Source organism: Mustela nivalis, assembly GCF_964662115.1.
Source record: "Mustela nivalis genome assembly, contig: HAP1_SCAFFOLD_568, whole genome shotgun sequence".
NCBI lineage: Eukaryota > Metazoa > Chordata > Mammalia > Carnivora > Mustelidae > Mustela > Mustela nivalis.
Genome location: NW_028136091.1, coordinates 35522 through 179700, shown reverse-complemented (window position 1 = coordinate 179700; position 144179 = coordinate 35522). Strand labels below are relative to the sequence as shown.

The following is a 144179-nucleotide window of genomic DNA, read 5'->3' as shown; positions in this document are numbered from 1 at the left end:
AGTGATGTTCAGCTCTGAAACTCAGTTTCCTCACCTGCGAGATGGGGATGCTAACGGTTCCCTTCCTACAGGATTGCTGTGAAATTAATGAGCCAGCACAGCTAAGCACTGTCCTGAGACAGTGGTCAACCCATCCCATTCCTGCCTTTCCAGAAGGCCCTCTTCCTCTTCCCAGGCAGGCCATGTGGGACTGAGCAAAGCTGAATTCAAAGCCAGCTCTGCCATTTACCAGCTGTGTGGTCTCCCACAGGCCCTAAAACCTCATGTCATCTGGGTTCCCTCACCTGAGAAACAGGCATGAAATTATTCTCCATGCAGAATTGAAAGGCTCTGATGGGGTAGTATTTTGATAAACCAATTTGATGCCTAGTAGGCACTCAGTAAATGTTTGCTTTCATTCCTGTTCTGGTATCCTTTGACCTTTTTCCCAGAGGCATGCACAGAAATCAGATCCATGTGATAGAGACTATGTTTTCTAAACATATTTACCTGTGTAATTGTGATCATTATGTAAGGCAGCGAGAAGCTGGCAAATTCATGCAGAGTCAGCAAGTTCCTAGACTATGATTTGAAAGATGTTGACCTACTTTTTCTATTTAAAAAATATATATGTTTTAAATGGTCTAAAATGCTAAATCACTAAAAGTGGTCACTTATGAAGTGTTTTTAGGCATGAATTGGGGCTGATATTTCACACCTTGTATGTCCGTCCAGTCATCTTTACTTCTTTCCCTCCTTCCTTCTCTGCTTCCTTCTTTCTTTCCTCCCATGCTTGCCGGGCTTCCACCCATCCATCCAGTCATTCATCCATATATCCACCTATCCATCCATCCATCCATTCATCCGTCCATCCATCCACCTATCCATCCATCCGTCCATCCATCCATCCATCCATCCATCCGTCCATCCATCCACCTATCCATCCATCCATCCATCCACCTATCCATCCATCCATCCATCCATCCATCCATCCATCCATCCATTCGTCCATCCATCCACCTATCCATCCATCCATCCGTCCATCCATCCATCCATCCATCCATCCACCTATCCATCCATCCATCCATCCATCCACCCGTTCATCCCTTCAACGTATAATGGAGACTGTGTGCCAAGTCCTTGTTCTGGATGCTGGCCACACAGTGATATAAATAAGACAAACAGGGTTCCTGACCTTACAGAATTTACTCCAGGTACTTGGCAAGGGGAATGGGACTAAAAAGTGTGAGGCTGAGTGCTGCGATCTGGGAGCTCAGCTTGGTCGCTGGGGGCCGGGTGGTCCTCTGGCACATGAGGCAAGTCACTCTCTGCTATGGAAGCCTCTCCCTGTGATGTCCAGCCCTGGGATCCACGAACCACCCAAGAAAAGTCAGCATGGTAAGGGTGCAGCTGGGACGTTTAAGAGGAAGACTTTGGAGGTCCCAGGTGCGCGGGTCTTGGCGGATCAACTGGAATGGAAACATGATGTCACTTTTTCACACCCTACATTTAAGATTAGGTTTATTCCCATTTTGAGGAGACCCTCACCCTCCTCAAAATTATTTTGCTTAATCTTTGCAACAACCTGTGGAGCTGGATCTTTTACTGACACCGACTTAGAGATGAGGAAATATGTGATGAGACGGGTGAAATGGCCTGTCCTGGATCAGACAGAAAACCCCATATGCAGGATTGGTACCCACAGTTCTAAGCTGGTTTCTTTGTTTGCTTGTCTATCTGTTTGTTAGTCTGTTTGTTTAAAGATTGATTTTTTTTTTTTTTTTTTTTTTTTAGGACGCCTGGGTTGCTCAGATGATTAAGCATCTGTCTTGGGCTCAGGTCATGATCTCCTACTGGTCCTGGGCTTCCACCCATCCATCCAGTCATTCATCCATCCTCATCAGGCTCCCAGCTCAGCAGAGAGTCTGTTTCTCCCTCTACTGTTCCCCCTGCTCATGGTCTCTCTCTCTCCTTCTCTGTGTATTTCTCTGTTTCAAGTGGATAAATAAAATCTTTTTTAAACAAAGAAAAAATAAAGATTTATTTATTTTAGAAAGAGAGAGACTGCATAAGTCAGGGAGAGGCAGAGGGAGAGATGAGCCCACTGAGCACTGGACTGTACACAGGGCTCGATTCCAGGACTGGTGAGATCATGACCTGAGCCAAAATCAAGAGTCAGAGGCTCAACCACTGAGCCAGCCAGGTGCCTCCTAAGCTGGTTTTGAAGGCAAAAGTAGAGAAGGGCATTCCTGCAGCGCTGGGAAAGGGCCAGGAGCATTGGCTGCAGTTCTGCTCAGGGACAAGACGTAGGAAAAGAATGAGGCGCGCGTACCTGATTCCCGCTCTCCCCAAGCACATCAGGCCCTTGTTGTGCAGGAGAATGCAGCGCAGACCCAGCAGAGTGACTCTGCACAGACCCATCACATGCCCTCCATAACCCGGCTGCGGCTCCATGCTGCGACAGCTCTCATGACAGCCTGGACCAGGGGCCTTTTTCTGCAAACAGATGACATAATTACCTCGAGCGAGAGACACTGCATTGTGAGCGTGACAGTTTCATGGCCTGTAGATCCCCACAACTGGAACCATCTGGACTTTTAAAAGCTCAGTAATGCAGCCTTATAAACAAGCCGCTGCACAAGTGTCACCATGTACCGAGATCTAGAATGCTTCTAGGGGTCTGCCACGTGGGAGGCAGCCAGGTCTGATAAGGATGCAGGCTCAGAAAGCTTTTTAGGCAGGCTGACTTGCTGTGTGGTCCCAGGCAAATGTCTCCCCTTCTCTGGGCTTCACTTTTCCTCCTTCATGACCCTGCTTTACTCAAAGCATAGGGAGATTTGGAACTAGAGATGAGACAAGTGGTCTTGGTTAAACCCCACCTCGAGCCCCTTCTCTCAAGATTCCAGGGCTGCCCACCAGCTTGCCATCCCCAGTTACGGAAATATCGGTTCCAAGGGGCTGGGACGTGATGTGTGTGTCCAGAGTGATGGGAATTCTCTCTGCAGAGCTCTGTCCTGGGGGCCTCAAGTGATCTATCTGCATGAAGGGACCCCAGGGCTGTAGCTGCAGAAATCCTGGTTCACACCAGGCACGTCAATGAAATATTCTTAAAGACTAGGTCATCCCTCCATCACAGCACAGGCCTCCGTGCCTCTAGTTCAGTTTTTCTGTACCCAACCTGCAAGAGAAAATGAACATACTGCTTTCAGGCTGAACTGCTAAGCTCAGACTGCTAAGCTGTCTGCTTTCAAGCTGTCAGTGGGGAAGACAGAAAAAGTCTGGAGACATTTCCAAATGTGGCTTGTGGGGGATTTTGGAAGTTTTTGTCTGAGCCGCAGAACTCAATGTGGGGAGGAAGATGAAGGTGAATGGTGACAGCCAAGTTGGTATCATGTCACTCATGATATCCTGTGGCATTGCCACCCAGAGCCAGCAGATTACAAAGAATGACATCAGGAAATTACTATCAATAATACAGCTGTGGCCTCTCGTGTGTCTTAATGTGTAAACTGGTGCACGTAGGGAAATTTTTCAGTCTATATTGAAAACTTAGAATGCACACACTCTTTGACCTAACTACTTAAAAATAGGGATTTATCCTAAGGCAAAACCTGGACAAGTGCAAATATATATTTTTATTATAGGGTCTGTTATAACAGTGAAAGTTTGAAAAGAAACTAAATGTCTGACCAGTGAGACTGATGGAGTAAACTGTGCTTTTGTCCTGCAGTGGAATAAAGGCAGCCATTTTGTATTTTTTTGTTTGTTCTTCTATGAGCCCGATGTCTTGACATCCTTTTCTAGGCATAGAAGTGACAAAGCTGTTTCTGATTTGAAAAGTGAAACAAAAGGATCTCAGGAAACTAGCCACCATTCACAGGACTGCTGACTTTTCTCCACCCCATGTTTTTCCCCTCCAAGTAGTCTCTTCCCTTTCAGTTTCCTGGACATCATCTTGCACAAATTTCCCAGATCTTCCTGTGGGTTTCAAACCCTCCTGGAAGTGAAGGCTTTGTTTTCTGAACTGCTCTCTCATGTTGTGTTTCATTGTCTGCCTGGTTTTAATGTGAGCTACGCCCATGCCTTCTGTGCCTTCCTAAACTTACCTAGACCCGTGTCTGATATACCTTGGATCCCCAGGACATGGATGATTGTGAGGAAGGAATAAATTATCTGGGGTGTCTGGGTGGCTTGGTTGGTTAAGTGTCCAACACTTGATTTTGGCTCAGGTCATGATCTCAAGGTTGTGAGATCAAGCCCCTGTATGAGATTCTCTTTCTCTCTCTCTCTCAAAAAATAAATAAATAATTAAATGATGCCTGGTAAATTCTGTAATATGAGAGAGGAGTTGATGTGAGACACTGCAGCTAATTTCCGTGCCAAATGCCTTAGTCTCACTTGACGTTGCCTTGTACTTGCCCTGCATCCTCATGAAGGTCCACACCAGCTCCCATGTTTTGTGAGGACTGTGATGAAGAATCTACATGTATTACAAATATACAGAACAACAACACTAAAGGGGGTAGGAGGAAAATGTGCCGATCTAAGTAACTTTGGAAATGTGCAGTCTCTAAGACTAAAGGCAAAAGGAACAGCACACAAACACTGTACTCTAGTTGGTAAAGTTGATGTCCGTGGGGTCCAGGGTAATGATTCTGAGACCACTGTATGTGTATTCTGGAATTGAAGAATTCTGTAAACGGATGGTGTGTGGTGGGAGCCAGGCTTCCCATTGCTGGAGTATAAAATGTGCAAGAGGAGGCTGAATGATTCGTGGGGTAATGGATTAGACCTGGAGACATCAGTATGAACTCATGTGTAGTTTAATATATGTACCTCTTGGCACATATAGAAGTACTTATATCCACACTTATTTACAAACATAGGTTAGTATAGTAGCCTACATTTCCTTGCTCTGTCCATTGAGTAGGCCTAGAAGCAATAATACCCCAAGAGCAACAAGAATATTTAATGGCCATGTCTTGGATTGTAACACCATTCCCCCATAAAAAGAACCAGGGATCCCTGGAAAAAATAGCCAACTCAGTGACCAGAACCATAAACACGCAAGATGAGCCTGAAGCATCTTCTACTATCAAATTGTAAGAATGCTCCAAAAAAAAAAAAAAAAGAAAGAAAGAAAGAAAGAAAGAAATTGATTAGAGTTTATCAAAGGAACATAGAAGCCAACTGAAAAGCTCCCAGTGGCCCAAGCTGGAACAATTTGAGCAAGAAAAATAAAGAATTATTGGATTATAACTCAGTGTATAAAACAAACAGCCATGAGTCCATACTCATATAACTAAATGATTAAGTAACTTAATAAATGAGAAGAAAAGACAAATATCCCATGCAGAAGAATTACAAAGAATTAATGTAAGTATTCTGCCCTTGAAGAGGGTCTATGCATGGACTTCCCTCCAAAGTGCTCAGTGTGGCAAGGGGGCAAAAGTGTACCTTGACAGTGGAGAAACCTGACAGACATTACCTCACCAGATAGATCATCAAGGCCATTATCAGGGGTCCTATGTCATGTTAATATTACATACCGTTGATATGATGTGATGAAAATTGCATTTTATCTCTCTGGTTTTCCTCCCAAAAAACTACAACCCCAGTCAATTCATTCAAAACAAAACAAAACAACAACAACAAATAAAACAAAAAACAAGGGCACCTGGGTGGCTCAGTCAGTTACGCATCTGCCTTCAGCTCAGGTCACCATCTCAGGGGCCTGAGATCGGGCCCCATTCAGGCTTTTTGTTCAAAGGGAACTTGTTTCTTCCCCATCCTTCTGCCTTTCCTTCCCCCACCCCAGTTCATGCTCTCTCTTGCTCACTCACTCTTTCTCTCTCAAATAAATAGAATCTTAAAAAAAAAAAAAAAAATCAGACAGGGCACTTGCCCGGCTCAGTCCGGCTCAGTTGGAAAAGCATGCAATTCTTGACCTTGGGTTTGTGAGTTCAAGCCTCATGTTGGGGGTAGAGATTACATAAATAAATAAACAAGAAAATAAATAAAAAATAAAAACTTTAAAATAAATTATTTGGTACTAATAGAGACATTCTACAAAATACCTAAGCAGTACGCCTCAAAATTCTCAAGGTCATCAAAAATGAGTAAAGTCGGGGCACTTGGGTGGCTGAGTGGGTTAAAGCCTCTGCCTTCGGCTCAGGTCATGATCCCAGAGTCCTGGGATCGAGCCCTGTATCAGGCTTTCTGCTCAGCGGGAAGCCTGCTTCCCCGCCTCTCTGCCTACTTGTGATCTCCTTTTGTCAAATAAATAAATAAATAAATCTCAAAAAAAAGAAAAAGAAAAAGAAAAAGATTATTTATTATAATAAATAAATAAATCTTTAAAAAAAAAAAAAGAAAAAGATATTATTTATTTATTTAACCCACTGGCTTTAACCCACTGAGCCACCCAGGCACCCCAACAAATAAAATCTTTAAAAAAAAAAATGAGGAAAGTCTGTGAAACCTAAAGACACATGGCAAATATACATAATGTGTTATCTTGGGTGGGATTCTGAATTCAAAAAGGAATGTTAGGTGACAAGTAAGGAAATTTAAATATAATATAAACTCTAGTTAATACTTGTGTATCAACAGCATCTCAAATGTAAGTAAGATGTAAGTAAGATGATACTAATAGGCAAAACTGGGGATATATGGGAACTCTATACTGTCTTCTCCAATTTTCTGTCAGTCTGAAACTGTTCTAAAAAGTAAATCAATCTAAAAGTTCTAAAAATTACCAATTAGGCATAGATGAAGAATAGTATCTTGGGTTTTCTTTTTTATTTTATTTTTTTTTAAGATTTTGTTTATTCATTTAAGAGCGTGGGGGAGAGAAGGAGAGGGAGTGAGAGGAACCCAAGCAGACTCCATGCTGAGCATGGAGCTTGACCTGGGGCTTGATGCCATGACCCCGAGATCAGGACTTGAGCCAGAATCAAGAGTTGGATGCTCAACCACCTGAGCCATCCAGGCACCTCTTGGGTTTTCTTTAGTTAACTTTCTTTGTTTCCTATTGCAGTGAAGCCTTCGCATGAATGTGCTGGCTACTTCTATTTCTTCTTCTGTGGATTGCTGATGGTCATGTGACACCAGGATTTTAGGGGTATTTGTTATGTGGCATTGTTATAACCATAGCTAGTGAATACATCTCACTGAAGTACTACAGCCCTATGAAGTATTATTTGTCTGCTTTCCATTATCCAAATATCTACTTGACAGATGAAGAAATGGAGACTCAGAGGGGCTAAATAATTTACCCAAATTCAGACTCAGTGTCACAACTGAGCTTTGGACTAGCATCTGTCTAATTCCAGAATTTCCTAACTACCACACTGTACTCTGAAGTACCAAGTGTGGTGATAACAGATGGGGGAGAGGGAATCCTGACACTAGCAGGGTGTCAGGGATGACCTTTGAATTCTCTGCTTGAATGTGGGGTTGACAGTACTCCAAAGAGGGACACCATGCAGTCTAACTAGAAATGATATAGGAAATCCTTGGGGCGCCTGCTGGCTCAGTCAGTGGAGCATGTGACTCTTGATATTGGGATTGTGGGTTCGAGCCCACATTAAGTATAGAGATTACTTTAAAATTAAAAAAAAAATTTTAAGGAAATTCTTGAATGGCTGCAATTAGAAACAGCTCGTGAGGGCACCAAACTTCTTGTCCCAAGCAGAAGGACTAGAATAGGTCATTCCAATTCTGCTGAGAATGGCCAAATGGGCCTTCTGGAGATGTGCCTGGAAGAAATTTAATTGTCAGGTACTAAAAGGCAGCACAATCCCATGTCCTACATATCATAATTTCACGCCAAGGCTGAAAACTAAAGTCAGGAAGGAGAACCTCCTCTCCTCCGAATGCTTAACCAGGGTCCAAGCCATGGGGACCCACTCACTCCCTAGCCCGTGCCTCCTGGGGCTTGACTTCAAGGAGCTGAGCTGGAATCTGAAAACTCGGGCTCAAGGAATCAGGTTTGACTTCTGGCTTAGCTGATTATCCTGTGCAACCACATGCATGTCAACTCACCACTCTGGTCCTTGGCTTGTTCTTTAGAAAATTAGAACCATATTCAGCTCAGGTCGTGATCTCAGGGTCCTGAGATCAAGCCCCATCAGGCTCTGTTCCCACTCCCTCTCTTTCTGCCCCTCCTGTTCACGCTCTTTCTCTTTTTAAAATAAAGATATCTTTTAAGAAAAAAAAAAGAAAGAAAATTGGAACCATAGTCTTTATCCTCCTGACCTCACAGAATTTTCCAGTGGACAAACCATAGTACTGATGGCCAATGGTTACTGCACACTCTCCACACTCCAAAATTTTTCATGCATCAACTCTCTGAACACTCCCAGCAATCTGAATGGGCATGTGCTCATGCTATCCTCATTTTATAAGTGGAAAAATGGATCCAGAGGCAAAAACAGACGTGTCGCGTGTCTGAGGTCATCCGGCCTGAGAAGATTAAGTCAGAATTTCCAGCCTGTCTTGTTCACCAAAGAGTATGTCACTCACCATATTCCCATATGATACTAGATGGAAAAAACACGTGAGTGACTTGGGGGCCCTGAAGAAGAAACTGGGGCAGGCTGGGGAAGCTGCACAGGGTGGGCACAGCTAGAGGCTGGAGCTTGGTCCTTATTGCTAGTGGGTATGCAAGCAGGAGGTTTCGAGAAGCAAGGTGCAGAGAGAAACCAGCCTGAGTGGACAATGCTGGCAGAGAGTACAGCAGTTGCCAAAAGTAAAATGCAAATCTGGTGAAGACAGAGAACCAGAAGGGGAGTTTAAAAAGCTTTGCTCACCCCAACCTCCCACCCGCCACTTCAGGGGGTGGGAGGTCGGGGTACCAGGTGGTGGGTATTATAGAGGACACGGATTGCATGGTGCACTGGGTGTGGTGAAAAAATAATGAATACTGTTATGCTGAAAATAAATAAAAAATAAATTAAAAAAAAAAAAAGCTGTGCTCACAGATGTGCTCTGTAATCTCCATTCTCTGTCCCCCATTAGACCTACAGGAAAATTTTGGTCCTTGCCAGGTCCAGGTGGGCTTTGGGATTTGACAGCCAGAGACTGGCCACAGAGTGGCCAAGGAGCTCTGCCCTGAGCTCCTTGCTATGAGCCTGCCTGAGACCCAAGACAGTCCCAGGGAGTCCCCTGGCTGCAGCTTCCAGGAGCTCCGGCTCTGGGTCCATCAAGAACAGCAGCTTCTTAAGGGACTTAGTTGTGTGGGTGTCCCATCCTAGCTGGGTCCTGGCTGAGGCGTCTTCTTGAATAGATGCGACTGAGCAGCAGAGTCATTCTTCTCTTTCCCTTCCTTGCTACCGCTTTCTTTGTCTTTCCTTTTTTCTCTTTCTCTCATTTACTTCCTTTCTTCTCTCTTGCCTCCTGTCCTCCCTTCCGGCTCATCCTGCCCTCCTTCCTGCTTCCAGTATTGATCCTTTGGCCTTGGTATGCAAGATACTGTGCACGGCCCCGCATGTAGGAGCGAATGGCAGAGACATCTTTTCTTCTCTCTTCCGTTTATCATGTGCCCTCCACCAGGCAGTGAGTCTGGGACCCAGTCACAAATCTATAGATGGGTATATTGATGCTGACATATAGAGCTAGAGATATATGTGCATATATAGGTACAGGTACAAATAAAGATACAGGAATGTAGGTATAGTTATAGATACGAACATCGATATCAGAGACCCTGCTCTTCAAAGATCTAGATCCTTCCATCAGCAGCTAACCCAATAACCAGAATACTATCCCTCCAGATTCAGTTCTCCTGGACAGCCAGGTCATTGTGAACTTTTTTTTCCCCCATGATCTCCTCTGGTAAAATACAGATTATCCACCTTCCATTCCTGGAGTATTTTGTTTGTTTGTTTGGTTGGTTGGTTATTGTTGTTGTTTTAAGATGTATTTATTTTATTTTAAAGATTTTATTTATTTATTTATTTATTTATTTATTTGACAGACGGAGATCACAAGCAGGCAGAGAGGCAGGCAGAGAGAGAAAGGAAAGCAGGCTCCCTGCTGAGCAGAGAGCCTGATGCATCCCAGGACTCTGGGACCATGACCTGAGCCAAAGGCAGAGGCTTTAACCCACTGAGCTACCCAGGCGCCACAGATGTATTTATTTTAAAGAGAGAGAGCACAGGCGCATGAGCAGGAGGGGCAGAGGGAAATGGAGGGAGAATCTCAAGCAGATGCCACACTGACCAGGCAGCCAAATGCTGGCTCCATCTCCTGACCCTGAGATCACAGACTCAAGCTGAAACCAAGAGTCAGATGCTTAGCTCACTGCACCACCCAGGCACCCCTCCTGGGGTTATTTTCTAAGCATTTCTTTGGTGTTCTGTTCAACTCAACCTTCTTCCTTATGACTTTAATGGCTCCCTGATGTGTCCCTAAGTAACCTCATTTACATAACTGGCTCCCTATTGTTGAACATCAGGTCTTTTCTAGTTTTTGCATCCTTGTGGGTGAAAGTTTCAGCTTTTTCCAGTCAGCCCTATCTGCAGCTCCTGGGTCCAATATAAGTGGGGGCAGTGGGAGGCATGAGGTAGATGTTTTGCATGGATTAATAGTTTGCTTCCTGCCCTCCCCTCTTCCCCAGAGCAGCTGTGAGTATACAGCAAGCACTTTGTAAATGATGCTTGAGGATGCCTCCCTGCCTCTCTCTATTTCTGCACCTGGCACACTGCCTTAAAGGACTCTCCATTGAATCCTCCTGTCTCCCACCTCACCGTGACCCTCCATAGCCTTTTTACTTCTGTGTCCCCAGTGCCGGGCACCAGGAAGCCCCTAAGACATGGAAGGCAAGGAAACAAAGAAAGGAGGAGGAAGCCTGAGAAAGCTTACTTACTCTGGCCACCCCTCATTAACAGGGCCTGGGATTGCCGTGGGACATTCGTGATGGACGATGTTGACACTATGTAATTTATTAGCCTGAACTGTACAAATGATACCTTCCCCCAGGATGCCCACGATGAGAAGCCGCTTTTCATGAGTTTATCCTGGGGACTCGAATGAATAAGCAGAGAAACAAAAACCTCATGAATTTTTTAAAGAGCTTATTGGAATCAAGAGAAAACCCAGCATTCTGATACAGAAGTAGACGACAGATCAGGGTTTGTAGCTTCTCTTTACCCTCTGAAGTCTTTTTTAATCTTCTTGCTTGCCAGCGTTAAGCCGTGTTTTTTCCCTGAATTTCCCTCCGCTTTGGATTGTCAGGAGAACTGTATCCAGCCTTGGGACTCCCGCCTGCGTCGCCCACTACACTGGGCAAGGGAGGGGGGAGGGCAGCGTGCCCAGACCCTGGTGAAGGTGGGTCTTGGAGCCCCAGACATGCAGGACCCCATCCTCTGCCTGAACCTGCTGGGGGCGAGATTAGAGGTGTGGAATTGCCACACTGAGACCTTTGGTGTCCTCTTTTAAAAAGCTTCTTGGCTATGAGCAAGACCTGAGTTTATCATCCCCCAAATGTCAGCCTTGCCGAAAGTTAAGCGGTTTACAAGGTCTTGCTGAGAAATTCCATGTACTAGAAGCTAATAGAAGGTCAGCATTTTCTATTTCGATTTTTTTTTTTCTTCTTGCTTCCCAGAGTCTAGGTAATGCTCCATTCAGCATTTTGAAGATGTTCCTACAAATTCTGGCAAGGTAGCTGTGCGCTTGATGGGATTTATCCTCCCCAAAGCCTGTGAAATGAAGGTTGTTATTATTTCCATTTTATAAATAAGGAAATTGAGGCTGAACAGAGAGGGGTTCCTTGCCCAAAGTCACACATGGCAGGTCATGGAGTTGGGTTCTGGACAGGTGTCTGTCTGAATCCAAAGCCTACGCTTTGATGCCCTATGATGTCGTCCTCCACTTTGCAAGCCAAGAATGCCCCCTCCCCTGCCCCTCTGCAGAGTTCTTCCTCCCGGTGACTCTGCAATTGATGCTAACATCCTGAGATCCAAGTTAAAGAACTGCAACCTTAAATAGGTACAGTGGACATTCCATCTCTGACTTCCTCTAATTTCCTGGGGCCAAGGTCAGCAAACTGCAGCCATTGGTCCAAATCCGGCCCGCTGCCCCTTTATGTAAATAAAGTTTTATTAGCATACAGCCATGCACATTCATTTACACATGGTCTGTGGCTGCTTTCATGCTACCAAAGCACAGAGGAGTAGAGGGACAGACACCGTATAGCCCACAAAGCCTGCAATATTTATTTTGGGCCCCTTAGAGAAAAAGTTTTCTGACTCCTAGGAGGTGGAAAAAATCAACATCTATTGCCCCAGAACCTAGTGTAATAAATGATAAAACACCAGCCATGGAAGTCAACTGTATTTTTGGAAGGCTAACTATGAGCCAACCGTTCTGCTAGCTGCTTTTGGTGGATGATTTCCTGGAATCCTCCAGTAATACCATCAGGCAGATCCGCAGAGAGGTAAGCAACAGCCCATGTCCCAGTCAGGGTCTGAACTTGACTCTGCAGCTGACGAGAAGTTTGTAAATTGAAAAGTGCTCTCTGGTAGTAAAGGCATCATTTCTGAACAGATCGTCTACCTAGTGTCCCCATCATGCTCTGTGTTCAGATGGAAAGTGATTATAATCAGCAAGAGACAGACTCCATCCTTGGGAAACTCATGAGCTTTGGGGAAAGACAGAACTTCCTCTAGATCAGCTGGCGAGATGAATAGTCCTGGAAGACACAGAGGTCACAGGAGGAAGAGACATCCCATAAGGTGACCTTTGATTGAGGTCCTTCATGATGAACAGAAGTGTGATCATTGAGATGGGAGAGAGAGAAGGGCACCCCAGGAATTAGTGAAATGAAGCCCTGAATCGAAACAATTGCAGGTGCCTGAGTCTAGGGTGAGCGAGGGGCAGAAGGAAGCCAAGTGTTTTACCACCCCATTTCTATATGCTATGTAGTAGGTGCTCAATAAATGCTTCTGAGAATCAAATGTCAACCCTAGCAGTAGGGAGCAAGCCTGCTCTCATCTGTTCTTGCAGAACCACAGATAGCAAACCTGGGACCACCAGGCTTCCAGAGCCTCAAGTCTGGGTTTGACTCCATTGTCTCTGGAGAGAGGCATTCCAGAAAATGCTCCTACTTTCCCACCTGCATTCAGATGACAGAACAGCAGTCTTTGTGCCCTAGAAAAATGACACTTGCATCATGTGCTTGGGTAGAAGATTGGGAGAAGCCCAGCCTTTGAGGCCATCAGATTCCAGCTCTGCAGGTCTCTGGTTGTGTGACCTGGGGCCAGTTCCCTAATTCCTCAGAGCTTCAGTTTCTCACCCATAACACGCAGCTCATTCCTGTGTCATGGGGCTGTTATGAGAGCAAGTAGAAGCTGCCACGTAGTAAGTGCCCTCTATTTATTATTAGCTATTATTTTTATTATGATTAATGATCAAAGTTATGTATTAGTCTTTGCTGCCATCAGGCCAACAGTCTTATAGGATTCATAAGAGTGTTTATCTCCTTTTTTTCTCAGTTTCACAGATCAGTTGGGGATGGCTTTTTGGGTTGGGTTTAGCCTGCTCCCCTTGTCTTTCATTCTGGGACAAGTAGCCACCTAAGACCTAAGACATGCTCTTCTAAAGGTGGGCAAAGAAATTTCAAGAGAGGTGAGTGAAAATTCAGACACTGCTCAAGGCTTGAACTCAGGACTGATCCACAGTTGCTTCAAGATATCCCATCGGCCCAAGCAAGGCGTACGGTCCAGCCCAATAGCAATGGGGTTCACTCCAGCCACAGAGCACTATAGTGAGGGTGGGGTGGAGAACTGGATCCGTACCACAGCTGCCAAAAGTCACAGCAAGGCTGCGGGCCAATGATTCCATCACCTACCCCACACTGCCTTCTGTGTTTCTCAGCGGTGAGCAACCCCCTTCCCATGGTGGTCTCCAATCCAGGGGCTCTTAGGGATTGGGAAGCATCCATAGGGACGCTGTATGTTTCCTATTGGTGGGGTTCTGACAGGTAGCCCCTAGTCTAGTCTGAATTTCCAGACAAAGCCTAACTGACTGCTGGAATGGGAAGGCAGCCACCTTCGTACCCGCACTGTGGGCCCAGGGTGGGAGAAAATATCAAGACAGCCCCCATGTTGGATAATGACCACCAGATTTCCAATACTCAGTGCCCAACACTGCCCATTCGGTTTCCTTTGGCTATAAATGTTGGTTGGTTCACTGCTGAAGACAGGGTGGTGGTTGTTAGCCATACTGGTAAACGAGGCTTCCAAAATCCTCAGTCCTAGGAACTCTTCACTGAAAACAACAACAACAACACCGATGACAAAATCAAAATGGACAAGAGAGTCGTGGGGTATCCACCCTCGCCCAAGGGAGCCAGGTGGGAAGCCAATGAGTATTTTTGGACGTAGACAACAGCAGGCCTGGCCAGGATCCACTCATTTCTTCAGTAGCGCCTCCCAGAGAGTTCAAATTGTTTCCTAATTCGTTCCAGATACACCATCTTTCGTGGCTTCATTTGGGCATTGAGGTCATCAAGAGAGGATTGACTTGGGTGACGCCAAGCAGGGGGAGGAAAGAAATTCTTCCTTTGTGCACGGGCTCACGCATTCACGCATTGGTTGCTGAGTGTCTGCAGGGTCCTGGGCTGGGGATTCAGAGCTGAAGAAGCAGAAGTTCCATGTGCTGGCCATTTAGCGGGGCAGATCCTCATTCACTGTATCTTTTCAGGGTGAATCATGGGCTTCCCCCTCAGTCCCTGTGCTGCAGAGGATGGGTTTAATCTAATCACAGTGATGGGACCCTTTTGCGAATCATTGGCTTAGGCGTTGGCATGTGACCCAGTTCTGCCCAGTGAGAAGTGAAGGAAAGTCTACACTGGCTTAGAGCAACTTTCCCCCGTGACTAAGCAGGTCCTAGAGGAAGGGAGCTCTCTTTCATCACTTGCTGTATGTGCAGATCGGATACCTGCAGGGTTTTTTATTTTGTGTGGGCTTTTGGGTTTTGGGTTTTTGGTGGGTTTTTGTTGTTGTTTTGTTTTGTTGTTGTTATTGTTGTTTGGAGAGTGAGAATCAGGGAGGGGCCGAGGGAGAGAGGAAGGGAGAGAATCCCAAGAAGGCTCCACGCCCAGCTCCCAGCCCACACAGGGCTCCATCTCACAACCCTGAGATCCTGACCTGAGCCAAAGATCAGGAGTCCCACCTTAACTGCGGGAGCCACATAGGGTCCTGGACAGCTGCGATTTTATAATTATCTTGCTACAGGCCAGAAGGTAAGAGACGGAACTGTAACTCTGACCGTGGCAGAGGGGCAAGATGAGAAGAACTCTGTCCTTACGGCTGTCACTGAGCTAAGTCGATAACTGCAAAGTCCCCTCTTGGACTTCCTGTTCTGGAGGATAGTAGATTTCCCCAGTGCACGTTAGCCAGGACAGGTGAGGGCGTCTGTGGTCTGTATCCCCAAGCATCCTACTCGATGCAGCAGTGTTATTGTAGAGCCCCAATTTATTACTAAAGAAGCAGGCACAGGAGAAGCCGGTTAACACGTCAGCGGAGGAACATCCGAATTAGATTATGAACCCGGGACTCTGCCTCCAGCCTGCCTAGGTGACAGATAGCCTGCCTCTGAGAATGAGCAGTTGGCAAATGATAGATATTGAACATCCAGTGGTGGTGGATGGAGGGCAGTGCTGGGCCATAGGAGGCTTACACCAAAAGTAAGAGAAAACGGTAAAGATCCTTTAAGAAGAGCACAACCTGATGGGTGGGGGCGGGGCCACACGTGCTTTGGTGGTGCTTGGCTCCAGCCCCTCTCCCATTCCCCACACTCTCCACACCCAGCAAGTGTTTTACCTGGGCCCCTTTGGTACAGTGGAAAGTGCTCCCTCTTTTTTTTTTTTTTTTTTTTTTTTTTTTGGTCAGAGAGAGTGAGCACAGGGAGACGGAGTGGCAGGCAGAGGCAGAGGGAGAAGCAGGCTTCCTGCTGAGCAAGGAGCCCTATGTGGGACTGGATCCCCCGACGCTGGGATCATGACCCGAGCCAAAGGCAGCTGCTTAACAACTGAGCCACCCAGGCGTCCTGAGTGCTCCCATTTTAAAATTCAGGTTAGACATGGGTTTGAATCCCATCTCTGCTACTCCCTAGGTATGTGACATTGGGAATGTGCTATCACCTCTGAGTCTCTTGCCCTGTTGTTGTTCCGAGGGGTAGACTTGGATGTATGTTGTTGGACACTTAGAAGATACTCAGTGAATGACAGCTCTGAGGATGATTATGGAGGGATTATTAAGTGCTTCGAGAATCACGTAGCAGAAAGAGGGCTGTTCTGATGGCAAGAAGACCCAGGTCCTAGTGCCAGTTTTGCCATGATGAGCTGTGTGACCTTGAGCCGTTCCTACCCTCTCTGGTCCATGTAGTTTTTCCCATATTTAAAATGATGCAGTTCCAGGGCACCTGGGTGGCTCAGTGGGTTAAGCCTCTGCTTTCAGCTTAGGTCATGATCTCAGGGTCCTGGGATCAAGCCCTGCATGGGGCTCTGTGCTCTGCGGGGAGCCTGCTCCCTCCTCTCTCTGCCTGCTTCTCTGCCAATTTGTGATCTCTGTCAAATAAATAAATTAAATATTTTTTTAAAAAAATAATGGGGTTCAGCTTGACCAATCATTTTCAAACTCTGCTCCAAGGAGCTCTGGAGATTCATTGACTCTATAATGAGGAAGGAGCCCAGGAATGGGAAGCCCACCACCACCCCACCCCAGCTTCAAGCACAGCAGTTTTCTTCTTATTTCTTTCATGGGGCTGGGTTTTCTGTGCAATGCTCTTTGAAGAGAAGCTTCAGCTGCTTTAATTAAAAAGAAAAAAAAAAAGCCCCAAAGAACTCTAGATTAGATCACCAAGTTCCTTCCATTTATTCAGTGGTTGACAGCACGAGCTTTGGAGTGCAGCCCACCAGATTTGAATGATGACTCTGACATTAACTACCTTCGTTAACTTGGGGAAGCTGATATTTCCAAAGCCCATTTCTGATCATCCACCAGCCATTCATGAGAGTTTCCTTTCCGGCATCTTTGCCAGCAGGAGGTGTTCTAGCTCTTTGACATTTTTGCCAGTTCAGTGGGCACAAAGTGGTATTTCATTGTTACTTCAATTTGCATTCCCCTCTTCTCTAGAGAATTTTTTCCAGCAATTTATTTATTTTAGAGAGAGTAAGATAGCGAGAGAGAGAAGGTGCAAGAGTGGGGAGCAACAGAGAGAGAGAATCTCAAGCTGACTTGTCACTGAATGTGGAGCTCAAACCCGGGCTTGGCACCCAGCTGGACATGGGGATCCCCCAACCCATGAGATATGATGTGAGCCGAAATCACGAGTCGGACACTTAACCGACTAAGCCACCTGGGTGCCCCTAACCTCTAGAGAATTTAAGCATCTTTTCCTGTATTTGTTTTTTGGCCACTGAGATTTGTTCTATGAATTCTTATCCTTTGCTAATTTTTCTTTCTTTTTCTTTTTTTTTCTTTAAGATTTAATTTATTGGACAGAGAGAGAGATCACAAATAGGCAGAGAGGCAGGCAGAGAGAGAGAGGCAGGCAGGCAGAGAGAGGCAGGCTCCCCTCTGAGCAGAGAGCCCAATGCGGGGCTTGATCCCAGGACCCTGAGATCATGACCTGAGCCGAAGGCAGAGGCTTAACCCACTGAGCCACCCAGGTGCCCCACCTTTGCTCATTTTTGTATTGGGTGCTTTGTCACTTGTTAATTAGTGAGAGCTCTTTACTATAGTATGGACATTACCCTTAGAGTATGGACCTTATTTCTTACTTGCATTATAGTGTTTTTGTAGAATTATCTTTTGGATTTTTTTTTTAAGCCTATGATAATGATTCCCACTGCACTATCTTGTGAGGATTAAAGCATGAGCAGAATTCCTGATACGTAGTTCAATAAATTATTTCTATTATTTTCAAGCTTTGGTATGGGTACAGGATTCTGGAGTTGTCGAAATGTGTGTGTGCTAAAATCCCACTGGCCAGAGAAGGCCACATGGTTGAGCTGAGTCAGCAAGGTGGAGCACTGTGGTCCCATGGTCAAGGACGCAGGATCAGGGAGGGGTGAATTGGGTCCACCCTTGGAATCTGCCACAATGGTCTGGCGCAGAGATCAAGATCATAGGTTGTGCAAACAGAAAGGCCTGAATTCTGGTGCCTCTCACCGCTGGGACTTTCGCACCTCCCCCAATGTCCCCTAGGTGCCTATACCAAAGCTGTTTTCCCACAAGCCTTTGTTCTCAGCTGGCTGCCAGGGCCAGATATCTTTTTTTCAACATTGCCTTCCAGCTGCTAATACCCTCTCTGTCTTTCAAGGTTTTTGCATTAAAAGATCCTCGTTGCCTCTTCTGAGTACAAGGAAACACATGCTCAGTGCACAATGATCAAGCAAGACGGATATCCGGAATCCAGCCCTACAATTCCACTCGGAGGGGAGACTGCCCACTGTTAACCTATTCTTCCAGACTTCTTTCTGTGTCCATTTGACATCTCTTCTCTCATCAAATAGAGGCCCCTTCTTTACACAATGCACCCTTTGCACTTGACAACAGTGAGTACTCTTCTGCAAAGACTGTCGTCAGTGGCAAGGGCTTCAGAATCATCTAGACAAGAGGATTATCAAAATGGAGATTCCCACACCTCATTCAGAAAGAGTCCATTTTAAGAGGCCTGAAGGAAGGAACCTAATTGTAGAGCACAATACAGGTGACCCTTGAACAATGAAGGGTTTGGGGCACTCCGCACAGCCAAAAACCCACATATAACTTTTAAAGGTTTTTTTTTTTTTAAAGATTTTATTTATTTATTTGACAGACAGAGATCACAAGTAGGCAGAGAGGAGGCAGAGAGGGAGAGAGTTGGAAGCAGGCTCCCTGCTAAGCAGAGAGCCCCATACAGGGCTTGATCCTGAGATCCTGGGATTACCTGAGCCAAAGGCAGATGCTTTAACCCACTGAGCCACCCAGGCACCCCAAAAACCCACATATAACTTGACTCCACCCGAACGTAAATGCTGATAGCCTGCTGTTGACCCCAAGCTTTCCTGATAACACAGTCAACTGATGCCAATATTGTACATTGTATGTATTGTATATTGTATTATTACAATAACATGAGTTAGAAAAAAGGAAATGGTCTTAAGAAAATCATAAGGAAGAGAAAATCCATTTACAGTCCTATTCTGTATTTATTGAAAAATAATCTATGCATAAGTGGACCCACACTGTTCAAACTCCTGTAGCTCAAGGTCAACTCTATTTGTATTTTAATAAGGTCTTCTTGCCTGGTGTCAGTTTTGAGGTGGGGGTGAGGATGGGGGGCATAGTCCTTGAAAGGAAGGATTAATGGGGATGTTCCAGGCATTGTGACAAGCAGGAAGGGAGACAACAACTTGGTCAAAGTCCTCTCCCCTCCCCCAGGCCTCTCCCCAGAGAGAGGATCTTACACTGGCTTTAAGCCAATTTCTTTAGTATCTGCCCAGGTATGGCTCCCTAAGTAAGCAAGTAACCATAAACGGGAGTTCTGATATTTCCCAGCTCTGTGTCCTTGGCCCAACTCTCCGAGCCTCAGTCGGCACATCTGTAACATGGGAATCATAGTGTCCATGTGGCAGGGGTGTTTAAGGGAAGCAATGACTTCACACAGATACACTCACTCCAGGGCTGGGCTCACAGTAGGTCTTCCAGAAACAGAGCAACCCCCTGCCACCAGGAGATGAGCAGAGCAGGGAGGACCCACTGGATGGCGCTGGGGAAAGCCAGAGCCCCTGAGGGGAGCAGCAGGCAGACCAGGTGTCTTGACAAGTTAATTATGGGAAATTAGGGCAAGTCAGGTTTCTGCCTGCCGGAATCTCATGGTGAGGTCAGACTAGAGCATGGGATTTTACTCATTCTCCAGGGGCTGGAGACAGATAGGCTCTTCCTGCTGGGACAAATGATAAGTAGGGGAACCCATCAAAATATGCAAATCCAGCTGAGGAAGAGGTTGGAGACACCTCCAGAGGGGGCCAAGGCCTTTTCAGGATGTTTGCTGGCTGGAGACTCTTACCCAGGTACAAACCTGAGCAGGGCCTTCGTAACTCCTGACCTCGATTCTCTACCCTCACAGGCATCCTCTTGTTTCCTGACGCCGCTTTGCAGCTGCTGCCATTAAGGAGGGAACTCGGTTTCCCTGGAAGCCCCTGTACCTGGGCTGGCCCTGTCACTTGTCTTGGCCTACAGAATATGGTGGAGGTGTCCGCGGTGATCCCCAGCACAGGGGGTCAAGAAGACTAGAACATGCCTCCAAGAAACACATTTTAAGCCCGAAGACACCTCCAGATTTAAAGTGAGGGGGTGGAAAAGAATTTACCATGCTAATGGACATCAGAAGAAAGCAGGAGTGGCAATCCTTATATCAGATCAATTAGATTTTAAGCCAAAGACTATAATAAGAGATGAGGAAGGACACTATATCATACTCAAAGGGTCGGTCCAACAAGAAGATTTAACAATTTTAAATATCTATGCCCCCAATGTGGGAGCAGCCAACTATATAAACCAATTAATAACAAAATCAAAGAAACACATCAACAATAATACAATAATAGTAGGGGACTTTAACACTCCCCTCACTGAAATGGACAGGTCATCCAAGCAAAAGATCAGCAAGGAAATAAAGGCCTTAAACGACACACTGGACCAGATGGACATCACAGATATATTCAGAATATTTCATCCCAAAGCAACAGAATACACATTCTTCTCTAGTGCACATGGAACATTCTCCAGAATAGATCACATCCTCAGTCCTAAATCAGGACTCAACCGGTATCAAAAGATTGGGATCATTCCCTGCATATTTTCAGACCACAATGCTCTAAAGCTAGAACTCAACCACAAAAGGAAGTTTGTAAAGAACCCAAATACATGGAGACTAAACAGTATCCTTCTAAAGAATGAATGGGTCAACCGGGAAATTAAAGAAGAATTGAAAAAAATCATGGAAACAAATGATAATGAAAATACAACGGTTCAAAATCTGTGGGACACAACAAAGGCAGTCCTGAGAGGAAAATATATAGCGGTACAAGCCTTTCTCAAGAAACAAGAAAGGTCTCAGGTACACGGCCTAACCCTACACCTAAAGGAGCTGGAGAAAGAACAAGAAAGAAACCCTAAGCCCAGCAGGACAAGAGAAATCATAAAGATCAGAGTAGAAATCAATGAAATAGAAACCAAAAAAAAAATAGAACATATAAACGAAACTAGCAGCTGGTTCTTTGAAAGAATTAATAAAATTGATAAACCCCTGGCCCGACTTATCAAAAAGAAAAGAGAAAGGACCCAAATAAATAAAATCATGAATGAAAGAGGAGAGATCACAACTAACACCAAAGAAATACAAACTATTATAAGAACATACTATGAGCAACTCTACGCCAATAAATTTCACAATCTGGGAGAAATGGATGCATTCCTAGAAACATATAAACTACCACAACTGAACCAGGAAGAAATAGAAAGCCTCAACAGACCCATAACCAGTAAGGAGATTGAAACAGTCATTAAAAATCTCCAAACAAACAAAAGCCCAGGGCCAGACGGCTTCCCGGGGGAATTCTACCAAACATTTAAAGAAGAACTAATTCCTGTTCTCCTGAAACTGTTCCAAAAAATAGAAATGGAAGGAAAACTTCCAAACTCATTTTATGAGGCCAGCATCACCTTGATCCCAAAACCAGGCAAGGATCCCACCAAAAAAGAGAGCTATAGACCGATATCCTTGATGAACACAGATGCGAAAATACTCAACAAAATACTAGCCAATAGGATTCAACAGTACATTAAAAAGATTATTCACCATGACCAAGTGGGATTTATTCCAGGGCTGCAAGGTTGGTTCAACATCCGCAAATCAGTCAATGTGATACAACACATCAATAAAAGAAAGAACAAGAACCATATGATACTCTCAATAGATGCTGAAAAAGCATTTGACAAAGTACAGCATCCCTTCCTGATCAAAACTCTTCAAAGTGTAGGGATAGAGGGCACATACCTCAATATCATCAAAGCCGTCTATGAAAAACCCACCGCAAATATCATTCTCAATGGAGAAAAACTGAAAGCTTTTCCACTAAGGTCAGGAACACGGCAGGGATGTCCATTATCACCACTGCTATTCAACATAGTACTAGAGGTCCTAGCCTCAGCAATCAGACAACAAAAGGAAATTAAAGGCATCCAAATCGGCAAAGAAGAAGTCAAATTATCACTCTTCGCAGATGATATGATACTATATGTGGAAAACCCAAAAGACTCCACTCCAAAACTGCTAGAACTTATACAGGAATTCAGTAAAGTGTCAGGATATAAAATCAATGCACAGAAATCAGTTGCATTCCTCTACACCAACAGCAAGACAGAAGAAAGAGATATTAAGGAGTCAATCCCATTTACAATTGCATCCAAAACCATAAGATACCTAGGAATAAACCTAACCAAAGAGACACAGAATCTATACTCAGAAAACTATAAAGTACTCATGAAAGAAATGGAGGAAGACACAAAGAAATGGAAAAATGTTTCATGCTCCTGGATTGGAAGAATAAATATTGTGAAAATGTCTATGCTACCTAAAGCAATCTACACATTTAAAGCAATTCCTATCAAAGTACCATCCATCTTTTTCAAAGAAATGGAACAAATAATGCTAAAATTTATATGGAACCAGAAAAGACCTCGAATAGCCAAAGGGATATTGAAAAAGAAAGCCAACGTTGGTGGCATCACAATTCCGGACTTCAAGCTCTATTACAAAGCTGTCATCATCAAGACAGCATGGTACTGGCACAAAAACAGACACATAGATCAATGGAACAGAATAGAGAGCCCAGAAATAGACCCTCAAATCTATGGTCAACTAATCTTTGACAAAGCAGGAAAGAATGTCCAATGGAAAAAAGACAACCTCTTCAATAAATGGTGCTGGGAAAATTGGACAGCCACATGCAGAAAAATGAAATTGGACCATTTCCTTACACCACACACAAAAATAGACTCAAAATGGATGAAGGACCTCAATGTACGAAAGGAATCCATCAAAATCCTTGAGGAGAACACGGGCAGCAACCTCTTCGACCTCAGCCGCAGCAACATCTTCCTAGGAACAACGCAAAAGGCAAGGGAAGCAAGGGCAAAAATGAACTATTGGGATTTCATCAAGATCAAAAGCTTTTGCACAGCAAAGGAAACAGTTAACAAAATCAAAAGACAACTGACAGAATGGGAGAAGATATTTGCAAACAACATATCAGATAAAGGACTAGTGTCCAGAATCTATAAAGAACTTAGCAAACTCAACACCCAAAGAACAAATAATCCAATCAAGAAATGGGCAGAGGACATGAACAGACATTTCTGCAAAGAAGACATCCAGATGGCGAACAGACACATGAAAAAGTGCTCCATATCACTCGGCATCAGGGAAATACAAATCAAAATCACAATGAGATATCACCTCACACCAGTCAGAATGGTTAAAATCAACAAGTCAGGAAATGACAGATGCTGCTGAGGATGCGGAGAAAGGGGAACCCTCCTACACTGTTGGTGGGAATGCAAGCTGGTGCAGCCACTCTGGAAAACAGCATGGAGGTTCCTCAAAATGTTGAAAATTGAACTGCCCTATGACCCAGCAATTGCCCTATTGGGTATTTACCCTAAAGATACAAATGTAGTGAACCAAAGGGGCACGTGCACCCGAATGTTTATAGCAGCTATGTCCACAATAGCCAAACTATGGAAAGAACCTAGATGTCCATCAACAGATGAATGGATCAAGAAGATGTGGTATATATACACAATGGAATACTATACAGCCATCAAAAGAAATGAAATCTTGCCATTTGCAACAACATGGATGGAACTAGAGCGTATCATGCTTAGTGAAATAAGTCAAGCAGAGAAAGACAACTATCATATGATCTCCCTGATATGAGGAAGTGGTGATGCAACATGGAGGCTTAAGTGGGTAGAAGAAGAATAAATGAAACAAGATGGGATTGGGAGGGAGACAAACCATAAGTGACTCTTAATCTCACAAAACAAACTGAGGGTTGCTGGGGGGAGGGGGTTTGGGAGAGGGGGGTTGGATTATGGACATTGGGGAGGGTATGTGATTTGGTGAGTGCTGTGAAGTGTGTAAACCTGGTGATTCACAGACCTGTACCCCTGGGGATAAAAATATATGTATATAAAAAATAAAAAATTCAAAAAAATAAATAAATAAATAAATTTAAAAAAAAGAAAGAGGAGAGATCACAACTAACACCAAAGAAATACAAACTATTATAAGAACATACTATGAGCAACTCTACGCCAATAAATTTGACAATCTGGGAGAAATGGATGCATTCCTAGAAACATATAAACTACCACAACTGAACCAGGAAGAAATAGAAAGCCTCAACAGACCCATAACCAGTAAGGAGATTGAAACAGTCATTAAAAATCTCCAAACAAACAAAAGCCCAGGGCCAGACGGCTTCCCGGGGGAATACTACCAAACATTTAAAGAAGAACTAATTCCTATTCTCCTGAAACTGTTCCAAAAAATAGAAATGGAAGGAAAACTTCCAAACTCATTTTATGAGGCCAGCATCACCTTGATCCCAAAACCAGGCAAGGATCCCACCAAAAAAGAGAGCTATAGACCGATATCCTTGATGAACACAGATGCGAAAATACTCAACAAAATACTAGCCAATAGGATTCAACAGTACATTAAAAAGATTATTCACCATGACCAAGTGGGATTTATTCCAGGGCTGCAAGGTTGGTTCAACATCCGCAAATCAGTCAATGTGATACAACACATCAATAAAAGAAAGAACAAGAACCATATGATACTCTCAATAGATGCTGAAAAAGCATTTGACAAAGTACAGCATCCCTTCCTGATCAAAACTCTTCAAAGTGTAGGGATAGAGGGCACATACCTCAATATCATCAAAGCCGTCTATGAAAAACCCACCGCAAATATCATTCTCAATGGAGAAAAACTGAAAGCTTTTCCACTAAGGTCAGGAACACGGCAGGGATGTCCATTATCACCACTGCTATTCAACATAGTACTAGAGGTCCTAGCCTCAGCAATCAGACAACAAAAGGAAATTAAAGGCATCCAAATCGGCAAAGAAGAAGTCAAATTATCACTCTTCACAGATGATATGATACTATATGTGGAAAACCCAAAAGACTCCACTCCAAAACTGCTAGAACTTATACAGGAATTCAGTAAAGTGTCAGGATATAAAATCAATGCACAGAAATCAGTTGCATTCCTCTACACCAACAGCAAGACAGAAGAAAGAGATATTAAGGAGTCAATCCCATTTACAATTGCATCCAAAACCATAAGATACCTAGGAATAAACCTAACCAAAGAGACACAGAATCTATACTCAGAAAACTATAAAGTACTCATGAAAGAAATGGAGGAAGACACAAAGAAATGGAAAAATGTTTCATGCTCCTGGATTGGAAGAATAAATATTGTGAAAATGTCTATGCTACCTAAATCAATCTACACATTTAATGCAATTCCTATCAAAGTACCATCCATCTTTTTCATAGAAATGGAACAAATAATGCTAAAATTTATATGGAACCAGAAAAGACCTCGAATAGCCAAAGGGATATTGAAAAAGAAAGCCAACGTTGGTGGCATCACAATTCCGGACTTCAAGCCCTATTACAAAGCTGTCATCATCAAGACAGCATGGTACTGGCACAAAAACAGACACATAGATCAATGGAACAGAATAGAGAGCCCAGAAATAGACCCTCAAATCTATGGTCAACTAATCTTCGACAAAGCAGGAAAGAATGTCCAATGGAAAAAAGACAACCTCTTCAATAAATGGTGCTGGGAAAATTGGACAGCCACATGCAGAAAAATGAAATTGGACCATTTCCTTACACCACACACAAAAATAGACTCAAAATGGATGAAGGACCTCAATGTACGAAAGGAATCCATCAAAATCCTTGAGGAGAACACGGGCAGCAACCTCTTCGACCTCAGCCGCAGCAACATCTTCCTAGGAACAACGCAAAAGGCAAGGGAAGCAAGGGCAAAAATGAACTATTGGGATTTCATCAAGATCAAAAGCTTTTGCACAGCAAAGGAAACAGTTAACAAAATCAAAAGACAACTGACAGAATGGGAGAAGATATTTGCAAACAACATATCAGATAAAGGACTAGTGTCCAGAATCTATAAAGAACTTAGCAAACTCAACACCCAAAGAACAAATAATCCAATCAAGAAATGGGCAGAGGACATGAACAGACATTTCTGCAAAGAAGACATCCAGATGGCGAACAGACACATGAAAAAGTGCTCCATATCACTCGGCATCAGGGAAATACAAATCAAAACCACAATGAGATATCACCTCACACCAGTCAGAATGGCTAAAATCAACAAGTCAGGAAATGACAGATGCTGCTGAGGATGCGGAGAAAGGGGAACCCTCCTACACTGTTGGTGGGAATGCAAGCTGGTGCAGCCACTCTGGAAAACAGCATGGAGGTTCCTCAAAATGTTGAAAATTGAACTGCCCTATGACCCAGCAATTGCACTATTGGGTATTTACCCTAAAGATACAAATGTTGTGATCCAAATGGGCACGTGCACCCAAATGTTTATAGCAGCAATGTCCACAATAGCCAAACTATGGAAAGAACCTAGATGTCCATCAACAGATGAATGGATCAAGAAGATGTGGTATATATACACAATGGAATACTATGCAGCCATCAAAAGAAATGAAATCTTGCCATTTGCAACAACATGGATGGAATTAGAGCATATCATGCTTAGCGAAATAAGTCAAGCAGAGAAAGACAACTATCATATGATCTCCCTGATATGAGGAAGAGGTGATGCAACATGGGGGCTTAAGTGGGTAGGAGAAGAATAAATGAAACAAGATGGGATTGGGAGAGAGACTAACCATAAGTGACTCTTAATCTGACAAAACAAACTGAGGGTTGCTGGGGGGAGGGGGTTTGGGAGAAGGGGGTGGGATTATGGACATTGGGGAGGGTATGTGCTTTGGTGAGTGCTGTGAAGTGTGTAAACCTGGTGATTCACAGACTTGTACCCCTGGGGATAAAAATATATGTTTATAAAAAATAAAAAATTAAATCACTCAAAAAAAAAAAAAGAAAGAAAACTAGAACATGCCTGCTCTCTGTTTTTGAAACTTTTTTTTTTTAATTTTATTTATTTGACAGAGAGAGATCACAAGTAGGCAGAGAGGCAGGCAGAGAGAGAGGGGGAAGCAGGCTCCCTGCTGAGCAGAAAGCCTGATGTGGGGCTAGATCCCAGGACCCTGGGATCATGACCTGAGCTGAAGGTAGAGGCTTTAACCCACTGAGCCACCCAGGTGCCCCATCTGTTTTAGAATCTTGCCCAGCATCCCTACTGAGCCCTAGCCCAAGCTAGTCTGCTAGAGGATGAGAGACGCCCCCCTCCCCAGAGGGCCCCCAAATATGAGAAACTTCAGCCCAGTCGAGAGAACAGAGCCCCCTACTCGACCCCAGCGGTACTCATAGCATGGTGGGCCCAGCCAAGCCCAGAAGAACCTCCAGCTGACCTGGAGACAGCGAGCAAAAGAATCACTTCTTATTTTAAGCTGGGAGCCTGGGGGTGGTCTGTTAGGCAGCAACAGCTCACCGATACAGCATATGTGTGATGATAGTTATATAAGAATAATAAGATGGTAGCGAGAGCCATCCTGTACCACATTTCAAGGACTGTGCAGGTCATTATCTCTATCTGCTTCTGTCTCTAGATCTGTGTCTGTATTTAATTGTCACAGTGGCCCTTCTCATTTTACAGGGGAGGAAGCTGAGGCTTGCTTAAGATTTATCCTCATTGTCTAGCATCACTACTTGCTTTCCTCGGAGAAGCCAGGATTGGAACTTAGCTCTATCAGACTCCCGAGTTTTCTTTGTACTGTCTCTGAAGGGTGCTGACTAATCTACAGAAGAGCTGTTCTCAGAGGAAAGCCAGAGGAAGGCAAGGCAGGCCCTCCATGATGTAGCAGCACCCCCGTCCCGATCTCCCCTTTTGATCCTTCTCTGAATACATCCATGCCTTTGCCCAAGCCATTCCCTCTCCCCGGGGGGACCTTCCTTTCTTCCTCACCTAGAAAACTCTTATGCAACCTTCAAGACCCAGCTCCGTATCACCCCTATTGGTTCTTAGTAAAGCAATAAAGTAATAAAAAGTCCTTTTTTTTTTTTTCCAAACAGGCACAACCCATATGAAAATTTAATATCCCACACAAATGGAAGTCCGGAGGTGAGGGAGGAGGGTTCCCATTTGGTTGAGGCCACTGTGCAGTGTCCTCGAGAATCCCCACCCCTTCCAATTCTTTGCTTGGTAAGCTTCACCCATGGCAGGTGGCAAAGTAGCTGCTGTAGACCGGGCATTGCATCCAGACCCAACCACATAAAGAAATCAAAGGGTTTTTTATTTTAATGTGTGTCTCACTGTGACAGTCAAGGAAACCCCTCCCTTCAGCTTCCAGGCAGATCTCCCTCAAGTCTCTCTGTCCTGGAATGGGTACGTGTCTTCTCTGAGCTGGTCCCTGGCAGGAAGAGGACTACATCACTCTCATTGGCTTTGACACATCCAATCATCTCTAATGCAGCTGATGCAGAGGGTCAGCCGCCATCCATGGCCCCCAGGAAGCTACCTCTGACTTTTGAGCCTGGAGCATGTTCTCAGAGCTTCTCAACCTTGCCCATTTTAACACCGCATGGCCACTGGAACACGGCCTCCCTCCTGCACACCTCTATTCGCTGGGCATCACAGTAGCAGCTTCATCGGTAAGGCTTCTCCTCCAGCTTAGCTCTGTCATCCTCATCCATTATCCCCTGCACCACCCCAACACCCCCCACACTTAGAATTACTTACCCACCATCCTTCATGGGACATGAACTTCATGACAGCAGGTGTGGGTACAACTGCCTCCTTTCCTGCCTTATTCCCAGCCCCTTGCAGAGCATCAGACCCATTGACATGCCCAGGAAATATCTGTCTGGCCTGTGCCTGACTTGCTAAGCCTTGCTTTGAATTAGTGCAGGAGAGGGAACTGCAAGAGAAATATTGCAACGTCACCTTCAAGGGTGCCTTTATGCAGACTATCCCTGGGAAAGGCTTGAGGCTCAGCTGGGTGGCCACGAAGCTTCACTGGACACTCAGGGCCATCATATGAACGGCTCTGGAATCCTAGACAACCACTGTGGGTGTTCATGTCCCACAAAAGGTCTGCACACATATTAGTCCTTTGATCCTCACAGAAACTCCCAGAGTCATGTGAGAACCTCACTGTATAGATGACTCCTGGAGAGGTAAAGGGACACGCAGAGGCTTGGCCGTTCATTGATAGGGCTGAGATGCACATACTGAGTCTGTGTTGATTTCAAACAGGTGCTCTCTCTGATTCATAAAAAACACCAGGAGGGCGTCCAGCTTCCAACTCTGGAACTCAGCTCTCCTTGAGTGATCTGTAACCATTGATGACTGCCTATCCTGGATTTTCTAGTAGGGTTTTGTGTGTTTTTTTTTTCTCTCTCTCCCTTAGAATATTAAAGACCTTCTATTAAACATAGGGTGTTTTGTACTATTATCCAGCAAGTAGTCACTCTCCCCTCCCTGGTCAGTGAGGAGAGTCCATTTCCTTACCCCCTAGATGTGGGACTTGGCCATGTGGATTGATGTGGCCACCAGAATGTGGGCAAAAGTGATGATGTCTCCCACTTCTAGGCAGTTGTGTCAAAGAACAGCTGTTGTCTCCAGAGAATAGCATTTCCAGATAGGAGCTGATCCTTTACGAGGGGCCCAAATGAGAAGACACATGGAGCAGACCCAAAAGGGACCCACCTCCCCTCCAGACATAAAAGTGAGAAATGACTCTGTTGGAGCTCTCTTGAGATTTGTGGGCAGTGTTTGTCACATGGCTTCATCACAGCACAAGCTGACTAATGCAGACACGATGTTCCTGGATCATGCAAAGCATTTTCAGGCATGAGTTTATTCAGTCCTCCCAACAACCCGTGAGTGGGGTACTATTAAATCCTCGCTGAGGTTTTGTGCCCTCTTGCCCAGCCCTGCTGCAACAGAACCTAGTACTCTGCCTGGCACATTGGTAAAGCAAGAGTTCACATTTTTATATGAGTTAATAAAGTGAATGTAGGAACCATGTGGCACTTTCCTGCTTTTGTGACCAACATCTGAGTAATCCTAATGAACTACTATGTGTCAGGCATTGTTGATGTTTCTTTAAGTAAGAAATTATGTCAGTCGGGGGTACCTGGCTGGCTTAGTCAGAAGAGCATACAACTTGATCTCGGGAATCTGAGTTTGAGCCCCATGTTGGGGGCGTAGAGATTATTAAAAGAAAAGAATGAATTCTAAATAAAATTATTTCAACAAATATTTATCAAACACCTACTTCATTCCAGACATTGTTCTAGGTGCTGGGAAGATAGCAGGGAACAAAAGAGACAAAACTCCCTCCCTCCTGGGGCTGAAATTCTACTGGGGGTGAGCTAGAACACAAACAGAATATGTAAATCTATACTACATATATGAAAAAATAAATCAGAGCCACGAAGGGCTGAAGAGTGGTGAGAATAGAGTTGTGGTTTCTGACACGGCGGGGAGACCTCTTGGAGGAGGCAACATCTGAACGCAGACTCAGAAGAGATGACTGTGTGAGTTCTAAATGTCTGGGGGCAGACTGACCAGTGGGAATAACAGTTATCACTCCCTTTTATGGATGACTAAATGGGCTTGGAAGGATTGGATTGATCGCCCGTTGTCAGATGGAGCTGGAACGTGGGCCAGTTTTCTGGCCTCAGGTTACCCAACCACAGTAAACGCACCCTAAGCTACTTTGTAGAGGGTCTTAACAGGGCTGGTCTTCACGGGGCTGCTGTGACTTAGCTGTGGGGCTGGGATTCCCCATGCTGATCCCAGGGCCTCCACCCAGAGCCCTGAGCTCTATCTTCATCTGCATTTCTGCCGATGACAGCGGGAAACCACTTTGGTCCCTAATGGATTCAGCACTCTCTGAACACTCTGTCCTTTTAGCCACGGAAATGGGCTTTGTCTTGTCCAGGAGTCATCACTTGATGGAACAAGCGGACACTCCATCTCCCTAAGCCAAAGGTGATTTAAAAACATTGGGAGAGCCAGCCTTAGATGAGGCTTATGTAAAGGGTCTCTTTAATTTGTTGGGGGTGGGCTGGGGGAATGGTCTCCCCAGGGCTCTGAGTTCCTGCTGTGGGCCGCTGGTAGGTCAGCATCCATCCCCACCTCCCCCACCCCTGCCCAGGCTCCTCTGGGGCTGGTGCCTATGAGCAAAGCTAACCTGGAGAACAGAGGCAGGTCCTCCTGTGTCTCCCCATTGCCGGTGGGCAGAAGCAGAGCACAGGGCTCTAGGCCTTTTTTGGAGATGTTACTCCTGCTTCCTGTTTATATGTTCTCAAAGATTCCCTTCCCATCCTCCTTTATCTCCTCCTCTGTTTTCTCTTTTGGCCTGACCTGATCATCACCAAGCGTATGTGAGAGGAAAGGCTTTAGTCTGACTTCTGCTGTCCACAGAAGCCAGGAGCCATGTGTCTATGGGGCACTTGAAATGTGACAAGTCCACATTACTACAGGTCACAGTCCACAATGTGTAAGGGTAACATGGACGCTGGATTTTGCAGACTTGGTGTAAAAAAAAAAGTATAAAATATCTTAATAATTTCTATTGTTTCCATGTAAAAATGCTAATATATTCAATAAGTTGGTTAAGTAAAATATTTAAAATATTACAGTATTTCACCTCGCATATATGGTCTGCATTTGTGGCTCTTACCGTATTTCTGGTAGAGAGCCTTAGCCTAGCACCTCTGCCTCATCCCCCCATATTAATTAATTAGTATTTTTTTCTCCCGAGGCGCCGCCCAGGATCACCATACCAGGTCGACATTTTGGCAGTAAATAAGTCAAATGGAAAGGAGCTGATGTTCCGGGGCCCCTCACTCTGTGTCTAACTCAGTGCTGCATGATTGACTTAGATCACCGTTTTTGCAACAGTGGTACCATCGACCTTTTGTTCTAGATGATCCATGCAGCTGGGGTGGGCGTGTGTGGAGGGAAGGGGTCCCTGTGTATTCTAGAACGTTGAGCAGCACCGACACGGTGACAGTATCACCCCCCAGTTCTAACAACTAAAAATGTCTCTAGATATCGTCAAAAGGTATTCCTCGGGAAAATTTCTCTGTGAGGTGTTGTTGTTATCACACAGAGTGGTGAATTCTTCTGCACAAGGGCACACAGCTAAGTAGGTGGTGTAGGTGGTGTTAGGACCCATATCTTTCTGACTCCGGAGACTCTGTAATCAGGTGCAGGGCCACGTGCTGAACGTGTACGTGTAGACAAGTATAAATTCTGGTTCAGAACTGGGCTCTGCTTCAGAGCACGGTTGGTGTAGATGGATTGGTTATCTGGGGTACACACTTCTGAAAATTAATAAAGGGAAACCTCGCTACTTAGCGTGGGGGCCTGGAACAGGGAGATGTGTTGCTCACTGTTAATTACAGGAAGAACTGTCAACTACAGACCCCAACGGAAGTATAGTCGAGAGGTATCATCAATTACAGGCCCCAACAGGGGAGAGATGTACATCCATCTCCAAGGAGAACTCAACGATTTCCACAAGTCTGCCCATGAGGACCCGTCATCACTCTGAACTGTTGCTTTTCTCTAAGGGACTTTTGTTCAAAGTGATGTCTTCCAACTTCCTCTCCACAGAATAACATTCCTCTCCTTTGTTTGTTGGACTTGCCTATGGTTTTGCCATAGTGTGTCCCACATTGTAATTCTCTACTCTTCTTGAGTAAACCCATTTTTGCTGGTAAAAGATCGACTTTTATTTTTAAGGTGGACATACCTTGAGGACCAGGAAACCTGACTCTGCACCCTCCTCTACCCCCATGGCCCAGGGTGGGCAAGACAACGGAGACCAGGGACCCTGCTCCCTAGAAGTCCCTGCCAACATTTTCACCTCCTCATCAGCCCATGGTTGAACAGGCAAACAGGCCTTAAGGCAAGCGGGTCTCTACCCTGGCAACAATTAGAACTACCTCAGCAGCTTTTAAACATGTCAGTGCCCAGGCCACACCTTGATTTACAAATCAGGTTCTGGGGATGGAGTCTAGGCATCTCAATCTTCTCTGACAAGGCTGTCCACTGGCCTCCTGCTGGGCAACTTTCTCAGCTAAGTGCTCGCCTCTGGGTGGCCAGAGCCCAGCGTGGTGCTTAGCACATGGTCAATGCTCAGTACAGATTTCAGGGCAAATGAACTTCTGCTTGGCACAGGCTCCCTGAAGACAGAGCAGCGGAAGTGGAAAGAAACCCAAGCAGTGCATTCCAAGGCCATGGACTGAAGACATGGGAACTTGCCACCAGTCTGTTTGCCTACTCCGTCCTGGCACCTTCAGGAGCCTGGACAGCTAAGAGTCTGGCTCGTTAAAGAAAGAGACCCCTTAGCCTTAGCCCCTTTAGGACTCTCAAGGGCCTTCTATTTTGAGCGTCCCCCAGAAGAGACGCTGAAGAAGGAGCAGATCCTTGGGAACAGCAGGAAGGGTGGGAGGGAAGGGAAGGGAAGGAAACCAACAAATAGGTGTTACTGAGCAAATGAGTGCTGTGGGCAGCCCCATGGCGGGGCTCTGGGACAGACAGGGTATAATGTGGACAGAGTTAGCCCACCCCAGGGACAAGCACCTGGGACATTTACCTACTTATTCTCATTTGCCAATTCTCTAGCACTTTGGCCCAGACACCCGGGTTGGCCTAAGAAGCTACTGCCCGTGGGGCGCCTGGGTGGCTCGTGGGTTAAAGCCTCTGCCTTTGGCTCAGGTCATGATCCCAGGGTCCTGCACTGGGCTCTCTGCTCAGCAGGGGGCCTGCTTCCCTTCCTCTCTTTGCCTGCCTGTCTGTCTACTTGTGATCTCTGTCTGTCAAATAAATAAAAAAAAAATCTTAAAAAAAAAGAAGAAGAAAAGAAGCTACTGCCAAGTAACAGAGTGATGAGTGTCCGGGCATACAGGTAGGATGCTGACAGCAGCAGCCACAGCTAGGTCTGAGGGTCTGTTCCCCACACCATGAATGCAGTCCCGAGTAGAAAACAGGTCTGATCTCCAGAAAAAGATCTCTGCTGTCCTACACATAGGTGGTTCCTCCAACACAGTACAAGAGTGAGGTCTGGAACCACACATCGTGGGTTTACATCCCAACTCTCGGGCTCACTGTCCACACTCTCACTGCCAAAGACCATTTAAACCCAGCAGAGGGAGAGCTCGGCACAGGCTGGGCCTGAGTGGAGGGTGTGGACGTGGCCTGTTTATTCTTAGCAATGAGGTAGGAGAGGAAAAAGATGCCTTGGGCTGCCAGAGCTGCATAGCACCTTTCAAAGGGAGAAGCCAGACCACAGTCCTTCCTGGCTTGCCAAGTTTGGCTGGAAATTCTTAACGCCCCAGGCCGTGGGGAATGCGGGGAATTCAGGGTGAGCCTGCCAGGGCCTTCCAGAGCCCCTTAAATAAAACTTCTTCACTCTGGTGTCTGAGCGGTGGTCAGACGTGATGTGGGCTGTACAAAGAGCCGGGCCAGGCAGGCAGGACCCGTGAGGCTGGGCTCTTGGCCCGTCTGTAGTTTTCCTTCCCCTGTCTGAAAGCCTTGATTCACGCAGGAGCTGGCCCAAGGAGTGTAAGGGGAACTGAGAAGGTTAAATGTCCTCAGAGCCAAGGCAGGAGTAAGGACACCACCACAGCCTTGTTGATGCTCCAGCCTCAGAATGCTCAGAGAGAGCTGAGTGTCATGGAGACCTGGCTTTTTGGTTCAAACTGTTATTGCCCTCCAGGAGAGGAACAAAAGCCCTTTGCTGGGGCAGCAGCATGGGAAAGAGCACACACCCTGGACTCCAGAGTTCTGGGTTCACATCCTGTTCCCATCACCAAGAAGCCGTGTAAGCCCTGGGCCTGCATTGAACATATAAAAAGTAATCAAAGGAAACCTCACTAAAAGGGAGTCAGGAGGCTAGAAGGGAGAGTCTAGCAGGGGGCAGAGTATTGTTCAAGTATCCATTATAGGAAGAACTGTCAGTTGCAGACTCCCAACAGAAGATTCAGGAAATAATCAATTATAGGCTAGGGCAGGGCCGGGGGGGGGGGGGTGTATATTGCATTCCCCACCAGAAATTCAACTACCCTAACAACTAAGCTAGTGAGAAACTGTCAGCACCCTGAAGTCTTGCTTTGCTTAGAGGACTTTCATTCAAAACAACCATACTAACTTCCTCTTTCTCCATAAAACATTTCTCTCCTTTGTTGGTTACACTTGCCTATGGTTCTTCTGTTTTGCTATTCTCTGCTGTTCCCAGAAAAAAACCATTTTGCTGGTAAAAGAACTTCTATATTTTCAAGTTAACAGATGTTGCTGTGCCTCAGTTTCCTTAAAGAATGATCCCTAGATTATGGGGTCGCTATGAGGGTTAAATGAGTACACAGTTCTTAGAGCAGAGCCTGCTTTACAGAAAGTACTTGATAAACAGTAACCCATGAGCCTGACATATGGAAAATATTCCAAAAATAGTAACTCTCCTGGATACTTGATGAAGTCCCAGAACCTAAGTCAGGTTCGGTGTGGTGAGGAGGTTCGGAGCCGACGACTAAAGAAAGAATTCTTAAGACGTCATTGGTGCAAAATGGTGGTTTATTAAAGCACGGGGACAGGACCCGTGGGCAGGAAGAGCTGCTGCCCCGGGTTGTGAGGGTGGGCATGTTATATACCCCACGGTTGGGGGGAGGTGGTGAAGGGATGGGGGATTTCGATAGAGTTCTCACATGCTAGGGAGGGCCTACAAGGTGCCGGGGGGGAGTCTTTGCCATTATGGCTTGATTAATGTCGTCTTTAGGTCAAGCACTAACATCAAGATAATGGGGGATTCTTGGTGGGGCATTATGATCTGGCTATCATTTACATTCCTTTCTACCCCAGTCTCCTCCAGTTTATGGTGGGAGGGGGACATTAGGGCTTCAGGAACCAAGAGTTATTCGCCTCTGGAAATTTGTGCTATTGATAAAGTAACCTCCCTGTTTAGGTCTCTAGGACATCTTGTAGGGCAAGGGAGATTCCTGTTCTGCAGGATTTTGATCCCTGCAAGTTAACTATTTATTGTTTTATGGCAGTCAGGGGTGCCTGAGGAATGCTACACATATGGAGGGGAGCGGGTGAAGAGGGGGTGCAAGGCGCCAGCTTTTGCTTTGTCCTCAGCCAGCCTCCTGCTCCCTCATCATTCCCCCCTGAACAATTTTGACCCTTAAATCTTTAAGGTGGTTGAAGGTGGAAGGTCTCATCTTCTGTAACTTCTTCGTGCTGAATAGGGGTGTAGAGCTGTCCCTACCTGCTCGGGTCAATATTGGTCAGGGTAGGAACATATAAGGGAGTTACAAAAGGTGGAGGCAGCTGAATCCAGCGCTGACAGTGAAGAGGCGTCCTCGCGCACGACAAGGATCGTCTGTCGTGGTGTAGTCATTATAGCAATGGAGTCTCGGCACCAAGTGGAGAAACATGGAACAAAGCAACATATTAGGATTAATAAGGCGATAAGAATAAGAAGCCCGAAAAGGAGATTTGACCATAGCCCTCCTCCAAGCCAGGAACTTAACCAATCACTAAAAGAGAAAGAAGGATCTTGTAGGGCCTTAATCTGGGTGTTCATATCCTTTATTATTCCTGTGACATTTTTGTGATAGTCTGGGATGTATACGCAACATTCTGTCTTGATAATTGCACATGTGCCACCTTGGGCTGCTGTCAGGACAACCAAGGCCATCCTATTTTGTAGGACTGCCTTGCATATCTGTGACACTTCGGTATTAAGCTGGGAGATGCTATTTAGTGAATCATTGAGTGCCTTTGTAGTATATTTATTAAGGGCTTCTACATGCCACATGACATCCTCTAGTCCCGCAGATGGAACAAAAATGGATGCTAAGTGATCATACCATTTAAAAACAGATTGTGTCCATCTTTGTTTCAAGTTGGGGAGATTAGCTGGAGTTGTAATGGTTTTAGTAATGCGCCCATGAATCCAGGCAAATCCTAAAGTACAGCGACCTATCCACCCGGGAGGAAGCCAGGGCCGCAGGTTGGTTCCACATATCCAGTGGGTTCCGTTTGGAGCTGGCCATCTGATGCCAGGTCACCTTGCCCAATCAGTAGCAAACCGGTCAGTAGCCTGGAGTACTATTACTTGGGAACACATTTCTAGTGAGCCATCCTAGACATCATGTGTTATTTGCCCAAGTACCACTCGTATGATTCTTGTTCCCAGCATAAAACTGCCTTCTGACTGAGCTGTCCAATCATGGGTGTGAGACACAGATGTATATCCCAGATTTGATATATGCCATCCTTAGTATAGCGATGAGGAGGGTTTTGGAACTTAGGCCCATATTGGATTGGGGAGTTATGGCTTGATAGCAATCCCCTTTCCTTCCAAATAGCTCCATGGGCATGTAGTACCAGGAAAGCATATTTGGAGTCAGTATAAATGTTAATTCTTAGACTTTGGCAATTGCAAAGTGCTAGTGAGCACTATGGCACACCTAGCTTTTCTTATTTTTTTCTATGAAAACTACTGTCATCAGAAAACCAACTGTCATTCGTATTTTTAACAGGGGCATCTTAAATCTGGACAAATAGAGTAAGCAAGATCAATAACTTTTGAACATTTTTGCTCTATAGAGAAAGAAGTACAGTGGTCAGGTTCAGGCATACAGGTAACTAGGTTTAAAGTATGACAAGTTTTAAGTATTATTTCTGGCATATCTGTTAGTGTAGCCCAGTATTTAATAAGTTGGCCTCCATCATCCATTGGTGGCCTTTGGCTTCTAAGACAAATCTGGACCTGATGTGACATCATTATAGTCAAGGACTGTCCCATAGTGAGCTTTGAGGCTCCTTTATAGGAGGGCTGTTCCATGCTTAGCTAAAGCATCTATTTGCAATTGCACCTCAACAGAGGTGGCCTCTAGGATAAATATGACTAAGGGATGAAACCAATATCCTGATTACAGAGGATCATTGTCAAGTGGGAGAATCAACAGAGGATCAACTTGTCAAGAGATAAGGGGAGCCCCCCATGAATCATCCAATCCACTCATAAAGAAAGTGGGGTCATCCATTATCTCCACAAGTCCATAGTTAATCCTATGGAGTGCGATAGGTTGGCTTTTAGGCAATTTCATTATCCCAGCCACACATAAGGTGTTAGTTAAGTTATACAATTGTAGGGGAGTCAATCCCATTTTTCCAGTTGTTTAATCATGTGCCGTGGGGTCTGCTAATATCCCCACAAAATAAAAAAGCAAGAAGATCATCTAAATGAGCTATTGTGTAACTTCTCTGAAGTTTACCTCTAATTGTTTAGCTTAGGTAAACAAACATTTAAAGACAATCAAATCTAGAATTTAACATCCATAAAGGTGTGTTATTAAAACATAATTTTTCTCTCTAAAATAACCCTCATTTCCAGAGATAGCCAAATCAGGACTAATTCACTTGTGAAACAAGTCCAGTGTTAACAAACTTGGCCTATTATTTACATAAGCTCAGCAAGAACAGTGACTGTGATCAATAGATCTTTTAGAATCTGCTTTGCTGGAACTTTGTATAAGGAATCTCTAGGTTGAACTTTTAGTAGCCTCTCCGGGCCAGAAGCCAAGCCCTGTACTTGCCATCAGGCATGCCTGCAATGCCTTTGGGCGAATTCCTCTTCCCGAGACTGCACCTACCAAGGAGTGACATTCTTTACTCACCTGGTGAGGCTGCTGGGAACTCTGTAAGCAAGGTATCAGGCCAACAGTCCCAAGGGGCTTTATGGCTCCAGGTTTCATAAAGTCAACCTTAGTTCCTTTAAAGCTGTCTGGTCATATCTGAGTCTTTTCAAATATGACATCCCAGTCAAAGCCTTGGTAAAATAACCCGTTTCCAATTCTTTCCTGTTACAAGGAGAACAGATTCTTATTGAACTTATGCAAATGACTGATTGCCATGGAAGAATGAATACTTACTGAGACCTTTTGGTTTCAGAGGGTTCAGATAGAGAAAAAAATTTGAATGCTTTGATTTGTTCGCAAATCAATACTTTTACATCTCTATAAGTTACAGATAACTAGGAGGGAGTATCCCTAGTCTGTAAGAGCAAACAGTAGAGAGAACCAGCAATATTTAAAGTAAGACAAAACATTAAGAGACACAACACTATAATCTTTTAGTTTATTTAGTCCCATGTTACTAATTCTGGTGAATGCGGCTTTAGTCAGTTCTGGAAATTCTTACCCATTTCAGTTTTAGGATTTTCAAGCATATCAAATATCTGTATTTGTCCTGAAAGTCCTTTATAGGAATCTCCTTGAAGATAAAACTCATTTTACCAGAGAATTAAAACAATTATAAATGACAAAAACTCAGAATGGATATGGTTAGAGCTAAAGAGACACGGGAGTTTACAATTTAGCTGCAAGGAAATCAGGTTATTTCTGTGATACATAGCATTTCCATAATTACAGTATCAAGCGATGATCTCTCAAAACGTTAAAACTTTAGGAAGTGCGTAGAATCTCTAGAATAGTTATAGCATTTTACCAAATGTAACCCAAGGTTTATCACTGGTTCAGTAGTACTTCATGAGCAACTTCACATACCAAGGAAAAGCCTGAGTTAAAGAGATTTACGATTTAAATCTTGTCAACATTTGCTAAAATCTTAGAAAGTTTTAAAGCACATGCTTAAATATAATTAGGGATGTTAAACACCTGATAAAACTGAACATAGAAACTCGTTTTTCTGGGCAGGCAAAGAGAAAACCATTTACATTTTCTTAACAGCAGATCAATTGATCTAAGAAAACATTGTCCTTTTGAACAGAGACAATTTCTGTCTTGTACCAATGTACCTTTAAAACCCATTCATTTCAATCTTAATCTTTTCTTGACCATAGATAAAATTCCTTTTCTGAAGATTTCCCTTCACAAACCTACAACTTTCCTTTGCATTCAGGTTTGTCCCAAGCCACTTCCTTCCAAACAACCATCTCATTTAGGACAAAATTACCTTCCTTTACCTTCAACAAAATGTATTCCCATTCCTTAAATCTTTCTTACATATCTCCTACTTTCCTACATACAGTTTCCTTTTATTTCCATCAGTCTTAGTTACACTAAGCAGAACTTTGTATTCTTAGAAATACCTTTAGTTATTAACCAATTGTGAACTGTTACAACAGAATTCTTCAGGTGGCAATTTATGAATCAGTTAAGTGGCAAACAAGTTTACCAGCAGATTTAAATACTCTTAGTTTCTTTGCAGTAAGAAGTCAAAAAGCACAAGCCTACATCCAGAAATTAATGACTTAGCATTTTATCCTGTTTGGTTAAGACCTAGATGTCCACAATTTAATTCCTTTTGTCATCCAAGCAAAACTTTAAAACTTTCAGGTTACCAAAGACTTTGAAAGCTACTTCAGCAATTACCCATTAGAACTTTGAGATAGACAATTAACCATCAGTTTAGTCATTTCTTTGCTAACAAATTTTAACAAATAACACAAGCTTATTTGACCTTCAGTAAACTTTGATAGAATAAAAGCTTCACATTTACTGCTGTAAACTTAAAAGACAGGTCTTAATTAAACCAACAAACTTAACTTAGTTCCAATAGTGATTTATGTTCCACCTGGACCCACTCCACTTTGAATGTTTACCTGAGACATGCGTGGGAAGATCTGGAGTGGGGGTGTTAGGTCCAGGGGGGCTCTTCTCGCTCCTTGACAGTGAAGAGAGAAGGAGCCGTGGTGCATAATCTAGAAGCTAGTCATGCAGGCTGCACACACGTTGGTACAGAAACACGTAAGGGGGAAACAGAAGAAACAAAGCGCTGCCAGGAGGCAGAGAAAAGATTCCCGGTTTTAGAGCTCATAAGCCCCAACAGAGGAGCAGACGCCATGCTTTCCCACCAGCAAGGGGGAAGGGGTTAGGCAGTCCAAGTCAGGCCAGAGAACACAGGGAAACTTCCCCGAAACAAAGAGAGTTTTGGCAGCTGCTTGGGAATATTCCTTATGGTCTCTGTCTCGAGTTAGACCAACCCCAGTTGGCTCCAGTTATAGCCATTAACACGGGATGTGAGTGAGGGAGAAGCCCCCACATCTATTAAGAGAAACAGAGGAATAAAGCCAGAGTCCCCTTTGCTAGGGATGGCCCAGCAACCTGGGTTTACTAGAAGAAGGCTTATTTACGTAATTACCATCCAATATGTCAGGAGAAAGTTTACTAGCTGACTCATTTGGGCAAACACATTTTGCAAAAGCCCCTTAGTCTGGGGTCCTGGTGTAGAGCAATAAAGGCCTAGGTATGAGCAGTGAAGGTGTCCTAGGTCCATTTGCCCTCTTTCCTGCAGAGATCTAACTGATAGATCCCACTGAGGCCATGCAGTGTTACAGGAGCTCAGTCCTTTCCTAAGTTTTGCAATCCAAATTATTTCCAGTGGGTTAAAAGGCACCCCAAGGTAGAGTCCTTGGGAACTGAAGAAGCCTACTGAGGCCATGCTTCCAGAAAAGTCCTGAAGACTGCATACTGTTTTGCCATATTAACCCCAAAAACGCTAGAGAAGTTTGGCAAGGGGAAATTACCCAATTTCATAGCTTTAGGCGGTTTGCAGAAGACACTGACGAGAAACAGTAAAGATTGAAATCCATCATGGTCTATGCGACATTCCAACACATGTGGTCCTTACAGCCAACTTCCCTAGGAAACGTTCCCCAGTTGCGTTTTAATTCAATCGGGTACTGGTTTCGGCCGGCTCCCAATGGAGGTCCCGCGGCCAGAAGTGGCTAGACCGGGCATGTGGAGGGGATCACATTAGATCAATCAGGAGGAAACCTCACACGGGAGTCTTAAGATTGGCAGCCGTCCTGGTGACTTAGGTGGCTGTCCCATGCCCAAGAGAGACAACTTTCTATAAGAACAGGAATAGAGTGAGGCCATCAAGTTTCTTGGTCTTATTGCCATTCCGGCCAGGGTACTAGCTTACAGCCAAAAGGCAGACGCTCTCCTCCCCGTGGAGTAGCCACGGGCTAGAGGATTACAGCCTGAGCAATTGACATGCAAGTGTTCCAATAAGACCATACTCCTTGAAAAGCCCTGGAATGAGAGTACAGGAAAAGGAGAGAAAGTACTCACCAATTTTGCACCGAAGCTCAGAGTCCAAATGTAAAGACTCACAAATCTCCTGGCTGGCTCGCCAAAAATGATGAAGTCCCAGAACCTAAGTCAGGTTCGGTGTGGTGAGGAGGTTCGGAGCCGACGACTAAAGAAAGAATTCTTAAGACGTCATTGGTGCAAAATGGTGGTTTATTAAAGCACGGGGACAGGACCCGTGGGCAGGAAGAGCTGCTGCCCCGGGTTGTGAGGGTAGGCATGTTATATACCCCACGGTTGGGGGGAGGTGGTGAAGGGATGGGGGATTTCGACAGAGTTCTCACATGCTAGGGAGGGCCTACAAGGTGCCGGGGGGGAGTCTTTGCCATTATGGCTTGATTAATGTCGTCTTTAGGTCAAGCACTAACATCAAGATAATGGGGGATTCTTGGTGGGGCATTATGATCTGGCTATCATTTACATTCCTTTCTACCCCAGTCTCCTCCAGTTTATGGTGGGAGGGGGACATTAGGGCTTCAGGAACCAAGAGTTATTCGCCTCTGGAAATTTGTGCTATTGATAAAGTAACCTCCCTGTTTAGGTCTCTAGGACATCTTGTAGGGCAAGGGAGATTCCTGTTCTGCAGGATTTTGATCCCTGCAAGTTAACTATTTATTGTTTTATGGCAGTCAGGGGTGCCTGAGGAATGCTACACATATGGAGGGGAGCGGGTGAAGAGGGGGTGCAAGGCGCCAGCTTTTGCTTTGTCCTCAGCCAGCCTCCTGCTCCCTCATCATTCCCCCCTGAACAATTTTGACCCTTAAATCTTTAAGGTGGTTGAAGGTGGAAGGTCTCATCTTCTGTAACTTCTTCGTGCTGAATAGGGGTGTAGAGCTGTCCCTACCTGCTCGGGTCAATATTGGTCAGGGTAGGAACATATAAGGGAGTTACAAAAGGTGGAGGCAGCTGAATCCAGCGCTGACAGTGAAGAGGCGTCCTCGCGCACGACAAGGATCGTCTGTCGTGGTGTAGTCATTATAGCAATGGAGTCTCGGCACCAAGTGGAGAAACATGGAACAAAGCAACATATTAGGATTAATAAGGCGATAAGAATAAGAAGCCCGAAAAGGAGATTTGACCATAGCCCTCCTCCAAGCCAGGAACTTAACCAATCACTAAAAGAGAAAGAAGGATCTTGTAGGGCCTTAATCTGGGTGTTCATATCCTTTATTATTCCTGTGACATTTTTGTGATAGTCTGGGATGTATACGCAACATTCTGTCTTGATAATTGCACATGTGCCACCTTGGGCTGCTGTCAGGACAACCAAGGCCATCCTATTTTGTAGGACTGCCTTGCATATCTGTGACACTTCGGTATTAAGCTGGGAGATGCTATTTAGTGAATCATTGAGTGCCTTTGTAGTATATTTATTAAGGGCTTCTACATGCCACATGACATCCTCTAGTCCCGCAGATGGAACAAAAATGGATGCTAAGTGATCATACCATTTAAAAACAGATTGTGTCCATCTTTGTTTCAAGTTGGGGAGATTAGCTGGAGTTGTAATGGTTTTAGTAATGCGCCCATGAATCCAGGCAAATCCTAAAGTACAGCGACCTATCCACCCGGGAGGAAGCCAGGGCCGCAGGTTGGTTCCACATATCCAGTGGGTTCCGTTTGGAGCTGGCCATCTGATGCCAGGTCACCTTGCCCAATCAGTAGCAAACCGGTCAGTAGCCTGGAGTACTATTACTTGGGAACACATTTCTAGTGAGCCATCCTAGACATCATGTGTTATTTGCCCAAGTACCACTCGTATGATTCTTGTTCCCAGCATAAAACTGCCTTCTGACTGAGCTGTCCAATCATGGGTGTGAGACACAGATGTATATCCCAGATTTGATATATGCCATCCTTAGTATAGCGATGAGGAGGGTTTTGGAACTTAGGCCCATATTGGATTGGGGAGTTATGGCTTGATAGCAATCCCCTTTCCTTCCAAATAGCTCCATGGGCATGTAGTACCAGGAAAGCATATTTGGAGTCAGTATAAATGTTAATTCTTAGACTTTGGCAATTGCAAAGTGCTAGTGAGCACTATGGCACACCTAGCTTTTCTTATTTTTTTCTATGAAAACTACTGTCATCAGAAAACCAACTGTCATTCGTATTTTTAACAGGGGCATCTTAAATCTGGACAAATAGAGTAAGCAAGATCAATAACTTTTGAACATTTTTGCTCTATAGAGAAAGAAGTACAGTGGTCAGGTTCAGGCATACAGGTAACTAGGTTTAAAGTATGACAAGTTTTAAGTATTATTTCTGGCATATCTGTTAGTGTAGCCCAGTATTTAATAAGTTGGCCTCCATCATCCATTGGTGGCCTTTGGCTTCTAAGACAAATCTGGACCTGATGTGACATCATTATAGTCAAGGACTGTCCCATAGTGAGCTTTGAGGCTCCTTTATAGGAGGGCTGTTCCATGCTTAGCTAAAGCATCTATTTGCAATTGCACCTCAACAGAGGTGGCCTCTAGGATAAATATGACTAAGGGATGAAACCAATATCCTGATTACAGAGGATCATTGTCAAGTGGGAGAATCAACAGAGGATCAACTTGTCAAGAGATAAGGGGAGCCCCCCATGAATCATCCAATCCACTCATAAAGAAAGTGGGGTCATCCATTATCTCCACAAGTCCATAGTTAATCCTATGGAGTGCGATAGGTTGGCTTTTAGGCAATTTCATTATCCCAGCCACACATAAGGTGTTAGTTAAGTTATACAATTGTAGGGGAGTCAATCCCATTTTTCCAGTTGTTTAATCATGTGCCGTGGGGTCTGCTAATATCCCCACAAAATAAAAAAGCAAGAAGATCATCTAAATGAGCTATTGTGTAACTTCTCTGAAGTTTACCTCTAATTGTTTAGCTTAGGTAAACAAACATTTAAAGACAATCAAATCTAGAATTTAACATCCATAAAGGTGTGTTATTAAAACATAATTTTTCTCTCTAAAATAACCCTCATTTCCAGAGATAGCCAAATCAGGACTAATTCACTTGTGAAACAAGTCCAGTGTTAACAAACTTGGCCTATTATTTACATAAGCTCAGCAAGAACAGTGACTGTGATCAATAGATCTTTTAGAATCTGCTTTGCTGGAACTTTGTATAAGGAATCTCTAGGTTGAACTTTTAGTAGCCTCTCCGGGCCAGAAGCCAAGCCCTGTACTTGCCATCAGGCATGCCTGCAATGCCTTTGGGCGAATTCCTCTTCCCGAGACTGCACCTACCAAGGAGTGACATTCTTTACTCACCTGGTGAGGCTGCTGGGAACTCTGTAAGCAAGGTATCAGGCCAACAGTCCCAAGGGGCTTTATGGCTCCAGGTTTCATAAAGTCAACCTTAGTTCCTTTAAAGCTGTCTGGTCATATCTGAGTCTTTTCAAATATGACATCCCAGTCAAAGCCTTGGTAAAATAACCCGTTTCCAATTCTTTCCTGTTACAAGGAGAACAGATTCTTATTGAACTTATGCAAATGACTGATTGCCATGGAAGAATGAATACTTACTGAGACCTTTTGGTTTCAGAGGGTTCAGATAGAGAAAAAAATTTGAATGCTTTGATTTGTTCGCAAATCAATACTTTTACATCTCTATAAGTTACAGATAACTAGGAGGGAGTATCCCTAGTCTGTAAGAGCAAACAGTAGAGAGAACCAGCAATATTTAAAGTAAGACAAAACATTAAGAGACACAACACTATAATCTTTTAGTTTATTTAGTCCCATGTTACTAATTCTGGTGAATGCGGCTTTAGTCAGTTCTGGAAATTCTTACCCATTTCAGTTTTAGGATTTTCAAGCATATCAAATATCTGTATTTGTCCTGAAAGTCCTTTATAGGAATCTCCTTGAAGATAAAACTCATTTTACCAGAGAATTAAAACAATTATAAATGACAAAAACTCAGAATGGATATGGTTAGAGCTAAAGAGACACGGGAGTTTACAATTTAGCTGCAAGGAAATCAGGTTATTTCTGTGATACATAGCATTTCCATAATTACAGTATCAAGCGATGATCTCTCAAAACGTTAAAACTTTAGGAAGTGCGTAGAATCTCTAGAATAGTTATAGCATTTTACCAAATGTAACCCAAGGTTTATCACTGGTTCAGTAGTACTTCATGAGCAACTTCACATACCAAGGAAAAGCCTGAGTTAAAGAGATTTACGATTTAAATCTTGTCAACATTTGCTAAAATCTTAGAAAGTTTTAAAGCACATGCTTAAATATAATTAGGGATGTTAAACACCTGATAAAACTGAACATAGAAACTCGTTTTTCTGGGCAGGCAAAGAGAAAACCATTTACATTTTCTTAACAGCAGATCAATTGATCTAAGAAAACATTGTCCTTTTGAACAGAGACAATTTCTGTCTTGTACCAATGTACCTTTAAAACCCATTCATTTCAATCTTAATCTTTTCTTGACCATAGATAAAATTCCTTTTCTGAAGATTTCCCTTCACAAACCTACAACTTTCCTTTGCATTCAGGTTTGTCCCAAGCCACTTCCTTCCAAACAACCATCTCATTTAGGACAAAATTACCTTCCTTTACCTTCAACAAAATGTATTCCCATTCCTTAAATCTTTCTTACATATCTCCTACTTTCCTACATACAGTTTCCTTTTATTTCCATCAGTCTTAGTTACACTAAGCAGAACTTTGTATTCTTAGAAATACCTTTAGTTATTAACCAATTGTGAACTGTTACAACAGAATTCTTCAGGTGGCAATTTATGAATCAGTTAAGTGGCAAACAAGTTTACCAGCAGATTTAAATACTCTTAGTTTCTTTGCAGTAAGAAGTCAAAAAGCACAAGCCTACATCCAGAAATTAATGACTTAGCATTTTATCCTGTTTGGTTAAGACCTAGATGTCCACAATTTAATTCCTTTTGTCATCCAAGCAAAACTTTAAAACTTTCAGGTTACCAAAGACTTTGAAAGCTACTTCAGCAATTACCCATTAGAACTTTGAGATAGACAATTAACCATCAGTTTAGTCATTTCTTTGCTAACAAATTTTAACAAATAACACAAGCTTATTTGACCTTCAGTAAACTTTGATAGAATAAAAGCTTCACATTTACTGCTGTAAACTTAAAAGACAGGTCTTAATTAAACCAACAAACTTAACTTAGTTCCAATAGTGATTTATGTTCCACCTGGACCCACTCCACTTTGAATGTTTACCTGAGACATGCGTGGGAAGATCTGGAGTGGGGGTGTTAGGTCCAGGGGGGCTCTTCTCGCTCCTTGACAGTGAAGAGAGAAGGAGCCGTGGTGCATAATCTAGAAGCTAGTCATGCAGGCTGCACACACGTTGGTACAGAAACACGTAAGGGGGAAACAGAAGAAACAAAGCGCTGCCAGGAGGCAGAGAAAAGATTCCCGGTTTTAGAGCTCATAAGCCCCAACAGAGGAGCAGACGCCATGCTTTCCCACCAGCAAGGGGGAAGGGGTTAGGCAGTCCAAGTCAGGCCAGAGAACACAGGGAAACTTCCCCGAAACAAAGAGAGTTTTGGCAGCTGCTTGGGAATATTCCTTATGGTCTCTGTCTCGAGTTAGACCAACCCCAGTTGGCTCCAGTTATAGCCATTAACACGGGATGTGAGTGAGGGAGAAGCCCCCACATCTATTAAGAGAAACAGAGGAATAAAGCCAGAGTCCCCTTTGCTAGGGATGGCCCAGCAACCTGGGTTTACTAGAAGAAGGCTTATTTACGTAATTACCATCCAATATGTCAGGAGAAAGTTTACTAGCTGACTCATTTGGGCAAACACATTTTGCAAAAGCCCCTTAGTCTGGGGTCCTGGTGTAGAGCAATAAAGGCCTAGGTATGAGCAGTGAAGGTGTCCTAGGTCCATTTGCCCTCTTTCCTGCAGAGATCTAACTGATAGATCCCACTGAGGCCATGCAGTGTTACAGGAGCTCAGTCCTTTCCTAAGTTTTGCAATCCAAATTATTTCCAGTGGGTTAAAAGGCACCCCAAGGTAGAGTCCTTGGGAACTGAAGAAGCCTACTGAGGCCATGCTTCCAGAAAAGTCCTGAAGACTGCATACTGTTTTGCCATATTAACCCCAAAAACGCTAGAGAAGTTTGGCAAGGGGAAATTACCCAATTTCATAGCTTTAGGCGGTTTGCAGAAGACACTGACGAGAAACAGTAAAGATTGAAATCCATCATGGTCTATGCGACATTCCAACACATGTGGTCCTTACAGCCAACTTCCCTAGGAAACGTTCCCCAGTTGCGTTTTAATTCAATCGGGTACTGGTTTCGGCCGGCTCCCAATGGAGGTCCCGCGGCCAGAAGTGGCTAGACCGGGCATGTGGAGGGGATCACATTAGATCAATCAGGAGGAAACCTCACACGGGAGTCTTAAGATTGGCAGCCGTCCTGGTGACTTAGGTGGCTGTCCCATGCCCAAGAGAGACAACTTTCTATAAGAACAGGAATAGAGTGAGGCCATCAAGTTTCTTGGTCTTATTGCCATTCCGGCCAGGGTACTAGCTTACAGCCAAAAGGCAGACGCTCTCCTCCCCGTGGAGTAGCCACGGGCTAGAGGATTACAGCCTGAGCAATTGACATGCAAGTGTTCCAATAAGACCATACTCCTTGAAAAGCCCTGGAATGAGAGTACAGGAAAAGGAGAGAAAGTACTCACCAATTTTGCACCGAAGCTCAGAGTCCAAATGTAAAGACTCACAAATCTCCTGGCTGGCTCGCCAAAAATGATGAAGTCCCAGAACCTAAGTCAGGTTCGGTGTGGTGAGGAGGTTCGGAGCCGACGACTAAAGAAAGAATTCTTAAGACGTCATTGGTGCAAAATGGTGGTTTATTAAAGCACGGGGACAGGACCCGTGGGCAGGAAGAGCTGCTGCCCCGGGTTGTGAGGGTAGGCATGTTATATACCCCACGGTTGGGGGGAGGTGGTGAAGGGATGGGGGATTTCGACAGAGTTCTCACATGCTAGGGAGGGCCTACAAGGTGCCGGGGGGGAGTCTTTGCCATTATGGCTTGATTAATGTCGTCTTTAGGTCAAGCACTAACATCAAGATAATGGGGGATTCTTGGTGGGGCATTATGATCTGGCTATCATTTACATTCCTTTCTACCCCAGTCTCCTCCAGTTTATGGTGGGAGGGGGACATTAGGGCTTCAGGAACCAAGAGTTATTCGCCTCTGGAAATTTGTGCTATTGATAAAGTAACCTCCCTGTTTAGGTCTCTAGGACATCTTGTAGGGCAAGGGAGATTCCTGTTCTGCAGGATTTTGATCCCTGCAAGTTAACTATTTATTGTTTTATGGCAGTCAGGGGTGCCTGAGGAATGCTACACATATGGAGGGGAGCGGGTGAAGAGGGGGTGCAAGGCGCCAGCTTTTGCTTTGTCCTCAGCCAGCCTCCTGCTCCCTCATCATTCCCCCCTGAACAATTTTGACCCTTAAATCTTTAAGGTGGTTGAAGGTGGAAGGTCTCATCTTCTGTAACTTCTTCGTGCTGAATAGGGGTGTAGAGCTGTCCCTACCTGCTCGGGTCAATATTGGTCAGGGTAGGAACATATAAGGGAGTTACAAAAGGTGGAGGCAGCTGAATCCAGCGCTGACAGTGAAGAGGCGTCCTCGCGCACGACAAGGATCGTCTGTCGTGGTGTAGTCATTATAGCAATGGAGTCTCGGCACCAAGTGGAGAAACATGGAACAAAGCAACATATTAGGATTAATAAGGCGATAAGAATAAGAAGCCCGAAAAGGAGATTTGACCATAGCCCTCCTCCAAGCCAGGAACTTAACCAATCACTAAAAGAGAAAGAAGGATCTTGTAGGGCCTTAATCTGGGTGTTCATATCCTTTATTATTCCTGTGACATTTTTGTGATAGTCTGGGATGTATACGCAACATTCTGTCTTGATAATTGCACATGTGCCACCTTGGGCTGCTGTCAGGACAACCAAGGCCATCCTATTTTGTAGGACTGCCTTGCATATCTGTGACACTTCGGTATTAAGCTGGGAGATGCTATTTAGTGAATCATTGAGTGCCTTTGTAGTATATTTATTAAGGGCTTCTACATGCCACATGACATCCTCTAGTCCCGCAGATGGAACAAAAATGGATGCTAAGTGATCATACCATTTAAAAACAGATTGTGTCCATCTTTGTTTCAAGTTGGGGAGATTAGCTGGAGTTGTAATGGTTTTAGTAATGCGCCCATGAATCCAGGCAAATCCTAAAGTACAGCGACCTATCCACCCGGGAGGAAGCCAGGGCCGCAGGTTGGTTCCACATATCCAGTGGGTTCCGTTTGGAGCTGGCCATCTGATGCCAGGTCACCTTGCCCAATCAGTAGCAAACCGGTCAGTAGCCTGGAGTACTATTACTTGGGAACACATTTCTAGTGAGCCATCCTAGACATCATGTGTTATTTGCCCAAGTACCACTCGTATGATTCTTGTTCCCAGCATAAAACTGCCTTCTGACTGAGCTGTCCAATCATGGGTGTGAGACACAGATGTATATCCCAGATTTGATATATGCCATCCTTAGTATAGCGATGAGGAGGGTTTTGGAACTTAGGCCCATATTGGATTGGGGAGTTATGGCTTGATAGCAATCCCCTTTCCTTCCAAATAGCTCCATGGGCATGTAGTACCAGGAAAGCATATTTGGAGTCAGTATAAATGTTAATTCTTAGACTTTGGCAATTGCAAAGTGCTAGTGAGCACTATGGCACACCTAGCTTTTCTTATTTTTTTCTATGAAAACTACTGTCATCAGAAAACCAACTGTCATTCGTATTTTTAACAGGGGCATCTTAAATCTGGACAAATAGAGTAAGCAAGATCAATAACTTTTGAACATTTTTGCTCTATAGAGAAAGAAGTACAGTGGTCAGGTTCAGGCATACAGGTAACTAGGTTTAAAGTATGACAAGTTTTAAGTATTATTTCTGGCATATCTGTTAGTGTAGCCCAGTATTTAATAAGTTGGCCTCCATCATCCATTGGTGGCCTTTGGCTTCTAAGACAAATCTGGACCTGATGTGACATCATTATAGTCAAGGACTGTCCCATAGTGAGCTTTGAGGCTCCTTTATAGGAGGGCTGTTCCATGCTTAGCTAAAGCATCTATTTGCAATTGCACCTCAACAGAGGTGGCCTCTAGGATAAATATGACTAAGGGATGAAACCAATATCCTGATTACAGAGGATCATTGTCAAGTGGGAGAATCAACAGAGGATCAACTTGTCAAGAGATAAGGGGAGCCCCCCATGAATCATCCAATCCACTCATAAAGAAAGTGGGGTCATCCATTATCTCCACAAGTCCATAGTTAATCCTATGGAGTGCGATAGGTTGGCTTTTAGGCAATTTCATTATCCCAGCCACACATAAGGTGTTAGTTAAGTTATACAATTGTAGGGGAGTCAATCCCATTTTTCCAGTTGTTTAATCATGTGCCGTGGGGTCTGCTAATATCCCCACAAAATAAAAAAGCAAGAAGATCATCTAAATGAGCTATTGTGTAACTTCTCTGAAGTTTACCTCTAATTGTTTAGCTTAGGTAAACAAACATTTAAAGACAATCAAATCTAGAATTTAACATCCATAAAGGTGTGTTATTAAAACATAATTTTTCTCTCTAAAATAACCCTCATTTCCAGAGATAGCCAAATCAGGACTAATTCACTTGTGAAACAAGTCCAGTGTTAACAAACTTGGCCTATTATTTACATAAGCTCAGCAAGAACAGTGACTGTGATCAATAGATCTTTTAGAATCTGCTTTGCTGGAACTTTGTATAAGGAATCTCTAGGTTGAACTTTTAGTAGCCTCTCCGGGCCAGAAGCCAAGCCCTGTACTTGCCATCAGGCATGCCTGCAATGCCTTTGGGCGAATTCCTCTTCCCGAGACTGCACCTACCAAGGAGTGACATTCTTTACTCACCTGGTGAGGCTGCTGGGAACTCTGTAAGCAAGGTATCAGGCCAACAGTCCCAAGGGGCTTTATGGCTCCAGGTTTCATAAAGTCAACCTTAGTTCCTTTAAAGCTGTCTGGTCATATCTGAGTCTTTTCAAATATGACATCCCAGTCAAAGCCTTGGTAAAATAACCCGTTTCCAATTCTTTCCTGTTACAAGGAGAACAGATTCTTATTGAACTTATGCAAATGACTGATTGCCATGGAAGAATGAATACTTACTGAGACCTTTTGGTTTCAGAGGGTTCAGATAGAGAAAAAAATTTGAATGCTTTGATTTGTTCGCAAATCAATACTTTTACATCTCTATAAGTTACAGATAACTAGGAGGGAGTATCCCTAGTCTGTAAGAGCAAACAGTAGAGAGAACCAGCAATATTTAAAGTAAGACAAAACATTAAGAGACACAACACTATAATCTTTTAGTTTATTTAGTCCCATGTTACTAATTCTGGTGAATGCGGCTTTAGTCAGTTCTGGAAATTCTTACCCATTTCAGTTTTAGGATTTTCAAGCATATCAAATATCTGTATTTGTCCTGAAAGTCCTTTATAGGAATCTCCTTGAAGATAAAACTCATTTTACCAGAGAATTAAAACAATTATAAATGACAAAAACTCAGAATGGATATGGTTAGAGCTAAAGAGACACGGGAGTTTACAATTTAGCTGCAAGGAAATCAGGTTATTTCTGTGATACATAGCATTTCCATAATTACAGTATCAAGCGATGATCTCTCAAAACGTTAAAACTTTAGGAAGTGCGTAGAATCTCTAGAATAGTTATAGCATTTTACCAAATGTAACCCAAGGTTTATCACTGGTTCAGTAGTACTTCATGAGCAACTTCACATACCAAGGAAAAGCCTGAGTTAAAGAGATTTACGATTTAAATCTTGTCAACATTTGCTAAAATCTTAGAAAGTTTTAAAGCACATGCTTAAATATAATTAGGGATGTTAAACACCTGATAAAACTGAACATAGAAACTCGTTTTTCTGGGCAGGCAAAGAGAAAACCATTTACATTTTCTTAACAGCAGATCAATTGATCTAAGAAAACATTGTCCTTTTGAACAGAGACAATTTCTGTCTTGTACCAATGTACCTTTAAAACCCATTCATTTCAATCTTAATCTTTTCTTGACCATAGATAAAATTCCTTTTCTGAAGATTTCCCTTCACAAACCTACAACTTTCCTTTGCATTCAGGTTTGTCCCAAGCCACTTCCTTCCAAACAACCATCTCATTTAGGACAAAATTACCTTCCTTTACCTTCAACAAAATGTATTCCCATTCCTTAAATCTTTCTTACATATCTCCTACTTTCCTACATACAGTTTCCTTTTATTTCCATCAGTCTTAGTTACACTAAGCAGAACTTTGTATTCTTAGAAATACCTTTAGTTATTAACCAATTGTGAACTGTTACAACAGAATTCTTCAGGTGGCAATTTATGAATCAGTTAAGTGGCAAACAAGTTTACCAGCAGATTTAAATACTCTTAGTTTCTTTGCAGTAAGAAGTCAAAAAGCACAAGCCTACATCCAGAAATTAATGACTTAGCATTTTATCCTGTTTGGTTAAGACCTAGATGTCCACAATTTAATTCCTTTTGTCATCCAAGCAAAACTTTAAAACTTTCAGGTTACCAAAGACTTTGAAAGCTACTTCAGCAATTACCCATTAGAACTTTGAGATAGACAATTAACCATCAGTTTAGTCATTTCTTTGCTAACAAATTTTAACAAATAACACAAGCTTATTTGACCTTCAGTAAACTTTGATAGAATAAAAGCTTCACATTTACTGCTGTAAACTTAAAAGACAGGTCTTAATTAAACCAACAAACTTAACTTAGTTCCAATAGTGATTTATGTTCCACCTGGACCCACTCCACTTTGAATGTTTACCTGAGACATGCGTGGGAAGATCTGGAGTGGGGGTGTTAGGTCCAGGGGGGCTCTTCTCGCTCCTTGACAGTGAAGAGAGAAGGAGCCGTGGTGCATAATCTAGAAGCTAGTCATGCAGGCTGCACACACGTTGGTACAGAAACACGTAAGGGGGAAACAGAAGAAACAAAGCGCTGCCAGGAGGCAGAGAAAAGATTCCCGGTTTTAGAGCTCATAAGCCCCAACAGAGGAGCAGACGCCATGCTTTCCCACCAGCAAGGGGGAAGGGGTTAGGCAGTCCAAGTCAGGCCAGAGAACACAGGGAAACTTCCCCGAAACAAAGAGAGTTTTGGCAGCTGCTTGGGAATATTCCTTATGGTCTCTGTCTCGAGTTAGACCAACCCCAGTTGGCTCCAGTTATAGCCATTAACACGGGATGTGAGTGAGGGAGAAGCCCCCACATCTATTAAGAGAAACAGAGGAATAAAGCCAGAGTCCCCTTTGCTAGGGATGGCCCAGCAACCTGGGTTTACTAGAAGAAGGCTTATTTACGTAATTACCATCCAATATGTCAGGAGAAAGTTTACTAGCTGACTCATTTGGGCAAACACATTTTGCAAAAGCCCCTTAGTCTGGGGTCCTGGTGTAGAGCAATAAAGGCCTAGGTATGAGCAGTGAAGGTGTCCTAGGTCCATTTGCCCTCTTTCCTGCAGAGATCTAACTGATAGATCCCACTGAGGCCATGCAGTGTTACAGGAGCTCAGTCCTTTCCTAAGTTTTGCAATCCAAATTATTTCCAGTGGGTTAAAAGGCACCCCAAGGTAGAGTCCTTGGGAACTGAAGAAGCCTACTGAGGCCATGCTTCCAGAAAAGTCCTGAAGACTGCATACTGTTTTGCCATATTAACCCCAAAAACGCTAGAGAAGTTTGGCAAGGGGAAATTACCCAATTTCATAGCTTTAGGCGGTTTGCAGAAGACACTGACGAGAAACAGTAAAGATTGAAATCCATCATGGTCTATGCGACATTCCAACACATGTGGTCCTTACAGCCAACTTCCCTAGGAAACGTTCCCCAGTTGCGTTTTAATTCAATCGGGTACTGGTTTCGGCCGGCTCCCAATGGAGGTCCCGCGGCCAGAAGTGGCTAGACCGGGCATGTGGAGGGGATCACATTAGATCAATCAGGAGGAAACCTCACACGGGAGTCTTAAGATTGGCAGCCGTCCTGGTGACTTAGGTGGCTGTCCCATGCCCAAGAGAGACAACTTTCTATAAGAACAGGAATAGAGTGAGGCCATCAAGTTTCTTGGTCTTATTGCCATTCCGGCCAGGGTACTAGCTTACAGCCAAAAGGCAGACGCTCTCCTCCCCGTGGAGTAGCCACGGGCTAGAGGATTACAGCCTGAGCAATTGACATGCAAGTGTTCCAATAAGACCATACTCCTTGAAAAGCCCTGGAATGAGAGTACAGGAAAAGGAGAGAAAGTACTCACCAATTTTGCACCGAAGCTCAGAGTCCAAATGTAAAGACTCACAAATCTCCTGGCTGGCTCGCCAAAAATGATGAAGTCCCAGAACCTAAGTCAGGTTCGGTGTGGTGAGGAGGTTCGGAGCCGACGACTAAAGAAAGAATTCTTAAGACGTCATTGGTGCAAAATGGTGGTTTATTAAAGCACGGGGACAGGACCCGTGGGCAGGAAGAGCTGCTGCCCCGGGTTGTGAGGGTAGGCATGTTATATACCCCACGGTTGGGGGGAGGTGGTGAAGGGATGGGGGATTTCGACAGAGTTCTCACATGCTAGGGAGGGCCTACAAGGTGCCGGGGGGGAGTCTTTGCCATTATGGCTTGATTAATGTCGTCTTTAGGTCAAGCACTAACATCAAGATAATGGGGGATTCTTGGTGGGGCATTATGATCTGGCTATCATTTACATTCCTTTCTACCCCAGTCTCCTCCAGTTTATGGTGGGAGGGGGACATTAGGGCTTCAGGAACCAAGAGTTATTCGCCTCTGGAAATTTGTGCTATTGATAAAGTAACCTCCCTGTTTAGGTCTCTAGGACATCTTGTAGGGCAAGGGAGATTCCTGTTCTGCAGGATTTTGATCCCTGCAAGTTAACTATTTATTGTTTTATGGCAGTCAGGGGTGCCTGAGGAATGCTACACATATGGAGGGGAGCGGGTGAAGAGGGGGTGCAAGGCGCCAGCTTTTGCTTTGTCCTCAGCCAGCCTCCTGCTCCCTCATCATACTGACTGCTTTTCTCCATCCGTCTAGTCCAAGCGTTTAAGAATTGCAGATGTGAAGGAGGACAGGTCCGGCCTGACATCTCTGATTACTCTCTCTGAGTCATATGGCAAATGATTCCAGTTTCCCATCTGTAAGATAGGAATAATTGTAGAAGCCCCTTCATGGAGTTGTCCTGAGGATTAAGTGAGTCCGAGAATGGAAACTGGAGCAGCACAGTGGCTGGTACACAGGAAGCCCATGATACTTTTGTTGTTGTTGTTGTTGTTACACGTTATTTTTTCTGGAATGACTCAGCGATCCACATTCAGTCATCAAACACTTTTGTTGCAGACATCAGCTCTCTGAGAAGAATCAAACATGCAATGAGCCTCCACAGGCTCATTAATTCTAAGGATCTGTGTGTCCCCTTGAAAAAAGGGATTTGTTTCCAGAAGAGAGAGGAGAATGGGCAGGCAGAAGGAACCATGTCCACTCAGGCTCCCAGATCATCAGGTACAAGTGTGGGGATGAGCTGTGTACTTAAAATGGGCATATTAACGATGCCAGGAAGCAGGGCTCAAACCCATTCTTTCTGATCCTGAGTCCCTACTGTGCTGCCTGGGAAGCCAGAGGCAGCTGCACATTCTACAGAGAGGCAGAGCCTACTTCCCTTCTTGTCATTGTGGGCTGGGTTTTCAGGACCCTCCCTGCAGTACTAACTGGGACAAGCAGCACCCCACAAGCGGATGGTGGACGGCGATCTACGAGACCATCCAGGAAAACAGGTGCACTCTGATTAAGTAAACTTGGGAAACCTGCCACCTCGCGTCACCCCCCAAAGGAGCTGGTTTTTGAAGGTCCTGAGAAATCCCCCATAAGGAAGACTCTCCTCTGAATTTAACCCCTAGTTACTTGTAACACAGTTGGAATATCTGCCCCTGTAACTTACTAACACTTCCGGGAATGACCTCACAGATCAGTGCATCGGAGATCTTTGGGGGGGGGGGGGTAGAGGCATTGCACAGCTTGGAGAAAAAGCCCTCCTTTCCACCCAAAGCCTTTCGGAAACCCCCTTGCCTTGGTCTCTGCGTGGGCAGGTGAAGCCTTGCAAAGCAGCTCCTGCAGCTGGTTCGCCTGAATAAAGTGGCAACATTCAAGAAAAGTCCTGCTCTTGGTCTTTGCAAATTATGGGACTCTCAGGAGAAACCAGCTGGGGAGAAGGGGGCAGGAGGGGGCGGTGATGAGGCCCAGAAATTGGGGGAATGCAATGCATCACAATGACAACTGGGGGAAAAATAAAACAACCAACGGAGAAAAATAATTTGGAGAATTATTGAATGCCAGAACCCCAAAGCTATAAACAGGATGTTTGAAAAGATTTCAAGCATAAAGGTCACAATCTGCAATATAAATGGATAGTTTGTTGCCTTTTTTCTTGGTTCTTGTTGGTTGCCACCAATTAGTTGAGTGTGTGTGTGTGATGTGTGTGTGTGTGTGTGTGCGCGCGCGCGCGTGCCCTGCCGCACACAGGTTTTTCAAAGAGTGCTTCTCAATCAGGCTGGGATGGTTGAGAGCCCCTAAGCCCACACGGGGGTGGGCACATCCTTTACAGCATGAGAACGAGCAGAACTCATGCCACACAGCAAGGGCCTTCTTCCTCTTTCTGGGGAAAAAAATAAAACTAATAACACAGCATAAATGCCTGCTCACTCCCAGCTCTCTGCAGTGGTTTTACCCTGAAGAAAATCATCCCTAGGGTGGTATTTCCCCTAGGGTCCCACCTCGTCCAGGGGTCCTAGTTTACCGGAATCCTATTTACCAACTAGGTGGGTGCCCAACTGTCCACTTTGTGAGAGCTGAATTTGTGGCTGGCAGGGAGGTCAGTCGGCTGAAAGACAGATTGGGACCCTCCTCTGATGCTCACGGGAGGGTGTGTATGACAGTGTCAGGCAGAGGGGCTAAACTCAGAGCAGCTCTTAGGATGGAGTTTCTTTGGATAACGCACATGTGAATCGCCTGGGCATCTGTGTTGAGCACTTCTCTCAACTACTCCACAGTTTTTCGGTCTCAGCATCTGCTCTGTGTGGCCCAGCAGCCTACAGGGGCCTTGAACTGATGCCGACTCTTCCATGGCCACATGTCCTAAATGAACAATCTGTGGTCATAAGTAAATGTAAGTTTCTTACGTGGACCCACCAAGGGCCCTTGTGATGAGAGTTCTCTCCTGCCGCCCAGGGCCATGAGGCTTACAACAATCCCACCCTTTTTGATTAGAACTGACCAATCTAGCCTCAGACTGGGAACACATGGACCATAATGAAGGCCTGGGCCCCCAGCACTCTGCCTGGCTCTTCCTGCTCAGACCCCTTCAGGCAGCTGAGTACCCCTTGCCTGCCTGACAGGTGAGTAACCAATGAACTCTATTTCACACCACTGCTGTCTTGGGTAACTGTGGCTCAACACCCTCCTCCCCCATGCTCCATTAACAAATGTTAATTTAATGAAGTCACAACAATCTCTTTGAAATGCAGATTTCAACTCACTAAATCTGTGATGGAATTTGAGATTCTGCATTTCCAGTGAGCCTGATGGGGCTGGTTTCAAGAACACTTTGGATGGGCAGGGCTCTAGACCAGCTTGGGCCAGTGGAAAGTTCTGTGCTGAGGGTGAGGTTTTGTGTCCATGCTCCCTAATACGGTAGCCACCAGCCCCATGGGACTGCTGAGTACCTGAAAGGTAGTACATGAGTCTAATGAACTGAACTTCAAATTTTATTTAATTTTAACTATTTTAAATTTCAATAACTAAGTGAGGGTAATGTGGACTGAGCTCTGTGTGGTCAGGGACCATACTTTTCTCTCCCTCTGGCATCCCCCTTAGCAGAGTGCCTAGTCTATACCAGGTCTTTAATAAATATTTATTGACTGCATTATCACCTAATGTAATTGAAGAATGAGTTTTAAATTTTGTTTGTTAGAACCCTGTAGTTGTTAAGTGACCAAAATTCACCCTATGGTTTTAAGATCAGAACCCATCTTGAACTTGAACTCCTACTAAAGACTTCATGGGCCCCCAAGACCCATTTGCAGAAAGATCAGGGGTGAAAGCAATCTCCAGGAGTGTTGGAAGCCAGAATCTAATTCAGCAACATCCTCTCTGTGTAGTCTATTGTCAGCAAACTGGTTCATTCCCTCAAGCTAGTCATCCTCACTGGTCTCAAACCAGTATCACGGGTGGCTCTGGACATCTAAACATTAGAACCTTCCGACCACACAAAATAGCATTGTTCCCCACCAACTAGTCAGAAAACTCCCAGGGAAGTCCGTTGATTGGTTGGGCTTGGGTCATGTGCCAATTCCTGGACCAATCACTGTGGTCGGGGCCTTGGGATTCTGAGATTGGCCAAGTTAGACTCCAAGGTGTCCCTACCACATTCAGGGATGGCTTCCTCCACACACACAAGATTGGAATGGAAAGAAGCAGTTTTCCCCAAGATGGGTTATGCTATTTCTGGGCAAACAAAACAATTAGTGTGGGGTAAAGGGGATGGAGGGAGGCTTCCAGCTTCTGTAAATGGTTTTGGGGAGGCATTTCTTTGGGCTCCATCAAGGGTATGGAATTGCCTTCTCTGATTGTGTCCTAAGGCATAAAGAGAAGAAGATTCCATTGGCCCAACTGGTTTCACTCTACTCTCCCGTCCCTGGTATGTTAGTGAAGTCACAGGTTTCTAGAAACCAAGACATCTCAAAAGAAGGTACCATTTGAAATCGAACGATGAGCAGGAGTTCACTGGGTGGAGAAGCAGAAGGAGAGAAAGAACACTCCAGGGAGGAGAGAGAGCGTCTTTGAAGGCAAGGTGGAGAACAAGCATGCGGTGTGGGGGAGCAGGGGAGCGTCTGCTACAGAGGGTAGGCTGGAACCATGGGAAAGGAGGCAGGAAGTGGATTTCAGGCCCGGCTCCAGAAGGCCTTGGGTGCCAAGTGAAGGAGTCTGGGTTTCAACTGTGGGAAACAGGAAGCCATTTGGATGTCTTGAGCAGGGGGTGGTGTAGTCAGAGCTGTGTATGTTCTAAGAGATTGCTGTGGATGACTTTGGAGTGGTGATGGGAGGCAGGGTGCCAAGGACAAGGCTGTCCCAATATGTCTTTAAGGAATGGCTGCCTCCAGGGCTCTCCCGGTTCAGGCTGCTGGTGTCCTTTCTCCCTGTCTTATGCTCAGACCTTGACCTGGCTGGATCCAGGTCTTCTCTGTGCCACTTTCCAGCAGTGGGCAGGTTACTTCATTTCCCTTAGCCTGTTTGCTCACCTCAAAAATGGAAGTAGGAATACCCACGGTGCACGGCGGCTGTGGGTTTGCAAGGCCGACGTGGATGTGATGGGTCCCAGACCAGCAGACCCCAGACTCACCCCTAGTAGGAGATCAGCAAAAATTGCTGCTGTGATTCGCACAGTTGTGGCTCCTGAGTTTATTTGCATGGAAAAAGGTTGAACACAGAAGACATGGGAAAGAAATAACATTCAAAACACAAGCTTCTTGGACCAGCTCTGTAACCAGGACGGGCTGACATCCCCTGACCTTCATGGTAAAAACCTTTCAACCCACAAGCCCCGGGCTCTCTCTCTTCCTAGGATACTCATGGGTTTCAATTGGAACACACCAGAAGAGGTTGGTTTCCAAGAGTATTTCCCTGGAGGCTGGGCGGGCATCTCCAGGGAGAATGAGGACATCGGGCTGCATCTTGGACTGACCTGTTTGCCGGGCCTGACAGCCACATGTCCCGCCGGAAAAACCCCAGCATGGAGCCTGGACGACCCCAGCCTGAAACCTCCCAGTGCATGATTTCCGGAAGGTTGTCTCACCCTGGTGGGCCTCAGTTTCTCCATTGGGAAGATGGCAACAGTACTGTCCACATGGGGCTGTGGTGGGGACTGATGGAGGAAAAGCGTTAAGGTTCAAAGCCCATGGCCAAAAACAAATTCTTTCTTTCTTTTTTTTTTCCTTTCCTTTTCTTTTTTTTTCTTTTCTCTTCTTTTTTTAAAATTTCTTTTCAGTGTACCAAAAAGAATTCTTGAGACATCTTTAGTACAAAAAGGTGGTTTCATTAAAGCACAGAGACAGGACCTCTGGGGAGTAAGAGCTGCCCTGGGGTCGTGAGGAGTGGCCCATTATGCACTTTCAAGTTGGGAAGGGGTAGGTTAGAGTAAACCTTTTAAGGAATTTGGGAACAAGGTTTCTAGGACCTTGAAGAGGCTAGCTATTGTTGGAAAAGGTCATTTATTATTGTCTAATAAAACCTTAGCCATGAGACCATGTTTATCAGTCGACCACAGGCTTGTGGGGTGATTGCCAAGACCTATCTTGGGGGGGTTAAGAGATACAGGAAACTTCCAAAGGAATTTTTATATGTTAAAGTTGACTTACAGGATCCTAGGCAGTGTGTGTGTGTGGGGCCGGGGGGGGGTTGAGCTAGATTGCCTTTTGCCCTTAGCAAAGTGTCAACATCAAGGCAGTTGAGTTCCTAGAGGAAGTTCTTGTTTCAAGGGCTTGTCAATGGGCTGTAGGTAGTAAGGAAAATTAATAATTTTTCCTCTGCCTTTGTTTCCCACATCAGGAATTAAATCAACTAATGCATGTGGCACGTGGTCCCACAGCTATGCCTCCAGTTCAGGCTCAGAAATGTGCATTTATTAGTCCTTATAATGTGTGAACGCCTTGCTCTGTGCTGGTGAAGGACCCCAGGTCAGAACTATAGTATAGCCTATAAGTTTTAACATTCTTTTTATAACCAGCTTATGCTAACTAAGAAACTGTGGCCAGCTGACCATAGATAAGGGAGTCAGCAAGCAGCATAACAGGATAACGAATAGCAAAAATCTGTGTTTAACCCAGCTGTTTCTGGCTTCTGTATAATAATGCTTCTAATGCTTTGCTAAGAAATGAAAAATTGCTTAAACCCTCGTTCGCTGTGTAATCAAATAAAGTTATACCCTTCCCCTGTTAAGAATTTCCCCTACTACTAAGTAAAATTGATAAGGGTTGCCTCCCGTACCAAGGCCGGAGACGTGCGGTTCAGCACGTACGCTAGCTGGAGACGTGCGGTTCAGCACGTATACAGATAAAGGTTAGAAACGTGCAATTCAACACGTACCCTCTACTGTACACTACCTGAACGGTGACTGGCCAGAATGTATGGTTGGTTTTAAAGGATTGGCTACCTATGTGTAGGCCTTACTGTAATGCTCTGAAATTACTGGCTAGAAAAGTGAGGGCTCTGATGTAATGGACTGTAAAATTCTATATTAAGGGACTCCCGAAACAGATCGGGGCTCTCGGACACTGACCCATCCCTCGCGGATTTCGTGGTCAAGTGTCCCTGGGAGTCCGAGCATGCCCGAATAAAATCCTCTTGCTTATTGCATCCAGTGGTCTGTGAGTGCGTCCTTGGGTGCGGGTCCTCTAGGGTCTTTCACTGGTACCACCTGACAAATAAGGCAGGGCTTGTGGCTCCATGGGTAGGCTTGGGGCACAGATAACTGGATACATAAGCAACAGTGTTTTAAGACAGTCTTTACTCTGGGCACCTGGTTGGCTCAGTTGGTAGAATGTGCAACTCTTGATCTCGGGGTTATGGGTTCAAGTCCCACATTAGATATAGAGATTACTTCAAATAATATCTTAAAAAAAATCCATCCAGGGGCACCTGGGTGGCCCAGTCGATTAAGAGTCTGCCTTCGGCTCAGATCATGATTCCAGGTCCTAGCATCGAGCCCCACATTGGGCTCTCTGCTGAACGGGGATTCTGATTCTCTCTCCCTCTGCCCCTTCTCCCTGCTCATGCATGTGTGCGCTCTCGATCTCGCTCTCTCTCTCTCATAAATAAACTCAAAAAAATAAAAGTCTCTGCTCGGTACTGCTCCTGTTGGTGAGAGGTGTGTCAGTATATAATTGAATATGACTTTCCCATGGAAGTCAAGGTACACACAGGATAATGTTCTTGCCTCTGAGCTGAGCTGTGGTATGGGGATTTCCCCGCACAGACTGCCTTCCTTCCCGTGGCCTTTCCCAGAGGGCAGACCTGTATTCAGTTTGAAGGCTCTTCCTGTCCGACCTTGCTTTCTCTGTCTTTTACCTCTGCAGCAGTTTCCGCCATGGAACCCCTGCACTTTGAATTGCACCTGTGAGCCTGCATGGCGGGGGACCTGAACTCCTTGAGCATCCAGTGGAAGTGAAGCTCATAGGGATGCCAGATGGGCCAGTAACTTGGATAAGAAATGGGGAATAGCGCCCCTGGTGTTCACTCCTGGGAGACTCATTCAACCTCTCACAGCTTGTTTCCTCCACCCAAAATGGGAGTTGTGATGCTACTTCTTTCCTAGGGCTGCTAGATTGAATGAGATCATCTTTGCCCAAAGGCTCAGAGCTGGGTCCTTGGAGGGGACAGGCCTGGAGCGCCGCTGGGACCAGATCGGCCTTACCTTTCTGGCGCCTATGCAGATTCTGGAAGAGCTCCTTTGGCTCCTCTTGCAGAAAGGAAACCCCGGGGTGGCACAGGCCTCTCTCTGCGCTCCGCCCACAATTAGGGCTCCAGGAGAAGGGTCCACCTGGTGGGTATTTTGGCTGGAATGTGTGGTGTCTCCATGGCAGTTTGACCATTATCTGGGGCATCTGATCCCAGGAAACTGCCAAATCAGATAATTTTACTGTCTCTCTGGACCAGATGTCCTGAGTAATGGCCCTTGTCTCCACCTGGCTGGGTCCTCAGTAGACAATCCCCCCTTTCAGTGAGCCTGAAACGAAAGCTGGTTTCAGCTGGTACCGTTCAAGGTCAAGGCTTCAGAGAAGTTGCTAACTGAGAGGCCCACAATTGCCCTCTATATTATATGACTCCATCCGTGATGTGGCATAAACAATCAGTAACTAATAGTGGTTAAAATACTGCAATTGGCAAGTTTTTTTTATATTAAACAATATTTTAATTGAAGTGTAATATATGGCCATAAGTGTACAAGCAATAAGAGTATAGCTTATGCATTCTCACGAAGAACACACCCTGGGAACCAAGACCCAGACCAACCAACACAACACTATCCATTCCCGGATGGCCCCCCAGCCCACTTCCAACCTCTCACTGAAGCACAACCACTACTCTGACATCTAGCCTCCTGGTTAGTTTTGCCAGTGCTGAACTTCATGTAAATATCAGCAAGTAAAAGCTTTGGGTCTGGTTTGTTTCATCCATACTGTTTGGGACATTCGTCTGTGTGGTCCTGATAGCAGTAGTGTGTTCATTCTCTGCCGGAGAGTATTATCCTGCAGAAAGAGTGCAACGCTGTCCATTCTCCCATGGATAGACATTTGTGTTGTCTCCAGTTTGGGGCTATTAACAAACTGCATTTGAATTTGTGTATTTTTGTGAAGATATATGCCTCTGTGTGTTAGGCATCAGATTTTTACTAAAAAAATACAAAATAGGGGGCAACTGGGTGGCTCAGTGGGTTGGGCCTCTGCCTTTGGCTTGGGTCATGATCTCAGGATCCTGGAGTGGAGCCCCGAATCAGGCTCTCTGCTCAGTGGGGAGCCTGCTTCCCCCTTTCTTTCTGCCTGCCTCTCTGCCTACTTGTGATATCTCTGTGACAAATAAATAATTAAAATATTAAAAAATATAGTTATATAAAATAGAAAGGGATGCCCTTGTGACATTATTCTTCTCCATCTCTTTCATGGTGACATAAATAGGCCTTGGGATTAGGAAGCCACATTAGAACCTGTCCAGGTACCTGTTTTAGTAGGTCCTACTGTTTTAGTAGGTCCCCATGTGACCATTGTTGGTTCCCTAGAAGGAAGTGAGGTTTTGAGGGAAGCATTTTGGAACAGACACCTGCTCAGCACCTTACCCAGAGGGGGGTCCTCTGCACACCTCCCATCCTCAATGCTGCCTCCCATGCCCCCCATGACCTCAGACAACTTCCCAACCTCTCAAGTCTTAGGGTGTCATCTGTGAAGATAGGTTAGAAGTGGTTGATCTTGGATGTACATGGCTGGCTCAGTTGGTGCAGCATGTGACTCTTGATCTCAGGGTTTTAAGTTCAAGCCCCATGTTGGGTGTAGAGATTACTCAACAATAAAATCTTTTTTAAAATGGCTGATCTACTTGGATGTCTCCAGTTTTCAAATAATTTGACACTAACTGCTGTTGATAATTACTTATGAATAGTTACCATTTGTTGAATACTTCCACTGCTTTAAGCAATTTACACCCATGATGTCACTTAATTCTTCCAAGATTTATTATCCCTATTGTAATGTTGAGGAAACCGAAGCTCAGAGATTAAATCCCTTGTTCGAGACACATAGCGAATATCTGAATGGAGATAGGAATTAGGCCTTCACTCTCAACAGCTAGCTTGGGTTTTTTTTCTTTAATAAAATATTTCAGGCGTACAGGGGCACCTAGGTGACTCAGTGGGTTAAGGCTCTGCCTTCAGCTCAGGTCATGATCTCAGGGTCCTGGGATCGAGCCCCGCATGGGCCTCTCTGCTCGGCAGGGAGCCTGCTCCTTCCCCCCACCCCCTGCCTGCCTCCTCACCTACTTGTGATCTCTCCATCAAATAAATAAATAAAATCTTAAAAAATAATAAAAATAAAAAATAAAATAAAATATTTCAGGCATACAATAGAAAATCCAAAAAAACAATAAAACTTCTACGTATCCACCAAACGGCATCAGAAGTAGAACATTAAAGACACAATGAAAGTGCTCTGGGATCTTTGCTGCCCCCTTTCTCCCCCCACAGCCATAAACTCTCTCCTGAACTTGGTATTCACAGTTTCTCTGCTTTTACTGTACATGTAGGTGCTCATAAAAATATACTGAATTGTTTTCCATAGTTCTGAATTTTATTAACTAGTATTATGTATGTGTCCTTTTGCAATTAGCTTATTTATTATCTTGCAGCCAGCTTTTTGGCTTTTTTACTCAATGCTCTAATTTCTGAGATTTATCCAAGCTGATGCATAGAGTTCTAGTTCATTACTTTTCACGGCCGTGTGGTACCTTCCCTTTAAGAATATACTGGAATTGGTCCCTCTGTTCTCTCACTTGTTGGGCATTTGGATTCTTTCTGGCGTTCTGCCATTAAAAGGTACTGCAGTACACATTCTTCTACTTTTACATACCTTTGCCTCTTTTACTGAATTTTTAATGAGTGAACTCTCCGGATCACACCAGATATTCTTTTCATCTGTATATATCTGTGGCGATACTGGACGGTTTTATTAATTCATTCATTTCTTTCAGAGCACCTGTGCTCTAGACCAAATGTGTCCCTCCAGAACTCATACATTAAAACCTCACCCCCAAGGTGATAGTAGGAGGAGGTGAGGCCTTTGTAAGGTGAATAGGTTACCTGGGTGGAAGTCCTATGAATAGGATCCTTGCCCTTACAAATGAGACCTGAAGAGAAATCCCTCAGCCCCGTCCATCCTAAGAGGACACAGAAAGAAAATGGCTGTCTGCAAACCAGGAGGTGCGCTCTCACCAGACACCGAATCCATTGGCACCTTGGTCTTGCACTTCCCGGCCCCCTATACTGTGGGAAATAAATTTCTGTTGCTTATAGGCCACCCAGTCTTCAGTGTTTTTGTTACAGAAGCCCAAGCAGACTAACACAGCCTACTGTGTGCAGAGCACTGTGTTCAGTGAGTGCCAGGGACAGAGGAATGGTTGAAAGACACAGCCCTTGGACTCTGGGATTCTGCATGGCAGACCAGCCCCCATCAGAAGAGTGGGGCTGGGGCGGGGGAGGGGGGACATGGCGGAAATCATAGGAGGATTCTGAACGGAGGGGCTGGGGAGCAGAGAGAGATTCCTGGCAGACTCCTTTGGCTCAGGTCATGAGCCGAGACTCCCCACACCAAGCCCCAGTGTTGGGCTTCCGGCTTCTCAGGGAGCCTGCTTCTCCCTCTCACTCTGATGCTCCCCCTGCTTGTGTTCTCTCTGTGTCAAATAAAAAAAATAAACGACATCCTAAAAAAGAAAAAGAAAACTACCATCAAAGGGGAGTTAGTTACCACCCAACACAGCTCACTCACTACTCTAACACTCTTTCCATTTATACCAGCTACTCAGGAAATTACAGCAAATACTATTTTAGGACGCTGTGGTTCAAAGACAGGGATGTACTGGTTAGTGACTTGTTCTATGAACGTAGCTTGGAGGTGTTACATCATTTTACTCACAGAAGCTCTCTTACATCATTGTTTTGGTCTTTATAATTGATTTCAAAGATGGCTTTGTTTCTTCACTCTCCTCCGTGAGTCCTGCAGCAGACTTGGGCCAAGAAACAGTAAGATTCTGTGCTGAAGTAGCAAGAGCAGAGAGAGGAAGAGGCTCAGAAACCTGATACCCAAAAGAGGGCCAGGCCAAGGACCCGCTCAGAGAAGGACCTTAGCAAAAATTAGTTTGTCCAATGTCTCATTCTGCCCGAACTGACTGTGTGGTTTAGACAAAAATCCTAAAACTTTACTCCTTACTTTTTTTTTTTTTTTTAAGATTTTATGTATTTATTTCAGGACACCTATGTGTCTCAGTTGGTTAAGCCACTGCCTTCGGCTCAGGTCATGATCCCAAGGTCCTGGGATCGAGTCCCGCATCGGGCTCCTTGCTCGGCAGGGAGCCTGCTTCTCTCTCTGCCTCTGCCTGCTTGTGTGCTCTCCCTCTCTCTCTGACAAATAAATAAAATCTTTAAAAAAATTTATTTATTTGACAGACAGATCACAAGAAGGCAGAGAGGCAGGCAGAGAGAGGGGGAAGCAGGCTCCCTGGCCAGCAGTGAGCCCAATCCCAGGACCTTGAGATCATGACATGAGCTGAAGGCAGAGGCTTAACTCACTGAGCCACCCAGGAGCCCCTACTCCTTACTCTCTATAGCGAATCTCAATCTCTTGGTTTCAGAGACCAGCAAGGGGGTTACACAGTGTTTGGATGGTGCCCTGGCAACCCCAAGAATTAGGCAAGGGAAGAAAAGGCAGAATCAGCCCCCTCCCTCCACATGGTGGATATTATATGGGGGAAAACAATTCTGTCTCCAGAGCCCCCAGTTTCCACGGCTACAGAATGTCACGATGCTCTGTTGTACTGCTTGTATGGTGATGCCTGTGATGACTCTAAGATCACAGCTGTGTATTTATACATGGTTCTACCCTCAAGGTGTTTTCCAATCCATAATTTTCCCAACAACCCTAGGAAGTAGGCAGGGAAAACATTATTCGTCCTTTTGTGGCTGATGAAAATGGGGAGTGACCAATCCAGGACACTTGCCTAACATTTGAACTTCACCTGCTTGAGTCCCAGCCTGGGGCTTTTTCCATTTCTCCATGAGCCCAGTGCCTATGCCTGAGGGGGCGCTGGGGATTGGCGTTGGCTGCTGGAGATTAATAGCTCTGTTCTCAGATCCCCAGCACCTTGCAGGGGGCTCCATAGCCAGGTGTCAGTCCCTAGATCACTCAGATCACTCCCAGGAGGAGGTTTGTCCCCCAGACAGAGCAAGAGGGTTCTGAGCTGGGGAGGGACAAGGAGGACATGGGAAAGGTAACAAGTCTGCCATTTGGAATTGTGCTGGTGATTGGGCCGCAGGGGCCAGAAAAGCTGGGATCTAACCCAACCTCTACTGTGAGCTTACTATGTACCCTCTGACAGAGGATTTCATCTCTCTGGGCCTCAGTTTCCCCATCTCTCAATGGACTAAGTCCTAATACCGATCACCTGAAGTTGTTGTTAGGAATTAATGGGAATTGTGCCTGCACTTTGCAAGGACTCAACAGTTGTTGACAATCAGTATTAGTGTTATTCAGATCACTTCTCCTCGCTAATGAAAAGCAATAGCTGCTATGAGTTGAGTATTTACTGGTCTTCGTCTTGTGTAAGCCTCACGACTCCAGAGGGTTGGTGTTCTTTCTGCCCCATGTTATAGATGTGAAACAGACTCAGAGAGGTGACAGCTGCTTGAGACAGAGCACAGATTTGAACCCAGATTGCTTGCACCTTTAAGCCGTAGCACTGCCTCGGTCCTCCTGGGGACTTCACTCTGGGAATGCTTTGTTCCTGATGGGGTTGGGCAGCCTGGAAGGTGTGTGTGACATCTGTAGTCTCTGTACTCCAGGCAAAGGAATGATTTGGTCTTCTAAAAGACACAGGAACAGTGGGAGAAGGGAAAGCATCAGAGCAGGGTTTGTCCAATGGTAACTGGGTGAAATGCACAAATCCCCAACCTGGTAAGGTTTCTATTGGACTAGTGGTAGGGTCACTGTCATCTGGGTTTGTTGAAGCTGGGGGTACCTGGGGGGTCCAGCCTCAGCAAGGGGTTCATGAATTGCATCTGCCAGACCCTTCCTATCTCCTGATACGGAATGGTGTGCTTGGGATTATTCGCCTTATGCGAACTGCCTTTACATGTGGGTATAGAAAAAAGAGTGGGGGAACTACATCAAGATCTTCATTATTACCTCTGGGTGGTAGGAATAGGGTTGATTTGCTTTCCTTCCTATATTTTAGTATTTTCTGAAATACCTACATTAGACCAGAATTAATTTTATAATTGGAAATACAACATGTTCTAATTAAAGAAATGCAGATGCAAATTCTGGTTGCTAGCCTCAACAAAGGTTGGCCCACATTAGAGCTTCTCCTTCAATCCCCAGCTTAACAGTACTGGTTTGGGAGTCAGAAGGTCCTTGGGTCCAGCTCCAATCCTCTGTAAGCATGCTAACTTGGGTGAACTTAACATCCTGGGGCGCCAAATCTCTCACCTGCGAAGGGGAGTTGAAACAAGTTGCCTCGGGAGGCCTGGGTGGCTCAGCGGGTTAATCCTCTGGCTTCCGCTCAGGTCATGATCTCCTGGGATCGAGCCCCACATCGGGCTCTCTGCATAGCGGGGAGTCTGCTCCCCCGCCCTGCCTGCCTCTCTGCCTACTTGTGATCTCTCTCTCTGTTACATGAAGAAATAAAAAATCTTAAAAAAAAAAAAAAAAAGAAAGAAAGAAAAGAAACAAGTTGCCTCTTATGGTTGTTTCCATAACTTAATGAGGTGATGTGTTTGGAACTACCCTGGCCAGGTGCCTGGCATTTAGGAGACTGGCTCCATGGTGGTTCTCTTGAGAGCAGCTCCCTTTCCAGAGATTTGCAGGAGGTCCTTTGAAGGTGAGCCACATCGATCATCCCCCACTTTACAGATGAGGCTACTACAAGAGGTTCAGAGGGGGTGCTGAGACCCAAGGTCACACAGTGCAGAGGGAATCTTCTGCAACAGGCTCAGAGAGGGTAAATGACTAGCCCAGGGTCACACAGCTTAAACCTATTTCCAGTTAAAAAGAACAAAGTAAACACCAGCAAACCAAACCGCCCTTTTCAGGGTGTTTACTCTGCAAGGTAACCTGCTAACCCAGCACAGCAGCAGCAGCAGCAGCAGCAGCAGCAGCAGCAGCAGCAGCCAATCCTCTGCCATTTATCGAGCACTTCCTTAATGCCCGCCACATGGCACTTCGCATCACTAATCTGCTCCGTTAATTCTCTACCCGACTCCCCAGAGCCGGGCCGCGAGCCCATTTTAGAGACAAGCAAAGCGAGGCCGGGAGGCCTGCCTGGGGCTGAGTTGCCTGGCTCCGCGGACGGCTGCGGGAGGGCCAGGTGGCACGTAAGGAGTTAAGCGGGGGCAGCGCTCGCCCGGTTGAGGCGTGCTGCTGGCGGCGGCGGCAGCGCGGGGAGCTCGGGCCTGAGACGGGAAGTCCGGGCAGCGAGCGAGGCAGCGCGCGAGGCGGCGAGCGCGAGGCACAGCGGCCGGAGCCCGGCGCCCGGCGCCCAGCTGCCGCCCGCGCCCGCCGTGCCCCGGCCTCGCCATCCCCCGACCCGGTGGCCGCGCGCGCTCGGGACCTCGTCCCGGCGCAGGGCACTCGCAGTGCCGCCCGCCCGGGCGCCAGGCTCGCGGGAACCGGGCTTCCACTTCGCGCCGCCGTCCGCCTCCCCGGCTCGCCGGCTGGCGTCGCCACCGCCTCCTAGTCCTCGGCCGCCGCTGTCGCCGCTGCTGCAATCCAGGACGCACACTCTTGCACTTTCCCGTTGGCCACGCGCTCGGTGGCCCCCTGCGCCAGCCCCGAAGAGCAGCCCCCCACCCCCGCCCCGGACCCGGCGCTGAGCAGGCTTGGTGGCGAGAAAGGCGATCCCGAGTCGGCTTTGCTGGATGCCACTGCAGCGGCTGGCAGCGGGGAAGGCGCCCACGGAGCGGGCGAGCCAAGCGGGACGCGCGAGTCGCCGAGGGAGACCCTGGCGCCTGCTGGGCTCTGCTGGCAGAGTTTGCAAGTGGCCGAGACCCCCTCAGGTAAGGGTCGAGGCGGCAGGGCCAGGTAGAAGGGCTCCGGAGGGGGAGCGGGGCGGCCGAGCTGCCGCCAAAGGATTCCTGCCCCCAATCGGGGCTTCCAGGTCCAGCCGCTTCCCCGCAGGCTGGGGGCTCAGCGCCCAGAGCCCGGCGAGGAAGGAACCCGGAGTGGTGACAGCCCAGCACCCGGGTAAATGACAAACTTTCTCTCCTCTGGCAGAGGGTGGGACTTTCAGGCTCATCCATGCGTCCTTCCTGCAGGCAATCCAGCTGGGTCCCCAAAGGCAGGCACTCCAGGCTTCTCAGGCTGAGCTGAGCCAGGAGGGGTGGGGGTGGAGGTGTTTGGAGGCAGTGGGCCCCTTTAATTGAATTGATGAATTTCCCCATATTAGGCCTGTTCACAGTTCAGGGGAGAAGGAGCCGGTCCTAGTTTCAAGTTGGCTTCAGGAGGTGCTTATCGCGAATATATATATTGAACATATATTGGAATATATAATTTTGGACAGAAATGAAAATAGACATTGCCGTATTTTCTCCCCTAGGGGAACCTAGTGTGTCAAGGGTGTAGTGCAGGATATCACAGGGAGGAGTACAGTTTTCACAACGAAGGACAAAAGGCAGCTAGCTTGGTAGACTAACCAAAAATAGAAATCAAGGGATAAAACTAAACTATAAAACATTTGTATAACTCCGAATGACAAGTTGGGAGAGAGAAAATTTTCAATGATGAGAAAATATTTGGAGGAAGAGGGAACTATCTGGTTAGCAGCAAACAGCAGTCCGGAGATCTGTAAGAACATATCACAACAGCAGCCACACAAAATATTTCCAATCCTGTTTCCGTCCTTGAGAGTTGTACCTGTCTCAATGACTCACTCAGCCCAAAGAGGGACCTTTGGACAGCACAGCAGAGGTGTCTCTCTCGTCGCCATGGTGATGGTGTCATCATAGACCTTTCAGAGTCACTCGAGCTGCACAGTGGCCAACTCCTTCTGTCCAGACAGGTGCCTAGTCACAGACAAGGGTGGCACATGAGAGGAAAGACTTCCTTTCCAAAGTTGAACTCTTGTCTCACACATTATCCCTCTGTTTTTGAAAGGAAATGACATGAGGGGAGGTGACCTGCCCCCCCCCCATAGAGTCACTGGCCCAACTTTAGGGTGAAGAGGGGAAAAGAAACACATATTGAGAATAAATAGAGGTCCCATTCTTGACTGAAAACACCATCCCTATCCATTTTTACCGTCCTGAGTCATCAGACATTTCTAGAACAAAGTTGAACATGGGTCCCAGATGAAATCAAAAGCAGTGTTAACACCAATTCCATTTTCCAAAGTCATATTTCTCTAAGCACATACTAATCAAATTAGTCATTCTCTCACCATCTATGTATTTGATCTGCTTTTTCTCTGTGTGTAGCTAAGGCTAGGTACTTCGTTATCTCTCAACCTTTGTGAATTCACGGACCAATTTCTCGGTCACTGTGTGTGGGAAAAACAGGCTCTTCGTGAGTAATTATGAGAAACGAATCACTGTTTTTTTAACACAGCATTTCTGTATGAGTGGACCAGTGGAGGGAAATACATAAAATCGATACTTATCTAAATGAAGTATTTTAAATACTCCCCAAAAGGTAGGGTTCAGTGTGTGTTCTGGCACATAGATGGATACTACATGATTTTGTTCTGTTCATGAAAAGGATCAAAAAAAGACTGTGGACCCTGAGAATCAACAATACAACATTGTAACCAAAAGGATAGCATAAGCGGACAAAAAGGAATGGTCTGGTTCCACCAAGGAGGCCAAAAAAAAAGGGGGACCCAAGAAGAAGGCCCAGGTGCCAGGCTGGAAAGCTGTGGTTTTGAAGCAACGGCAGCTCAGACGGGGTCTTGGCGGGACCTCTGTTATGACCTGTCCTGTAAAGGAAGGCCAAGCAAATGACAACAGGCAAAGAATATCAGAGCTAGCGAGAGCAAGGGAGTCAAGCCACCATTATGTGCATTTGGCAGAGACTCCACATCAAGCAGAAGAGTGAGAACTCATGCTAGTGGGGAAAAGGGAAGGCCTCAGCTATGCCCGATGGGAGCCTATTGGCCCAGAGAGCCTCAGTGAGCTGTCTAGAAGTGAGGCATCCTATGTGCCTGTTCGGGGTCCCAACTTGATGTTTTCTGGTCCGTCAGACCTAGGTGGGGAGTGGGGACAAGAGTTAGGGAAGCTCTCAGATAGAACTACGGCCATTAGGGCCTATTGTTCTGTGGGATCTGGTGCAGATTCCTGGCCTTTTGCTAGATACAGCAGCCAACCTCCTTCCAAGTCTGACATACATAGTAAGCCTGCTTGCTCGGCTGACAACAAGGATTGGGTCCTGGATTGGTTGTGGTCAGAAACCCATCTTCATGTTCGGTCTGCCTATGGCCCATTTGTGCACTCGCTTTTTCATGCAGACTGGGGACCAGAAACCAGGAAAATGCTGAGGAATTTGCTGAGCAGGGCTGAGGACAGAGACTATAGATTTGAAGATCTGAGAAGAGCAAGTGCCTGCATAAGCCCAGGTCCTACAGGATGAGAATCAAAAAAAGCAGGAAAGAGGAAAGTAGCCGAAGCTACCAAAAGGAGGTTATCAGTAAGAGAGAGGAGGGCTGCCTGGTTTCTTCAGCTGGTGAAGTGTGTGAGTCCTGAGGCCATGGTCTCAGGGTCGTGGAGTCGAGTCCCCTGTCAGGCTCTGCACTCAGTGGGTAATCTGCCTGGGATTCTCTCTCTCTCTCTCTCCTTTTGCCCCTCACCCCCTCCCATGATCTCACTCCGTCTCAAAAGAAAATAATTCATTACCTAAAGAAACTAAAAAGAAAGAAATGAAAGAGTATAACGGAATGAAAGAGGAAATGATGGCACACGGATTATTGATCTATTGTTCTGAATCTTCTAAGTCTGCGAAATAGTCTTCTCTGGGCAGAGTGATGGTAACAGACATGGCCATGCCTTGCGAAGGGAAAGGGGACAGTCAGGCTGAGGTGAGGACTCAGGCCACTTCTCCCAGGATCATGTCCCTGACCCAAATACTCAATTTCTGTCCTCAGCTCTGCAGTCCCCCCATCTCATCAGCCCCAGAACCATGATCCACTGATATGAAGTCCTCCAGGGTCTCTGGGCCCTTTCTGGCCCTTACATTTCAGAACTGGCACCTGCAACCAAAGCCTGTCATCCCATTCTTTCAAGAGGCATCCAAGGTGCTGCCCATGACTTTCTGTTCCCATGATTTCCTTCCTTCCTTGGCTCCCTCCTGCTATGCTCCCTCATCCTTCCCCGAATCATGAATTTCTTCTTTCCCTTCTCCTCTCACCTCCGACAACCTGATTGCTCTGTGAAATGGCAACAGTGGAGCAATGATGATGGGTTTACTGCCATCCTCCCTAGTCCTACCTCAGTTGACCCGTGAGTCAAACCAGCTAGCATGGAGGTGATTTTCATGGGCCTGGCTTGTGCTGAGCATGAGTGTGACAGGCAACTGGGCAATAAAGGTACTGCCCTATGCCTGGGCTGATCATAGACACTGGAATCATACTTGAGTGTTACTAGAGCCCACAAGTGTCCTAGCCCAGAGAAGAGGTGAATGTGACAGGAGAGGGAAAATGACACCCAAATTCCCCTAGGCTGTCAGTGTGGAGACAGGGTTCCACAGCGAGCACAGCTATATAAACCCCAGCACTTGCCAGCAATCATGCCAAGCACCCAAGCCCTGGAAAGACTGGGGGAGGCCCCAAGCGGGTTGAGGGAAGGTCCAAGGGTGGTCTGGGACCATGATGTGGGGAGCAGGTCCATTACCGTGTGGCTGGAGCAGTGGGATCAGACAGGAGCAGAGACAATGGTCCCACTTCTAGAGCCCCTGTCCTGGGCCGGGTCGTCCAGGAAACAGCTCAGTGGGACCCTCGAGCACCAGGGTGTACGACCAGCTCAGCAGTCTTCACACAGGTCTGAAATTCCAACGAGCCTAGGAGGGTCTCCAAAGGCTCTTATGTTTGGCAGTGAGGAATGCAGCCTCACTGCACTTTTGGAGAGAATCATAAATATCAAATAAGAAAAGAGGATTACAAACAGAGCACCTTCAAAGCCCAGACGCAGACTACTTCTATTTCAAAAGAAGGGATTTGGGGTAAATTGGAAGGGGAGGTGAATCATGAGAGAGTATGGACTCTGAAAAACAATCAGAGGGGTTTGAAATGGCAGGGGGGTGGGAGGTTGGGGCAACAGGTGGTTGGTATTATACAGGGCACAGATTGCATGGAGCACTGGGTGTGGTGAAAAAATAATGAATACTGTTTTTCTGAAAATAAATAAATTAAAAAAAAAACCTACCATTACAGGAAAAGAACAAAACAGAGACTGAATCTAGATGGCTCAGTCATTTCAATGTCTGCATTCAGCTGGGTTTCTGATCCTTGGGATCAGGCCTGCATTAGGTTCCTGGCTCAGCCTGGAGTCACCATCTCCCTCTCCCATGGCCCCTCCCCGCCAATCCTTCACTCTCTCTAAAAAATAAAATCTCTCCATGGCTGAAAAACAGAAAGAAATCCTCTAATACATATACTTCATCTTTTTGATTTCCTACCTCCCACTCTCGATCTACAAAGTAGCTGCTGTAATCTGCCTGTTCCCAGGAACCCTCTCCCCTTGGTTCCTACCTGAGTGTACTTCCCTACCTGGAGGGTCTTCTTCCTCTGAGCTGACTTCTACTATCATCTCCAGGCTCCATTCTATAGAGACACAAGCATGAGCAGCGGGTTGTTAGAGAGAGGGGTTCCCTTGCGCCTGAGGCTCCAGTGGAGGCCAGGCTGGCTCGCCTGGCAACACCTACTCTTCCACCAGGTCCTCAGACCTGCCCTGGGCTCCCTGAGTCAGAGCCCTTCAACAAGACCTTGAGCACAGCTGCTAACGCTCAGCAAAAGGAACGATGCCACTTCACATGGCACTTCCCTGTCTCCATGGGATCAAGATAGCTCTCACCCGTGCACGGATCAACCTGTGTTCCCAACTTGGTGGAAACAGTGTGGGTTAGATGGGGTCTGTGAGCAGCCCCTCTGCCAAGCTCAGAACAGGTGCCCAGGGGAGCTGTCTGTGAAAATGAAAATGTTCTGTGTTGTAAACATGCATTACGGGGCACCTGTAATTTAGCTGATGTGATGAAAATGGGACTGTTTAGCTTTGTTTCCTTGAATTAACTCACACATGAGCAGACATGTCTCGCTAGGGGCAGGGACAGTTCACAGTCCCCAGGAGCCCATCTTTCTCTTCCTGGTCCATACAAGAGCCTCGGCAGGCACTTAGCATTTTGTGGGGCCACAGAGGCCCAGACAAGGTGAAGAGGGACGTTTCTGCCCCTGAAGTAGACCCTAATCCAGGCTGTATCAAGAGAGGCTGCTGAGAGCTAACCATCTGGGTGAGAAGGAATGAGAGAGATGCAATTGGTGCCCTTGCAGTGGCTACCAGGTGCAGGTCTCCTGTCCCCCTGAGTAGAAGGACACAGAGTTTGGGTGTGCGAACTCTCAGATCATTTCAGAGAAACCATCAAACTGATGTCCTCTGGGCCATAAAAGGGAGGAGCAAGAAGCACCCCAATCATGGGATCAGCTCCCATGACTTTGCTAAGTTCACCATGCCTGGAGTCTGTGCCCCTCTCACCTCATGAACACCTAGAATGTTCTACAGCTGCCATAGCCACATGGTGTGAGATCTCTTCAGCATAAATATGTCTGCAGGCCAGATAACCCTTGGCCAACTGCGTGTAGACAAGGACTGGTTACCAAGTGACTTCCAGAAGCAGGTGAAAAGTAAAAACTCGCCCCTCCTAGCCCTGGGTGGTTCAGGCTGGGAGCCTCCGTGTGTCTGGCCTGGTCCTGTTCCATCCACACTGATGTGTCTCGGGTGGGGGAACAGAAGACCTGACGGCATTCTCTGACTCTCCCTAATTTCCATGATGGAAAGAGCCTGGTTTGTCGCACAGGTGGCCGGAGAAGAGGATGGAATGAGAAGCAAGCCCCTTCCCTGGGGATTTAGGAAGACGTCCATACAGTGCTCACACCAGCCGTGACAGTGTGACCTGCCTCGTCCCTGTGCAGGAAGAGCCCGAATGGCGTCCTCAGCATGGGCCAGGCTGGGCCCAGGCTTCACCTGATTCACCTATCCTTGCAATCTTGGCATGCCCTCCCTCTCTCACATGGCCTGGCTGTCCTTTGAGCTGTCCCTCTGCCCGCCCCCCCATCCCCTCTACGTCTTCCCTCTGAAGATCTAGTCCAAGCCCCTGGATCATGCCCTCACCCGTCAAAGCAGAAGGATCTGATGGAGTCAGGACTCCTTAGAGCCTAGCTGCTGCTCTCACTTCTGTATTGGGTTGTGCCCAGCAGGCATTCCCTTCAACACTATCGTGAGACTATGGTCTAGAGACAAAGGTTTCTAGAACCTACAGGCTCCCACTTCTCAGATTCCCTTCAGAACAGGGTGTGGCAACCATCTGCCCTTGGGACCACCTGCCTCAGCTCTCCCCCTACGAGGAAGAGGATTCTTTCTCAGGCTCCTTTCATCAAAAAGTTGTGGGAACAGAGGAGGGGTCGTAGATGAAATATCCCTTTAATCTGAAGAGTCTGATGGAACATGGCCTCTGGGATTGGGTTTGGTGAGAGCCCCGTTCAGGGAAGATCAAGAACAAGGCAAATAGCTATTACTAATGCCACTCAGTGTAGAAATGTAGGGTCTTTCCCTAGAAATTGAGATGGGAAAAATATCATGAGATCTGAGGTTGAAGGGCCTCATCTCGGTGCTAGGCTCCCCAAACACAGGCACTACATCCTCGCTGTCATTCAGCACCCTCTCCAGCCTCCCTTTTCCCTGACACCAACTGAATATGCTGTGGCTCCTTTTCTTTAGTCATGATCGCTCCCGCTGTCTGCTCAGAGGTGAGACCCATCATGAACTGAAGTCATTCCTGACAGACTCAAGGGAATTCTGATAATGTTATTATCCTCTCAGGACCCTGGGAACACTTTCCTCCATGGTGTTGGGATTTTGTCAGATGAAACCAGATGTATTTGGCATACGATAGACTGCACACATTTTTAAGTCATACAATGCCGTAAGTTCTGACACACAACACAGCCATGAGGCAAGGGGCGGGATTTTCTTTGTCTTTTCCTAAATGATAAGTTCACACCAGCAACTGTGCTATTTAGGGAGACATAAATCCTGGTTACACACACACACACACACACACACACAAAACCACATGCCCATTCAGAATCACACCTCATTATTTCACACTGAGACACAGCCCACCTCCACATACACAAAATCACTACCTGAATTACAAAGACATGACCATGGGTATGCACATAGAAAACCCATTGTTTCACCACACCTCTGATCCCCATTCCAGTGGGAACCCAGGATCTGATGGTGCCCCTGACTACAGACAGCAAGAGACTGATTCCAGAATACACACCTCTTTGGCTCAGTCTGCGCGGCACCTGCAGGTATAGAAAAGAGAGCACCATGAGGCTCAGGTCATGTTGTATACTGTCTGACTTCATGATCTTTAGTTCTCTCAGTGATATCAGGAAATCAGAGGGAACCCAGTGTTTGGCCCCCACGGAAAGCAAACAGGACACTTGAAGGAAATTGTTTGTCCTAGGGGATGTGTGTGCCCAGTTCACTCAGGATGGTGCCTACCAATTCTTCATCCAAGCAAGGGAAACTGTTGCTGAGGGAATGAATGCCACCACCACAATTCTTTTTTTTTTTTTTTAAGTATCATTCATGAAGTTCAACCAACCTTTATTTGTCTATACATATTAGGAACATACTTAGTGTTTAGCAAATGCGTTTGTTCACAGAACCCCAAATCATTTTAACTAATGTAATATTAAAGCTCGAAAAGTCTAGTGTAGACTAATGTGGGTCTAAAATGAAAGCATGATCTACTAACTATAGAAAGTTCTTTTCAGCAAGGACATTTGGGATCCCTGCTTTATGTATCCTGTATAGGTACCTCATAAAAGTTGACCAAATTTAAAAGCTAAATAAGAAATTACTTTCTTTAGCTTTAAGAAAGTGAGGGCACCTGGGTGGCTCAGTGGTTAAGCCACTGCCTTCGGCTCAGGTCATGATCTCAGGGTCCTGGGATCGAGTCCCCCATCGGGCTCTCTGCTCAGCAGGGAGCCTGCTTCTGCCTCTCTCTCTCTCTGCCTGCCTCTCTGCCTACTTGTGATTTCTCTCTGTCAAATAAATAAATAAAATCTTAAAAAAAAAAGAAAGTGAGGTTATACTATAATATTTCTATAATTTGGAACAAATAGTATCAATACCTTTTCTAAATAATGATAATGTTACACCATTTTTCTTTCTTTTATCTTTTGTACACCAGCGCAATTCTAACCAGGTTTGCTGTTGCCATTGGTGAATGTCCTCTCGAATCAGATGATGGTTGGCAAGAGAAAACCACTCAGCACTCTCCCCAAAAGGGAAATTATACATATGTCTTCTCAAATGTGTGTGTATGTGTAATTACACATTTATGCAATTACACATGCACACACATTCAGACACATATACATTTGAAAAATCACTTTATTTCCATATACAAGCAATTTATAGTAGGAAAATGAATTTTTTATTATTATGTTCAATTCATCAACATATATTATCTGATTTTCACCTGAATTTGCTGAAAGAAACCAAGAAAACAATGCTTGTTCCTTGGGTAAAGACAGGCATGCTCACCTTGGCAATATGCTGGTGTTTCTGCACTTCAATGTTCTGGCGAGGCCACGCCCAGACCAAGCGGATGTCCACATCTAGACGGACATCAAGAATGTACCTGTCAGCACATTGGTGGTGCTGCTCAAGTATAATTCGGGGAGGGGCACCCGGAGGGCTCAATCCTTTCAGCATCAGCCTTTTGCTCATCTGAATTATGATCTTAGGGTTGTGAGATCTAGTCCCACATGGGGGCCACCCTGCTCAGCGAGGGTCGTCTTCTCTCTCTCCTTCCGCTGCTCCCACTTGACTGTGGGCTCTCTCTCTCTCTCTCTCTGTCTCTCAGATAAATAAAATCTTAAAAGAAAAATGAATAGCTCGGAGAGTATTGCTTGATATGAATGTGGGTTAGATCATGTGGGGTCATGTGGTTGGCTGGCAGGGGCTGAACTGCCCCTTTGGTGTCTCCCACGGCTAGAATGTGTGCCCTAGATGAGGTTTATTCTTTTCTCTGAGAATGTTGACTTTGGCCAGTGGCAGTGGTGGTAGAATCTATCTCCTGCAGAAATATACACGCTCTCTCTTGCTCTATTCATCTCTCCCTCTCTGTCTTTCTGTCTGTATCTTTCCGCCTCTGTCTCTCCATGTTTCCCACAAAAAATCACCCACTCACAATCACACTACATAGAGCCACAAAAGACACCTCAACCAAAAACCTCATGCACACAAACTCACAGCACACACACAGAACCCACTGGCTTCCTAGTCTTGCAGACAAAAGAGCATACTTTGTCACCTGGGAAATATGCCTGTCCCCAAACCACCAAGAGTCCTACCAAGAACCCCCAATCAGGGAGGCTCTCCAGACTGAAGATTGCAAGGGGGCCCCACCTGCCTTACCAGCTAGAGTTTTTCCCCAGGAAGAGACTGAGTCCAGAATACGTACCGCCTCCCTCTGTTGATGTTTCCTGAGGCTGCAGGCACAGAAAAGAGGACACCATGAGTCTCTGGCCGTGCTGTATACTTGTCTGCCTGTACTGATCTTTAGTTCTCTGAATGACATTAGGAAACCAGATGGAACACAGTGATTGAATCCAAGGCCCCAAGAGTGGGACCTGGATGCCTGTATGAAGTTATTTTTCCTGGGAGATGTGTCTACCCAGTCCACTCAGGATGGCAACTACAAAATTCTTCATCCAAGCAAGAGAAACTCTTGTGGATGGAAAGGATCATACCACAGCAATTCTAACAAGATTTGCTGTTGCCAGTGGTAAATAACCTCTTGAATCAGACGATGGTGGGCAGGAAACAACCACTCAGGACTCTCCGCAAAAGGGAAATTATACATATGTCCTCTCAAATGTGTATGTGTGTGTATACACACGTATGTGTATATATATGGATATGTATACTTATATAAACACACATATATTTATATGTATGTATATATATATAAGCATATACATATATATATACACGTTTATACATATATATGTATATAAAATTATATATACACATACATACACACACACATACAGTTTGAAATTCACTTTGGGGGTGCCTGTGTGGCTCAGTGGGTTAAAGCCTCTGCCTTGGCTCTGGACATGATTACAGGGTCCTGGGATTGAGCCCAGCATTGGGCTCTATGCTCAGCGGGGAGCCTGCTTCCACCTCTCCCTCTGCCTGCCTCTCTGCCTACTGTGATCTCTGTCTGTCAAATAAAGTTATAAAATCTTTAAAAAACCATTTTACTTCCATGTACAAAAAATTTACATTAGGAAAATGAATTTTTTTATTATGTCCAATTCACCAACATATAGTGTATAATTTGATTGTCATCTGAATTTGATGAAAGAAACCAAGAAAGCAATGCTTGCTCCTTGGGGAAAAAGAGAGGCAACCTCACCTTGGCAACACTCTGGTCCTCTTCTTCTTTGGGCTTATGGCAAAGCGTCTCACAGACTGAGATTTTCTCAGACACATCTGGAAGGACATCAAGAATGTACCCATCAGCACATTGGTGGTGCTGTTCAAGATTAATTCGAGGAGGGGCGCCTGGAAACTCAGTTCTTTCAGCACTGGTCTTCCCGTCAAGTCATGCTCTCAGGATGCTATGATCCAGTCCCACGTGGGGGGCCCCTCCTCAGGGAGGACCTGCTCTTTCTCTCTCCCTCTGCCCTTCCCACCTGACTGTGCTTTCTCTCTCTCTCTCTCACTCTCTCTCTCTGAGAAATAAAATCTTAAAAAAATGAATAGCTCGGAGAGTATTGCTTGATATGAACAGGGGTTAGATCATGTGGGGTCATGTGGTTGGCTGGCAGGGGCTGAACTGCCCCTTTGGGGTCTCCCACGGCTAGAACGTGTGCCCTAGATGAGGTTTATTCTTTTCTCTGAGAATGTTGACTTTGGCCAGTGGCAGTGGTGGTAGAATCTATCTCCTGCAGAAATATACACGCTCTCTCTTGCTCTATTCATCTCTCCCTCTCTGTCTTTCTGTCTGTATCTTTCCGCCTCTGTCTCTCCATGTTTCCCACAAAAAATCACCCACTCACAATCACACTACATAGAGCCACAAAAGACACCTCAACCAAAAACCTCATGCACACAAACTCACAGCACACACACAGAACCCACTGGCTTCCTAGTCTTGCAGACAAAAGAGCATACTTTGTCACCTGGGAAATATGCCTGTCCCCAAACCACCAAGAGTCCTACCAAGAACCCCCAATCAGGGAGGCTCTCCAGACTGAAGATTGCAAGGGGGCCCCACCTGCCTTACCAGCTAGAGTTTTTCCCCAGGAAGAGACTGAGTCCAGAATACGTACCGCCTCCCTCTGTTGATGTTTCCTGAGGCTGCAGGCACAGAAAAGAGGACACCATGAGTCTCTGGCCGTGCTGTATACTTGTCTGCCTGTACTGATCTTTAGTTCTCTGAATGACATTAGGAAACCAGATGGAACACAGTGATTGAATCCAAGGCCCCAAGAGTGGGACCTGGATGCCTGTATGAAGTTATTTTTCCTGGGAGATGTGTCTACCCAGTCCACTCAGGATGGCAACTACAAAATTCTTCATCCAAGCAAGAGAAACTCTTGTGGATGGAAAGGATCATACCACAGCAATTCTAACAAGATTTGCTGTTGCCAGTGGTAAATATCCTCTTGAATCAGACGATGGTGGGCAGGAAACAACCACTCAGGACTCTCCGCAAAAGGGAAATTATACATATGTCCTCTCAAATGTGTATGTGTGTGTATACACACGTATGTGTATATATATGGATATGTATACTTATATAAACACACATATATTTATATGTATGTATATATATATAAGCATATACATATATATATACACGTTTATACATATATATGTATATAAAATTATATATACACATACATACACACACACATACAGTTTGAAATTCACTTTGGGGGTGCCTGTGTGGCTCAGTGGGTTAAAGCCTCTGCCTTGGCTCTGGACATGATTACAGAGTCCTGGGATTGAGCCCAGCATCGGGCTCTATGCTCAGCGGGGAGCTTGCTTCCACCTCTCCCTCTGCCTGCCTCTCTGCCTACTGTGATCACTGTCTGTCAAATAAAGTTATAAAATCTTTAAAAAACCATTTTACTTCCATGTACAAAAAATTTACATTAGGAAAATGAATTTTTTTATTATGTCCAATTCACCAACATATAGTGTATAATTTGATTGTCATCTGAATTTGATGAAAGAAACCAAGAAAGCAATGCTTGCTCCTTGGGGAAAAAGAGAGGCAACCTCACCTTGGCAACACTCTGGTCCTCTTCTTCTTTGGGCTTATGGCAAAGCGTCTCACAGACTGAGATTTTCTCAGACACATCTGGAAGGACATCAAGAATGTACCCATCAGCACATTGGTGGTGCTGTTCAAGATTAATTCGAGGAGGGGCGCCTGGAAACTCAGTTCTTTCAGCACTGGTCTTCCCGTCAAGTCATGCTCTCAGGATGCTATGATCCAGTCCCACGTGGGGGGCCCCTCCTCAGGGAGGACCTGCTCTTTCTCTCTCCCTCTGCCCTTCCCACCTGACTGTGCTTTCTCTCTCTCTCTCTCACTCTCTCTCTCTGAGAAATAAAATCTTAAAAAAATGAATAGCTCGGAGAGTATTGCTTGATATGAATGTGGGTTAGATATGTAAGGTCATTGCTTTTCTATCAATCTCTATCAGTAGATTTCTTTGCCTGCCATTGTGTGTAAGGCTGGATAATCAATGGGTATATATTGAAATATATCTTGTTTCTATTTTCACCAGTCTATACCTCTGGGGTGGGCAAATGCTGAGTGAAGGCATGCTGCTGGTATTTCTCTATACCTATAATTTAGGCAGATTAATTAAATTAGCCAGATGTCATCAAAGACGTAATGTAAAAGAAAATGTGTGTTTTAGTACAAAAGCTTGTATCTAGACACGTTCTTCTCAGCTGTTTTGGAAAACTAGTTCTATGAATAAATACAGCATGTGCCCAGATGTATTGAAGTCAAGACTCGGGCCACGAGAAGGGAGTTTGAAGGTACATGAAGACAAAAAGAGACACTTCCATGGGCAAAGACCATGGAGATCACCTCTTCTTCCTAAGGACAAGAGAGAGCCTGAAGACACTGAAAAATCAACACGCTCTTCTGGGATCCATAGGAAAACAGAGGACACAGGGAAACCATGGCCCTCAGGAGACAAAAAAGGGAAAACAGGGGATCGAGCTTTCCTGGAGCAGACACTCTCTCGCAGAACACACCATTTTCTCAACCTCCCATGGAACATTCAGCAGGAGACCACATTCTCAGCCGGAAAACACATCCCAACACAATCAAAGAGTAGACTCAATACAACAGCCGCTCTCAGACCTCTATGAAATTCAACTAGAGATCAACAACAGGAAGAAATCTTGGGAGAATCCCCAAGGAGCTGTGATTTAAAAATACATTTCTGAATAACCCAGTGGTCAATGAAGAAATTTCAAGAGAACCTTTAAAATATTTTTCACCAAATGAGATGCAAATGTACCTTGACCAACATTTATGGAAAGGCAGGGCTTGGGGGAACTGATAGGACTGAAAGTCGTGTGTCAGAAAATCAGAGAGATGTAACATGCCTAGGCTTGCTTAGAAAACAAGGCAAGAGTGTAGTATCATAGAAAGCGAGCAAGAGAAAAAAATAATATTATTGCAGATACCATTGAAATGGAACATGGGAAATACTCAGACCTAATCCATTAAACTAAGACACAAGCTCATTCCTTGTAAATATCAGTGAAATGGATAAAGCTGTAGCCTGATGAAAAATGAAAGAATAAGAGAGGACGTACATTAACATGGGACACAAGAGTCATCATCACTACAGATCGTATGGAGGTTGAAAGGATTCAAAAGTAATATTGGGTATTTACTCCCAAAGATAGAGATGTAGGGAAAAGAAGGGCCATCTGTACCCCGACGTTCATAGCAGCAATGGCCACAGTTGCTCAACTGTGGAAATAGCCAAGACGTTCTTCAACAGACGAATGGATAAAGGAGATATGGTTCATATATACAATGGAATATTATGCCTCCATCAGAAAAGATGAATACCCAACTTTTGTATCCACATGGACAGGACTGGAGCAGATTTTGCTGAGAGAAACAAGTCAAGCCGAGATGAACCATGAGAGACTATGGTCTCTGAAAAGCAATCTGAGGGTTTTGGAGGGGCTGTGTTGGGAGGCTGGGTGAGCCTGGTAGTAGGTATTATGAAAGGCATGTATTTCATGGAGCACTTGTGTGGTGCATAAACAATGAATTCTGGAACAGTTAAAAGAAATTTAAAAAAATAAATAAAAATTGTTTTAAATAGGATGAATACCCAACTTTTGTATCAACATGGACAGGACTGGAGGAGATTATGCTGAGAGAAATAAGTCAAGCAGTGTGAATTATCGTATGGTTTCCCTTACTTGTGGAGCATAAGGAATAACTTGGAGGACATTAGGAAAAGGAAAGGAAAAGTGAATTGGGGAAAATCAGAGGGGTAGATGAACCATGAGACACTGTGGACTCTGAGATACAAACAGGGTTTTAGAAGTGAGGGGGATGGGTGAGCCTGGTGGTGGGTATTAAAGAGGGCAGTATTGCCTGGACCACTGGGTATGGTGCATAAACAATGAACACTTGGAACACTGAAAAAAAAAAAATCAAATCAAATTTTAAAAAGTAAAGTAATACATGGAAAAATCCTAGGATGGCTTAAGCAAAAAGGCCAATTCCTTCCAAAACAGAAACTCTCAAGACCCACGCAAAGGAAATAGATTGTCTGAATTGGCATATATCAAAGACAGTGAATCCACAGTTCATACGTTTCCCAGAAAGGAGGTGCCGGCCCCAGGTGGCTGGACTGGTGAATTCTATCAAATCTAACAAAGCATAAGAGCCTTGCTGTGTCTAATCCAGCCATCACACTCTTAGGTATTTATCTAGTTGAGCTGAAAAATTATGTTCCTATGAAAACCGGCCCAGGAGTGCTTCTATCAGCTTTCTTTAGGAACACCACAACTCGAGGCAACTAAGTTGTCCTTCACAGGGTGAATGGGTAAACAACCAACAATATCCCCATACAATGAAATAGGATTCTGTAAAAAACAGAGCTGAACTTCAGGGCATGTAGTCGGCTCTCTCAGTTAAACACCCAACACTTGATTTTGGCTCAGGTCAGAATCTCGGGGTCAGGAATTTCAACCCCGTGTCAGGTAAGCTCCATGCTGAGGAGGAGCCTGCTGAAGTTTCTCTCTCCTTCTTCCTCCTCCTCTCCCCCACACTTTCCCTCTTTCTCTAACTAAAATAATAAAAGAAAAGAAAAATAATTCAGGTGTCAAGTCACAGAAAGATATCAATGAATGGTAACTGTATAGATAGAGGAGAAAGCTGTCAGTGTGGAAAAGCAACATGGCTTACAGTTCCAACTCTATCATATTCTGGAAAAAGGAAATCTAGAGCGATGACAAACCATCAGCGGTTGCTCTGATTCCTAGAGAAAGTGCAAAGGTATTACTAGGTGAAACACAGGATTTTTATGGCAGTGAACCTACCCTATAAATGGTGGATACAGGACTTTGCCCATTTGTCAAAACCCATACTACTGCTCAACACAGAGCAGGCCTTAATAGCAATGGTGGAATTCAGTGAATAATATCTCTAGGCTGGTTTGTTATTTGTGACGAATGTTCCACAATGATGAAGGTTTTGATACTTGTGGAAAAGGTGCACTATGGGATAAGGGGGATAAGGGAACTTTTTTTGATTATCTCTTCACTTGTTAGGATACTCTAAACTTACTCTAAGTATTAAGGTCTATTGATTAAAAATTAAGAAGAGATCTCTTTGGCTAGTGTTTAACAACACACTCATGTCCAAATGTTAGCTTCACTATACCTACCATTTAACGTTACCAAACTCGAGGTGCAAATGCAGCTTTATTCTTGTGGTTATAAACTCATGAGTGACCAGCTGAAATTCAATGTTCACAAAAATAATATGGCTTGGTATCTTTGTCTGAAGTATGGGACACTCACAGGCTAGTATAATGATACAGCTTCTTTTTTTCTTTTCTTTCTTTCTTTTTTTTTTTTTTTCTAGCAACAAAGAGAGAGTGTGAGCAGGGGAAGGGCATGGGAATTGGAGAGAGAAGCTTAAACAGCTCCATACCCACCATGGAGCCACACATGGGGCCGAGCTCCGGTCCCTGGCATCATAACCTGAGCCAAAATCAAGATTTGGACATCACATAGGTGCTCCTACAGTAATTATTCTTGAATCCGATTCATGAATAAATTCCCATGGTACCTTCATGGGATCCATCAGTGGGTTGTATTTTTATATGATGTTTCCATCTTCGGGCCCATAGCTGGGTGAATTTCTCACCTGCAAAGGAAGGAAATGTCAACATTTGTGACAACCTGGATGGCCCTGGAGGACATCATCTTAAGTGAAATAAGCCAGACCCAGTTAGACAAATATGGCATCATGTCACTTATATGGGGCACCTCCAATAGTCCAATACGTAGAAGCAGAGAATAGAATAGGGGCTTGGAGGAGCAGCAAATAAGGGGATATTGATGATAGAACAAAGTTTCAAAGGTACAGAAGAAATGAGTCTGGAAATGGACCTTGCAACATGGGGCCTGGGATTAAGAACCCTGTATTCCAGGCTTGAAAATCAGTAAAATGTTGGAATGTAGGTTAAGTGTAGCTTAAGTGTCCTTTACTACCACAGGAAAAGATGGGGGAAAGCTCTAGCAGACACTGTATGAGACTATAGAGAAAGACAGAAGGACACTGTCATTGAGAGTGAGGGATTGGTGACTTGCCAAGAGTGACTATACTGAGGAGTGGGAAATCTGGGACAGGAATGGAGTCGAATCCTTGGGGAGAGAGATCCCTCAATACTTGAGATCTGCCCAGGGCACCTGAGATCATGCCCTGCAGTCCTGAACCAGGGCTTCCTCAGTTTAGTCCCATTCTCAAATCCTCCTGCCCCAAGTGGGAGTGTGGGAGACACTTGATGCCCTGGAGGAGGTGCCTGAGCCAACAGAACAGTCCAAATCCTAACTCAGCCCCCCACCACTGAGTTTCAATCCCCAACCTGGAACACAATGCAGATGGCCCCGTGAGAAACCCCTCTGAAGAGCCAGTGGAATCCAAGGGCCATCCACCCACAGCATTCATACTCTTAGCTCTCTCATGTGGAGCCTTCCCTGGGACCAGTGGACCACCCTCAGGGACCAGTGGTCTGCTGGGATCCCCAAGCTCATGCAGAAGCCAGGACATTCCAAACCAACTGTCCCATGATGGCTCTACTAAGAATCTGCTTCCCTTCTAAGGACTCAGCATCCCTGAGCCATTCCTGCCAGTTAACTGGTAAAATGGCAACCTGGCTTAGTGCTTTGGTGGTTGAAAAAATCAAGACAGGGACCTTCAGTGTCTCCTTGGTTATTGATTTGAGTAAGTCTCCAAACAGCCTGGACGAAGGGCTGGCTGGCACAGAGTGAACAGGGGCTGCACAGGCTCTCAGTGGGCACCTTCCCTGTTCCTTCCTCCCTCCCCCAGGCCCAGTCTCTATAGACTCCTCATTCTTCTCTACACCCTGAAGTGGCAGGGGACCATGTCCCACCTCCTTTCAGGGGAACCCTCTGGGGCACCTGTGTGGCTCAGTGGGTTAAGTGTCTCACGTCGGGTCATGTCGTGATCTTGGAGTCCAGGGATCGAGCCCATCCCCTGCTTCTGCACTCAGCTTGGTGCCTACTTGTCCCTCTTCTCCTCCCCACTTTCCTCATAACCAATGACCGTTCTCTCTCTCTCCCCCTCAAATAAAATCTTCTTTCAAAAACCGGGAATATACAAAGGACCCATAGGGAGGGACCCTTCTAAACCCGAGCCCCGCGAAGCTCCCCCTCTCATGACACTCCATGAGGATCACCCAGACCTGTTTGCATTTATCTCTCCTCTGCTCTATACTCCTTGGAGCCTGAGAATCGGTGACCTTTCATTGAGACTAGATTCAAATCTAGGCATGACATTCTGTTGCTTGGTTAGGAAGCAACCAAATTGCTTGGTCCTTGGTGAGGAATCTCATCAGTTGTTGACAATATGTAAATAATGAAGTCCTATCATTGAAAACCAAGCACCCTCTTAGTTCTATGTTGATTTCCTTCTGGTCTTGCTGTGTGATGCCAGGTGTATATATTCATTGAGCATGGACTCTCTCCATGCTTGCACTTACTAGCCAACAATGGGAGAGCTCTTTAAGAAGGCAAGGTCCCCACTGGAGCATGGACACTCCCTGACCCTGAGGGATAAGCCTGTCAAAACAGAGACGATGGACACCAGGCTGTTACGAGCATTTGAGTTCTTATTGGTCAGTGTCCCTAAAGTGTGTAATTCACGGCATTCAAGCATGTTTTTAGGGCTTATGGGGGAGAATGTTATCCAATATGCTACACTAGGTCCCCAATTCTTCTTTCTTTTTTTTAGTAGGCTCCACACCCAACATGGAGACTGAACTCATGACCCTGAGATCAAGAGTCAAATGCTCCCCTGACTGAGTCAGCCAGGAACCACCCTTTATGATCCCTATTCTTATTCTATTTGTACCATGCCCTGAAAAGGGACCATGCCATGACACTGACCACTCTCTATCTCAGCTCTACAAGGCAATCGCAATGAGGGCAGTGGAGGGAAGGCTAATCATGAACCGGTTCTCTGAGTCCATTTTATTGTCCCAGGAGTGTCCCTGGGCTCACAGGATTTCTGCATTACTAGGTCTTACTCATACTGAAAATGCCATCAAATACGATGAAAGGGTCTCCTCAGTTCTGACTGGACTGAGGTGTAGCCCAGCAATGAAACAGAGTTTGACTGGGTTGTCCTAAAGTGTGCCTCCAAACCCTCAATATCTTTGAACTAACCAGGCTTTCTATGTCCCTTTCCTAGTAAGGACTATGGCAAGGTCTGTACTTGTGGGGCTCAGGAGCTTCTGTGGCCTATGTGACCCCCGAGATGACCTCATAATGCTAAACAGCACTGGGGATTTCCCTTGGCTCAGGTAATTCCTGACGTACACACTGTGACTACAGCTCTATGCACAGACACTAATGAATCCATGTCTGAGTAGTCAGTGCAGTTCAGTTCAGTAGTTAGAGCATGAACCCTGGGACCATAGGCCTAGGTTCACCTCCTGGCTCCTTTACATAGGAGACCATGAACCTGGTCACATTCATCCCTATGCCTACGTTCCTCCACCTGGGAAATACGGAGAGTAAACAAAACATCCAATATGTGTGTGATGAGCATTACTGAATTAATGCATGTCACATGGTCTGGGAGGCTCATTGGAGGGTATGGATCTTGTCTGAGATCTCACAATTTCACAACTTCCAGAGCTGGGTCACATCTGGGCATTTGAGTTCCCAGACCATTGCTTTGTGGCACAGCTGCTTTGCCTAAATACAAGTGTTTGACCCTAACACAATTTCGTTTGGATGGATCAGAGGTATCAAGAAGTCAATAAGGAAAAAACAACCAATTGCTGATTCCCTGAATACACTCTCTGGGACCCTTGGTCAGAAATAGTCATGATTATTCTCTAGATTGTTCCAGTTGCCTGACTCATGGTCAGCAGGCCAAATGAGAGGAATCCCAGGGTAAAGGATGGCAGGGTCACTATTGCAAAGTCTAGTGTTTTAAAGCATGTGAAACAATGCCACCTTGCATTATGTATTCCTCACACAAACATAAGTGCCTCCAAACAACATATGAGTTCCTGAGGCCATTGTCACAGAAGAAAACCATAGCTTAGCTGTTGGAAAGAGATCTGGAGGAAAGGTCAAGAGAACTAACAAACACATCCCATCAAAACCACTCTAATGAAGACTCTTTCTGCTTTCGAGCTACCATCCTATGGGCAAGTGTACATGTTTATCCACTTACACGTAAAGTTTGTCTCTACTCATGGTCTCCACCTCCCATCGTTCTTTGTGCATTCCTAACAATCTATGTGCTTGGGTATCAATCACTCATTAACACAATTCATTAACTAATTAGCCATCTTTCACCATATGTTGAAAGACTGGCTATTCATTGTGTAACTGAGGACAAAATGTCCTTATAGTTTCACTATACTTACTTCTGGGGAACTGAAAAGGATGGGGGATAGCATATGACCTAGACAGCATATCACCTAGAAAAAGTAATTTTGGATAACAGCCAAAAGGAGAAAGGGAAACATCTGCTTGGGGGTCATAAGTGAAATGTAGACTCTTCTCTTCTTTGGATCTCTTTGGGGCGCCTGTTTCTAGGAACAAACCAACATGTCCCCCAAATCCTGAAATACCCATTTTGGGATAAACGGTACAGGAAGACATTGTAAAACATGGATAAAACAATCATAAATATCCTCCATATCGACCTTTCCGGGTTCACTCTCACTTTCAGAAAGGAGGAATGGGAATGTATAATTTTGGACGTTAAAAAGGCGTAAATTAAAATAGATGTTGCCATGTTTTCTCCCCTAGGGAAACCTAGTTTGTCAAGGGTGAGGTGCAGGATATCAAAGGAAGGAGTACATTTTTCAAAATGGAGGACAAAAGTCAAGGCAGCTAGCTTGGTAGAATAACCAAAAATATAAATCAAGGGATAAAACTAAACTATAAAACATTTGTATAACTCTGAATGACAAGTTGGAGAGAGAAAATTTTCAAAGATGAGAGAATAGTTGGAGGAAGAGTGAACTATCTGATTAGCAGCAAACAGCAGTCAGGAGATCTGTAAGAACATACCACAACAGCAGCCACACAATCCAATCTTGTTCCCCATATAGAGAGCTCTAGGTGTCTCAATGACTCACTCAGCTCAAAGAGGGGCCGTTGGAAAGGACAGCAGAGGTGTATTTCTCGTCGCCATGGTGATGGTGTCATCATAGACCTTTCAGAGTCATCGCAGCTGCACAGCGGCCAACTCCTGCTGTCCAGACAGGTGGCTCTTCACAGACAAGGGTCTCACGTGAGAGGAAACACTTCCTTTCCAAAGTTGAAGTCTGGTCTCACACATTATCCCTCTGTTTTTGAAAAGAAATGACATGAGGGGAGGTGGCCTGCCCCCCAAATAGAGTCACTAGCCCATCTTTAGGGTGAAGAGAGGAAAAGAAACACATATTGAGAATAGATAGAGGTCCCATTCTTTTTTTAAAATGTTTTTTAAATTTATTTTTTATTTATTTTCAGCATAACAGTATTCATTGTTTTTGCACCACACCCAGTGCTCCATGCAACCCTTGCCCTCTCTAATACCCGCCACCTGGTACCCCGGCCTCCCACCCAGGCCCATTCAAAACCGTCGGATTGTTTTTCAGAGTCCATAGTCTCTCATGGTTCACCTCCCCTTCCAATTTCCCCCAACTCCCTTCTCCTCTCCATCTCCCCATGTCCTCCATGCTATTGTTTTTGCTCCACAAATAAGTGAAACCATATGATAATTGACTCTCTCTGCTTGACTTATTTCACTCAGCATAATCTCTTCCAGTCCCGCCCATGTTGCTACAAAAGTTGGGTATTCATCCTTTCTGATGGAGGCATAATACTCCATAGTGTATATGGATCACATCTTTCTTATCCATTTGTCCTTTGAAGGGCATCTTGGTTCTTTCCACGGTTTGGCAACTGTGGCCATTGCTGCTATAAACATTGGGGTACAGATGGCCCTTCTTTTCACGACATCTATATCTTTGGGGTAAATACCCAGTAGTGCAATGGCAGGGTCATAGCAAAGCTCTATTTTTAATTTCTTGAGGAATCTCCACACTGTTCTCCAAAGAGGCTGCACCAACTTGCATTCCCACCAACAGTGGAAGAGGGTTCCCCTTTCTCCACTTCCTCTCCAACACTTGTTTTCTGTCTTGCTAATTTTGGCCATTCTAACTGGTTGAATACTGTTATGCTGAAAATTAATTAAAAAATTAAAAAAAAAAACAAAGAAGATGTGGTCCATATATAAAATCAGAAACAGTGAAAACCCACCATTTGCACTGACATGGATGGAACTGGAGGGGAATATGTTAAGGAAAGAAGAGTCAAGCAGAGAAAGACAATTATCATATGGTTACACTCATCTGTGGAACATAAGCAATAGCATGAAGTGCCATAGGGGAAGGGAGGGAAATCTGAAAGGGGAGATGAAAGGGAGATGAACCATGAGACACTATGGACCCCAAGAACCAACCTGAGGGTTTCAGAGGGGAGAAGTGTAGGGGGAAGGGGTAACAGGGTGATGGGTATTGAGGAGGGCATATGCTGAGATTGGGTGTTATATATATATAAAGAATAGATCATTGAGCACTACATCAAAAACTAATAATGTACTCCTATACAGTGGCTAAATGAATATAATAAAAAAATTAAAAAAAAAATCTGGGGCACCTGGGTATTTCAGTGAGTTAAGCCTCTGCCCTTGGCCTGGATCATAATCAGGGTTCTGGAATTGAGCCCCACGTTGGTCTCTCTGCTTGGTGGGGAATCTTATTCCCCTCCTCTCTCTCTCTGCCTGCCTCTCTCCCTACTTGTGAGCTCTGTGTGTGTGTGTGTGTGTGTGTGTGTGTGTGTGTCAAATAAATAAATAAAATCTTAAAAAAAAAAAAAATCTATCCAGGTTTCCATCCAGGGGCTCGTAGTATGGCTCCGGGGGTCATGATGGGCAGCAAATGGTACATGCATCAGCACATGAAAAAGGATTAACGTAAAATATTTGTTGCCAAGTTATGATCACATCCCTTAAATATATCCCCAATTACCAATTTTGTGAAATAGATCGGTGTATATCTTGATCTTATTTAATTGACCACAAATGTCCCCTATTAATTGGACACCTTTCCTGAGTTAACTGTAACATTAAGACAACACATGTCCTTTGAAATCAGGTATAAGTTGATAATAGACTCAACATTCTCCCCACGCCCAACAAGGAAATTGTGGATGTCATCTATAACGCACATTGTTTCATTTTCTTTTGAAGAAAGAAAGGAAGCAAGGTTTCTATCTCAAAGACAGGCTTGCTTCCCTTGGTGGTAGATGGGACCACTTTCTCCCTTGTGTCTCCAAGAAGGTTCTCCAAAAGGCCTTTGGACGGAGCTAGGGCACAGAGAAGCTGTCAGGACATTGGAAGTGCTGCTCACTTATTACTCAGGGAGATTTGCTTGGTGTGGACATGGGGCAGGAATGTATGCATATCGTTGGTTAACCAGCAAGGACTGAGCAGCTGCTGGAGCATCTTCCTCAGTGGTTGAAGGCAGGCGAAGAGAAGGAGCAGGAAGGAAATGAGAAATAGAGGCTTTGTCTTTCTAGCTAAGGGGAACTTAATCCATGTGAAATGGTCTATCTAAAAAAGGCAAACATTAAAATGTATGTTGTTTCAATGATGGAGTCCCATGATTCCTACCCATTTTAAAGCACAGCAAAATTACACTTATTCAAATGTTATAAGACCTTTTCAGCCTCCATGCTTTTTATACACAGCTACTGTATTCATCACTAGTCTATTGGATTTTTAACTTTTTTACTGTGATGAAGAATATATAACATTCATCCTTTTAATCATTTGTCTGTATACAATTCAGTGGTTTTAATTATCTTTACACATGTATATTCATCACTACTATCTATACCCAAAACTCTCTCATCCTATCCAACATAACCTCCATACCCAGGAAGAGATAACTCCATCTTCCCCACTGCTTCTGGCTCTTAATAACCTCTGTCTTTATGAGTTTGCCTATTCTAAAGACATTATATTAGTGGAATCATACAATATTGGTATTTCTGTGCTAGATTTATCTCATAGAGGATAATATTTCTTCAAGGTCCATACATGTTGGGCATATTTCAAATTCTTTTTTATAGGTGAATAGTACTTTATTGTGTGTATATAACACATTGTGATTGATCCATTCATCATTTGAGGGACTTGAGGGTTGATTCCACTTTTTGACTAATGTGAATAGTGCTGCCAGGAGCACTGATGTATGGATTTCTGTAGAATCCTGGCATGGAACCTCTTCGACCTCAGCCGCAGCAACATCTTCCTAGGAACAAGGCCAAAGGCAAGGGAAGCAAGGGCAAAAATGAACTATTGGGATTTCCTCAAGATCAAAAGCTTTTGCACAGCAAAGGAAACAGTTAACAAAATCAAAAGACAACTGACAGAATGGGAGAAGATATTTGCAAACGACCTATCAGATAAAGGACTAGTGTCCAGAATCTATAAAGAACTTAGCAAACTCAACACCCAAAGAACAAATAATCCAATCAAGAAATGGGCAGAGGACATGAACAGACATTTCTGCAAAGAACACATCCAGATGGCCAACAGACACATGAAGAAGTGCTCCATATCACTCGGCATCAGGGAAATACAAATCAAAACCACAATGAGATATCACCTCACCCCAGTCAGAATGGTTAAAATCAACAAGTCAGGAAATGACAGATGCTGGCGAGGATGCGTAGAAAGGGGAACCCTCCTACACTGTTGGTGGGAATGCAAGCTGGTGAAGCCATTCTGGAAAACAGCATGGAGGTTCCTCAAAATGTTGAAAATAGAACTGCCCTATGACCCAGCAATTGCACTATTGGGTATTTACCCTAAAGATACAAACGTAGTGATCCAAAGGGGCACGTGCACCCGAAGGTTTATAGCAGCAATATCCACAATAGCCAAACTATGGAAAGAACCTAGATGTCCATCAACAGATGAATGGATCAAGAAGATGTGGTATATATACACAATGGAATACTATGCAGCCATCAAAAGAAATGAAATCTTGCCATTTGCGACAACATGGATAGAACTAGAGCGTATCATGCTTAGTGAAATAAGTCAAGCAGAGAAAGACAACTATCATATGATCTCCCTGATATGAGGAACTGGTGATGCAACATGGGGGCTTAAGTGGGTAGGAGAAGAATCAATGAAACAAGATGGGATTGGGAGGGAGATAAACCAAAAGCGACTCTTAATCTTGCAAAACAAACTGAGGGTTGCTGGTAGGAGGGGGTTTGGGAGAAGGGGGTGGAATTATGGACATTGGGGAGGGTATGTGCTTTGGTGAGTGCTGTGAAGAGTGTAAACCTGGTGATTCACAGACCTGTACCCCTGGGGATAAAAATATATGTTTATAAAAAATAAAAAAAATTAAAAAAAAAGAAACACGCCAGTGAAAATTCACAAAAATTTTAATGTTTCAATGTTCTATAAGTAGCAAAAATTTGGAAGAAGGTAGAGTCATGATAGATTTTTGACCAATCATTTGGTAAACTTCTATTGAATTAGACTGATGTCTGTGTTAAATGGTATCTGTGACAATAAATTGTATCACCAGCCATCATTTGTCACCAGTTATGTTCTCACTGATTTCACAAACCTAGTAGGAAACCTAGTAGGAAAAGTACATCAGATATAGCCAAATATTTAACTCAACTCTTTTTTATATTGGTTTTGTTTTTCCGTCTGTAATAAATCTATCAAAGTTAAAAAAAAAAAAAAGAATCCTGGCATGGTGATGATACACAACACTATACATTTGTCACAACCCCCAGAATGTCAAAGCACAAAGAGTGAATTTTAATGTAAACCGTGGACTTCTAGTTAATAGAAGTGTATTGATATTGTTTTGCAAATTATAACAAATGGACCACATTCATGTAAGATGTCCTTAATGGATGAATCAGGGGGCATGGGTTATGGGAGCTTTCTATATTATCTGTTCAACTCTTACATTCATCTAAACCTCCTGTTATAAATAATACCTATTAATTTTTTAAAATCTGAAAACACTTTTTCAGTCAAAGATCTGTTTCAGCCAATGTTCAAAAATCAGCTAAAAGTCTATATGTTAACTAAAGATGTTGTTTACTGTTAAAAGGAAACCCATTCTTGAGTTTGAAAAGTACCTGTATTCTAGAGCTACAGCAATACTGAATGGCTTGCTCATTTATCTTTGCATACACAAGAGAAGAATGTGGCTTAACATTTTTATGGTTTTCTCTTAAAGATAGGCCAGGGAATAAAATAGAATCATTATTCTTGAATGAACCTAATGAGTCCATTTCCACAGTACCTTCAAGTGGGTCATCTATAGGGTGCCCTCTGTTGTGTGGCCAGAGGTAGAGTTTCCTGAATCACTGCTTAGGACCAGTTGATATTCTTCACCTTATGTGAACATTTCTTCTTAATCCTTGAAGCAAGATCCCAGGAAATGCATCACAATAGAGAGAACTGTGGACAACTTGCTGGCAGAAGAACACAGGGAAATGGGTGATCATCTATTCCTAATTCAATCCTTTCATCCCATTATCCACCTGCTGCCCGCTCAGTAGAGCCTCCTGAATCCAAGTAGGACTTCTGGAGTTCTTGTGGTTGGCTATACGCTTAGAACACCCTATAGACAGATCCTGTGATCAAATACTTTTATTTCACTAAGGCATTAGAGAAATGCAGCAAAGGGCACTATCCATGACTGATGGCCTGGGTTCAAACTCCATTTAGAAGTCACAAGTGCCTGAGAAAGTGACAAAAACACTCTGTGTAATTCCCTGTTCTGAGATGTTCAAATGTGAATATGGCCTACTTTTTTACTATTATGTTAAGAGCCTAAACATAATTAAATACAAGAAAGCCTTATTACAAAAAAAAACAAAAAAACAAAAACAAACAAACAGATGACTGGTGTTTCCTAATTGCCCTAAGTGTTCAATCCCTGAGTGACTGCAAGAAGGAAATAGACACTTGGTAGTGGTTGAATCCAGAGAGCGGATTTGGATGGCTCCACAGCAGGGAGGAAGGAAGCTCCCTCTTAGCTTTTACATGGGAATGATGTTTCACAGCTCGTGGACAATACAATACATGTGACCATCTCCTGTAATTCCCAGGTGGGCCCTAGTGAGGTGGGTGAGGGCAGGGCAGAGGCTGTAAGCCTTATTCTTATTTTTTTTTATAAACATATATTTTTATCCCCAGGGGTACAGGTCTGTTAATCACCTGGTTTTCACACTTCACAGCACTCACCATAGCACATACCCTCCCCAATGTCCATAACCCCACCCCCCTTCTCACAACCCCCCTCCTCCCAGCAATCCTCAGTTTGTTTTGTGAGATTAAGAGTCACTTATGGTTTGTCTCCCTCCCAATCCCATCTTGTTTCATTTATTCTACAGTGGGAGGCCCTGAAATTCACAGAGATGAACTGACATGCCAGGAGTTACCATACAGATGAGGATGGGGTCCAGGACAGGAATAGAGTTGTTTCCCTGGGGAGAGAGATCCCTGAACACCCAAGACCTGCCCAGGGCACCAGAGATCATGCCCTGTCGCCCAGAACCAAGTCTCTTTCTTGGACGCTCCTGCTGGAGGAGGTGCCTGAGCCAACAGAAAAGACCAGATGCTAATTCAGCCTCCCACCTCTAGGTGTTAATCCATAACCCAAAACACAAGGCAGTTAACCCCAAGGGAAACCCCCTGGAGTGCCGGTGGAAGACCCACTGTGGCCATCCTCCCCCAGCATGCACATCACCAGCTGTGTCACGTGGAGCTGGAGCCTTCCCAGGGACCAGTTGGCTATGCTTAGTGACCAGTGAGTGGTCTGCTCAACTGCTAACTGACTCAGAATACGGAATATTCCAAACCAACTGTCACAGGATGCCTCTGCAGGATGCCAGATGGCCTCTGCAGGATGCCGGAGCAGTTACTGTGAATAAACTGTGAAAGTGGCCATCTGCATTGGTGCTTTGGTGGCTTAATAAATTAAACCTGTGACCTTCAGTGTCTCATAGGTTGATCTGAGAAAGTGTGCAAATAACCTGGACTATGGCCTCAGAGTGAACAGGGGGTCTGAACACTGGCTTGAGTGGGCAACTTCCCTACTCCTTCCTTCCAAAGAGTCTCCCCAGATCCAGGTTCTACAGACTTTTCTCCCTTACTAGTTCCTATAGGGGCAGGGGACAATGTCCTGTCTCCTCTTAGAGGGCCCCCTTTATACCCAGAACCTGCAGACCCCCTCCCCAGGACACAAACCAAGGATCACAAACCAGACATATTTTCCTATTTTCTCTTTCACTCAGGAAAACTCTATGCTCATCAGCTCCAAACTTTCTGACCTAGCATGGCCCCACTTCAAATCTAAAATTTTGCCCACACCATGCCCCAGACATCCAGAATATTACTCAGCAATTCCACACAGTTGTCTCATGCCTCAGTCTTCATATTTCCAAAGCTGAAGACAAAGACAAAAGAACCTCTAGAACCAGACCCCTGCTGGAGCAATCTCGAGAGTGGAAATTGATGGGCAAATTGTGCATGTCCAGAGTCACCCAAAACAGGAAAATAGCAGTGTGGGGGAGTACATGGGCCAGAACCTGACTTTACAGGATTTCCTTCTAGCAGGGTGGGCCTAGTACACCTGACTCAGTCCAGCTCCCTGCCTGGACCATTCAGGGTTTCTTGACACTATTCAGTAGTGATGTGCATAAAAACGAAGACCAACCGTATGATAACAAGTAAAGGGGATTTATTCAGAACTTGCTAGAGCAAGGGAGTCAGCCACTATCACTGCATTTGGGCAGAGATTCAAAAGCAGGAGAAGAGTGCAGAAACATTGTAGAGCCAGAAGGAAAGTCTTCAGGGATGCCTGATTAAAGCCTCTTGGCATAAGGAAGCTGAAGTCAGGAATCTAGCAGCAGGACATCCCATGTCTTTGTCAGGGCTATTGTATATGCTGGGCCTCAGGTGCAAAAATGGAGAAAAACCAGGCTCAGTCTGTTACAAATCATGTGCTGGTCCTTCGGGGCCAATTGCTACAGAGGTTATTTGTTAGCTTTCTGGACTGGATGCCCCAGATAGTGGTCTGATGTCTTAAAAGATGAAAACTGTAGATAATGGGTTGGTTTCCTGGGCTACACATGTCAGGCCACAGTCCTATTTTTATATATATTCAGGGCACTTTCTTTGGGGTCTTCCATGTGTCTATCCCCCATTTTGGTCCTTATCTCACTTAGGAGAGGTTGGCCTATTCAGACAAGACCAGAGATCCCACACTTCACTGCTGGACATGGTCTAGTCATCTTCATGGGCAACTGTATTGGAAGGTCTTCTTGACCATGCATGTGATGAGAGAACATCTGTATAGATGCTTGTAAGACTAACACTGGCTAGAACACAATGGACCAGCACGATGACCACTATGAAGACAAACAAAACAAAGAATATGTTGATAGTCTGTATAAGGTGCTTCCAAACCAGGAAGCCCTATTGCCCAACCCAGGCCAAGAGAACAAATCCCATAAGGCATGAAGATCAACCTTAATGCCAAACAGCTTCTTCTTTAAGACATTTGAGAACCTGTTTTACCTGCCCTCCTTTATGGGGTCAAGCACAAAAGGTGTAAACACTAACACAGATGCCACCACATCCTGCCAACAAGAAATCTATGGCAATGGGACAACTGTCAAATGCCACCAATATGCTGAGACTGATCCATATTCCATCTCGGACAAAAATTGTATTATCAGTAAATTTTGCCAAAAGTAGAGATAGGTTTCTTTCTTTTTTTTTTTTTTTTAAGAGATCACAGGTAGACAGAGAGGCAGGCAGAGAGAGAGAGAGGAAAGCAGGCATTATGCTGAGCAGAGAGCCCGATGTGGGATCAATCCCAGGACCCTGGGATCATGACCTGAGCTGAAGGCAGAGGCTTTAACCCACTGAGCCACCCAGGCACCCTAGAGATAGGTTTTTTTTTTTTTTTAAACATAATGTGTTTTTCTTTCTTTTTTTTTTTTTAAGATTTTTATTTATTTATTCGACAGAGAGAGAGATCACAAGTAGGCAGAGAGGCAGGCAGAGAGAGAGGAAGGGAAGCAGGCTCCCTGCTGAGCAGAGAGCCCAACGCAGGACTCCATATCAGGACCCTGATTTCATGACCTGAGCCGAAGGCAGCGGCTTAACCCACTGAGCCACCCAGGCGCCCCCTGGAGATAGGTTTCTTATAGGCTTTCTTATTTTTGCAGTTTTCACCAAAGGGAACATTGCTCTAGTTTGGGGCATGAATAGTAATTCCCCCAAATTGTGTGCCTGAGTAACCAAACATGGCCTCCTTTTGGAGCTCACCCAGGAGTTGGAAATTCTGGTATTGGTGATTCCTTTCATTTGATGAAATCTGAATTGCCCAGAGGGATTTCCCATGGGGACCAGAGCTGGATGGCGCATCCCACAGTCAGAAACACAGAAGAGGTATAGAGTATGTTCTGACTTTAAAAGGATAATAATTAGTATAATGATTATAATAAGACAAAAGGAGTAAAGGGGTCATTCTGGGTGAATGGCAGCAAGGGATTTAAGTAAAATGAGAAGAATAATTTTAACTAAGCAGATACAAAATGAAAAAAGAAGGAAGGGGCACCTGGGTGGCTCAGTGGGTTAAAGCCTCTGCCTTCAGCTCAGGTCATGGTCTCGGTGTCCTGGGATAGAGCCCTGCGTCGGGCTCTCCGCTCAGCAGGGAGACTGCTTCCTCCCTCTCTCTCTCTGCCTGCCTCTCTGCCTACTTGTGATCTCTCTCTGTCAAATAAATAAATAAAATCTTAAAAAAAAGAAAATTAAAAAAGAATGAAATGGATGACTTGACCCAATATCTTGTGTGTTACATGCCTGCTTCTCAAATGAACGATTTGGCTCAAATCAGGTTGTGCAGAGTTGGTCTTAAAGACCCAAGTCATCATTGGTGAAGTTGTGGGGAATAATAATTGAGATTGTGATGAAAGTACACATGAGAAGCAGATCTTTTTTTTTTTTTTTTTTTTAGGGAGAACAAAGAGTTTAGGTTTAGAGGATTCCCAAAGAAGTGGTGATGGTTGGTTGAAATAGAACATTTGTATATCTCATACCTTGAGCCCCCATAATGGCAGTTGGCCACCTCTGAACACAGGTCAATTAATATGGACTCTCTAGCCAGTGGAAAACCAGAGAGAGTACTCCCAGGACCCAACATTGACATAGTGGGAGAACTTTAGCTGGTTTCATAGAGGATCTTCATCTCAGTTCATCCCGGTGGATGACAGTCTGCTGAGATCATTAGTCTCCTTGTCTGTGAGGCTGGCTCAGACAAGATTCACAAGAGCCTATGCATGGTTCTATGCTCAGATTCTTCTTCTTATAACTCACAACAGTTTTACACAGCACAACACAACATTGTAACCAAAAGGACAGCCTAAGGGGACAAAAAGGAATGGTATGAATCCACCAAGGAGGCAAACAAATGGGTCCCCAAAACAAGCCCCAGGTGCCAGCCTGAGTATCAACAGCCTAGGAACTCACTGCAAGAGAGCAAATTTCAGATTCAGTGCTCACTCATAAGCTTTCTTATTTTTGCAGTTTTCACCAAAGGGAACATTGTTCTAGTTTGGGGCATGAATAGTAATTCCCCCAAATTGTGTGCCTGAGTAACCAAACATGGCCTCCTTTTGGAGCTCACCCAGGAGTTGGAAATTCTGGTATTGGTGATTCCTTTCATTTGATGAAATCTGAATTGCCCAGAGGGATTTCCCATGGGGTCCAGAGCTACATGGCACATCCCACAGTCAGAAACACAGAAGAGGTGTTGAGAAGCTGCATGCAGCAAGGCCAAGGGGCCTGGTGGGCACCACACAGGCTTGAAAGCTGTGGTTTTGAAGCAACATGCAGCTAGACAGGGTCTAGGCAGGAACTCTGGGATGACCTGCCCAGTAAAGAAAGGTCAATCAAATGACAACAGGAAAAGAACACCCAGAGCTTGCTAGAGCAAGGGAGTCGAGCCACCATTATGTGCACTTGGCAGAGACTCAACATCAAGCAGAAGAGTGAGAACTCATGCTAGTGGGAAAAAGGGAAGGCTTCAGCTATGCCCTGATGGGAGGTTATTGGCACAAAGAGGGTCTAGTGAGGTGGCTGGAAGGGAGGCATCCTCTGTGGTTGTTAGAGGTGCATACTTGGTTGTTTTATGGTCAATTGGTTCTTTGTGGGGAGTGGGGACAAGAGTTAGGGAAGCTCTCAGATAGAATTATGGCCATTTGAGGCCCACTGTTGAGAAGGACCTGGTGCAGAACCCTGGCCATTTGCTATGTACAGCAGCTAATCTCCTTCCAAGTCTGACATACATAGTAAGCCTGCTTTCTCTGCTGACACCAAGGATTGGGTCCTGGATTGGTTGTGGACAGAAACCTATTTTCATGTACGGTCTGCCTACGGCCCATTTGTGTGCTCGCTTTTTCATGCAGACTGGGAACCAGAAACCAGGAACATGCTGAGGAAGTTGTTGAGCAGGGCTGAAGAGAGAGACCATAAATTTGAAGATTTAAGAACATCAAGTTCCTGGATGAGCCCAGGTCCTGCAGGATGAGAATCATAAAAAGCACGAAAATAGAAAGTAAGCAAAGTTACAAAAAGTAGCTTATCAATAAGAGAGAGGAAGGGTGCCTGGTTTCTTCAGTTGATTAAGTGTCTGAATCCAGGTTTTAGCTTAGGCAATCGTCTCAGGGTCCTGGGGCTGAGTCCCCTGTCAGGATCTGCACTCAGCACGCTGTCTGCTTTGGATTCTCTCTCCCTCTTCCGCCCACCCTCCAACTCATGTGATCTCACTCTCTCTCAAAATAAAATAATTCATTAACAAAAGAAAATAAAAAGAAAGAAAAGAAAGAGTAAAAAGGAATGAGAGACGAAATAATGGCACACGGATTGAGGATCTAGTGTTCTGGGTCTTCCCAGTCTGCAAAATAGGCTTCTCTGTGCAGAGCAATGGTAACAGACATGGCCTTCCTTTGGGAAGGGAAAGGGGAGAAAGAGGACTCAGGCCACTGCTCCTAGGATCATGTCCCTGACCTCAGAACTCAATTTCTATCCTCAGCGCTACAGTCCCCCCACCTCACCAGCTCCAGAACCATGATCCCTTTAACCCACTGATAACGAAGGTGTCCAGGGTCTCTGGGCCTCTTCCAGCTCTTACATTTCATAACTGGGACCTGCAACCAATGCCTGTCATCCCATTCTTTCAAGAGGCAGCCAAGGTGTTGCCCATGACTTTCTGTCCCCATGATTTCATGCCTTCCTCTGCTCCCTCCTGCTATGCTCCCTCATCCTTCCCCGAATCATGAATTTCTTCTTTCCCTTCTCCTCTCACCTCCAACAACCTGATTGTTCTGTGAAATGGCAACAGTGGTGCAATGATGATGGGTTTACTGCCATCCTCCCTAGTCCCTCAGTTGACCCGTGAGCCAAACCAGCCAGCATGGAGATGGTTTCCATGGGCCTGGGTTGTGCTAGGCATGAGTGTGACAGGAAACTGAGCAATAAAGGTACTACCCTATGCCTGGGCTGATCATAGACACCGGAATCATACTTGAGTGTTACTACAGCCATTAAGTGTCCTAGCCTAGAGTGCCAGGGTGTGCGACCAGCTCAGCAGCTTTCACATATGCCTCTGGAATTCCAACCAGTCTATGACTATATCCAAAGGCTCTCCTGTTTTGCATTGAGGAATGCAACCTCACAGCTCCTTAGGAAAGAGAATCTTAAATATAAAATAAGAAAAGAGGATTACATACAGAGCACCTTCAAGGCCCAGAGGCAGACTACTTCTTACTATTATTTCAAAAGAACCTACCATTACAGGAAAGGAACAAAACAGAGACTGAATCTGGGTAGCTCAGTCATTTCAATGTCTGCATTCTGCTGGGTTTCTGATCCCTGGGAGCAGGCCTGCATTAGGTTCCTGGCTCAGCCTGGAGTCGCCATCTCCCTCTCCCATGGCCCCTCCCCGCCAATCCTTCACTCTCTCTAAAAAAATAAAATCTCTCCATGGCTGAAAAACAGAAAGAAATCCTCTAATACATATACTTCATCTTTTTGATTTCCTACCTCCCACTCTTGGTCTACAAAGTAGCTGCTGTAACCTGCCTATTCCCAGGAACCCTCTCCCCTTAGTTCCTACCTGAGTGTAGTTCCCTACCTGGAGAGTCTTCCTCCTCTGAGCTGACTTCTAATATCATCTCCAGGCTCCATTCTATAGAGACACAAGCATGAGCAGCAGGTTGTTAGAGAGAGGGGCTCCCTTGCACCTACTGCTCCAGCAGAGGTCAGGCTGGCTCACCTGCCATCACCTGTTCTTCCTCCTAGATCCTCAGACCTGCCCTGGGCTCCCTGGAGTCAGAGCCCTTCAACAGACATTGAGCACAGCTGCTAACCCTCAGGGAGAGGAAGGATGCCCCTTCACATGGCACTTCCCTGTCTCCATGGGATTACAATAGCTCTCACCCGTGCACGGATCAACCTGTGATCCCAACTGTAGTGGAAACAGTCTGGGTTAGATGGGGTCCATGAGCAGCCCCTCTGCCAGACTCAGAACAGGTGCCCAGGGGAGCTGTCTGTGAGGATGAAAATGTTCTGTGTTGTAAACATGCATTATGGGGCACCTGTAATTTAGCTGATGTGATGAAGGATGGGACTGTTTAGCTTTGTTTCCTGGAATTAACTCACACGTGAGCAGACATGTCTTGCTAGGGGCAGGGACACTTCACTGTCCTCAGGAGCCCATCCTTCTCTTCCTGGTCCATACTAGAGCCTGGGCACGCAGTTAGCATAATGTGGGTGGACATAGACCACGACAAGCTGAAGAGGGAAATTTCTGCCCCTGAACTAGACCTTAATCCAGACTGTATCAAGAGAGGCTGCTCAGAGCTAACCATTTGGGGGAGAAGGAATGAGGGAGATGCTGCTCGTGTCCTTGCAGTGGCTACCAGGTGCAGGGCTCCTGTCCCCATGAGTGGAAGGACACAGAGTTTGGGTGTGTGAACTCTCAGATCATTTTAGAGAAACCATCAAACTGATGTCCTCTGGGCCATAAAAGGGAGGAGCAAGAAGCACCCCAACCGTGGGATCAGCTCCCATGACTTTGCTAAGTTCACCATGCCTGGAGTCTGTGCCCCTCTCACCTCATGTGCACCTAGAATGTTCTACAGCTGCCATAGCCACATGGTATGAGATCTCTTCAGCATAAATATGTCTGCAGGCCAGATAACCCTTGGCCAACTGCGTGTAGACAAGGACTGGTTGTCAAGTGAATTCCAGAAGCAGGTGAAAAGTAAAAACTCGCCCCTCCTAGCCCTGGGTGGTTCAGGCTGTGAGCCTCCGTGTGTCTGGCCTGGTCCTGGTTTCATCCCCACTGATGTGTCTAGGGTGGGGGAACAGGAGACCTGACTGCATTCTCTGGATCTCCCTAATTTCCATGATTGAAAGAGCCTGTTTTGTTGCACAGGTGGCCGGAGAAGAGGATGGAACGAGAAGCAAGCCCCTTCCCTGGGGATTTAGGAAGACGTCCATACAGTGCTCACACCCGCCGTGACAGTGTGACCTGCCTCATCCCTGCTCATGAGGAGCCCGAGTGGCATCCTCAGGGTGGGCAAGGCTGGGCCCAGGCAGTGATCCTGTACTGATTCACCTAACCTTGCAATCTTGGCATGCCCTCCCTCTCTCACATGGCCTGGCTGTCCTTTGTGCTGTCCGTCTGCCCCTCCCCCCACCATCCCCTCTACCTCCTCCCTCTAAAGTTCTAGTCCATGCCCCTGGATCATGCCCTCACCCTTCAATGCAGAAGGATCTGATGGAGCCAGGACTCCTTAGAGCCTAACTGCTGCTCTCACTTCTCTATTGGGTTGCACCCAGCAGGCATTCTCTTTCACACTACCAAGTGACCATGATCTAGAGACAAAGGATTTCTAGAACCTGCAGGCTCCCACTTCTCAGATTCCCTTCAGAACAGGGTGTGGTAACCATCTGCCCTTGGGACCACCTGCCCCAGCTCTCCCACTAAGAGGAAGAATATTCTTTCTCAGGCTCCTTTCATCAGAAAGGTGTGGGAACAGAGGAGGGGCAGAAGCAAAGAATCCATGGGGAGAAAAATCCCTTTACCTTAAAGTATGTGAGAGAGCAAGGACCCTGGGATCACTGTAGTCTCATGACTGGCAAGCACCCCACAGTAGGAGGATCAGGAACAAGGTGTAAAAGTATTTTTGATTCCAAACTCCGTGTAGAAATGTGTGGGTCTTCTGCAATTGCATTACTGGGTATTTACCATAAAGATACAGATGTAGTGAAAAGAAGGGCCATCTGTGCCCCAATGTTTATAGCAGCAATGGCCACGGTCGCCAAACTGTGGAAAGAACCAAGATGCCCCTCAACAGATGAATGGATAGGAAGATGTGGTCCATATACACTATGGAGTATTATGCCTCCATCAGAAAGGATGAATACCAAACTTTTGTAGCAACATGGACAGGACTGGAAGAAATTATGCTTAGTAAAATAAGTCAAGCAGAGAAAGTCAGTTATCATATGGTTTCACTTATTTGTGGAGCATAAGAAGTAACATGGAGGACATGGGGAGATGGAGAGGAGAAGGGAGTTGAGGAAAATTGAAAGGGGAGGTGAACCATAGAGACTATGGACTCTGAAAAACAATCTGAATGTTTGGAAGGGGCGGGGGGTGGGAGGTTGGGGGAACCAGGTGGTGGGTATTGGAGAGGGCACGGATTGCATGGAGCACTGGGTGTGGAGCAAAAACAATGAATATTGTTACGCTGAAAATAAATAAAAAAATTTACAAAAAAATGTAGGGTCTTCCCCTAGAAATGGAGAGGTGGGAAATGGTGCATGAGATTTTGGGTTAAAGAGCCTCATCTCAGTGCCAGGCTCCCCAAACACAGGCACTAGGACCCCGCTGTCATTCAGCACCCCCTCCAGCCTCCCTTTTCTCTGAGGCCAACTGAACACCACAGGAGTCCATCTCTTTAGTCATGATTGATCCCACTGTCTGCTCAGAGGTGAGACCCATCATTAACTGAAGTCATTCCTGACAGACTCAGGGGAATTCTGAAAATGCTTTTTCCTCTCAGGACCCTGGGAACATTTTTCTGTGTGGTAATGGGATTTTTCAGATGAAACCAGGTCTATTTGGTATATGATAGACTACACACATATTTAAGTCGTACAATGCCGTAAGTTCTGACATACATATGCACCCATTAGGCCAGGGGACAGGATTTGCTTTTTCTTTTCCTAAATGGTAAAGTTCACACCAACAACTGTGCTATTTAGGGAGACATAATTTCTTGGAAATATACACACACAGAGAGACACACAAAACCACATGCCCACTCACAATCACACCTCGTCAGTTCACACAGAGACACACTCCACCTCCATTCACACAAACTCACTACGTGAATGCTACACAGCCGCAAAGACATGACCATGGTTCTCCATGTGGAAAACCCATTGTTTCAACACACCTCTGATCCCCATTCCAATGGGAACCCAGGATCTGATGGTGCCCCTGACTAAAGATAACAAGAGACGTATTCCAGAATACATACCTGTTTTGCTCAATCTGGGTGGCACCTGCAGGTACAGAAAAGAGGGCACAATGAGCCTCGGGTCATGTTGTATACTGTCTGTCTGCTAATCTTTAGTTATGTCAGTGACAATAGGAAACCAGAGGGAACCCAGTGCTTGGCTCCCATGGTAAGCAAACAGGATGCCTATAGGAAGTTGTTTTTCCTGGGGGATGTGTCTGCCCAGTCCACCCAGGTGACTATAAAATTCTTCATTCAAGCAGGAGAAACTGTTGCTGAGGGAAAGAATCCTATCACAGCGATTATAACCAGGTTTGGTGTTGCCAATAGTAAATGTCCTCTCAAATCAGATGATGGTTGGCAAGAGACAACCACTCAGCACACTCCCCAAAAGAGAAATTATATATGTGTCCTCTCAAATGTGTGTGTATGTGTATGTGTGTATGTATATATGTGTGTATATACACATACACACAAACACTCATACAGTTTAAACATTTTATTTCCATATACAAGCCATTTATTTATTTAGCCGATGTTTTATTATTTTCAATTTACCAACATATAGTATGTTATATGCTTTTCAACTGAATTTGATTAAAGAAACCGAGAAAGCAACACTTGTTCCTTGGGCAAGGACAGGCAAGCTCACCTTGGCAACACATTGGTCGTCTTTGTCTTTGATATTCTGACGAAACCTTGCCCAGATCGAGCTTTTTTTGGGGATGTCTAGAAGGACATCAAGAACATACTTGTCAGTACATTGGTGGTGCTGCTCAAGAATAATTCGGGGAGGGGCACCTGGAGGGCTCAGTCCTTTCAGCATCGGCCTTCCACTCAGGTCATGATCTCAGGGTCCTGAAATTGAGTCACACGTGGGGCCTCCGTGCTCAGCGAGAGTCTGTTTTTCTCTCACCCTCTGCCCCTCCCAACTGACTGTGTTCTCTCTTTCTCTCTCTCTCAGGTTAATAAAATCCTTTAAAAAAAAGAATGAATAGCTTGGAGAGGATTGCTTGATATAAATGGTGTTAGATCATTGGGGTCATTTGGTTGGCTGGCAGGGGCTGAAATGAACCTGTGGGGCCTCCCACGGTCATAGGGCTAGAACGTGTGCCGTGATGAGGTTTTTTTCTTTTCTCTGAGAAGGTTGACATTGGCCAGTGGCAGTGGGATTGATCTGCAGAAATATACACTGTCTCTCCTGCTCTTTCACTCTCTCCCTCTTCCTCTCTGTCTCTGTCTCTGTGACTGTATCTGTCTTTATCTCTTCCTGTCTCCCACACAAAAGCACCCACTCACAATCACACTACATAGAGCCACAAAAGACACCCTAAACCCAAGTCTCATGCACACAAACTCCTATCACACACACGGAATACATTGGCTTCCTAGTCTTGCAGACACAAGAGCATACTTTGTCACCTGGGAAATATGCCTGTCTTGCAAACCTCCAATAGTCCTACCAGGAACCCCCAACTGGTGAGGCTCTCCAGACTGAAGATTCCAAGGGGGCCCCACCTGCCTTACCAGCTAGAAGTTTTTCCCAGGAAGAGACTGATTCCAGATAACATGCCACTTTCCCTTTGCTCCCGACATTTCTGGGGGTTGCAGGTATAAATAAGAGGACACCATGGGGCTCAGGTCATGCTGTACACTTGTCTGTCTGCACTGATCTTTAGTTCTCTGGATGACTTTAGGAAACCATATGGAACACAGTGGTTGAGCCCAAGACCCCAAGTACATGACCTGGATGCCTATAGGAAGTTGTTTTTCCTGGGGGATGTGTCTGCCCCATTCACTCAGGATGGCAACTACAAAATTCTTCATCCAAACAGGAGAAACTGTTGCTGAGGGAAAGGATCCTACCACAGCATTTCTAACCAGGTTTGGTGTTACCAATAGTAAATGTCCTCTCTCATCAGCTAGCGGTTCAAAAGAGGGCACCACTCAGCACTCTCTACAATAGGGAAATCATAGGAGATATATATATATCTCAACTCAAATGTACATTGTCCCATTGTCATCTGTATTTGATTGGGAAGAAAACAAGAAAGCAACATTTGTTCCTCGGACAAAGAACATCAAGCTCACTGTCACAATGGATAGATCTTTGGTAATGATGTTATCACCCAGAGCTGTTCCTAGGAAGTCCTCTGAGAGATCTAGGACACAGAGTACCCATCAGCATGTTGGTGGTATTGCTCAAGAGTAACCCGGGGCGTGTTAGTTGATATGGACGTGAGCCTAGAGTGTATGGCGCCAGTTGGGTACCAAGCATGGACTGAAATGCCAATGTTGGGCCACCCACAGCAGTAAGTTTTAAAGTGTGCCATGTGATAATATTTTTTTAGAAGGTTGATATCATGTGGTTTCTGTCTGACAGTATCTCCTGGAGAAACACATTTCACTCTCTATCATCTCTCTCTGTGTGTCTTTATTACTTCTCTCTGTCTCTGTCTCTGAAGGAGGGTACATGACGGAACACACGAATCACTCAATTCTACCTCTGAAACCAATACTACAGTATCTGTTACCTAATCTGAATTTAAACTTTTAAAACAAGCATGCAGGTGGCTCTTGGTGAGCCACCCTTCTTCATGGAAGGAAATGCAAGGCAGAAGAGTAGAAAAGAAGGGAGAAACAGAGTCTTGGCTTTGCCATTGAATACAAAGTTACACCTGAAGCTAAGGGGACATTGTATGTCAACTTGGCCTCCATTAAAAAACAATAAAGGAAAATAAAGAAACCCTAAAGAGAGAAGAATGTCCAAAAATTTCAAAACATGAAATTAATACAAGTAACCATCATTAATCTCATGGTATCTTTCCATCCAGTCTGTGTCTCATCTCTGTATTCACTGAGTTGGGTGGCTCTCCGAGTGAGCAGTAGTCATTCACTCATGGGATGATTCTTTACAATGGGAGGCCTGGGTTCCTTCCAATGTTCTCTATCTAACCCAACTCTGTATGAGAGTTGCAAGAAAGAAAAAGAGTGGAGCCTAGGTTCATAGCCAAAGGTGACTTTGAGTTCTTGTTTGTGCTTGTTGCTTGCTGTGTACCTTCCAGTATCTGAGGCTTTCTGGGGCTCAGCAGTCAATGAGTACTAACTTTCTCCCCATTTCTGTTTGGGGCTGGCTGCTGAGAGGTGACCCAACACTGAGATCGACTTAACAGGTTTCTCAATGTTATGCCTCCCAATCTCAAAATCTGTGAGATGGCCAGACAGTTTAGACCTTTTCTGTGCTTGTCACACTAATGGCTATGCCGACATTGGTCCTCCATGGGACCACTGAGGTCACCTTATGAGGATAGACAGTGTTTGGGATTTCTGTAGACTCAAGCAGTTCAGAAATCTATACAGACCTTGGAAAGACCTTCCATTGTTTCTACTGAACCCATGGCTCAGAGCTACCCTTGTCAGTGTGGTAAGTGCAATTCTGTATCTCAGAGGATCAGCATAGGGGTTCACATTTTGGCATTTACACTTAAGAGCTTGTGTGCCTGGGCATATTCATCTCTGTGCCTCAGTTTCTCCATCTGAAGAGTGCCATTAGCAAGGAAACCACTAAATTGGTGGTGAGGGTTGAATGGTTCATATAAGTAAAGCATGCCGTGTAAATGATCAGAAAGGTTACTTAGAGGTGAGATGCCTTGTCTGAGATCCTATAACTTCACAAAACTCAGAGCTACATTCAAACCCTGGCATCCAAACTCCCAGGGCAGTGCTTTTTCCATGACTTACAGCTGCTCTGTCTAAACATGACCACTTTATCTTAAACCGACCCGGTGTTGAAGGAGTCAGATAAAGGTCTCAGAAATCTTTTGGTTGAGTATACTGCCTGAGTATACACCAAGTGGGTATTTCCCAAAATAATGTGCATCATGCTTCCAGAATGTGTTAGTTGCCTGACCCAACAGCTATCTGGTAAAACACAATGAACACCAGTTTTCTAGGGAGAGAGGATTGCCTACATAACATATGGGTGTTCCAAAATGTGTGAAACGAATCATCTCGTGTGATTTGTTCCTTCTCAAGTAGGCATGTCAAACTAAGACCTGTTTCCAAGTCATGCAAATGATGTTAACCTCACCTTTGAAAAGAGCTCTAGGTCTTTCACGGGACCAGATTTGCGCATTACATCAAAACAACATCCATAGAAACTTGTTCTTTTTTAAAGCTGGTGCTCTATATGCAAAAGTATGCAATGATCTATATACATAATTTTTTTATTTCTCTTTTCATCTCAAAAATTTACCTTTCATTTTTTTGTTATGGTATCAACTCCCTATGGACTTGCTTTTTGATCCATCTCTGTCAATGGATTTCTTTGTCTATCATTGTGTGTGAAAGGCTGGATACTCAATGGGTATATATCTATTTTTTTTTTCTCTTTTCACCAGTCTACACCTCTGGGGTGGGCAACAGGTTGAGAGAAAGCATGTTGCTGATATTTTTGTACACTTATAATTTGGGATAACGATGAAAAGATGTAAAGGAAATGTGTTTTAGTACAGAAGCTTACATCTAGACACATTCTTCTTAGCTGTTTTGGAAAACTAGTTCTATGAATGAAAGCACCATGTGCCCACATATATTTAACTCAAGACACATGCCAGGAGAAGGGAGATTGAAGGCACATGAACGCAAAAGGAGAGGCTTCCATGTGCAAAAAGCATGGAAATCAGCTCTTCTTCCCAAGGACAAAAGAAAGGCTGAAGACACTGAAAAATCAACCACTCCTCTGGGATCCATAGGAGAGGGGAAGACACAGGGCAAACCATGGCTCTCAGGAGACAGAAAAGGGAACACAGGGAATAAAGCTTTCCTGGAGCACAGGAGCAGAGACTTTAGTAGAACACACCATTTTCTAAAGCTCACATGGAACATTCAGCAAAAGAGACCACATTCTGGGCTGTGAAACACACCCCAACACATTTAAAAGAGCAGGAGCCATACAATAGTTGCTCTCAGACCTCTATGAAATTAAACTAGAGAGCAACAATAGGAGGAAATCTTGGAGAATCCCTAAAGAGCTGGAGATTTAAAAATATATTTCTCAATAACACAATGGTCAAAGAAATTGTTTCAAGGGAAACGTTAAAATATTTTGAGCTAAATGAGATGTAACTATATCTTGACAAACATTTATGAAGAGGTAGGGCTTGGGAGAATTGATAGTACTGAAAGATGTGTGTTGGAAAATCAGAAAGACATAAAGTGACTAGGCTTCCTTCTTAGAAAACAAGGCAAGAGAATAGTGTCATATAAAACAAGCAAGAGAAAAAAATAATATTATTGCAGATACCAATGAAATGGAACATGGGAAATTCTCAGACCAAATCCACAAAACCAAGATATAAGCTCGTTTCTTGTAAATATCAGTGAAAAGGATGAACTCTAGCCTGGAGAAAAATGAAAGAAAAAGAGAAAATGTACATTAATATCAGACACAAGAGGATCACTACAGAGCCTATGGAGGTTGAAAGAATTCAAAAGTAATACTTGGTATTTACCCCCAAAGATATAGATGTAGGGAAAAGAAGGGCCATATGTACCCCAACATTCATAGCAGCAATGGCCACAGTTGCCCCACTATGGAAATAGCCAAGACGTTCTTCAACAGACGAATGGATAAAGAAGATATGATCCATATATACAATGGAATATTATGCCTCCATCAGAAAGGATGAATACCCATCTTTTGTATCAACATGGACAGGACTGGAGGAGATTATGCTGAATGATATAAGTCAGAGAGAGTCAATTTTCATACCAGGGAGACGGGAGTGATTGGCTGGTTTTCTCTGAGGGTGCACTGAGCATGGGGCCCTGATCTCTTGGCTCTTCCGGACCAGAGATTGAGAGGCCACCATTTTCACTCTCATCCTCCAAAGCTCTATGGAAAGCACTCAGGGAACAAAACTCCCGAGAACAAACCGAGTAGATTACTTGGTCCACCCCCAAGCAAGGTTGGTGCAATTCTACCTCAGACAAAGACAACTGAGAATCATTGCAACAGGCCCTTCCCACAGATCAGCAAGAACACCACCGAAGACCAAGCTCACTGATTAAGGAGGACAGTTGAACTCCAGAGCTAGGGGAAAGGAATGCATAGAATTCATGACTTTTCCCCCATGATCCTTTAGTCTTGCAAAGTTAAATTAATTATTTTTTAATTTTCTTTTTTTCTTACTCTATTTTTTAACTTTTGTTCTTTCCTCTTTTAGTGTTTTTTAACTAGTTTATCTTCACAATAGATTTCTTTTATAAAAATCTTTTTACACCTTCATTGTTAGAGTCATATTTTATCCCTTCATTGTATTTAACCTAATTTCTTGTATACATATAGGTTTTTTTTTCTAAAAAAATTTTGCGATACAATTTCTTCAAGTTAATTAAAATATACCCAAATCTAGCACATGGCTTTGTCCTGGTTGCCAGCCAGAACGTGTTCCCTCCTCTTTTTTTTTTTTATTTTCCTATTTCCAACCAACTTATCAATTCCTTTTTAAGAATTTCTTTAAAATTTTCATCATTACACTCATATTCCATCCTTTCATCATGTTTAACCTTATTTTTGTATATATATATAGATATAGATATAGATATATAAGTTTTTCTTTCTTTATAATTTTGGGAGGTAGTTTCTCCTAAGAGACAAAATACACCCAAAATCAAATGGGTGGCTCTGTTCTATTCACTAGCCAAATGTGTGTGTGTGTGTGTGTGTGGGTGGGTGGGTGTTATACTGGTGGCTGGGGACCTAATCAATATGGACATTGGCAATTGTCAGAACTAGAGTTCAGAATGATGGTTCTCAAGGTGTTAACTGGGCTCAAAAAAGGCATGGAAGATATTAGAGAAATAAATATGTTAGACTAAAATATAAGAAAATATCTAATAAAGATATTAGAATAAAAGATATTAGAGAATCCCTTTCTGGAAAAAGAAAATAACTAAAATCTAATGAAGTTGAAATTTTAAAAAGTGAGTAATGAGCTGCAATAAAAAATGGAGGTTCTTTCTGCTAGGATAAATGAGGCAGAAGAGAGAATTAGTGATATAGAAGACCAAATGACAAAGAATTAAGAAGTTGAGCAAAAGAGAGACAAACAACTACTGGACCATGAGGAGATAATTCAAGAGATAAGTAATACCATAAGCTGAAACAATGTTAGAATAACTGGGATCACAGAAGAAGAAAAAAGAGAGAGCAGGGCAGAGGTATATTGGAGCAAATTATAGTAGAGAATTTCACTAATATGGCAAAGGGAACAAGCATCAAAATCCAGGAGGCACAGAGAGCCCCTCTCAAAATCAGTAAAATAGGTCCACACCCCATCATCTAATAGTAAAACCTACAAGTCTTAGTGACAAAGAGAAAATCCTGATAGCAGCTCAGAACAAGAAGTCAATAGCATACAATGGTAGAAATACTAAATTGGAAGCAGACTTATCCACAGAGACCTGGCAGGTCAGAAAGGACTGGCATGATATATTCAGAGCACTAAAGGAGAAAAATATGCAACCAAGAATACTATATCCACCTAGGCTACCATTGAAAATAGGAGAGATTTAAAAAAAAAAAAAAAACTTCCAGGAAAAACAAAAGCTAAAAGAATTTGCAAACACCAAACCAGCCCTACAAGAAATATTGAAAGGGATCCCCTATGCAAAGAGAGAGCCTAAATGTCATAGATCAGAAAGGAACAGAGACAATGTACAGTAACAGTCACCTTACAGGCAATACAATGACACTCAATTCCTTTCTTTCAATAGTTCCCCTGAATGCAAATGGGCTAAATGCCCCAATCAAAAGACAAAGGGTATCAGATTAGATAAGAAACCAAAGCTCATCAATATGCTGTCTGCAGAACCACATTTTAGACCCAAAGACACCCAACTTTTGTAGCAACATGGACAGGACTAGAAGAGATTATGCTAAGTGAAATAAGTCAAGCAGAGAGAATCAATGATTATATGGTTTCACTTATTTGTGGAGCATAGCAAATAGCATGTAGGACAAGGGGAGATGGAGAGGAGAGGGGAGTTGAGAGAAATTGGAAGGTGAGGTGAACCATAAGAGACTATGGACTCAGAAAAACAACGTGAGGGTTTTGAAGGGGTGGGGGGGTGGGAGGTTGGGGGAACCAGGTGGTGGGTATTAGAGAGGGCACATATTGCATGAAGCACTGGGTGTGGTGCAAAAACAATGAATACTATCACACTGAAAAGAAATAAAAAGAAAATAAATAAAATGAGGAGGTGGAAAACAATGCTAATAGACATAAAAAAAAGCTGGAGTGGCAATCCTTATATCAGATTAATTAGATTTTAAGCCAAAGACTAATAAGAGATGAGGAAGGACACTATATCATATATCAAGGGTCTGTTCAACAAGATCTAACAATTTTAAATATCTATGTCCCTAACATAGGAGCAGCCAACTATATAAACTAATTAATGACAAAATCAAAGAAACACATCGACAATAATACAATAATAGTAGGGGACCTTAACATGCCCCCCTCATGGAAATGAACAGATCATCCAAACAAAAGACCAACAAGGAAAAAGGCCTTAAATGACACTGGACCAGATGGATATCACAGATATAATTAGAACATTCCATCCCAAAGCAACAGAATACACACTCTTCTCCAGTGCACATGGAACATTCTCCAGAATAGATCACATCCCAGGTCACAAATCACGTCTCAACCGGTACCAAAAGACTGGGATCGTTCCCTGCATATTTTCAGACCAGAATGCTCTGAAGCTAGAACACCATCATAAGAGGAATGTTGGAAAGAACTCAAATACATGGAGGCTAAAGAGCATCCTACTAAAGAATGAATGGGTCAACCAGGAAATTAAAGAAGAATTGAAAAAAATCATGGAAACAAATGAAATGAAAGCACAACTAGTAAAAATCTTTGGGACACAGCAAACATGGTCCTGAAAGGAAAATATATAGTGATACAAACCTTTCTCAAGAAACAAGAAAGGTCTCAAGTACACAGCCTAACCCTACACCTAAATGAGCTGGAGAAAGAACAGCAAAGAAAGCCTAAACCCAGCAGGAGAAGAAAAATCCTAAAGATCAGAGCAGAAATCGGTGAAATAGAAACCAAAAGAACAGTAGAACAAATCCATAAAACTAGGAGGTGGTTCTTTGAAAGAATTAATAAGATTGAGGAACCCCTGGCCAGACTTACCAAAAAGAAAAGAGAAAGGACCCAAATCAATAAAATCATGAATGAAAGAGGAGAGATCACAACCAACACCAAAGAAATGCAAATAAGTATAAGAACATATTATGAGCAACTATATGCCAGCACATTTGACAATCTGGAAGAAATGGATGCATTCCTAGAGATGTATAAACGACCCAAACTGAACCAGGAAAAAATAAAAATAGAAAACCTGAACAGACCCATAGCCAGTAAAGACATTGAAAAAGTCAGCAAAATCTCCTCACAAACAAGAGCCCAGGGCCAGACAGCTTCCCAGGGGAATGCTACAAAAGATTCAAAAAAGAATTAGTAGCTATTCTCCCAAAACTGTTCCAAACACTAGAAACGAAAGGAGAACTTCCAAACTTATGAGGCCAGCATGATCTTGATCCCAAAAGCAAAATCTCCTTCAAAAAGGAGAATTAGCAAGACAGGAAACAATGTGTGTTGGAGACGATGTGAAGAAAGAGGAACCCTCTTACACTGTTGGTGGTAATACAAGTTGGTGCAGCCTCTTTGGAGAACAGTATGGAGTTCCTGAAGAAATTAAAAATAGAGCTTCCCTAATGACACTGCAATTGCACTACTGGGTATTTACCCCAAAGTTACAGATGTAGTGAAAAGAAAGGCCCTCTGTACCCCAATGTTTATAGCAGCAATGGCCATGGTCACCAAACTGTGGAAAGAAACAAGATGCCCTTCAACGGATGAATGGATAAGAAAGATGTGGTCCATATACACTATGGAGTATTATGCCTCCATCAGAAAGAATGAATACCCAACTTTTGTAGCAACATGGACAGGACTGGAAGAGATTACGCTGAATGAAATAAGTCAAGCAGAGAGAGTAAATTATCATATGGTTTCACTCATTTGTGGAGCATAAGAAATAACATGGGAGGACATGGGGAGATGGAGAGGAGAAGGGAGTTGAGGGAAATTGGAAGGGGAGGTGAACCATGAGAGACCATGGACTCAGAAAAACAACCTGAGGGTTTTGAAGGGGCGGGGGGGTGGGAGGTTCGGGGAGACAGGTGGTGGGTATTAAGGAGGGCACGTATTGCATGGAGCACTGGGTGTGGTGCAAAAACAATGAACACTGTTATGCTGAAAATAATTTTTTTAAAAAAAGGATAATTACACACCAATATCTTTGATGTACACAGGTGCAAAAATTCTCACCAAAATGCTAGCCAATAGGATCTGACAGTACATGAAATGGATTATTCACCATGACCAAGGGGGATTTATTCCTGGGATGCAAGTTTGGTTCAACATCTGCAAATTAATCAATATGATACAATACATTAAAAAAGAAAGAACAAGAACCACACGATACTCTCAGTAGATGCTTGAAAAGCATTTGACAAAGTACAGCATCCTTTCTTAGTCAAAACATTTCACAGTGTAGGGATAGAGTGTACATACCTCAATATCATCAAAGCCATTTATGAAATCCAATAGTGAATATCATTCGAAATGGGGAAAAACTGAGAGCTTTTGCCTAAGGTCAGGAAGACGGCAGGGGTATCCACTATCACCACTGCTAGTCAACACAGTACTAGAAGTCCTGGTGTCAGCAGTCAGACCACAAAGAGAAAGAAAAGGCATAAAGAAGAAGTAAAACTCTCACTCTTTGGAGATGATATGATACTTTCTGTGGCAAACCCAAAAGACTGCACTCCAAAACTACTAGAACTCATACAGGAATTCAGTAAAGTGTCTGGATATAAAATCAACTCACAGAAATCAGTTGCATTTCTATACACCAACAACAAGACAGAAGAAAGAGAAATTATGGAGGTGATCCCATTTACAATTGCACCCAAAGCCATAAGATACCTAGGAATAAACCTAACCAAAGAGGCAAAGAATCTCTACTCAGAAAACTATAAAGTACTCATGAAAGAAATTGCAGAAGACACAAAGAAATGGAAAAACATTCCATGCTCATAAATTGGAAGAAAAAATATTGTGAAAATGTGTATGCCATCTAAAGCAATCTACACATTTAATGCAAACCCTATCAAAAACTATCAAATTTTTTTCTAAGAAAAAGAACAAATAATCCTAAAATTTATATGTAACCAGAAATGATCATGAATACCCAGAGGAATGTTGAAAAAGAAACCCAAAGTTGTGGCATCACTATCAGAATAACATCAGACCTGTCCACAGAAACCTGGCAAGCCAGAAAAGCCTGGCAAGATGTATTCAGGGCACTGAATGAGAAGAACATGCAGCCAAGACTACTTTATCCAGCAAGAATGACATTCAAAATGGATGGAGAGATAAAGAGCTTCCAAGACTGGCAAGCTTTAAAAGAGAATGTGACCACCAAATCAGCACTACAAGAAATATTAAGGAGGGTTCTATAAAAGAGGAAAAATCCCAAGAATATCATTGAACAGAAATTTATGGACACAATCTATAGAAACAAAGACTTCACAGGTAACACGATGTCAAAAAAAACATATCTCTCAATAATCACTCTCCACATGAATGGCCTAAACATGCCCATAAAATGGCATGGGAATGCAGATTGGCTAAAACAATAGGACGCATCCATATGTTGTCTCCAGGAGATCCATTTTGAACCTAAGGATACAACCAGACTGAAAGTGAAGGGGTGGAGAAGAATTTTTCATGCCAATGGGCCTCAATAGAAGGCTGGGGTAGGCATTCTCATATCAGATAAATTAGATTTTAAACTAAAGACTGTAAACAGAGATACAGAAGGACACTACATAATTCTTAAAGGGTCTATCCACCAAAAAGATCTAACAATTGTAAATATGTATGCCCCCAATATGGGAGCACCAATTACCTAAGAAAACTATTAATCAGGATAAAGAGACATATTTGATATGAATACATTAGTAGTGGGGGATCTTAACACTCCACTCTCAGTAACAGACAGATCATCCAAGCAGAAAATCAATAAAGAAACAAGAGCATTGAGTGACACATTGGACAAGATGGACCTCATAGATGTATACAGAACATTCCACCCTGAAACAACAGAATACTCATTCTTCTCGAGTGCACATGGAACCTTCTCCAGAATAGACCACATACAGGGTTACAAATCAGAGTTTAATGATACCAAAAGATTGAGATTATTCCCTGCATATTCTCAGATTACAATGCCTTGAAACTGGAGCTCAACCACAAGGAAAAGTTTGAAAGGAATTCAAACACCTGGAAGCTAAAGACCACCTTGCTTAAGAATGCTTGGATCAACCAGGAAATCAAAGGGGAACTTAAACAATTCACGGAAACCAATGAGAATGAAGACACTTCAGTCCAAAACCTATGGGAAACAGCAAAGGCGGTCCTAAGGGGAAGATACATAGCCATCCAAGCCTCCCTCAACCAAATGGAAAAATCCAGAATACACCAGCTGTCTGTACATCTTAAATAACTGGAGAATCAACACCAAATTAAGCCAACTCCACACACAAGGAGGGAAATCATCAAGATTAGAGCAGAGATCAATAGATAGAAACTACAAATACAGTGGAACTCATCAATGAAACTAGAAGCTGCTTTTTGAAAGAATTAATAAGATCGATAAACCATTGGCCAAACTAATCCAAAAGAAAAGAGAGAAGGCCGAAATTAATAAATATCAATGAAAAGGGAAAGATCACAACTAACACTCAGGAAATAGAAACAATCATCAGAAATTATTATCAACAGTTACATGCCAATAAATTAAGAAGCCTAGATGAAATGGATGCATTCCTGGAAAACTATAAACTTCCAAAACTGAATCAGGAAGAAACTGACGACCTGAATAGACTTGATATCTAGTAATGAGATTGAAACAGTGATTAAAAACCCCCCAATAAACAAGAGCCCGGGACCTGACAGATTCCCTGGGGATTTCTACCAAACTTTCAAAGAAGAAATAATACCTATCCTCCTGAAGCTGTTTCAAATAATTGAAGCAAAAGAAAATTTCCAGACTCCTTTTATGAAGCCAGCATTACCTGATTCCCAAACCAGGCAAAGACCTCACCAAAAAGGAGAATTTCAGACCAATATCCCTGATGAATATGGATGCTATGATTCTCAACAAGATCCTAGCAAATAGGATCCAACAGTACATTAAAAAGATTGTCCACTATGACCAGGTGGGACTTATCCCTGGGTTGCAAGTGTGGTTCAACATTCGCAAATCAATCAATGTGATAGAGCAGATCAATAATAGAAGAGAGAAGAACCACATGGTCCTCTATATTGATGCAGAAAAAGCATTTGACAAAATCTAGCATTTGTTCCTGATTAAAACGCTTCAAAGTATGGGGATAGAGGGAACATTCCACAACTTCATAAAATCCATCCATGAAAAACTCAGAGTGAATATCATCCTTAATGGTAAAAAGCTGACAGCCTTCCCTTTCAGATCAGGAACACAACAAGGATGCCCACTCTCACCACTCTTGTTCAATATAGTATGAGAAGTCCTAGCAACAGCAATCAGACAACAGAGAGAAATAAAAGGTATTCAAATTGGTAATGAAGAAGTCCAACTCTCTCTCTTCGCAGGTGACATGATACTTTATATGGAAAACCCAAAAGACTCCACCCACAAACTACTACAAATCATACAACAATTCAGTAATGTGGCAGGATACAAAGTCAATGTACAGAAATCTGTTGCTTTCTTATACACTAACAATGAAAATACAGAAAGGGAAATTAGAGAATCGATTCCATTTACTATAGCACCAAGAACCATAAGATACCTGGGAATAAACCTAACCAGAGAGGTAAAGGTTCTGTACTCGAGAAACTACAGAACACTCATGAAAGAAATTGAAGAAGACTCAAACAGATGCAAGACCATTTCATGCTCATGGATCAGAAGAATAAACATTGTTAAAATGTCTACCGTGCCTAGAGCAATCTATACTTTCAATGCCATTCTGATCAAAATTCCACTGGCATTTTTCAAAGAGCTGGGGCAAACAATCCTAAAATTTGTATGGAATCAGAAGAGACCCCGAATTGCTAAGGAAATGTTGAAAAAGAAACACAAAACAGGGGGCTTCACATTGCCTGATTTACCACAAAGCTGTGATCACCGAGACAGCTTGGTACTGGCATAAAATCAGACACATAGGCCAGTGGAACAGAGTAGAGAGCCCAGTTATGGACCCTCAACTCTATGGTCAAATAATCTTTGATAAAGCAGGAAAAAATATACAGTGGAAAAAAGACAGTCTCTTCAATCAATGGTGCTGGGAAAATTGGACAGCTACATGTAGAAGAGTGAAACTTCACCATTCTCTTACACCATACACAAAGATAAACTCGAAATGAGTAAAAGACCTCAACGTGAGACAGGAAACCATCAGAATCATAGAGGAGAACACAGGCAGAAACCTCTTCGACCTCAGCCACAGCAACTTCTTTCTAGAAACATTGCCAAAGGCAAGGGAGACGAGGGCAAAAATGAGCTATTGGGATTTCATCAAGATCAAAAGCTTTTGCACAGCAAAGAAAACAGTCAACAAAATGAAAAGACAACTGACAGAATGGGAGAAGATATTCAGAAAAGACATATCAGATAAAGGGCTAGTACCCCAAATCTATAAAGAACTTGCCAAAATCAATATCCAAAGAACAAATAACCCAATCAAGAAATGGGCAGAGAACATGAACAGACATTTCTGCAAAGAAGACATCCAGATGGTCAACAGACACATGAAAAAGTGTTCAACGTGACTGGGCATCAGGGAAGTACAAAACAAAACCACAGTGAGATACCACCTCACACCAGTCAAATGACTAAAATTAACAAGTCAGGAAATGACAGATGGCTGGCGAGGATGCAGAGAAAGGGGAACCCTCCTACACTGTTGGTGGGAATGCCAGCTGGTGCAATCACTCTGGAAAACAGCATGGAAGTTCCTCAAAAAGTTGAAAATATGGCTACCCTACAAGCCAGCAATTGCACTACTGGGTATTTACCCTAAACATACAAACATAGTTATCCAAAGGGACACGTGCACCCGAATGTTTATAGCAGCAATGTCCGCAATAGCCAAACTATGTAAAGAACCTAGATGTCCATCAACAGATGAATGGATAAAGAAGATGTGGTATATATATACAATGTAGTACTATAAAGCCATCAAAAGAAGTGAAATCTTGCCATTTATGATGATGTGGATGGAACTAGAGGGTATTATGCCTAGCAAAATAAGTCAATCAGAGAAAGACAACTATCATATGATCTCCCTGATATGAGGAAGTGGAGATGCAATATGGGGGCTTTGGGGGTAGGAAAAAAATAAATGAAACAAGATGGTATCAGGAGGGAGACAAACCATAGGAGACTTTTAATGTCACAAAACAAACTGAGGGTGGCTGGGGGGGAGAGATTAGGGAGAGGGTGGTGGCATTATGGACATTGGGGAGGGTATGTGCTATGGTGAGTGCTGTGAAGTGTGTAATCCTGGTGATTCACATACCTGTACCCCTGGGGCTAATAATATATTATGTGTTTATAAAAAAAAATTTAAAAAAAAAAGAAATGGGCAGAGGGCACGAATAGACATTTCTGCAAAGAAGACATCCAGATGGCCAACAGACACATGAAAAAGTGTTCAACGTGACTGGGCATCAGGGAAATACAAATCAAAACCACAGTAAGATACCACCTCACACCAGTCAGAACGGCTAAAGTTAACAAGTCAGGAAATGACAGATGTCGGAGAGGATGCAGAGAAAGGGGAACCCTCCTGCACTGTTTTGGGAATGCAAGCTGGTGCAGCCACTCTGGAAAACAGCATGGACGTTCCTCAAAAAGTTGAAAATAGAGCTACTCTATGACCCAGAAATTGCACAACTGGGTATTTACCCTAAAGATACAAATGTAGTGATCTGAAGGGGTATGCACACCCAAATGTTTATAGCAGCAATGTTCACAATAGCCAAACTCTGGAAAGAACCTAGATGTCCATCAACAGTTGAATGGATAAAGAAGATGTGATATGTATATATGTGTGTGTGTGTGTACACACACACACACACACACACACACACACACACACACTGGAATACTATGCAGCCATCAAAGGAAATGAAGTCTTGCCATTTGAAGCAACGTGGATGGAACTAGAGTGTATTATGCGGAGCAAAATAAGTCAATCAGCGAAAGACAATTATCATATGATCTCACTGATATGGGGAATTTGAGAGGCAGAGTGGAGTGTTTGGGGGATAAGGAAGGACAAAATGAAACAAAATGGGATTGAGTGGGAGACAAACCAGAAGAGGCTCTTAATCTCAGAAAACAAACTGTGGGTGGCTAGGGGGAGGGGAGTATGGAGTGGGGGCTGGGTTATGGACATTGGGGAGGGTATGTGCTATGCTGAGTGCTGTGAAGTGTGTAAGCCTGATGATTCACAGACCAGTACCCCTGGGGTAAATAATACATTATATGTTAATAAAAACAATTAATTAAAAATAAACCTATACAGTGCCAATGTCAATCGTTGCTGACTCCATGCAAGGCACTTTGGTGGTTTGGGGTTTTCTATGAAGCACACTGGAAAGAAGAAAAATGAAAATGGTGAGGTAAATATAAATGATATTTTGGGGTTCTTTTTTGTTTGTTTGTTTTTTTAAGGAGGCTCGTGCCCAGTGTGGAGCCCAAGTCAGAGCTTGAACTCACAACTATGAGATCAACACCTGGGCTGATATCAAGACATGGTCTTTTAACCAACTGAGTCACCCAGGCTCCCCTAAATTCATGTGTTTTTAATTCAATATCCTCCAAATATGAAGATTTCCACATGTGACACATGAAAGGTGACCACCTTTCAAGGGCTCAAGAGCCTCTCAGACCTGGTTGCTGCCACATTGGACAGTGCCTCTGGAGATCATTTCCATCAGGGAATGCTACTGGACAGTGCTTCTCAGGATATCCCAGCCTATACTGCACTTTGATTTATGAACATCCTGAAATAAGCCACTTCTTCAGACTGAGTACTGAGAAGCACATCTGTGCCTGGGATTCCCAACCCCAGTGAGTCAGTGTGTGAGGAAATTCCATACACGTTGCCAGGCACGGATGGTAGTGGCTCAGTAACAGTTTACTCAACAATATCTAAATTCTCCATCTTGCTCTCTCTTTAGCCACCCTCTTGAGAATGTGAGAAACCAATGAACAGAATGAATGACTATCAATCATTTTAATTAATTAAAATAAATTAATTTAGGGATCTCCTCTCCTCCCCTTGTTACCTGGCCTCCAGGCGCTTACACAGCAATGAGGCTGACATTGGAGTTTTCTATCTCTTCCTGTATTCATACTCTGTCAATGCCTCTTTAGTCCGATAGTATTTTTACTCAATTAAAGTACATAATAGAATATTGTACCCAGAAATAATAGCTTCCCAGTTCTCTGGGACACATGCATTGGCTTCCAGTTGTCCCCAGGGAGGATTTTGGACCCAGGGGACTCTTGGTAATGACTTAGTACATGGGAGGTTGGGTGTTACTGGCATTTGGTGGGTAGAGACCAGAGATGCTACTCAGCATTCTACAAGGCACCCTGAAGCTCCCCACAAGAGTTGCCTTGTCCCAAAGGACAACCCAGAGGTTGAGAAGCCCTGTCTTAAGCCATGTCTGTTAAGTCCCTTTAAGCAAAATGGGGATTCCTAGGGATGCCTGGGTGGCACAATCAGTCGGGCATCTGACTCTTGGTTTCAGCTCAGGTCATGGTCATGGGGTCCTGGGATTGAGTCCCTGTTTGAGATTCTCTCTCCCTCTCTCTCTGCCCCTCCCACTTATGCTCTCTCTCTCTCTAAAAGATACATGTAAATCATTTCTTTTAAAAAGAAAGAAAAATGGGGATTCCTACTGATGTCTTTTAATCCAATATTAAAGGGTTGATATCTATGTATATGGAATTAGTCATAGACCCCACTGATGTAAGGATATATACACATTTTTTTAGAAGATATACACAATTTTTTAAAGTAGCAAATACTGTTTTGAGAAGTGTTCTCTCAAAGCTCACTCTGTGGACCCAGTCATTTCTCCCCAACTATTTTTCTCCATGACACAAAGATGTACTTCCAAGCATTGTTAGACAAACTGGAACATGCCCCAAACCACCTGAAATTGGACAATAGCCTTTCCTTTTTGAAAAATTTGCAAGAGAGTATAATAGAAAGGAGACATTGAAAATTGCAGTAGAATATCCTGCATCTTTTATCCAAACTGAAATTCATATTCACAGACACATTAGCACTCATCAGCCATGTCCCACAATTTTTCACCCCCTGCTAATGCTAATAAAATGTATGATTTTTTCTTCTGGGGGTGGCTGACAAAAGTGTGAACCCACAGCCTTTACAGCCTGCTAGAAGGGTGTGTGCCTTGAAATCAAATACCACCACCATTTCCCCATGTTGCATCTGACGAGTTTCATATGTGCTTTCTTTCGTTCACCACAAGTTTGGAAATGTTTGAAACTGTAAAAGAATAATGAGAATTATAGACTTGACTTCTGAGATGGGAAATTATGAATAATTTCTATATCATCTTCTCATTTCCCCTTCTTTTTTTTTTAAAGATTTTATTTATTTATTTGACAGAGAGAGATCACAAGTAGGCAGACAGGCAGGCAGAGAGAGAGAGAGAGGAAGAAGCAGGCTCCCTGCTGAGCAGAGAGCCCGATGTGGGACTAGATCCCAGGACCCTGAGATCATGACCTGAGCCAAAGGCAGCGGCTTAACCCACTGAGCCACCCTGGCGCCCCTCATTTCCCCTTCTTGATGCTGCACCACAACTCAAGAAATGGCTTTTGTTTTATTCTTTGCATAAGGTACAATCAAGTTTTCTCCCTTCAATTATGTTATATTGTTTTATAATACTCCTAGATAAGCAGGAGAGTGTAGGGAGCATGAAAATCAGGAGATAATAAAAGGTAAATCTGACTGACTTCAAGATTTAAAGTAAACTATACATCAATCTAATAAAACTATTTGTTATCTACTTTTTACTGGATATTCCTTGTAGTTGATATCCAAAATCAAGACCACAGACCAAGCTCTCTCTTAAATTTGTCTCATTCAAAATAATGTAAGACCACACCCATTCAAAAACATAGTAACTGATTCTATTAGAAGTGCTTATAAGTTGGGTCACTTGGGTGACTCATTTGGTTGAGGGTTGGAGTCTCAGTTTTAGCTCAGGTCATGATCTCAGGAACCTGGGATGCAGCCCTCTGTAGCTCCACACTCAGCAAGGAGTCTGCTCCTATCTCTCTTTTCTCTCCCTCTCTCCCTTTGCTCCTCTCCTGCTTGTGCATCCTCTCATTCTAAAAACAAATAAAATCTTTAAAAAGAGGGGGGGGGGGAACGCCTGGGTGGCTCAGTGGGTTAAAACCTCTGCCTTCGGCTTGGGTCATGATCTCCGGGTCCTGGAATCAAGCCCCACATCGGGCTCTCTGCTCAGCAGGGAGATTGGTTCCTTCTTTCTCTCTCTCTGCCTACTTGTGATCTCTATCTGTCAAATAAATAAATAAAATCTTTTTTAAAAAGAGAGAGAGAGAAGAAAGAAGCAGCAGCATTTATAAATTGTCCTGGGATAGCAACATGAAGAAATGATTTGTCTTGGGAACAAATGTAAGGTTCCTACAGGTATAATTAAGGAATAATTAAGGGGAGATTGGATTTAGCTGAGTTTGCCGTGTCATTAAGGATTCATGGGTCACCTGGGTAGCTCAGGCACTTATATGTCTGACCCTCGATTTCAACTCAGGTCATGCTCTCCGGGTCATGAGATGGAGCCCTTGCATGTAGCTACTCCTTGGGCTGGAGTCTCCTTAAGATTCTCTCTCTCCCTCTTCCTTTGCCCCTCTCCTCCCTAAAAAGAGGATAAAGAAAGAAGGAAGGCTGAACATTTACCTATGAGTTTAAACTGCACTAATTTTTAATAGTCTTGTGAGCAGCAAGGGGTGAAGACAACCCTAGTTATCAAGAGAGGGCGATGTTTAACTGTCTTGTGAGCACTTGCAGACTCAGATGGGTCCTTGCCCTCTGGTGGGCATTTCAGAGAGCAGAACAGATGAAGTTAGACTGAGTAGGGACAGGGAAGAGGGAAGAGCTTGCATAGTCTGTGACATAGCTCCACCTAGGGGCCAGATGCATTTACGACTGCTCCATTCACCAAAAGTTCCAGTGTCTGCCAGTCACTTGAGAACTAAAATCCATCAGAGCTGTCTATATTTGAGGAATAAAGGCCAAAATGAGTGAGGCACAGCAACAATATCCTCTCAAATATCACCGAGGGTTCCTTAATAAGAATATTTAAAATAGGTATAATTTATAAAATGTTGATCTGAACCTCCCGTGTCTTGATTCTCAAATATATTTTAAAATCGCTTCATGGTTTTGATACGCCTGTATTTTTATATTTAACTGTGAAGCAAAATGTGATAGCAATAAGGGATTTCCTCTTTCTAGTCACCAAGTGGCAATAAAATCAACGTGAAGCATCTATCTCATAGGATGGGAACGAAGCAGAGCCAAATGCCATCCCCCTTGGCTTGGTTCCCCATGATTCCTTAGCAAATAGGTGGTATGGCCATCACCCTGGCTCACATACTCTAAATAGTTGAGCTAAAGTGAAAGAGAACTTATATAGATATTAGTGAAGGGTGAGTATTGCTTAGTAAAGCTGAGGTTTTAATCTTAAGAAAATATTAGTGAAATTGAAATGGGAATTTTACCTTCTGTAGTGTGGTTTCAAGATGAAGCATGAATTTTTTCCAAATATGTATGGAGGAATACATATGGAGAAATATTGATGAAGTCAAATACACATGTCTGAGTTTGTCTAAAAGATGAGAAAAATTTATAATTATTGGCCTCGGGCAATTCTTGAGATTTGTAAATATTCAAATTCAACTTTCTTGAAAGTGTAGCACCATGTTAAATTTTGATTCAATGTTGAATAAAAACATTTTTGGCCACCTTTCTGTCATCAGTAAATTGATTCTCTCCTAGAACTAACTTAAAATGAATCAAATTCAAGAGGCAAATGCTGGTATGGTAGAGTGGAAAGAGAACCCTTTAACAGAGATCCCATCCAGATCGATCTCACTCCAGAACCAAGTCACCTTCAGAGGGAGTAGGAAACCAGGGAAGACTCTCATAGAGGACCCATCCAATCTTGTGAAACTTTTTTTTTTTTTTTTTTTTTTTACTTCTCAGGGTTCTGCAAAAAGCAAATATGAGAAAGCATAGTACAGGGAATAAAGTATTTTACTAATACAGCAAGTGTTTTGGAGGCCAACTCAATTCCAAACAGCGTCTGCACCTAGAGACACTGCATACACTCGGGCTCTCTGCTCTAGGAGCTGTGGGCAGAACTAGATTTTCAATACCCACACTGAAGAGAGGACCAAGTCTTTCTATTCCTTAACCAGATCATAGCTCAGACTGCTCTATGAGATGCTGCACTGAGTTTCCCCACTGACTGATTCCACCCCTCAGTGGCTGCTGTGGTTCTGAGTCGCAGCCAGGTGGGACCAGTTCCCCAAGTTGGAGACTCTCAGGAGTTGAGTCTGGCAATGCCTGGCAGAAATCTAATGTGTCCCACCTACGTCAGCAACAAATTTTCTAGTAGCCACATCACACACAGTAAAAGGAAATGAGTAAAAATAATTATAATTGGAAAAATGGTATCCCTTCCACATGTATTTATGTCAATGAGAATTGTTTCAGAGATCTCAATAAGATAATTTCACTTCTTCTTCCTTCTTCTAGTTTCAGAATCCAGTGTGCATTTTACCCTCAGAGTACATCTCAACTCAGAGGAGCTGAACTCCAGGTGCTCGATGGCCACAGGTGGTCGGTGGCTACAGTATTGGACACCCATGATCTGGTTCACTGCACCAGCTCAGGTCAAGGCTGATTGACCAACCAAGCTTTTTATTCTCATTAGTATCTCAAATATCAGAAGTTCGGGGCCAAGAGTCATTTATCTTTATATTGTGTGTCATTTCCTAGGAGAGGGATGACATGTAGTAGCTACATAACATGTATAGACATGCAAGTAGAGAAGATTAAGAACCCAAGCACTCATGGTCATTTCGGTCATTGGGAAACTCCAGTCTACAAGTTTTTCCACAGAGAGTGGGTCTGGCTGAACATTTTAAAGAATGAAGTAGATGTCTCATCTGCCTGGGTCATCTTGAGAAACCCATGTACCTAAAGTGTGTTTATGTCTGCGGCCATAAGTCCACCAATTCATGGCAGAAGGAGCCCCATGGGGAAGGTTTGTTGTGTCTGTTCTGCTCTGTGGTCCCTCAGAAGAGTGAGATCAAGACAAGTGTTCAGCTGGGGGAGCTCGTGTCCAGATCAGGAACCTGGAGCCCTGACAGGAATTAGTCTCCACTTTAACTCAGGATGCAAAGTTCCAGGGTGAGGCCACTATCCTGTCCTGGGTTCTGTGACACTTGTCCGGGGACAAGAGGAAGGAATTGGCCCCTGCGAAGTGAGATGCTGAAACACAGCATCCAATCAAACCTTACTGTGCAGAAACTTTGCTGCGCACAAGGAAAGCTTTAGCGCCGCCCCAGGGGAAGGTAGGCAAGCTCCTCTTGATGCAAAGCTGCCACTGGGGAAATTCATGTAAGTAACTGCAGGAGAAAAAGCCCAAGTCCCACCTTCTGGGCCCTGTGAGGAGCCAGAGGTCTGAAAACAGAGACCAAGAGTGGTGACCCTGCCCCCCACCCCTCATGCAATACAACCCATCATGACACCTGCCCCGGCACAGTGACCAGAGACCTGAAATGCCCCCTTCCCTTGCTCATATTCCTTCTTCTCCCTAACATGCCATCAAACCCTGCCTATGGCTTTCAGTTAAAAGACAATCAGTATGCTTCACATAGAATCACTAATTTGGGGAGTACCCAGCTGGTTCAGATGGTTAAGCACCTGCTTTTGGCTTAGGTGGTGATCTCCAGGTCTTGGGATCAGGCTCCAGCTCAGCAATGACTCTGCTTCTCTGTATCCCTCGGCCTCTCCCCCTGTTTGTGCTCGCTCTGTCCCTGTCTCTCTATCTTTCTCAAATGAATAAGTAAAACAGAAGTCTTAAAAAAAAATAATTTCATGGCTTTAGTATATTCCAGCAAGGTAAGTGACAGAAGACACTGCTTCTTAACATATAATACAACTTATATTTGTTTTATTTACAAAAGTAGAATGTGAAATGTACACAATTTTTTAAAAGATTTTATTTATTTCACAGAGAGAGAGCACAAGCAGGGGGAACAGCAGGCAGAGGGAAAGGGAGAGGCAGTATCCCTGTAGAATCCGACTCCGGGCTCAACACGACTCTCAACCCCAGGACCCTGGGATCATGACCTGAGCTGAAGGCAGATGCTTAACTGACTGAGCCAACCAGGTGTCCCTGAATTGTGCACAATTTCTAATCCTAACTCCTTAACATATTCCAAATTAGCACTGCATTCAATTTCCTTCAAATTCTAGTGTTTTGTTTGGTTTCCCTGTATGTATGAAAAATCTATAGAACCTGAGAAACGGTGCCATGAGGTAAGCCTGGCTGTCGATGGGTCTCCCCAGAGGCTGAGGGAACCCCAGGGCTCGGGCCTCTCCCAGCTGGGGTTGGATGTTGCCTTGTTGCCAACTTGAGCTCAGGCTGCCATGTGCCCTCCGGGATGGGTGGTGGGGCCAGCAGAGCCACCCTGCTGGCATGGGAGGGACCCCCAGGGCCTCTGTCCTCCTCACTTTACTCGGGAGCCTGAGCTCCCGCGTTATTTCCCCACATGGATTGGCTGAGCTGCTCCCTGTTCACCTTGAGAGGGCCACACACGACTGGTGAACCCTCCAGGGACACTTTCCACAAAGAACACTATGTGACTTGCTCCTCCTGGCATCAGGCACAGGGTGAAACTGTGGGCACCCACAGCCCCCTCTGCCCAACCTCGGAGCCAGTAGGGGACTCACATAGCAAACTCAGGGCTGGAGAAGGCAAGGGTGTCCTTTCCCCAGGGTATGTTCACATTACATCCTTCCCTCGTAGCACTGGCCTTGACCGTCATCCCCCCGCAAGGTCATAGGCAGTGAAGGCCACCCCAGTGCCCTCCTGGGGTTTGGGTCCCTGAAGGACTCTCGTTTGCCTCTGCTCTTCCTCCTGCCTCTCTACACTCCATTTCCTCTTCCTGTTCTCTTTTTTCTTCTTTCTTTCTTGATTAAGTCTCTGGAATGCAGAAGAAGAGGATTTCGGGAATCAGATTCTTGATGGAATCATCCTGTTTTAAAATTGTGTGATTTGGGTAGCTGTTAAGTGAGTCCAGAGCCCTCCAGGGCAGGAGAGCACAAAGTGGGGGGAGCCCGGGGCAGACCCAGGTTTCCAGGGCCCCTCCAGCAGGAAGGCCCAGTCCTTCTCACTCCCACCCTGCTCCCTGCCCACCACTCAGAGCTGCTCAGCACCATTCTGTGTTGCAGACCCAGGTCAGGAGCCAGGGTGATGCAGGAGAGCAGGTGAGGGGGCAGCAACAGGACATTTTATAGACATGGGAGATGTGAGGACCTCCTATGCCTGGATGAGACCAGCGCCTGGAGGGTCTGGAGGAAAGGTAATCTTAAATAGCAAAGGAAGACAAGATGATGACAAACAGTACACCCAAAGCTAATAGACATGACGGCTCTTATTCTTACATCATTAAAATATGAAAAGCACATGCATTTCCTTGTTCTCTCTGATTTCATAGCATTTCCTAAGTCTCCATGCTGTAAGTGTTCCCTGACTGCTCCCCAAAACCTCTCCCATGGGACACACCTGAGAGCTGCTCCCTACCTGGGGTGTCTTCATCTTCACTGCTGAATTGTAGCTTCTGTAGACAATCTAATCTTTAGAGACACAAGCATGAGTGGTGGGTTGTTAGAGAGAGGGGCTCCCTTGTGCCTGTGGCCCCAGCGGAGACCAGGCTGGCTCGCCTGGCATCACCTGTTCTTCCTCCAGAGCCAGACCTGCCCTGGGCTTCCTGGAGTCAGAGCCCTTCAACAAGACCTTAAGCACAGCTGCTAGCCCTCAGGGAAAGGAAGGATGCCCCTTCACATGGCACTTCCCTGTCTCCATGGGATCAAGATAGCTCTCACCTGTGCATGGATCAACCTGCGATCCCAACTGTGGTGGAAACAGTCTGGGTTAGATGGGGTCCATGAGCAGCCCCTCTGCCAGGCTCAGAACAGGTGCCCAGGGGAGCTGTCTGTGAGGATGAAAATGTTCTGTGTTGTAAACATGCTTTACGGGGCACCTGAAATTTGGCTGATGTGATGAAGGATGGGACTGTTTAGCTTTGTTTCCTCGAATTAACTCACACATGAGCAGGCATGTCTAGCTAGGGGCAGGGACACTTCACTGTCTTCAGGAGCCCATCCTTCTCTTCCTGGTCCAGACTAGAGCCTGGGCAGGTACTTAGCTTAGGATGGGGTCACAGAGGCCCAGACAAGCTGAAGAGGGAAGTTTCTGCTCCTGACGTAGACCCTAATCCCGGCTGTATCAAGAGAGGCTGCTGAGAGCTGACCACTTCGGGGAGAAGGAATGAGGGAGATGCTGTTGGTGCCCTTGAAGTGGCTACCCGTCCCCATGAGCAGGAGGACTCAGAGTTTGTGTGTGAGAACTCTCAGGTCATGTCAGAGAAACCCTCAAACTGATGTCCTCTGGGCCATAAAAGAGATCAAGAAGGATCACCCCAGCCTTGGGTTCAGCTCCCATCACTTTGCTAAGCTCACCGTGCCTGGAGTCTGTGCCCCTCTCACCTCCTGTGCAGCTCTACAGCTGCTATGGCCACATGGGGTGAGATCTCTTCAGTGTAACTGTGTCTGCAGGCCAGATAACCCTTGGCCAACAGTGTGTAGACAAGGACTGGTTGTCAGGTGACTCCCAGAAGCAGGTGAAAAGTAAAAACTCATCCCTCCGGGCCCTGGGTGGTTCAGACTGGGAACTTCCATGTCTCTGGTCTGGTCGTGGTTCCATCCCCACTGATGTGTCTCAATTGGGGAACAGGAGACCTGACTGCATTCTCTGCCTCTCCCCAATTTCCATGAAGGAAAATGTCTAGTTTGTTACAATGTGGCTGGAGAAGAGGCTGGAATGGGAAGCAAGCCCCTCTCTCTGGGCTTTTAGGAAGACGTCCACACAGCACTCACACCAGCCATGACTTCACCACCTGCCTCATCCCCTCTAGAATTCTCTCCTGGTGGGGGAGGCATGAGAGATAGTGCATAGGGTCTGGGGCTTGAAGGGCTTCATCTCAGTGCCGGGTTCCTTAACCACAAGCTGTGTGATGACGCACAATTCTGCACCCTCCCCAGCCTCCCTTTTCTCAGAGGCCAACTAGATACCGTTAGGGCTCCTTTTCTTTAGTCATGATTGATCCCAGCACCTCGAGGGGAATGAAACAGCCTGCTCAGAGGTCAGATCTGAAGTTGTTTTTGACCCCTTAATCTGGAGCACAGTTTTGTCCACTTAGAACCTTGTGAACATTCTCCTCGCTGGTGATGGCATTTCCCCCCAAGTTTACTGAGGTGTACTTGGCATACAGGGAAGAGCAAACATTTAAAATACACAATTTGATCAATTTTGAAACAGATAATTGCATGAAACAATGGTGATGGGAATTGTCACTTAGATACTGACATTGACAACTGTGTTGTTAGAGGGGAGCTCGATCTAGGGGGATAGACACACACACACACACACACACACACAATCACAGCACCTGGTTCCCCCAAGGTACAGCCCACCACCATGCATGCAAACCCTCACCCACGAAAGAGAACAGCGGTACTTGTTGAAGAATGGCCACAGTTCTTTACCAGGAGAATTAGCTTCCCTCCTCACACCCCCAGCCCTGGTTCCCAGCAGGAACCCAGAATCAGCAGAGGTGGCAAGGGGCCTCCACCCTCTCTTACCACCTAGATCATTTTCTGGCAAGTGAGGGAATCTGGAGTTGATACTGTTGTCACTTATTCCCAAGACCACCTGCAGTGACAGATCACATCACTCCCTATACGTCTGTCTGGGTCATTTGTCCTATTGGTGGCTTTAGCAATCTGGCTGGGGAACAGTCCAGTCCATGACCCTGATGAAGTTCTAGAGCCTAGGTGAGGTTCAGTGGGCTGAGATCCAGAGCCGATGACCAAGAAAGAATTCTTGAGACATCTTTGTGTAAAATGGTGGTTTATTAAAGCACTGGGACAGGACCTGTGGTCAGGAAGAGCTGCTGCGCCGGGTTGTGAGGGATGGCAGGTTATGTACCCTGCAGGTGGGGGAAGGTGAGGGGAAGGGAGGTTTCAATGGAGTTTTCATATGGGCCTACAAGGTGCCGGAAGACCAATGTTGTCTTTTAGCAAGCCATTATCAAGATAGTTGGGAGATGTCTTGCAGGATTGTGATCTCTGCAAGTTAACTATCTGCTTATTGTTCATGGCAGTCAGGGCTGCCTGAGGGATGCTACACATATGACTGAGGGGGAACGGATGGAGAGGGGGGTGCAGGGCGCCATCTTTTGCTTTGTCTTCAGCCAGCCTTGTGCTCCCTCATCAACCCCAAGGCCAGCAGAAAGGATGCTGGCAAAATGGGCCTGAGCTTTTCCTGGATCCCGTACTCTCCATCCATACTGGTTGCCAATCATGGAATTCTTCATCCAACAAGGGAGGATTTCTGCTGGGGAGAAACCTTCACCCCACCCCACCTTCGCACAGTCTACCATCTACCAGCTGGTGCTGCCATCCCCCCAGTGGCTGTGTGAAGCAGGTGTCCCAGGTGGGACTTGACTCCCCCAAACCCCCAAAAAGGAGATGGCAAATACAGTTATGTCCCCCCAAAATGGGTCCGTGATTAAAGGAGCAAGACTGATATAAAGTGAAGGTTAACCAAAGCTTTATATCACGCCAAGCATCAAGAATCAAACTGACCGGCCAGGGCCGTGCCTCTTACAGAGAGGGTGACCTTTCTCTGTTTCACAGACTAGCTTTTAAGGGCAAAGGCCATGCGGTCGGGCCTGGCCACACACAGGTGGCTAATGAGATTGTAACACACACAGGAAACTCCACAGAGATGCTAGGTGACCAACTGAATTACAATTTACCCTAGTAGACATTTGAACCAGCCTATCACCTTGGTCAGAATTGGTGCCCAAAAGGCTCCCAAAGGGGCGGGCCCTATATTCCTTGGTAGCTAGGGAGACAGTATGCAACCCCCCACTGATCGGATGTCTCCACCTGGCCTGACCCACCCTTGTATCTGGGCTTTGTTACCTGTGGCTGGTTTCCAGGACTCGTTTTTTTTTTTTAAGTCAGTCCCCTGGGGGAGGGGAGCAGGGACAGTATAAGGGTTAAACAAGGTTGTTGTTTAACCTTAATGAAGTCTGGTTAAATAGGTCCTTACACTGTGTGTGATGCACAGGCCCACAGCTTCTCTTCGGAATTCAACTGAATTTAAAAAGAAAGAAAGAGACCAAGAAAGCAGGATTTGCATCTCAAAGGCAGGTGAGCTCACCTTGGCATTCCATGGGGCCTTTTCCCTGTTCCTGTCCCTGGGGTGCTCCTCCAGCAGGCCTTTGTGTGGAGCTAGGAGGACACTTGTAACTCAGTCCCTGGTGTTCCTGTCAGGGACAGAGGAGTTTGGTGGTGGAAGGAGGCCAAGGAGAGCAGCGGGACAGAGGGGAGGGAGGAGCTGAGTCCAGGCTGGTAAAACAGCGGGGTATCGAACTCCTCCTTGCCACCATCTCAGGCTATACAGCTCACACAGCCTGACGCTTCAAGGGCTTGTAGTGACAAATCTCCACGATATTTCCCTACTTTGGGCTGAAGGCTGAGGAGCGACCCCAGCACTGACAGATGCAGACCTACATGGTCCAAGGTGACCTCTCACCTCTGAATCTGCAGGCGGATCAGGGGCACAGGGCTATCTATGCATGCTTCCCATTAGCCTCCATGCCAGAGTTGGCTCTGGGTGCCTCTGGCCACCCTGGGCTGTGGGACCTCAGACGCCACCTTATGGCAGTGGCCACATCTGGGACCTCTGCAGATTCTCAGCCTCCAGGCACATGCACAGATGCTGGAACTCCATCGCTAGTGACCCTATGCAAGTGTTGAGCACAGGTCAGTACTTCAGAGCTGGAGGTCACAGGCTGGCTCTTCCCCCCGAGCACTCTGGAGCGTGGGTCACTCATCTCTGTACCTCAGTTTCTCCCTCTGAGCAGTGGGGAGAAAAACCAATGCCCAGCCCAGCTATGGCGAAGGCTGAGCAAGACAGGGCATGCCAAAGGTACAGGGGAGACAGGGTTTTCTCAGAGTGACAACAAGTTGTGACATGTCCATGGGACATATCTACAGGGGGAGCACACCCTCTCGGGTCCAGCCATTGTCCACACCTCACATTCACACTACACAGACCAACACAGAGACATCCCTAAAGCCTGAGCACACAGACCCATGCCACCTAAAGGGAACATGGCTGCTCCCGGAGGCTGTAGCACTGGCCACAGTCCATTACCTGGAAAATCAGTCCTTCCAGAAACATCCCAATCCTCATTCCCAGCAGGAAGCCGGAAATAGCATGACCTTCCAGCGAAACACAAGAGCCCCACCTTTCCTTTCTCATGGATTTTTCCTCAGTGAGTAAGTGATTCAAAAACACGTTCCTATTTTACTGGGTCTGGAGGCCACCTGCCCTTACAGAAAAGAAACCCCCGCGAAGGTGCGGCCATACTGTACACTGCTGGCACGGAGCTTTTGTTCTCTGGGTGAGTCTAGAAAATGAGACAGGAAGCCATGGCCTGGGCAAAGACGCCAGAACCAAGTGTGGAGGACCCCGGTGGGAAAGACATAGGCTTGTCCCAGTGGATGCAACTCTTATGTCCATCTTGATCAGCAACAGTAAGACTCTAAAACCCAGAAGGGATATTGGTGCTGAAAAGAGAAGCCATGCCATACGGTTGGTAAGCTGATGCTGGCATGTGAGCACCCTCTTGAATCAGGCCTCAAGAGTCTCCCCACAATGAGAACTGCACATCCCATCTACAATATCCATTGTCAGATTTTCCATACGTGAGCTCATTCAAACATGAGATAAACTGACACAGCGACGTTTCCATCTCAAAGCCAGGAGACCATAACCTGGCATTAGATGGGGCTTCTTAATCTGCTGGAACACGAGGAAGCTTCTCAGATAGGACCTTGGAGGGTCTAGGACACCGAGGGGCTGTCAGTCTCGGGCGGCACTGCTGCTCAGGACTGACTCAGGGAGGTTTGGTCGACTTGGGCATGGAGAGGGAGTCATGGAACCAGCTAGTTAATAACCATGAACTGGGCTGCTACTGGGTCACCAGCAAAGGAGAGGGGCAGGAGAGAAATGAGGATCAGAGCCTTTCAGCTTTCTGGAAAAGACCATCGAAGTTGCCATGAAATGTTCATGATCAGAACTATATCACATTCTGGAAAAGGCAAATCTAGAGAGACAGTAAAAAGATCAGGAGTCACAGGGAAGTGGGGGGTTGAATAGGTGAAACCAGGGGATTAGTAGAGCAGTGAGACTCTTCTGGGTGGTTGATACCAGACATTATATATTTTTTCCAAATTCCAAATTTTTTCTTAAAAAAAAAAACATAGAATTATACCACACAAAGAGTGCACGTTGATAACAAATATCCACCAATATTGGTCCACTGATAGGAACAAACACACCACATGAAGGTCAGATGTGAGTAACAAGCAAAACAAGGTGCAGTGGAGGGGAGAAGGCGTAGGAGATCTTTCTCCATTATCTGTTCAAGTTTTACGTGAATCTGAAGTGCTTTATAAATTAGATGAGTTATTTATATAATTTTATTAATTTTTTTAATTTTTTATTTTTTTATAAACATGTATTTTTATCCCCAGGGGTACAGGTCTGTGAATCGCCAGGTTTACACATTTCACAGCACTCACCAAAGCACATACCCTCCCCAATGTACATAACCCCACCCCCTTTCTCCCCACCCCCCTTCCCCCAGCAACCCTCAGTTTGTTTTGTGAGATCAAGAGTCACTTATGGTTTGTCTCCCTCCCAATCCCATCTTGTTTCATTGATTCTTCTCCTACCCATTTAAGCCCCATGTTGCATCACCACTTCCTCATATCAGGGAGATCATATGATAGTTGTCTTTCTCTGCTTGACTTATTTCGCTAAGCATGATACAATCTAGTTCCATCCATGTTGTCGCAAATGGCAAGATTTCATTTCTTTTGATGGCTGCATAGTATTCCATTGTGTATATATACCACATCTTCTTGATCCATTCATCTGTTGATGGACATCTAGGTTCTTTCCATAGTTTGGCTATTGTGGACATTGCTGCTATAAACATTCGGGTGCACGTGCCCCTTTGCATCACTACGTTTGTATCTTTAAGGTAAATACCCAGTAGTGCAATTGATGGGTCATAGGGCAGTTCTATTTTCAACATTCTGAGGAACCTCCATGCTGTTTTCCAGAGTGGCTGCACCAGCTTGCATTCCCACCAACAGTGTAGGAGGGTTCCCCTTTCTCCACATCCTCGCCAGCATCTGTCATTTCCTGACTTGTTGATTTTAGCCATTCTGACTGGTGTGGGGTGATATCTCATTGTGGTTTTGATTTGTATTTCCCTGATGCCGAGTGATATGGAGCACTTTTTCATGTGTCTGTTGGCCATCTGGATGTGTTCTTTGCAGAAATGTCTGTCCATGTCCTCTGCCCATTTCTTGATTGGATTATTTGTTCTTTGGGTGTTGAGTTTGCTAAGTTCTTTATAGATTCTGGACACTAGTCCTTTATCTGATATGTCGTCTGCAAATATCTTCTCCCATTCTGTCAGTTGTCTTTTGATTTTGTTAACTGTTTTCTTTGCTGTGAAAAAGCTTTTCATTTTGATGAAATCCCAATAGTTCATTTTTGCCCTTGCTTCCCTTGCCTTTGGCGATGTTCCTAGGAAGATGTTGCTGCGGCTGAGGTCGAAGAGGTTGCTGCCTGTGTTCTCCTCAAGGATTTTGATGGATTCCTTTCGCACATTGAGGTCCTGAGTCTATTTTTGTGTGTGGTGTAAGGAAATATAATTTTATTAAGTTTAATTATGTATTTAATTTTTTAATTATTTAAGTAAGTTTATAATTTATAATTTATTATAATTATATAATTAAATAAATATCTATTTAATTTTTAATTTAATAATTTATAAACAAGTTATTATAATATAATTAATTAATTTTATTTATTTGTTTATTTGCTTGATTAATTTAAAAAATTTTAAAAATGGGTTTATTAATTAAAAACTAGTATGTTTCCAGAAGAGATCTATTTCCATTAATGTTCAGCACCAGTTAATATCCAAACATTAACTTGAGACATTGTTTCCTATTAAATGTGAACAAGGCGGAGTTATCTCTCAACCCGTCTTTACTTCCACAGTGATGGTCACAGCACTACTGACTGACTCAGCCAATCACAACTTTCACACATGGAATAAAAAAGCACATGGCTTAGCATGTTTATAGCTTTCCATCACGTGTGGTACACCGAACAAACATTCATTTCTTCTCAAATCTGCTGAATGATTAATTTCCACGCTTCCTTCCATGGACTCGTCGGCGGGATGCACCCTGGGGCGCCGCAGAACACCCATTTTTCTGACCCGCTGCCGGCGGTGAGGTGCGTTTTTTTCGTAAATGAGGACCAAATTTTCTTTTTGTATCCATAAGCTAAGACTCTGGAAACAAGTTCATAATAAGAGAGCTGTTGACACCTCGGCGGCAGAAGACCACAGCGAAACTAGTGATAACTGCTTCACAGTTGAAGCTTTTGGTCTCTCATGCACTCGCGGAATCAAAGCTGGGCTTTGGAATCCTGTGGTTTGGTGCGCACTTAAAACACCCAGCAGACAGACTGCGTGGGAAATACCCTTCCTTGCATGAAGCGATATAGAAAGTCAGCAGAGCTCGTAACAGACAGCGCGAGCCCGAGGTCCTGGGTTCAGATGCTATGAGAAGCTGGGAAGGTCGGGCTACCCCTCTGTGCCTCAGTTCTCTGCACTGCACCATGAATACTTGCATAGAGCCTCCTGTTTCCTATTAACAGTAGGATGCTCAAAAATTATTACATACAGGTAAATCCTTAAGAAAATAATTGGTAAGTGCTCTGTGTTTGAGCAGTGGCTGCTTCTGGAGATGGGGCTTACATGGCCACAGAGCAGGGAGGGTGAGGTTTACTTCTCATCCTGTACACAGGGAGGATGCATTACAGCTCAGGAATATCTGTTCCCATCTCCTCTGATCCCGTCAGCCCTGCAGGGTGGGCTGAGCAGGACCTGTGACCTGTGTTGTATAGTTCATGGCACTGAAATTTAGAGGTATTCAGAAATCCACAACACAGATGAGTGAGGGTTCTGGACCAAGAATGCACCTGGTTCCTGAGGACAGAGATTCCCTGAACTCAGCCCCAAGTCCTTTCAATCATGCCCTTAACTCTTGAACCAAGGGCTTCCCTTCCTTCATTTATTAACTCCTCCTCCCTCAAGGTTCCTATGAGAGAGAGATGATGTCCTAGAAGAAGTATCAGAGCCAACACAAGGGTCCGAATCACCATTCACCTTTTCTATCAATCCCTGACCCAAAAATACCCACTATTTTCCCCAAACCAAGCCCTCCAAAGGGCCAGGGAAGCCCAGCTGTGGCCGTCCTCCCCCAGCCTCCTCACACAGAACCTTCCTGGTAACCAGCTGACCCTCAAGGACTAGTGGTCTGCTGGGCTCACTGGCTGACTCAGAACCCAGGCCATTCCAAACCAAATATCGCAGGACAACTCTGCCAGGAACTAGCTTCCCTTTGACTGACCAACCCTGGCTGTCAACCGGAACCCCACCAGTTCTTGTGAATTAATTAGGAAAGGCCATCTGGCCTGGTGCTTTGGTGGCTTAATGGATGGATTCCAGGACCCTCAAGGTTTCACTGGCTCTTGGTCTAAGTAAACACCCATGTACCTTGGATGAAGGTCTGGCTGACAGCGGATGTGGGCAGCACTGGCCCTGAGTAGAGTACCTTCCCTGTCCTCCTTCTTCCTCCAGTCTCTATAGCTCCTCATCCAACCCTAGGTCCTTCAGTGGCAGGGGACCAAGTCCCATCCCCTCTTCGAGAGTCCTTTCCATATCCATAGCCTACGAGCTCACCCCTGGACTCTCCCTGAGGATCACTGGACCCTCACTCTTTCTGCTACCAAATGTTCAGTGCATCAACCTGATAGCACTGTTCCTTCTCAACACTCTCCTAGTCAGACAAGGACAGGGGAGAAGGCTGGTTT

General features: G+C 44.7%; 3 long non-coding RNA genes across 5 annotated transcripts; 1 reads left to right on the top strand and 2 right to left on the bottom strand.

Annotated features, from left to right (window-relative positions):
• Nucleotides 1-66980: 66980 nt before the first annotated feature.
• On the bottom strand, nt 66981-70427 carry LOC309857256. The gene is made up of 4 exons (XR_014307580.1): nt 70289-70427; nt 69525-69663; nt 67735-67840; nt 66981-67508 (listed from the first exon to the last, which is right to left on the bottom strand). It is a non-coding gene; the product is annotated as an uncharacterized lncRNA (long non-coding RNA).
• Nucleotides 70428-71068: 641 nt separating this feature from the next.
• On the top strand, nt 71069-131810 carry LOC309857263. The gene is made up of 2 exons (XR_014307589.1): nt 71069-71853; nt 131606-131810. It is a non-coding gene; the product is annotated as an uncharacterized lncRNA (long non-coding RNA).
• LOC309857257 lies at nt 83420-99781 on the bottom strand. 3 transcript variants are annotated; one of them, XR_014307582.1, is made up of 4 exons: nt 92932-92978; nt 88442-88519; nt 84378-84454; nt 83420-83445 (listed from the first exon to the last, which is right to left on the bottom strand). It is a non-coding gene; the product is annotated as an uncharacterized lncRNA (long non-coding RNA). The 3 variants fall into 3 exon arrangements; XR_014307581.1 differs by lacking the exons at nt 83420-83445; nt 88442-88519; nt 92932-92978 and adding exons at nt 98259-98430; nt 99711-99781 and having other exon boundaries at nt 84198-84454; XR_014307583.1 differs by lacking the exon at nt 83420-83445 and having other exon boundaries at nt 84198-84454.
• Nucleotides 131811-144179: the final 12369 nt, after the last annotated feature.